Raw genomic sequence first — 144,179 nt, forward strand, 5'->3', positions numbered from 1 at the left:
TCAGTCAACCGCTGCCTGGTCCACCGCCAGCTTCTCTGGGTCTCTGAACTTGAGAGAAGGCACGGATACACGCAGGGACTCGGGAGCAGACGTACACAGCCTCTGAAGCGCGTCGGCTTGGCGGGTGCTGGGTTTTGTCCCGGTATCTTGCCCGCGGAAACACACTGCTGACCTCTTTGCCTGACGCCCTGCTTTTGAGGTAACGTCCTCAAGGGATCCTCGACGATGACCTCGATCCCTTTCCTCTTTCAAATCCGACCGTTCAAATGCTCTAAGTGTACTATGGGTATTTCCCAGGATGCACTTTCTCTCTTCACTGAAATTCACGCCTCACTTTCCTCTCCCCCATGGAAATCTTGTAGATTACCCAAGTCCACTAAGGTTTGAGATCAGATGCAAATTTCCATGCTAACCACCTCCCTCATTTTTTAAAACCGTGTCCGAAGTTTCAGGCTGGTGCCACTGGGTCCTGGCGACACGGAAGCATGTGGCTACATCGTCGTCCTCTCTCCCCGCGTGGGCTCATGCCTCCCCCACCTGATCCCTAGAGCCTGTACCCGTGACGTGGCCTCCGCGGGTCTCTGCCTTCTCCCCACGGCGGGGTCCATCCTGCGCATCTTCCTCTCCCAACACCTAGGGCTGCACTCAGCCATGGCAGACGCCCAGAATTTGTTGGATGAATTCATCATGTCAGGAACTTCCGGTGCGAGTTCCACAATTTTAAAGAAGCTGAATCTTCTGTTGAGACTTGCGTGTTCATGTGGTTGCAATTTACATCTCCGTGCAAGAACCCTGATATTGACTTGCTCAGAAATGAACATCAAGCTTCTGTTTGACCTCTCCAGGGTCAGGAAGCTTGTCAGTTTCAAGGGCAGCCGGCCTTACTGTTGAACGGCCTGACCCTCAGGTGATTCTGTCCCTCCCACTGCCTCGGCATCGCTCTGCAATGCAAAATATGCCCAAGTCTCGACTGGCTATTTCTCCTGGTACGCCTCCAGTATCTGAAATCACTCACCTGTGCTGTATGAAGTTTTTCTTCTTTAAAAGACACCTCCCCTTTCAATACCTGTTACCCCGTCCTGGACGCTTTCTGGTTGGTCTCTGCCACCGCTCAGCACAGCAAATACTCGATGGCCATCTTCCGCCTACCTCCCAATGGCCAAGGAGCCCCCTGGCAGGACGCCACGTGTTACTTGGTGACCAGGAGGCAGACAGCGGGAGCCGCCTTGCTGGAGAGATGGGTATGGCTCCCTGTAGGAATTCCCAGAACTGGAAGAGGACGGAGGAGACCTGGGGAAGTGCCGGGTCGGGTGGGGATGAGGTTTCCTGCGCCCTGAACACTGCTCCTCCCCTGACAAATCTGGGATCAGAAAAAGGCGAGATGCCTCTTGCCCTTTGCAAGCTGGAACTGTTGGCCACCACGTTTGGGGCTGATGCCCTAGAGACCCGATATCCCGTTAGGAGGGGGCTGGGAATGGGAGCCTCTCCATGGGATCTTCTTTAGTTGGAAAAAGGGAAAAAAGCATTCTCATTACGATCTTCGTTGGCTCTTTCCTCTTGCCATCAAGGCACCCGGAGGGGCGTGTGGCACCACTGTCGTAGGCAGCCGGGCTCCTGCAGCCCTGCCCCAGCCTCGCAGCCCTGCTACGGCCCTGTGCCCCGCCCCCCCCCCCCCCCCGCCAAGCACAGGGGAAATGAGACTACAAGAACCTGTCACACAGGCCAAGACCAGGGCATTTCATGTTTTCTGTCAATAATGTCGCTAATCTCTTGAATTAACTCACCTTTTAGAAAGGGAAGATCAAGAACATGAACAGCACAGATTAGAAATGCAAGATGGCAGGGGTTAGGGAGGTGCTGCCGTAAATGGCGGGGCGTGTGTGTGTGTGTGTGTGTGTGTGTGTGTGTGTGTGATGGCCAAGTCCAGTCCCCGCGTCCAGCACAGTACGTGGCAAACTGCAGCACAGCAAGTACTCGGTGGCTATCCTCCGCCCACCTCCCACTGGCCAAGGAGCCCCCCCGGCACGTGGCAGGATGCCACGTGCTACTTGGTGACCAGGGGGCAGACAGCGGGAGCCCGAGGGAGGGGCGTGGCTCCCTGCAGAAACCCCAGGCCTGGGGACAGTGTTGGGTTTGAACCTGTGAACTCACGTGGCCGTGTCATCTGGAAGGAATCCCCCATGGGGGGGGGGTGTGATAGAGCCCAGGGCGGGGGATATCTGCTTTGTCACAGCACAGTGCTATCAGTTTTCGGTTAAGTGTCAGCTGCCTTCTAAAGACCCTTCTAATAAAAGCAGCCCCCCAGGAGGACAGCGGTTCTCGGGAGCTTGAGCTGCAACGCCCCGACGACGAGGGCTGGCTGTGCGGTCTACAGAATGTAAAGGCCTTTCGGGGAACCCCTCAACCGGGTGCTCCCACCCCAGGGCACGGAGGGCCAGGCACGGAGCGCGCCATCAGCCACCCCACCCGACAGACGCAGGTGCAGGCCTGGGGCTCGCGCACCATCCGGCTCTCCGTCTTCCCACCATGTCCCTTCCCTTTTCCGCGAGTTGATACACAGCTCTACCTTCTACCTTTAAAGCAAACATTTTATCTTTTTAAAGTTGTTAGTGCCTCTGAAGCCCCAAGTTCTGGATACAACGATCTCATCAGACTCAGGGGTTCCTTATGTGTCCATCCTGGACGTCCTGCCCTGCGCGGCTCTAAGAGTAGGCGTGGTGAGTGTATTTGGTGCGGGAAAGAAGAGGTGAGCCAGGGGAGAAAGGAGAAATGCATCGTCTCCTTCAAAAACAAACAAGCAGTGTGTATGTCCTACAGCCTACAAAAGATTAAAAAAAAAATACTCTGGCCGCCTTGACACATTTTTAGATGAATTATCTTATGAATCGTGCTAAAACTCCCCTGCTTATAGAAATAAAGAGCACTAACGCTTTGGTGTGTGTTCTTCCAAAAAAATAGAAAACCACAGATCAAGACAGTCAAAGGATTTAAGCCACCTCCTGAAATATGGGAAAAAGGTCTTACAAATCTCTCAAGAACTCCAAGATCTTTTTATTGATTTCAAATTCCAATAGAATGAATATGTTTTATCTAAATATTTTTATCACATAACTGAAACATTGAATTATTTTTTTCAGAAATAGAGTTAAATACATCAATCTAGTTACAAATTCTAATATAAAGAGTACAAAATATAATGTTATAAATTGTATTTAAAAAAAGAAATACAAATTCTATGGTCTTTTGCATTTTACTGCCTCAAAGCATAATTAGCAAAGTTGATGAAGAATGAACAGCCTCCCTCAGTCCCGTCACGCAGGCCCACGGGGGGCTCTGGAGGGCACTTAAACCACCTCTCCACGTCCTGGCCTGTGATTTTTTTTTTCTCAGTGAACAAAACGTTCCGCAATGAGAACTCACCAAAGTGAAAAGCGATAAAACAGCACACGCTCCTTCGTCTGGAAAGTGGGAAGGAAAAGTTAGGCAGATACAGTCCCTCCTTTCTGTACATTACGGAAGCCTCTCAGGGCTTGGCGGGTGATGGCTTGTTTTGCGTTGAAGCAGGATTACTGGTGAGGAGAACGTGGCCATGAGAATCCAGGGGGTGTAGTATCCTCGGGCACAGATGGACAAGCGCTGTCACTTTCCACAGAAAGTGCAGTATTTACCCTGTGAGCTACTCCCTCTTTCTCTCTCTCTTTCTCTCTCTCTCTCTCTCTCTCTCTCTCTCTCTCAGTGGGAAGAACAAACAGTTCCCTGAGCCAGCTCCCTGGGAAACACCAGAGAGACACCTGTTACTTCCGCATTCCACACTACAGCCATCCTAACGGAGTGCTAAGTCACTATATCTGTGTGTGTGTGTGTGTGTGTGTGTGTGTGCCCCCTTACATAGATGTTTCTAGAACGTTACACAACCCGTGACAGAGTGGCCAAGTCTGAAGATGGCTCTTGACACGCTGGTCAAAACTGACATCGCTTTACCTGACCCAGCGGCCACGTTTAATCATCAGCCAGAGTGACTTCCTGGAGTACCTTCTTTGCAGGAAACCAGTGTCTTTCTTGGTTTAAAAACTAAATGAGTCAATATCGGAGGGACCTCTCAGAGCACTTAATACTTTTCGAAACTGAAAAGGCAAAATCCACTTGCCTTGAACATTTGTACTGTGTTTAGACCAAGGTGCGACGTATCCGTCTGAGATGCCAAGAGACCTTCGGAAACCGGGCAGGGAAATGGCACAAGAGGGGACTGTCTTCCAGAGAAGAGGCTTGCCCGCCGACTTTTCAGAGAATTTACGTGTTCATTCTTCAAATTAAGGAATATGAGTGAATAACCTGAAAGATTCCTATAAGCTCATTATTATTTATGTGTTATTTGAGTTCAACAACGGGGAAGAGACGTGAGCGGGGAGCAGGAGAGGGCGAGGAGGAGAGCCAGACGGACAGAGCCGCGCCGGGAGCAGCGAGAGCGCAGGCGGGGGCGGGGAGATACACCGAGAAGCTGCAGTGTAGACAACCAAACCCTTTATTGTCTAAGTTACATTAGACGCCAACACTGTAAAAATCCTGTTGAGAAACAAGGAAACAGCAGATCGGCAGAGGTAGTAGAAGTCTGTAACAGTCAGAAGGTGACCTACAGGAGAGATCATGCGGAAATTATCATTCGAAAAACAGCGAATCAAAACATATTGGCTAAATAAATAAGAGAACACAAATCATATTAAATACTATGGCCACACTGACATAAACGCATTAACAAACCAACACAATACTGATGACCAGTGGAAGAAAGAAACCACAGTCAGGCCCGAGAACGGTGCGCCTGCCTGGGAGGGCGGCTTCCTCGGAGGGTCCTAGACGTCTGTGTAGTCACGTGAAACCTACGTCTGCACTCTACGCAGCGCACAGTTCCGTCAGCTGACTTGGCTGCACGCTCTTCAACGGGGCCCCAGGCCCGCGCCCCTCTCTCCACCGGGCGCCCCCGGGAAGCCGGCTCCCGGGAGGGTCCGTCCCTCCAGCTCCGAATGCCAGCTGGGCCCCGGCGTGCCGCGTCTGGGACAGTAAGAACGGACACGACACTGCCTTCCGTGTCACTCTGGGAACAGAGTTGCTTTTAATAACTAGGACACAGAGAGACAGACAGGACTGAGTCACTAGCCCCTGTGCATTCCTGAACCGTCACTGCTCACGTTCGGCCAAGAAAACGAAATGCAGAATTGATCGCTTTGGGGACCCAGGCTATCAAAGTGATCAAACGTAAGTCGACAAAAAGGCGTTTTGCCTTCTAAGGCGAACAGAGGAATGTGTCGCTACAACTTTGCTCAACACGACTTTACAGCACGGTCTGTTCCAGCTGCGTAACGGTATCTGCGTGGACGTGCCCAATCCCACCAACACGACAGATCATTCTGGTGCAAGAATCATCGGGAACAAATAAGTAAGAAAGTTACACACACACACACAGACACACACACACACACACGTGCACCTGTATACACATACACGTGAATACACGCGTGCGTGTGCACACACGTGTGTATGTGAGCTAGCCAGTTACGTTCCATGACCTGCAAGTGTCACAAAGTCACCTGAACCGTCAAGTAATTTAAACTCAGTAACAAGTAGAATCCAGAACCAAACATTAACTAATAACAACATCAACAATAATAATAATATAATAATAATTCAACAAATCATCAGAACAGGAAAACCACACGTCAGGGTTTGTGTCTGTGCGCGCGCACGCGTTTCAACAAATCTTTGTATCAGAAGCCCGTTTCCTAGAAAAAACTGCACGAATCCATTACTGTATTAAGTAAACTGTCGCTCTCACCAGTATTAAAGGTTAGGATAATTTCTGTACATGTAAAATTATTGCTTTTTTGAAAAATATATTTAGCATGCTTGTTTTTAATCCATTTCCTGCCTTTACAAAATTTCACAATTAAAAAAAACCTAGTAAAGCTTTTGCAAAAAATTTCACAGAACATTTTCATTCAAGGCAGCAGTAACTTTTGATAATGCATAAAATCATATGTGCAAAAATCTGAAACTCTCAGAAATATTACCATCACACACAGTGTCACGGTAACAGGAAAAGAAAATATTTATATCTGTGGAATACAATTTTAGCTGCATACACTGCACGGTTTAAGATCCTTTGTTACGGGCCTTAACCCCCACCACAAAAACTTGCATTTGCGGGACTGAGGAAGAGGTATATAAAGCCGCCCCCACCCACGGGCCTGGGGACCTCCACGTTCTGGGAATGAAGGAACTCATCCTGAGGAGGGCCCCGGGCCCAAGAAGAAAAGACACCGACTTGCTGGGCTGGTGTAGGGACAGATGGGAAGGGGAGGGAGGGGGAAAAGAAGGTTCCAGAGCACCAGGGCCCCCAAAGCTGCTCAGGGATTCTCCTGCCATCACTAAAACGGGTGTAGACCGGGGGGAGGGGGGGGTTCAGTGGCTGGAGAATTCGTGAAGACAGGCAGTTCCTTCGTGAGCAGTTTACAGAGTGTAGCCCTGTTACAGAAAGGTCCTGAGAATAAACAAAGAAGCCTGCTTTTCTTAGTGTTTAACTAGCTCTTTGCCGAAGCAGAACGTACGTCCTCCCACACATGTGTTTCCTCCGCGGGCTGGCCGAGCACAGGGGATGGGAGGGACGGAAAGAGCCAAGGGGGTAACGCGCACGGGCCCCCCAAGGCCACCGGACAGTCAGGCCCTCGTCACGGCCCCGCCTCCTTCCTGTCCTCCGCGGACTACTTGAAACACCCGCCGCGACAAGGCCGGGCCGCGGCGCCACCGCTCCGCCAGCCTCCGCTCGGCCACCGCGCGTCCGCGCGTCACCCGCCAGTCCCCCCCCCCCGAGCGCCGGCCGCCTCGACGCGGCGCTCGGCCTCTTCGGTCTCTGCCACGCGCACACGAGTCCCCCTCCAGTGTCTCCGACGCGGACGCCCGTGCCCCAGCGTGCCCGCCGCCACCACCGTCTGGTCTAGGAAAATACGGGCCTGGGGCGGACAGCACTCGTGTGCGCAGAGAGCAGGCACGCGTCCCTGCGGGGAGGCCCATCCTCGTTTATCCTTCAAGGTCGCTCAAGGACAGGCGCCTCCCGTCAGCCTCCAGGGCCGCGCGGCCGCTGCGGGCTGTGCGGCGTCGGGTCGGGAGTCCTGTGGCTGTCCTCGGCGGGGCAGTCGGGGTCAGTGTCGGTCATCCACCAGGGGACTGCTCACGGCGGTCACGGGGCACCGGGGTCCACTGGAAACGCGTCCTTAGGTTCCCTTTCCGAGAGGCACTGTCTGGACGGTATCTGGGTTAGAACGGTCTCTCCCCTGGAGGAGAAAAAGCAGACAACAGAAAAGCTCATTTCTGCCTTTTGGGGTCGAAGTGCACTCTTCCTGCTAATTTTCTCACCAACACCCAAGAACGCAAACGATGACCTGCACGCGGCAACCCCGTCCGGCCGCCAGAGACCCCCCGACAACCACCCCCCCCCCCGACGTCGGCGGTAACTCACTTTACTCGAGCGGGATCTGTTTCTAACTGTGCCCTCCCGCCTGACAGAGGCCGCTTTGGACCATCGTTTCCAGCGGCTCAGAGAGGATCATTAGGCTTCTCTGTTTCGCATGTAAGGAAGGCCAATAACAGCGTCTGAACCAGCTCTGAAGGAAAGGTGCAAGGTGGCCAGATGGAATTGGGCGAGGATTCCAAAAAAAGCAGGATTTCGCAGTACGGAGCGGGGGAATGACAGTTCCACAACGAGGCTGAATCGGGCCACACAAACACAGAGAGAACAGCACAGCTCTCACGTAGGTCTGTCAGAACCGAATTTCCATAAATAATTACCACGTTGGAAAAACAGAAGGGGCATTCTCAAGTCAAGTGAACTGCAGGCTAGAAATGGGAATGAATGTGAGCCCGTAGCTTTTAGAGAAGGCTCTCAAATGACACGCGAGGCGTCGCTATTTGAACAATGGCGTTTAGGATCTGAGGACAAGAACAACAGTAAGATTAATCTTACTTAACTGCATTAACCTTCAGCTAAAGTCGTGATGAAGTGAAACCTGCCGCTGGAAATTAACATGCACGCACCAACTAGAGCGAGATTCTAACCGGTTTCCAGTGACGCCTACAGGAGCCCTAGAAACAAGTTGGGGGGGAGGGGCTGGCGGACACAGCAAATTAAGTGCTTCTCTTCCGCGAATATCGGCAGAAAACTCCCATTTAAAACTGGCCCTACATTTCGTGACATCTTCCAGTCGAGTCTGAAGGCCGTCAGAAAGACACGCGACGAAAACGTGGGGGTGGGCGGTTGGGGTGCGCACAGGGGTACGGACAGAAGCTGATCTGAAATGCAGGAAACCGTAACTGAACTCCCTCCGGTAGATGGTGAATTTCCTGCAGTAAACTGAGAAAGAGGTTTCCCATTTTTGCCCAGCGACATCACCCCACGGACAGAGTCATCAACAGGGTTCTTTCAGAACTGATTCTAGATACATTCAAGGAAGGAAAACGGCCTTTGGGTTTGCCCAGAGCAAAACGGGAGCGGTTGTCAGCCATTAGGGGGTTGGCCTTGGAAGTCTCTACGGAGTAACTGTATGTAGCAAACAAACTCGCTGGCGATTCCAAGCCATCTGGACCTTGTACACACAACAGAGACCGCACCCCCGAGGGGCCACCTGGACTTCTCCTTGGGGCCAGAAAACACACACTTGCCCTGGGCAGATACAAAACACCACTAGAGAGTTAGCAGGAAGATGGGCCTCCCTACATCAAGGGCTGAAGGTTTAAATTCCAGAGCTCAGAAAGTTTTAAAAATGTGTATTTTAAAAAGACTGCAAAACCTGGATAACCCTAATAACTAGGTTGTGAAATTTAGTCCATAAATCTAGACACACAGATGCCTATTTTTGCTTTGTAATTGAAGGGATATGTTCCAATAGCACCTCATTTTTTTAGGGAGTCATTTTTACTTGTTGATTCTTTGAAACTAACATTTTACTATGCCATACAGCTGTCCTTCAGGCTTTTTAGGAAATGAATGAAATTCATCCGAGAAATCAGGCTAAGGGGAAACGTAGCTACAGAAGCAAGGAGTCCCAGAAACACTTAAACTCAGCGCACACACAGTATTTTTCGAGCACACACAGGTTGCTTTCTCCCTCCTACAAGACAGAGTACTCAGAAAAGGAGAAGCAGGTTTATAGAAAATTTGGCGTTTTTTGTTTTTTTTGTTTTTTTTTTTTTTTTGGCCACCGTGTAAATTGTGGGCTTTTCAGTAACGCTGAAGTATCCTTCTTTAGGGCATTTTGATGTTCTAGGGGTGGATACTGACTTCTGGAACTTGATAAGCCATACGGTTTTCCCTTTTGTCTTTATAAGCTAAGGGAACGCAGCACATGCCCTCGTGTGTGGGGGTTAATGGCATAAACACAAAAAAAGCCTGTCCCCAACCCCCCCACACACATGAATCTCTCACCTTCAGACAGATGGGGACAAGACTTGCATCAGACACGCGGTATAGCGCCCAATGCATGACAACATCACACACAGCACCTCACTGACCAGGACCTCCACCCAACAAACCCCCGCAGGCAGGAGCTCACGCTACGGTGCGTAATTTTAGACAAATCACTCACTATAGTCACAACTTTTCACAGTAGGCTCCACTTACAGAAAAATGGGTAACGTGTTTTAAGATGTCTGCTTGGGTGTTGTGAATAACAAAATCACTTAGACAGATGCGCTGAATTCTGAAATTCTGAAATTCAGAATTCAGAATTCAGAATTCAGATCCGTGGTGCTGAGAACCTCGAAGTCGGACGACAAGAGATTCTACACGGACTCAAACACGCCCGCGACGTGATTTCTCCATCGTCTGCGTCGTAACATCCGTGGCCAAAAATGAGATAAATTAGGTTGCCATTTATTTTCTCATTTCCTGGTATTTTGATTAATGGAATTATTTCTCCAGCTTAACTATTTTAAAATAACATTTAGAATAATAAGAAATAAACTATTAATCATAGTCTTTAAACTCTGGCAAGAAACCTAAACAAACTGAAACACCAGATTTCGTATTTCAGCAAGAGTCAGTCTGGTCCTTTAAATCCAAAAGCCAGGTGAGTGCAGGGAGAGAGGGTTCATTTTTCTTGGTTCTAAATATTATTTTAATTTCTGATGTTTAACAACATAATGGAAAAAAAAATTTCTTCCCAACACACACAAAAAGCCTCCTAGGTTCTTTTTTTTTTGTCCCCCTCCCATCCATGGGACAACGATACCCATATTTCAGCCTATTATTTCAAAGCATGCTTTTCTTACTGACGAATATCGGTGATTACTAGAAATTAAACATTTACTGAGTCATGGAAAGCTCTGACAAAGCATCCTGAAGGAGACAGTAGGCACGCAGCTCTCCTCTCGTGCACAAGTCTGCTTGGAATACTAGCTCCCTGATGCCTGCAGTTTAAATCACATGACAACCAGAAGGGACACGGGGGCCTTTATTCCTGAGGGAGGGGGAGAACTACCCCACCGCCACGGCCATGTTCCGGTCATGAAGATCCCTGCACCTCCAGAACCCAGGCTCCTGCTACAGCAGATGCCAAAGGAAGATCCTGCAGAACAGATCCCGTGACCACGAGCTTCCTCCTGGAAACTCTTCCGTTTAACCCACATCTTTAGCCTCTAAGGATCCGGGAATGCTTGCCACGTGGCCTACGGGAGCAATGAAGGCCCGTTAACCAGCGTGCGTGCGGGAAACAGACTGCTGTCAAACACACAGCAAAAGAAAACGATTTCCCTTCTCCCCAGAGTCTCTGTTCACTCTGACCTAACTGCACCAGACCCATTTTGGCATATGGACCTCTTGCCCGTTAAGCGGTTCACTCGGATGCACAGTACGTTAGGACTTGCCACAATCTTCTAACACAGAAAACCCAGACGTTAACAGGCAAAGCAAGGGCGGCCGGCGTATGGTGGCAGATGTAAAACGAGGTCCTCCCAGCCCAGAGCCGCAAACCAGACCCCTACGTCTGCGTGGCAAGGCTCTTCTCAAACGACACATCCTCCGTCTAAGGAACGACCAGTCTGTGAAACAAAACGAGACGGAACAAGAGCCCTTCCAAGGTTCCGACAGAGCTGGGAGACACCAAGGGAAGAAAACGGCCATCGAGGTTGGTTCCCTCGCACGGTCTGCGAGCAGGCTCATCGGCGACGGGCGGGAATGCGCGCATCCCCCAGGTCCGTGTGCGTGAGCAGCACACCCACCCGTCCCCGAGGCTCCTCCGGTCACCTGGGACGGGGTCGTTTCTGGAGTAACGGACAGTAACAAGTGACTCTCTACCCCGGCGTGGTCATTCCCACCCAAGCACGGTACGTGCTGCTGTCCTGACCTTACCGGGACCTGCGTGGAGTCAGGCGGAGAGACCCGCTCTCCGTAACCCGGTATCTCCACCGTCTACGGCGTCTAGTTCCCCAAAAGTGAGTTGGCTGATCTGCGCCGAACGTCCATGCTGGAAGCTGTTAAAGACACATCTCCTCCTCCCCAGTCAGACCCACATACTCGGCTCTCCTGCTGGACATCCCTGGCGGGAGCCCCAGGAGACACCCCAACCTTGGCTCAGACGTGACCTGGAACCAGGTGCATCGGGCTTCTCGCTGCCAAGCTGCGGGCTCGGGCAGGCCTGCTCCTGAGAGCCGGTGGCTGCGGCCAAAACCAGGGTCGCCTGGGTCCCTTCCCTTTGCGCACGTCCCACCGCGGTGCCCGAGAACACCCTTCTGCTCTCTCCCAGCCGCACCCGACCTCAGGGCCCCGTGTCTCTCACCGATCAGCCCCTGCACCCCCACCGCGGTGCTCAGCCGCCTGTCCAGACCGTCGCAACATGAGACACAGCACCGACAATGCCATCTTCGCTCGGGGCTCCCCAGGGCCCAGAGGATGCCCTCCGTCCTCCAGTCCTGCTGGACTTCCCAGGCCCCTCTCATGGAACATGCTCCTGACCCTCCGGGGGGCTCCTGCGGGCAGCCCCTGCCCCTGCACGGCCTTCCAGATACCCCAGTCTGGGTTCCAGGACCCCCACCGACTGGCCCCCTTGCCTTGCTTTCTTGTCTAAACCACCACCTGCACCTTAAGAAACAGAGGAGCACCTTGTCTGCCCAGTACTTGGGTCGTCTCTGTGTCACAGAGCCTGGCACATGGTAGGTGCTCAGGAAACACGGTCAACCAAGAGTAAATGGTTATTTGAAAACAGAACTTGCATCCATGATGAGCATCTATAAAAGTCCGTTAACTGTGTCACATCATAGAACTCCTGCAGGAACACAAGACAGTGCAGGCTTTAAAAAAACAAACAAACAAAAACAAAACCCATAATCCACAGTTTCTGAAGTGTCCAGCAGAAGAACGGGACTTACATATCAGTTCACGTTAGCAAAGCACGCCCAACGTGAAAAAGAACACGACTGGTTAAGCTGAAGGACTCCCGTTCCAGACAGCCTCAGGACCTGTAGCGTACCCTAAATCTAGCGCAGCAATTGTGATTTTTTTTTTTAAAGTACGGAAGCTACAGGATAAGAAAAATACGAAGGCTTAAACCTCTGGGACCGACGTAGTTTTCGACTATCTTGGCAGACACATCTCCTTGGGAATTCTTAAATTCCAAAGTCTGCTAAGGAAGGAGAATTTCCTTAGAGAACCAGAACATTCAGGGATTAGTCAACAAAAGCTCCTTTAAATCTAACAGAGGACAAAACCGACGAGCAGGGGCCATGACCGCAAACTAGCTGCCACAGTGGGAGAGGCAGATCGCTGTGGCGTCAGCGTCACCGGCCTGGGCGAGCGCCGTCCCCAGGCTGGAGGGAAGGACGGCTGATCCACCGAGGGCCTTGCTCAGGTCCTAAGACCACAGCTCCGCACCTCCGTGGACCCGAAGTCAACAGGTCGGTTGGTCATAAGTGTAAAACAGCAGAACCTGAGTTTACGGAGACAAAAAAACAACAGAAATAAATCTTTTCTCGCTCACAATCAAGGATGAGGAAGGAACAATCGCTAGGAGTTCTCAGCGCAACTCCAAGTGGCACAGAAGTAACTTCAAGTACAGTCTTAGGGATTTGCTTTGTTGATCTATTTCTCCCCGTGACAGAAGCATTTTTAAGAGGCCTGAGTAGAATCAACACGCAGCAAACAAACTCAGGTGTATTCATTCCTGAAGAATCTCGCGGAGTTATTCGTACACCTGCCTGGCGCTTCCCGCCCCTTGCCAGACACTCTCGTCAAAAAGCCGCGTCTTCGGTAGATTTAACGGGTCACCTACGTGCACAGGAACACTTTGGACTGACTCCAGGTGCAATCTCGATATGTGATTCTCCACTGATGGTGCGACTTGGTTGTTATTCATCCCACAAACACATCGCGGTGGCTCTTGTCACAAGGGGGTTTATTTGTTAAAAAGGAGAGTGCTACCTAATTCGGGCTGAGGTCACCTGTGTACGGACACCTTTTAATTCCGGATTCAGAGAGGTGTTACCTAGTTCATAAACTGTCAGAGCATCATGAGATAAGTTCCGTACATGCTAGAACTGTAGGTTTTATCGAGACAGAAATCACTTACTAAAAACCTGTAACACGTGACAAGGCATTTTGTCAAAGACATCAAGAAAAGGCTCTGAGCAACAGCTAGGAATTCTCAAATTGCCAGAAAACGCACAAACAAACCCCTGAATAGGTAGCGTCCATGCTAAGGTCAGCTCCGTCCTTATAGCAGCGACCCTGTAAAGCTGTTCCATTGCTAACCTTCCCCTCCAGAGAAACGGACCAGAAAGGCTCTTGAGATGCCCTTGGCACCTCAGTCCCGTCACCGATCTCAACAGCCATACGTCCCGCAGACGGGACAGGACCCACGAGCTTGATCCGCCCCCCACAGGTGTGTGGACGCTTGCTCTGGTCGCAAAGCATCCACGGGGGAGGGTGTGAGGACGTGGACCTTCTAGGACAGCCCGTGGTGTCTCCCAGCAGAGCACCGCTCACGGGGGATCCGAAGGAGGACCGCCTGAGGGAGAGGACGCAGCGGAGGAGCACACCCCCAGCAGAGCACCGCTCACGGGCGATCCGAAGGAGCACCGCACCAGGGAGAGGATGCGGCCGAGGAGCACCACCCCCAGCAGAGCACCGCTCACGGGGGATCCGAAGGAGCACCGCCTCAGGGAGAGGACGCAGCTGAGGAGCACCACCCCCAGCAGAGCACCGCTCATGGGCGATCCGAAGGAGCACCGCCTCAGGGAGAGGACGCGGCCGAGGAGCACCACCCCCAGCAGAGCACCGCTCATGGGCGATCCGAAGGAGCACCGCCTCAGGGAGAGGACGCAGCGGAGGAGCACCACCCCCAGCAGAGCACCGCTCACGGGCAATCCGAAGGAGCACCGCACCAGGGAGAGGACGCAGCAGAGGAGCACCACCCCCAGCAGAGCACCGCTCACGGGGGATCCGAAAGGAGCACCGCACCAGGGAGAGGATGCGGCCGAGGAGCACCACCCCCAGCAGAGCACCGCTCACGGGCGATCCGAAGGAGCACCGCCTCAGGGAGAGGACGCAGCGGAGGAGCACCACCCCCAGCAGAGCACCGCTCAGCTGAGGAGCACCACCCCCAGCAGAGCACCGCTCACAGGCGATCCGAAGGAACACCACCTCAGGGAGAGGACGCAGTGGAGGAGCACCACCCCCAGCAGAGCACCGCTCACGGGCGATCCGAAGGAGCACCGCCTCAGGGAGAGGACGCGGCCGAGGAGCACCACCCCCAGCAGAGCACTGCTCATGGAGAGTATAAAACTACTGCTGTGGAAAAAGGACAGGGCAAAAGGTGTCCCCCAACAAACTTATGCAAAAACATCTGGGGAGAAACGTCTGTGTTTCTCGTGTGCCCAGTCGCCACCTGTCTCCCCCAGTTCCCTCACCCCCAACAAGACCAAGAGGAGCCACGGACCTGCTGTGTCCACATGATTCACGGCCACGACGACCGTCGGCGTCTGTCAATCGCCCACAGACTGTCCTGGAAGGGCTGTGCTCTGAATCAAAGCGACGCAACGCTATTTACACTGGACGTAAGAAAGCGCCGGATGCCCTGGCGAGGAGCACCTAGCACGCCTCTTCCCAGCACCGCAGTGAAACCCGACATCCGGTTAATCGGAAGACCTACTTGTTTGGGGGTGTCTGCGGACGGGGCGTGGGCTTCGGCACTTCGGGGCCGTTAGGCGCAAACACCGCTGTGGGACAAGGGACAAGGGGGCGTTAGCGCAGGTGTGTGCCCGCTTCTTCGTGACGCCGCGTTCAACGAGGCCGTTATGATAAAGCGCTTTCACACGAGAGACACGAGCGCCTCTCCTGTGGCCGGGGAAAACACCAATTTTCCTTCAACACTCACTCGAAGAGACCGGGCTAGTGCTGCCGGGGCCGCTGCCCTCTGCGATCCCGACCTCGCTGGCGAAGGAAGCCACCACTGCCAGGACTAATTCCCAGGGTCTGTGCAAACGGACCCTCCCCCGCATCACTCACCATTTGGCCTCTGTCACTCGGCATCACAATGGCTCGCGCACGCGTCCTTCACACTTCTGGTAAAGACCCCACCCCCCCTTGTGCCAGGCGGTGTCCCCACACACTGCTCCGGGCACACGCGGTCTCAGGCGAGCTGGGGACACACGGTCCCAGGGCCGCACACCGCTGACCGGGGGAGGGGCCCTGGGTCCCCACCGCGGCGGCCGGTCAGCACCAGGGAGGACAAACTCCCAGCCGTGTGGCACGCTGACAGGGGCACCGTGACATCGCGTGCTGGTGGCGGCAGAATTCATTAGCATGTTTGCTTCCGAGGACCCTGCTCTCTAATGGAAACAGGACACCTGCAAACAGGCTTGTCTCCGATGAGACACTCGGATGCCAAGGGGGCACCGCCCCGGGCGGCCCCGACGGCAGAGTCTGGCGCTATGACCAATGGGACCAGGCGTCACCTCTCCCCTCTCGTGTCGGTGTCTGCGGCCGCGGTCGAGGCGGCTCGGCTCCCCAGCGCCTCCCTGGGGTCCATGGGCGGCCCAGGCCCGGTGGCAGGTGGGGGTACCCGTGTGGGCCCGCGTGGGGGCCCTGAGGTGACCGGGCTGCTGTTAGCGCATCCCACGCTCCGCGCACGCGAAGTCTCCCTGGCGGGGCCTGCGTCCGGAGCACCCCTGGGCGGCGGTGGCCGTGGGTGGTGTCGGGTGGGGCGGCGGCAGGGCAGGGGCGAGAGGAAAGCATCATTAGTCTGTCTAACGGTGTGACAGGGGGCGCCACAGGCCCGCTGACGACCACCACCGTCCCCCAGGCTCTGCCACCAGCCGGCCACACGCGGGGACCGGCAGGAAGCGAGAGTCACGGCCCCAGACACCTGCTCCCCAGCGGGGCCTCCGAGCGACCAGATGCCCTCCCGCCATCCACCCACGGCCACTCGGCAGCCTGGGCAGGCTGGTGGGGTTGGCGCCTCGGGACAAGGAGGCCACAGGCCTTGGCCGCCTATCCCCGCTGCTCCACTGACACGGCCCACCGGCCCGTCACCTCTGCCCACACACGCCCTCCAGGGCCGAGACGGACGGGACACACCTGGGAATCGCAGGACTTACGGCCCCAGCCCCACATTCCCTTCCGTGGGAAACGGGGTGCAGACGACCCTCACTTGTCTGACGAGCCTTTCCTGCCACGGGACGTCCCTCCGAAGAAAGGCTAAGAGCTCAACGTAGGAGAAGTGGCTCCCAAGGACCTTCTCAGGTTCTCCCCGACTTTACCTGGTTCTCCCCGACTCTCCCCGGTTCTCTCCTACTCTCCCCGGTTCTCCCTGACTCTGCCCAGTTCTCCCCAACTCTACCTGGTTCTCCCCTATTCTCCCTGACTCTCCCCTACTCTCCCCGGTTCTCCCTTACTCTCCCCTGGTTCTCCCCTACTCTCCTCGGTTCTTCCCAACTCTCCCCGGTTCTCCCTGACTCTCCCCAACTCTCCCCAGTTCTCCCCTACTCTCCCCCGTTCTCCCCGGTTCTCCCCGACTCTCCCCTACTCTCCCCGGTTCTCCCCTACTCTCCCCCGTTCTCCCCGGTTCTCCCCAACTCATCCCCTACTCTCCCCAGTTTCTCCCTGACTCTCCCTACTCTCCCCGGTTCTCCTTACTCTCCCTGGTTCTCCCCTACTCTCCTCGGTTCTCCCCAACTCTCCCCGACTCTCCCTACTCTCCCCCATTCTCCCCGACTCTCCCCTACTCTCCCCCATTCTCCCCGACTCTCCCCTACTCTCCCCAGTTCTCCCCAACTCTCCCCGGTTTCTCCCTGACTCTCCCCTACTCTCCCCGGTTCTCCCCTACTCTCCTTGGTTCTCCCTGACTCTCCCCTACTCTCCCTGGTTCTCCCCTACTCTCCCCGGTTCTCCCTGACTCTCCCCAGTTCTCCCTGACTCTCCCCTACTCTCCCCGGTTCTCCCCTACTCTCCTTGGTTCTCCCCAACTCTCCCCAGTTCTCCCCTACTCTCCCCGGTTCTCCCTGACTCTCCCCGACTCTCCCTGGTTCTCCCCTACTCTCCCCAGTTCTCCCCAGCTCTCCCCTGTTCTCCCTGACTCTCCCCGGTTCTCTCCTACTCTCCCCGGTTCTCCCTGACTCTCCCCGGTTCTTCCCAACTCTACCTGGTTCTCCCCTATTCTCCCTGACTCTCCCCTACTCTCCCCGGTTCTCCCTTACTCTCCCTGGTTCTCCCCTACTCTCCTCGGTTCTCCCCAACTCTCCCCGACTCTCCCCGGTTCTCCCCGGTTCTCCCCGACTCTCCCCTACTCTCCCTGGCTCTCCCCCCGGTTCTCCCTGACTCTCCTCCACTCTCCCCAATTCTCCCCTACTCTCCTTGGTTCTCCCCTACTCTCCCCCGTTCTCCCTGACTCTCCCCTACTCTCCCCGGTTCTCCCCGACTCTCCTCACCGGGCTCAACCTGGCGGCAACACAGAAAACGGAAACAGCAATGAGAAAGTCCCTCCTGGAGCAGCACATGATGTCAAAGGACGCCCATGCAGCCGGGCGTTTGCGGACCTGAATTCTGATATGTGAGCGCAAAAGCCAAGTGAAAAGGATGACAGATGGTCTCAATCAAATTAGCTGAAAGCAAACTCTCGCTGCTGCCCGAATTCAGAGTGCCTCAACAGAGAACCAGGGCACACGATCACTTCGATGCCGCGGATGACGTGCGAGGGGATGATCGTCAGAGACAGGCACGCGCTGGCAGGCACATCAAGTCACAGCTCTCACTCGGCAAGACATCAACACGGGTCTTCGAGCAATTTAAGAACTTGCCCGCAGAGTTCTCAATTCCCCACTTCCTCATTCAGGAACGTGACAGTAAGATGACACATTTTGGCCCACATCCACCCCACGGTCACCAAGGAAAGAGCACTGACCGAGGTCGACAGGACGCCCCAGCCGCTGTCAACGTGGGAAGCACAGTACAGCCAGAGTGACCTCGGGTGCTGGCCGTCGCCTTACTGCCACTGTGTGTCCCCAGACGCCGTCCCTGATGGCTGTGCACGTCCCGGACCCAAGAGCAGGACAGACGCCCCACACACGCAGTTCTGAGAACACACAGCCAGCGTGGAAGCATCCCCACCGTCGAGTTCTGCCAACGGCCAACTACACACGCCTTGTTAGAACTGCTTTCCTCCCTCTGAGTTCGGCCCAGAAAAAACTCAATGTCTAAAGCAATTCTGTCACCCACTCCTTCTCCTTCTCGACCACCCAGTCGAGCCCCGCGAGAACCTTCTCTGACAATCACTTCGGTCGTGTGGAGTCTCCCATGTGTAACGGGATGGCAAGTTCGAGGCGATTCTAACGATGCCTACACAGGATAGCGAATGATGACGATGAACACGGCACCTGTGTCTTCAAGCACTGAGTCATTACAGTACTTTTTGTAGGTAAATCTTTTAGCTGCCGATTTTCTATCTAAAATAGCAGCAAAAAAAAAAAAAAACCACACAGCACTTGTGCTCAGCTGACCTCATTTCCTTGAATTAAGTACACACACGCACTCACGGACACACACACACGCTGTTCTCCCGTGCGTTTGGCCGCATCGTTTTCTTTTTACTTTTTAGGAAGAGACCCGTTCCCTTTATGGTCAATAATAATGCCCAAGCTACTCCAAAATTCTGAGCTGATCCAAAGGTTATAAACTCCCTTGGAATTAAAGACTGCCTGGTGAGCAAAGAGCCCTGACCGTCTGCCCTAGAAACTGACAGTGTGTGAGAAAGTAGACCCGAGCCAAAGGGAGAGAGGAAACTTCCGGAGGCCCGGGCAGACTCTGCTCCAGAGACCCCAGCATACCCGCCCACCTGTAAGGAGGAAAGGAGACGGGAAAGATTCTAGAGACTCTACCGAGAGTCAAGCACAGGAAGCACAAGACTTCTGTCACCACGTCTGCGTGTCCTTGGTGTATGTAATGGTTTTAAGCCCCAATAAGAGAGACCTGATTCAACCTCCATATTGTTCTACCTAGAATAATCTTTCTCTCGTCTTCGTGTTTTTTTCTAAAATCTGTATTATCAGATAATACAGACCGGCCACGAAGTGTGAAAACACAGGCAATTTATTATTTTATTCCTACTCCGCCATCAAAAGCACTCCTACAGCAGCCTTTTCTGTGTGCACAGATCGCACGCGCTGAAAACCCGCGTCCCGCTGGCGGCCACAAACGTTGCACGCCGACACAGATGGGTTGCCCTTCCTTCGGGAGACCTGCTGCACCACCACCGCAGGTGATGCCCGGCGGTTCGTTCACCGAGGGCGCGTGTGCGGAAGGTGCGCGGCAGAGGCATCAGACCCCAAAATGCCACCAAAACGCGCAGACGGACTCGGAGGGTAAGACAAGCCGGAGGGACCGTTCTGCACAAAGATGGATGAAAGATCCTAGACTCGTGACGCAAAACCCGGCCGGACGGCCCACGAGAGCAACGAGTGTCCAGCGACGGGTGCAGGACAGACGCCCGAAGCTTTCGTCACTGGCACCTTCGGTCACGTGTCAGGAATGTGACCTGGGGGCGCGGCGCTCCTCCTGGGCTGCCGCCGCAGGAGCACAGCCGCCCTGACAGGAGACACCAATACTCTCTTCGCCGTCGGACCGCGCCGGACCTGCTGATGTCCTCCCGCTGCGTCACTCCGAGAGCCATACGTGAACACTCAACGAAGGGAAAGCAGCCAGCGAGGGGCGCCGGAGGGGCCGCAAGGAAGGGATCCCGGGGAGGGCGCGGAGCAGGCCCAGAGAGGTGCCTGGAAGATTCAACGGGCCTTCGTGCGGGAGAGCTCGGGCTGGCCCTGCAGTTGTGACCGGAGCCCGAGGGGGCACCCAGCGGACAGGGCCGTGCAAGGGAGGAGCCCGGGGTGGGGGTGGGGGTCCCAGAGGGCAGGGCCTTGAAGGGGAGGAGCCCGGGGGGGGGGGGGGGGGGAGTGGGTCCCAGAGGGCAGGGCCTTGCAGGGAAGGAGTCCGAGGGGATTGGGGGGTCCCAGAGGGCAGGGCCATGCAGGTGAGGAGCCCGAGGGGGTGGGGGGCCCCAAAGGGCAGGGCCATGCAGGGGAGGAGCCCGAGGGGGTGGGGGGGTCCCAGAGGGCAGGGACATGCAGGGGAGGAGCCTGAGAGGGTGGGGGGTCCCAGAGGGCAGGGCCTTGCAGGGGAGGAGCCCAAAGGGGGTGTCCCAGAGGGCAGGGCCATGCAGGGGAGGAGCCCAAGGGGGGGATCCCAAAGGGCAGGGCCTTGCAGAGGAGGAGCCCAAAGGGGGGGGGGGTCCCAGAGGGCAGGGCCATGCAGGGGAGGAGCCCAACGGGGGGGGGGGGGGGGAGGGGTCCCAGAGGGCAGGGCCTTGAAGGGGAGGAGCCCAAGGGGGGGGGGGGGTCCCACAGGGCAGGGCCGTGCAGGGGAGGAGCCCAAGGGGGGGTGGGTCCTAGAGGGCAGGGCCCTGCAGGAGAGCATGGGCCCTGCCCTGGGCATCCTGTCAAAGTGTGAGGCCACCACACAGACACCAGTCAAGGGACCCAGACGAACCGATCTCAGTACTTCCCTAACCTGGGAATCCATGGTTCTAAGAATGCACTTCCCGAGGAACTACAGCTACTTTAAAACACTCCCCTTAGGAAACCCAAATCAGGGTCAACTTAAACACCCGAAAGCTGCTGACTGACACCTGACTACGTCTCAGGGCACACACTGCCAAGAGCAAGGAATCCGGGAAGGCATGTGGTTTATGGACAACTTAGCATTTTTTGTATTTAAAAGATAAATATTTGAGGGGACCCGGGTGGTTCAGTTGAGCGTCCAACTCTTAATTTGGACTCAGGTCATGATCCTGGGATCGTGAGATCAAGCCCCACGTCAGGCTCAAGTGTGGAGCCTGCTTGGGATTCTCTCTCTCTCTCTCTCTCTCTCTCTGCCCCAAAAACCTTAAAACCATTTATTTTAAAAGTTTTAAGGGGCACCTGGGAGGCTCAGTCGGTTAAGCATCCAATTTTGGCTCAGGTCATGATCTCATGGTTCGTGGGTTTGAGCCCCGCGTCAGGCTCTGTGCTGACAGCTCAGAGCCTGGACCCTGTTTCAGATTCTGTGTCTCCCTCTTTCTCTGACCCTCCCCTGTTCATGCTCTCTCTCTCTCTGCCTCAAAAATAAACGTTAAAAAATTAAAAAATAAATAAAATAAATAAATAAATAAATAAATAAATAAATAAATAAATAAATAAAATAAAAAAAAGAAATGGGGTTGCCACCAGGTCTGAAGGTCAACCAATATATTATTCTTCCATTTCACAGCAAATCACCTACAATGCTGGAAAACACCGCTGAGATTGTGAGAAGCTCGCGTAACTGAGATCTAAAATGTAAAAATGTGGGGTGCCTGGGTGGCTCAGTAGGTTAAGCGCCCAACTTCGGCTCAGGTCATGATCTCAAGGTTCGTGGGTTCGGGCCCCGTGTCGGGCTCTGTGCTGACAGCTCAGAGCCTGGAGCCTGCTTCGGATTCTGTGTCTCCCTCTCTCTCTGCCCCTCCCCCACTCACTGGCGCTCACTCTCTCTCTCTCTCTTTCTCTCTCTCTCAAAAATAAACATTACATAAAAATTAAACGCTAAGCTACACAGTATCTGCGTTCTGTTCTACCACCTGGTACCAGAGGGCAAGTGCTCAGCTACGCCCTGAGCTCAGAGCACCTGTGCCTGCAGGGAGGAGAATCGTGCACAGACACACGGTGCTCACTGGGCCCTGTAAGCACCTGGGCACACAGTGTGTCTGTCTCAACGATCTCTGGGCACCCAGGCCGCTAGCTTCACTCTAGGAAGCTCACCAGAAGCACTGGCTCTGAGCACACAGAAACAGATGTCAGCCTCCACCACGGACTCCACCGGCCACATCAGTGAGCTGTGGAACACGTTAGTTTTCCTCCTGAGCCAAAGGCACGGTCCGTCATTCCAAGATGGCTCCAGGGTGCCTGCGGATCTGGACGGGCTCCCAAGTCCCAGGAAAAAACAGAAAGTTGGGGAGAGACCCACATTTGCCGGCCAGGCACCCACGACCACACAGACATGTCACACAGCAGACTCGGGGGGCATCACTGTTGACCCAGCTGCCATGAAACCTGAACCATGCCCCCCCCCCAATAAGTGCTTCCAGCTTCTGGGATTTGAGGGGCCAGATCTAAAAGGTCTTTTCTGACGCTGGCCTACTTTAGTTACAGGTGCACGATGCGCAATTCAAAGACGGGCAATGAACGGACCGACAGAGCTCCGCACGGCTCTCTGAAAGCCCGGCTACGGGTGCTTGGTAGCAAGTACTCAGATTCCCCAGTGTTAAGTGACAGCTACCTGCAGTTCACGATCAGGAACGAGGGCATCCTACCAGTGTGTTCGGCAGTCGTTCCTGATTACCCTTACGAGGAGGTGTCGGTACCCAGACACTGGCAGGAAAGGAAGACGGCCACTGAAGGCTTGTCTCTTCTGGAATCTCAGCACAAGCCCGTCCCCCAAACGTTACATGGTACCTTCATACTCTGCAGGGCTTTGCTCACTAATGCCAGTGAACTGATACGTATTTTTTAATTACGTACAGAAATAAAACTTAAAATAGTCACACTCAGGGGCGCCTGGGTGGCTTAGTTGGTTAAACGTCTGACGTCGGCTCAGATCAAGATCTCACAGTTTGTGAGTTCGAGCCCCACGTCGGGCTCTGTGCTGACAGCTCAGAGCCTGGAGCCTGCCTCAGATTCTGTGTCTCCCCCTCTCTGGCCCTCTCTTGCTTATGCCCTCTCTCTGTCTCTCAATAATAAGCGTTAAAAAAAATTTTTTTTAACTAGTCACTTTAAATGAACAATCTTATCTTTTGAAAGAAAAGGGACAACGAACAGCTACTGATTTTTTGTTTGAAATGACAAAGGAAGGGGTGCCTGGCAGGCTCAGTCAGTAGAGCGTGTGACTCTTGATCTTGGGCGGGGGGGGGGGGGGGGTGGCGTGAGTTCAAGCCTCATGCTGGGCACAGGGCTTCCTTAAAAACTAAAACTAAAACTAAAATAAAAAGACAAAGGGCGTGAGGGGCATCAAGGCTGCCCGCCCCTGTCCAACTTCAGCATTTCCAACTTACATCACCAGGAGGGAAGCCCTGAAGGGGGCGGCAGGTAAATAGCACCAGGCACGTACACCCTAGCGGGCAGGGCTGGTGGGGGGGGGGGGGGGGCGGGGGGCGGGAGGGATGCACACACGTGCCCCGCCCTCTCTGTTCTGCGATCACAGCCGGGCAGGCAGCGTCCCCACCTCCTAAGGGGAGGCTCCTCCAGAGGCAGGCCCAGGACCTGGTGACAATGCTCACACGGGGGTTGGGAAGGGGCCTGCGCGTCTTACCTCTGTGCTCTAGTGCAGGGCCGTTGGCACCCCAGCTCTGGTAGAGGGAAGCAAAGTCCTTTGGAATGTACGTCTTAAAGATATTGAGGATGTCCAGGCGCTTCTCGTGGCCGTCGGACGCGGGCTCCTGCTTGCTGGTGTGCAGCGGGGGCTGGCCCAGCGAGGCCGCGGTCCCCCCGGGGCCCGCTCCACAGCTGGCCGGCGGCCGCAGCTCCTGGCCAGCCTTGGAGGGGGGCTCGCGGGGAGGTAGAGCGGGGGTCCCGTCGCCTTTCACGTGCAGCTGGCCCTGAGGCTGAGGGGCCGAATTTGGCTTTCGGGGGGGTCCGGGGCACTGTGCTTATTTGGGGGACCGAGGCCGGCCCCCGCGGGGGGGATGCCGCACTTGTCCCCCGGCCTGCTGCCGGTGGGGGGGCTGGGCGCCTGCCCGGGCAATGACTGAGGGCGTCGGGGGTGGCGCTTCGGCTGAAGCCACCGCCGCCCGCCGCGGGCCCCGGCCGGGGGCCGGCCTCCTGCCTGGGCTTGGGCAGGGGCAGCTGCGTGGGGGCGCCATGCTGCTCGGGGCCGTGGTGGCCAGGCCTGGCCTGTCGGTGCCCTTCGGGGCCGGCCACCCAAAGCGCACAGGGGCCCCCGGAGTGGCCGTCCTTGCTCTTAGGCAGGTGAGCGGCTTTCGTGGTCACGCCCAGGGGCGAGGAACCGCCTCTGGGCCCCGGCGCCCCTCCCGGTACCTGAGTGCGCGTGAACCGAGCGATGGGCAGGGGCTGGCACTCTTTGCCCCCGAGGGCAGGCGGGGGCCCCGTGCGTCCGCTCCGGGCAAGGAAAACCAAGTTGTTCCTGATGCTCTTGTAACCGTTGGGAGGAATCCACTGGGGGGTCACGGAGCTGCAGCTGACCTTGTGCCAGATACGTTTGTGCATCCACAGGACCTCGGGGTAGTACGTCTTGTGGCTGCAGTAAGGGCACGGGTGCACGGCCAGCGCGGCCTGCAGGGAGGAGGCCAGCTCCTTACGGCCGGGGTCATCCCGGGTCGACCGGGTCACTGAGGTCCAGCGGGGTCAGATCTGCGGCCGGCCCCCTCCGTCCGCCCCCAGCGTGTTCCTTAGTGTGCAAGTCAGACAGCTTGTCTTTCGGGTGGTGAGCCGGGCCCTCGGACGAGAGCTGCGGATCTCCTTCTGGAAAAGTCTGGTCCGAAAGCGAAGGGAAGTCTGCAGTGTCCCTGGGGATGGGGACCTCCCGCTTTGGGTGAAACGCTGGCATCTTTAAGTCCACAGAAAACCTTGGCTGCTCTGCTCTCTTGCAGGCATCTCTGCTCCTGTTTCCAAGTGCGGACACAGAAGCTGTGCTCCCCGCTCCGGGCTCACCGGTATGTGTCTCTGATGCCTTACTTCCAGGTGCGTGAGTCCGGTCTCCGTTGGAGAGCACAGTCGAAGCTACCTCTTCGGAAAAGCAGCAGCGGTGAGGCTTTCCCCCTGGAGGACCAAAATGTAAAACGTGAAGTTACCATCTCTCATCAGAACAGAACGAGAACACCCAGAGCAGCATGCTCAAAGGCCCTGTGGCCCTCAAGCACCGGGTGCACCGGTCCTCAGCAAGACTGCGTGGTTCTGGAGCCTGGCTGTGCCCCACCCCCCCACAGCGCCATCAAGAGTGGACCAAATGTAAGGGCCAAAGGACAGTGTGTGGGGTGGGGTTTCTTTTTTCATCTGATTACGTGACTCAATAGACTGTAAGCAGAAATAAAGTCTAGTTAGCTGTAACTACACGGTTACTAGTTAACAGAGGACAACTAGTTATATCAAAAAGCAAGAAATAACCACTCACTAATAGCACAAGGCTTCCCATGACTGTCAAAGAACTAACTGAAGGCACATTGAGGGATCCTGTGGGCTTAGGCAAAAAGACCCGGACAGACTGATATGCAGCCTGTGGTCAACACAGAGGCTGGGCCGGGACACCGCTCACTTTGCCCATGGGATCCCGTGGCTGCCTCAGAAATGTCTACACTACGGGTTGACTTCAGACTGATCCAGAGAGGGTCCCTATGACTCTCTCTCATAAGGTCCAATGTTCAAGTCCACAACCTTGACACCAGAAGCTTCCCTTCAGAGGCATGAGAAGGGAGGGTAAGTGAAGCTATCCGTCCCTGCCTTTCCCAGGACGGGTGTCCAAGAGAAGGAGGGCCCCCGGGACGGGGACCCCGAGCTCTGCAGCTAGAGTTCCCACCTGCCATGCTCCTGCAAGAGAGACAAGCGGGGTGTGCGTGGACGCCCTGTCACCGGCAGGCCTGCCTCGTCCCCGGCCAGGCTGCACTGGGGATCACCACCAGCTGGGAGCTGGGCTCCGTGACCTTTGGACCCCAGGTGCTAACGCTTCTGCCGAGTCAGACTAGACCACAACCCAAGGCGACTCAATCCGACTTGAGAAAAATTCCGTTTTACGTTTGCAAGGATGACTTCGGACATACTGAAAGACGCAAGTCAACATTTGGAAGGTCCACCGATGTGTCTGGATGTCTTAAAACTTCCCGAAGTACAGAGGACAAATTCATCACGGACACACCACCAGAGGGATTTTATCTCCCTGGAGCCCCATCACAGTGGAAGTGGGTTATGATGTCAGGTGTTCTAACAAGGGTTAGATACTGCTGGTCTTGGAGAAAGAATTTTTAGAGACTTACACATTCCAGTAGAATCTAGGGATCTATTTGCAAAAATACATTCTTTAAACATTTTCTAAGACTCAGGAATCCCATCGAATGGGCATTAAAAAAAAAAAAGTATTTCAAAGGGATCTTCACGGAAGCAGGAAGGCGCCCCTCACAGGACGCATTTTCACACAGCTCTGAAGGAGAACAGTACCAAATGTTCACTTTCCAGTTAGGAGGTGGTGAGCCACTCTTAAGCCATTTTCAAGGATGACGTCCACATAAAAAACGTGACTGGCATGTCGTGATGTGCACAACGGGTGAGGGGGTTAAGACCGAGCGGGGATAAGCGTTCAGATTCCTGTCGGCTCCAAAATGCTAACCCTGAAGCCAAGTCGGGTATGTTACGTCCTGCTCGGAAGGGGCGCCGAGCAGCCCTGGAATCTCTGACAAAAGGGCACTTGGACCGGAGAGTAAACGTACGGAAACCCGGTGGCCTTGGTTCAATTCGCACTGATGCTCAGAATGCCACAATCACTTTCAAATTTTCAAGGAGAGAAATGCCGGGGGCTGGGGCCTCGTCTCTCCTGTGTGAAAGGAACACGGATTTATGAAAACACACGCCGAAGACCATTAGTCAAATTCCTAAGTTGAAACAGGAGGCCGATGCAAACTGACGCTGCACATCTGCGGGGGCTGCAAAGCACATCTGTCGAAGTCCCCGAACTTGACGCTCCCAGAAGGGACGATAAAACACCACGACCGAACCTCCAGAACCTCCGAGCAAGACACTAAAACACGAGGCGCACGTGACATGACACAGGTCGTCAAAGGTCATCAAAGCCATCGTGGGGGCGGGGGCAGAGCTGTTGTCACAGGAAGCCAGTCACGGAGCAAAGGAACTCCTTCCCGAAAGCCTTCCAACCGCAGGAGGGTGGAGGGCAGTTCAGAATGGGGACACTGACCGTCTGAGGTCAAAGGAGGGGGGCAGGAGAGCAGCCCAGGAGCCAGGTGATGCTTCAAACCAGGAGACCGTGGCCATGACCCCTGGAGCCCTTTTCTTAGGGAGGTTCCTCAGGTACAGGGCTGGGGACCCCCGGGTCACCGTGGAGAAGGCCCAGCCCGCTGCGACCTCTGTATCTACAGCTGCCCCCACCAAGCCAGTGGGGTCACTCAAGGCTGCCAAGCTTCAGGGCATCCAGACCAAAAGCAGGCACACAGGGGCCGCCCCGGGGCCCCAGGGAAGCGGGACTCAGGTCTCTGCTCCCGGGTCCTTCAGTCCCATTTCCGACTTTACTCACAGGGGTTTCACCTAGAAGTGGACCTCCCACAGGCCACACCCACCGGGCATGAAGGGTGCCTGCACGTCCCCAGCCACCTGCTCCACGAGCCACACCTCCTCGGTGGGCAGCCTGCCCTGAGCACTTGATCAGGCTTAAACGGAGGGCGCTGCGTTCTGAGCTCCGGGCCTGATATGCCTCCATAAACAGCTGCCTGTAACCTTGACCACCAGCCTAATAGTGTCTGCAGCTGAGAAACAGGCTCCGAGGGGTACCGCTGGTCTCCTGCCTGCGGGGGCTGCGGCTGTGACCTCCCGCCAGGGCACCCTGTCCCGAAGCACGGTCCTCGTGCAGAGTGGCCAGACCCGCACGGCCCCCAGGAAGCGCGCCTCAGTCCCCACCCCGCGTCCACATATCCAGTGCCACATGACGCAGTAATTCCTGCCACAGTCACACATGTGCACGCGGTGAACAGGTGGGTGCATGCAAAAACACGCCCATGCATGGGTGCACAACAGTGAACAGGTGTGTATGTGTGAAAACAGGTGCATGAACACGTGAGCACATGGGCACACAGAGTGAACAGCTGTGTGTGTGGGAAAACAGGTGCATGAACGCGTGAGCACATGGGCACACAGAGTGAACAGGTGTGTGCGTGTGAAAACAGGTGCCTGAACGCGTGAACACATCGGCACACAGAGTGAACAGGTGTGTGCGTGTGAAAACAGGTGCCTGAACGCTGTGAACACATGGGCACACAGAGTGAACAGGTGTGTGCGTGTGAAAACAGGTGCCTGAACGCGGTGAACACATGGGCACACAGAGTGAACAGGTGTGTGAGTGTGAAAATGCGCATGCACGTGTGAGCACGTGGGCACAGAATGAACAGGTGTGTGTGTGTGTGTGTGTGTGTGAAAACAGGCGCATGCACACTTGAGCACATGGGCACAGGGTGAACAGCTGTGTGCGTGTGACAACAGGTGCATGAACGCGTGAGCACATGGGCGCACAGAGTGAACAGGCGTGTGCGTGTGAAAACAGGTGCCTGAACGCGGTGAACACATGGGCACACAGAGTGAACAGGTGTGTGAGTGTGAAAATGCGCATGCACGTGTGAGCACGTGGGCACAGAATGAACAGGTGTGTGTGTGTGTGTGTGAAAACAGGCGCATGCACACTTGAGCACATGGGCACAGGGTGAACAGCTGTGTGCGTGTGACAACAGGTGCATGAACGCGTGAGCACATGGGCGCACAGAGTGAACAGGCGTGTGCGTGTGAAAACAGGTGCATGAACGCGTGAGCACATGGGCGCAGAGGGAACAGGTGTGTGCGTGTGAAAACAGGTGCATGAACGCGTGAGCACACGGGCGCAGAGGGAACAGGCGTGTGCGTGTGAAAACAGGTGCATGAACGCGTGAGCACATGGGCGCACACAGCGAACAGGAGCGTGTGTGTGAAAACAGGCGCATGAACGCGTGAGCACACGGGCGCAGAGGGAACAGGCGTGTGCGTGTGACAACAGGCGCGTGCACGCGTGAGCACACACATGTGGACGGACATGCACAGTCATCCTTCCATGGCCTGCTCTCTCCTGGGCCCAAAGATGTGTGTGGGCTACACGCGCCTTAAATTCCTCAGTTTCTTTCTAAATAGGACCCTCCTGGAAATGGCTTCAAAAGTGCAGCACTAATTAGGTTTCTGAGGCCGTGACACGCGCCCCACATCTGTAGTTGCTCGGCTCACTGTGCGTGTGCACTCGCGCACACGCACGGACGCACACCTCCCTCGGAGACCCCACCAGTCCCGGAAGTTCAGGGGAGGGAGGGACTTCACAGTTTGAAACCCCTGAAGCGACACCGTATACACACACATACGCACACACATGCACACGCGCACCCACGCTTAAATCGAGACACGCAGGAAGGACATCTGGTAAGAAAAATTACTCCCCTTTAACTTTCTCTAATTCTTTTCATCGTGGGAAGACATACAGAACAAAGAATTCACCACCCCAACCATCTTCCGTGCTCCCCTTCCACCTCTACGACCGATCTGGGTTTCACTGTGCAGCCCTGTTTCCATTTTATACCCATCTTTAAGGCACTTAATTCTTAGTGCCTATTCGGGCCTCTTTTCTTTTGCCCTCAATTAACAAACCCACCCCTGAGAAGCAGGCCGGTGCATCGCTGCTTGGCTGAGGCAGGTGGGGCCCAGGAAACGGCCCCATGGAGCCGCGGGCCTGGGTCCTGTCCTCGCCCTGATGCAGGGGACGCTCGAGGGGGCCGCTGGCCGCGGTGCACCTGCGCTCCTGCACAACAGCCTCTCCAACTCACGCTCTGACGGGCTGCCGCTCACACTGAAAGCAAGGTGCTTGCCTGAGCCGGCTGCCCCTCAGCGCTTCGAGGAGGGACGCTCCCGTCTCCCCTTGTGCTCTGCTTCCTAACGGTCGTGATTTATTTCCGAGAACGACAGCTCTCGTGTATGGAATCTCAAAAACGTAAAGGGCTCTCCTAGCCTCTCCGGATCCCCAGGGAGCGCCTGTAGGTCCTGCCCGGGGCTGGGGCTCGGGCTCGGCAGGAAAGGGCTGCCAGGGGAACCCAGCATCCACAGGAGGCCTGGAGCCGCCGACCCAGGTGCAGCCAAGTTCATCATCTCAGACGCGGAGCTCCCCCCCAGCAACAGGGAGCGAGAAGGCAAGGAACACAGCGGCAGATGCAAACACGGCCTTCAGTGCCGGTCTGGTCCCGCTCCAGGCTGAGAAGGAAAGGCGGGGGGGGGGGGGGGGGGGGGGGGACTGTCTTCAAAGGTAAAACGTCCAAGCTATTAAAATTATATGGGAAGTCTGAGATCCATCACTGAGAATCTTTAAAAAGAAAAAAGTCGGTGATGCAACCCTAATTCGAAGGAGCCTTGGAAATACCAGTGCCCTTCGCCCCAAGCCCAGAAATGGCTGTGCTGGGATCACCACCAAGAGGTCCTTCGACAACTGCGCTGTGGTCTCCACGTCTTTATCACCACAATCTCCTTTCTAACAGATACATTCGAAAAGCTTGACTGATTCCTATTTTCTGCCGTTAGCCTCTGCAACGGATGCCGTCACCCCCACGGGACATCTGATTTACTCGGCCGAACACCTTTAGCACTCAGCATGCCTTCCGGCACCTTCCAGCTCAGCAGCACATGCTACCGGGGCCGTACCCACACCCTTCCTGCCCCAGCACGAAGGAGGAAAAGGCACCGCTGGATTCCCACCCGGCTCCCCTGCCAGGCTGCCTGCCGGGACCTGCGGGCCGCGAGAACCGGGCCCACCGTGCAGCCCCGCTCCCCGCAGGGAGGTGGTGCCCGCTGGGCGGCTCAGCTCCAGGGACAAGCGTCCACAGGGCAGGGAACGGCATCTCCGTGCGACACGCTCGGCTCGACCACATCTGTAGACGAGCACGTTTCTGTCGAGGCCCTCCGCCCCCACGACAGAATGCAGCAGCGTGTTGGTGCCACACGCCCGGCACACCTGCCTCCGGATCCCTGAACGCCCCACCCCTGCGCGTCTGCGGGGCTCCAGTCGCACAGAATAGCAGCGGAGGTGGTTTGCGGAAATGCCGGCATGATCAAAACACATCTTGCAACTGACCCGCCAAGAAAGATGAAAGTCTGCGTGCCTTGGTGTTTTCGTGTATAAAATTTACCCCAAGTTCGGTAAAAAAAAACAAACAAACACCCAGCACCATAAAAGCCCGTGGAGTATATGGCATGATTCCGTCTGTGGAAAGGCTTACTACGCCGATTGTTCAGGGGACACGGCGACGCCTGGGCCTGGCCTCTCCTGACAGTCTAGGGACAAGACGACACAAGGCCGGGCTGAGAACCCTGAGCAGGACCGTGAGCTGACCGGACGCCCCGGCCCAGGACCAACAAGGACAAAGGGCCTGATGGCGGCTGTGCTGCCACTGTTACTTTTATCAGCGGCCTCAATGAAGAAATGGGACGGAACGTGTTTATGATATCTAAGTCTGCCACTCAGCTAGGAAAGAGCCAAAATCTTCAACAAAAGAACAAAGATGCAAAAGTTTTCAACAAGATGGAAAAGCTGGAAACTAACAACATACAATCCCACGAGGAAGAACAGAAAGCACAGAAGTGAAAGGTCCGGCTTAAGAGCTGTGCTGTGAAAAAGACGCCAGGGTCCTAGGGGACCACAAGCTCAGTGTGTCAGATCAAGGACAGCATCCTCAGGCCCAGCCTGGGAAGCAAGGACACAGAGGAGCACACATCTAGAAGAGCCCAGCCCCAGCTCGGAGCCAATGCTAAGAGGAACCAGATGAAGGGGAGCGTATCCGAAACAGGCCTACAGGGGGAGGTTTCTGGAAACCAAGCAATGTGAGGAAGGACCGCAGGCTCTTGGACTGTTCTACCTAGAATCGAGGGCTGAGGCTGTACCGCCACAAACTCTGACATTCACTCAGTATGGAATGAGCGAGGCAACGATTTGTTCATCAAGGGCAGCGTTCTGTCTGCACGCTAGAATCATCTGGAACAACATGAACCATCACTGGTAAGAAATTCCCAAGGCCAGTGCTCAGACCTAAAGCCAGCTTTTCAGGGGCGCAGCCCACACCATCAGCTTTTTCTACAAAGGCCTCTAGGTGATTCAAACGTGGCCCCGACTGAGGACAAACACCCGGGGGTCACCCAGGACCTGGCCGCAGGGGAGGCCGGCGGGGAGAAAGCTGCGTGGGAGGAGCAGCCACGGCTCCCGGGGTGATGCGAGCGGAGCCCCAAGTCAGCTCCCGGGAACCGCGTGGCCGCCCAGCCCACCTGGCCTCCACCTCTGAGGCTCAAAGAAGGGACCCAGTGACAGGTGACGGAAATGAGCCGCTGCATCCCGTGCTTCCTCAGTGTCCTCATTTCCACGCAATTCCCCTTTCTGCACAGGTACGCCTACGACGTAATGCTTTGTCGCCGTGTAATTTATAACTAAAAATCGCACGTTACCGGGGCACCTGGGTGGGCTCGGTTGGGTGGGCGCCCGACCCTTGACTTGAGCTCAGGTCGTGATCTCACAGTGTGGGTTCGAGCCCTCTGTCAGGCTCTGTGCTGACAGCGCGGAGCCTGCTTGGGCTTCTCTCTCCCTCTGCCCCTCCCCCGCTCATTCTCCCTCCCTCCCTCTCTCTCTGTCTCTCTCTCTCCCTCTCTCTCTCTCTCTAGCACATTATTCTATCACCCAGGGGCTACCGTGCATCACTCAGTAGCGGCAGGGTGCTCAGGGCGGATGGGGTTTCTTGGCTGGGGGCTCCGCGTTCTTACGGGAGCCGTGTCTCTGGTCCCCAGTCCTCATGCAGAGCTCACTCGTGATGCAGGCCACCTCAGGTCGCTGTGTTCCCCACGTGACTCTGCCCGTTTGCCCTGCTATTTGTTAAGTTTATTTATTTATTTTGAGAGAGAGAGAGAGAGAGAGAGCATGCACGCACGTGCACTGGAGTGGACGAGGGGCAGGAGGCGAGGGAGCGAGGGAGCGAGAATCCCAATCTCTCAGCACAGAGCCTGACACGGGGCTCGAACTCATGAACCATGAGATCATGCGCTGAAGTCCAGAGCTGGACGCTTAGCCGACCGAGCCACCCGGCACCCCCGACCCCGTCCTACGTCCATTACTTTCCTATCTTCCCACTCTTTGGGTTCAAACAAACAACACAACAGAAGCTCCTCACGCAGCACAAGACCAGGAGCGCAGTTCCTGATGGTGGGCGCCCCCTGGACCCCCTCAGCACACCGTTCAGAGTGAGGCAGCAGCCTGCCGTGCACTGAGTGCCATCAGACCGCCTCTTACGGACTGACTCGCCCCCGTTATCAACGGACTTGTGACCAGTCCCCCCAGTGAGCCAGGCTGTGTGAACAGAGGACTCATTCGGGCATCGACGTGAGCACGTCTTACAGGACCGCTGCATCTGAAAACGTCTGCGACGGGGGCACAGGAGACAGGAGGGCGGCTGGTCCATCCACACGCGCTGTCGCTGCCCCACGTCTGCAGCCTTCCCCACAGGGCCATGTCGCCGGTGTCCAGGGCCCGCGCCCCGCTGCCCGCCAGCCAGGCTACCCTCGCGAACGGCACGGGGGTCCGCGGAGAAGCTGGCACGACCGGGAGACCGTGCGTGATCCCGAGCCAGCACCACCCAGCCTGGTCTCAGGGCGGCGGCCCTCGGGGCTTGGCCCCGAGCTTCTGAGAGCCTGGCCTGCCAGAGGGACGACTCGCGTGTCCATCGTCACCTGCACGGCCCCAGCCCACGGGCCGCGCCACCCACCCGGGCGCGTGGGTGTGGTGCTGTGGCCAGAGGGCCCGTGCTGAGCCCTCTGCGCTGGTGACCTGCCTGGCCGGCGTGTCTCGGGAGGCCAGTGCTGCTGCAGACGGGGAAGCCGAGGCAGGGAGCAGCCAGGGGCCGGCAGGCGTGGAGCCCGGACCCCAGCCCGTGCTGTGGTGCCCTGACGGTCCCTCTGTGCCCACAGCTCAGAGGCCTGACTCCCGGGCTGCAGGCACGGATGGCAAAGCTGGCAGGTGGGCCGGGCCTTCGGCCCACACGATGGAACCATGTGGTCAGAGACCTCGTGGCAGAGAGGAAGCAGGGGCTGGGCTTCGCACGTGAGGACCGCGGCAAGTGTGGCCCCCAGGGCGCGGACAGCGCCAAGTGCGGAGGGCTGTTCTCCGAGGGTCGCGGCAGGCAGCCCTCCTCCACCCCCGATTGCGGGGTTCCGGGCCGAGGGCCTGTCAGCTAACAAGCATACCGGGCGCTCTGGAACATTCCTCAGGGGCCAGGATTCCAGGGGCCCAGGTAAGGGCAGCGGCGGCCACACGTCGGCCACGCCAGTGTCGCCCGGCGACCCTTTCCCACCACAGGCTCCCGGGCGGCTTCCAGACCCCCGGGCCCCAAGTTGAGAGGAAGGAAGATGGAGGGAACTCCCGCAGGTGGCCGGGCGGCCAGATAAAGGCAGACAGGAAGGCGACAGCACGTCCGCTCTGGCCTGGGCCCTGGGGCACGGAGCCCGAGGGCCCGGGGCGCAGGACGTCACCGGGGACAAGCACACAGACGGGGCCCCAGGGCGCAGCGTGGCCGGACACAGAGGAAGGCCAGGGACGCTGAAGACGCAGGGCGGTGGCCCTTCCCCCAGTCACCTCCCAGCTCTCTGCCTTCAGCAGTGAACGAGCGGCCGAGCCGCCACCAAAACCAGTCCCATCCCAACGCGGAGTCGGCGGAGGCCTCGGAGAGGACCCGTGTGCTGCACAGAAGGCCTGCGGCCAGGCTCGAGTTGGCCCTTTGTTCCTTGACCCCACGAGACCGAGGGGTCGCGCAGAGGAGCAGAGGGCAAGGAGCACCAGGCTCCGGGGCAACACGGCTCCAGGCACACGGGCTCTCCAACCAGGAACCGGCACAGGGAGACCCCGCGGGTCCCCGAGAGGAGGGCGGGTGGGGGCCCAGCGAGCAGGGGGAGTGCCGGGCCACATCCGGCCTTGGTCCAGCCGCCACGCTTTGCCCCAGGCAGAACCACGACCTGGGGGGAGGGACCCCGTATTCCAGGACCGGATGTTCCAAGCTCCCGCCCCCCCCCGCTTCCCTTTCAATTCCTCTGCTCTAACTACACGTGCAAACCCGCTCACGTAACGGCAGGAATGCTTTGCAAGTTATGGAACAAGGTCACTGAGATGGTCTGCAAAATGCCGTGTCAGGGACACACGTGCGACCACGAGGAAGGGGCTCAGCCTAACCCAGCACGAGCACTGACCAGCGGGGCGGGCCTCCGTGCGCCAAGCACACCACCCCTCAGGGCTCTGTGCTTGCCGTGTGCTCCGAAACACGGCGCCCAGGGAGTCACCAGGCTCCGCTCCCTCGCCAGGAGCACCTCCCAGACCACCCTGCGTAAAACATCAGCCCCCCCACACCCCATTCCCACTACCCTGCTGTGCCGCCCCGGCATTTCTCCTCCCTGCTGTCGTACGTGTGTGTGCGTGTGTGTGCGTGTGTGCGCGTGTGTGCGTTTCCTCTTTGCCTCTCCCGGAAAGGACCTGAGCTGCCAAATGAGAAACCGCGTTTTAGTCCAATGCTGTTATTGCCAGCGTCTACCACATCTGCATGAGGTGGATGTCCCATGAATGCAGAACGAACGAATGAACGAACGAATGAATGAACGAACGAATGAAACAGGTCACTGAGGAGCGCCTCAGGGGTTCAGCCAGTTGAGCATCCAACTCGATCTCAGCTCAGGTCTTGATCTCAGCGTCGTGAGTTCAAAGCCCGCGAGGGGCTCCAGGCTGGGTGTGGGGCCTACGTAAAAAAACAAAATGAATCCCTTCATGTCCAAGACTCATACGTACAGAGACAGCACACAGGAAAGCACCTGCAAAGCAGGCAATGGAGTATGAATTAGTTAATTCAGCACGTACTTCTCAAGGGCCCACAGAGATGAGAAGTAACGCACGTGTGGGCAGTCACAGGACCTCAAAGTCCCAGCAACATACAGCAAAACTACTAACCCAGGGGGGCGCCTGGGTGGCTCAGTCGGCTGGGCGTCCGACTTCAGCTCAGGTCATGATCTCGCGGTCCGTGAGTTCAAGCCCCGTGTCGGGCTCTGTGCTGACCGCTCGGAGCCCGGAGCCTGCTTTGGATTCTGTGTCTCCCTCTCTGTCTCTGCCCCTCCCACCCCCCTCTTTCTCTTGCTCTCAAAAATAAACATTAAAAAAAAAAAAAAAAAAAAAACAACCTACCAACCTAGTTACCAACCTGGCGTGTGTCGGGTGGGAATCCTAGAAATACAGCAGCGGTAGTAAAGCCCGTGTACGGGGCAGGCTTGGGGGTCTTCGCGGTTTATGGCACCAGGACCCCTGCACCTCTCAGACCTGGGGCGCTCTTAAGACGACCCACCCTCTGCAATTTCTCGGTCCACGAATGAAATCAGACACCTGCTCAGACTTTATGAAGAAAAGGTCCAGCTGGGACAATATCCTTTGTCTAGCTCTTGCTAAAAAAATAAAGACTTCCTATTAGTAAGGCTGCCTTTCCACTGCCAAGTTCCCACAGGCCTAAGAACGGAACTTGGATTTTTATCGCGGCCACAACCTAACTGAGGCCACCCGTTCACCATCCCCTGTGCCAGCATCATCAGTCAGGCCACAAAGAGGCGTTGCCGATCACCCAGCTGTCCGTTCTCCAGCTGCTAGGGCAAACCAGCGACCAAGTACTCCACCTCTGTGATCCGCACGGACCGCACCTTCTGAAAAATAAACTAGATACGGGGCGCCTGGGGCACTCACTCAGTTAAGCGTCCGACTCTTGACCTCAGCTCAGGTCACGATCTCACGGTTCGTGAGTTCGAGCCCGGCGTCGGGTTCTGTGCTGAGTGCAGAGCCTGCTTGGGGTTCCCTCTCCCCCCGCCTCTCTGCCACTCTCCTCCCTGCTCGTGCTTCCTAAGTAAATAAACTGAAAACAAATTAAAAAAAAAAACCAGTATTTTTGAAACCAATGTGAGCTGAATATGAAACAGAAAAATGAAATTATTTTTTTATTTCCCAGGGAAGACAGGGGCACTGTGCAGATACACAGGCCCCACACGGTGATCTGAGGAGAAAAGATCTATCTCAGCAGGGTGTGGATGGGCTGCCTCCTCCCAGCGTGGCCCTGAGCACCTGCTGGGGGAGACTCAGCTGCCACGGGGCGGGGGCTCGGCGTGGCTTCTCCTAGACGGGAACTGTATCTAGGTTGGGTGCGCTCAGGGTGAAGTACTGGGCCTCACGTGAGCGGCAGATTTCCAGAACCGTTCACACCGAACCCAAATCATCTCAAATCGCGCAATTCTAGAAGCGTCACCTTCTCTCCAAAATAGGGTGTGCGGGCATCCTCAAACGGACAGCGCGATAAAGCACATCAGCAGTGACTGAGGTGGCCCGGCCGGCTGCCGCCAATGGCGAGGACGGCCTGGCGCACCTGCCAGGGTCCCGGTGCCGCAGAGACGCTGGCACGCTGCCTTCCTGCCACCGCCCCGCGACGGCGCCTCCCGGGGGGTGTGCCAGGCCGCGCAGGAAGCAGGAAGCGGCCGCTTCTCCAGGGGCCTCCTCCCACCTGCGGGGAGCCGTGTACAACTGGAGGACGGAAAGCCATCAGCGGCCCCACGCTCTTAATCTAAGATCCAGGCATCATATTTGCAGGGATGACCCCAAAGGCAGCTGTGCTCTGGCCGAGAGCAAACCGCGTATTCAGATAGCCGGCTCTCCCATCGCGGCAGCTGTGGTCACAGGCGGCCTTCGCGCCTCTTCCTACTTGCTGCTCTTTGCTGAAAAAAAACATCTATGAACTAATTCCACAGAGGCGTATGCGGGATGTGTAGGTACTTGGGACAGAAAATGGCCTCGACCCTCACCTATACTAGAGACGTGAGCCTTAGAGGGCACAGACGATAACCCCCCTCCAGAGATAAAATACCCCAAGCAATGCAAGGCTGAAGAAATCTAGAAATTGAGAATCACTGGGTGAAAAGAAGTCTAACATTCAGCAGTTAATTTTATTATTTGTGAGTTGCTAGTAAGTTTTATAGTAAGTGTTATGAGTTACAAAACCCTCGATGTGACAGGAAAAACATTACAGTTTTTAAATAATGTTTCTCGGCAATTGTTTCAGAATCTTCTTACCTGTCCTTTTTTAAAAAAATTTTAATGTCTACTTATTTTAGAGAGAGAGAGAGAGAGAGAGAGAGAACACATGAGCGAAGGAAGGCAGAAAGAGAGGGAGACACAGAATCCAAATCAGGCTCCAGGCTTTGAGCCATCAGCACAGAGCCTGATGCGGGGCTCGAACCCACAAACCGTGAGATCATGACCTGAGCCAAAGTCAGACGCTCAAACGACTGAGCCCCCCAGGCGCCCCCCTTCTTACCAGTCTTAAAAAGAGATCACTGGTAACCAGAAACAGTGAGACCACAATAAAGGTAAGCTGTTTGGGGAGCAACGGGCATCGAGATTTGCCTGAAGCCTGGCAGTTACCCAGACAACAGACACACAATTAACAAAGAGAAAACTATACACGTGTCTGTCAAAACACAGAGTCCCTGGAAAGATATTTCGGCTAGAGAAAAACCCAGGAACGGGGCCACTGATTCTCAATGAAATGTGATGAAGTCCTAGCACTCGGCCGGAAGTGAGAGGCAGGAGCACTGTCGTCGTGTTTTGGATATGACGTAGAAAATGCTTAAGAAAAGTGCCAGCTGTCATCTCCACGGGGTGGGGCTTTTCAGCTAAAAAATACGGCACAGGCTTTCTGTGCAAGTGAAGCAAAGGAAATACAGAAACACACTGCCCCAGGCTGGCTTAACCTGGAAGTTCTCCTTCTGGAAAAAGGAAGGAAAATAACCAGGAGCCAAAGACAGAAGGACGCAGGAGAACAGGTCAACAGCGGACCTGCTTCAGGAGCTGCGTGATCAAGAAGGGGCTGCAGCAAGCAAGGACGCAGTGATCCCCTCCAAGAGCAGGAACACCACCAGCATGGAAGAGAATGCCCTGGGGCGGGTGTCACTTCACTCTTCCTAAGATGACCGTCTTTGGTGTCCATAGAGAATAATCAAAATGGCTTCTAACGGTCCAGTATCTATGGAGGACAGTTCAGTTCTATGGTCAGAAAAGCTTCTTTTGAGGAAGTGTTTTAAATCTCTCTCATTTACGTCAGTACACATGCAGCGTGAACTACAAAAAGAAGCAAGGCTAAATGATAAGCAAAATGCTGGCACTAAAATAATGGGCCACAGCTAAGTAATCGTATTTTTACATTTTTATAAACGAACATATATTTTATTCCCTAAGTTGCTCTGGCTACTTCTCCTGTGTGACTGAGGACAGTGTACAAGTTTTCATTTTAAGCAACTGATCTATTAACGTAAACTTGCAGTGAATTGGAAAAGTTTAACTTATTTACGTTAATAGAAAAATAGGTAAGTACGTTAGCATTTTGGAAGCCGTTATTTTCATTGCTGAAGAAAAACCGTTACAAGTTAAACACAGGATTTCTGACTAAGTTAGCCAGTTTCCACAAGAAAATCCAAAGCTCAAAATCTGGGAACTTTTTCAAACACTTGCCTATTAAGCATTAAGCAAAACCAGGTTTTAAAGGTTCATCAGGTATCTCAAGTCTCCACGGAGCCCTCAACTGCTGAACGGCAGGTATGCTCTACCATAAACACAACCACATTCTAGAAATCTCGAACTTGCCAACTGCGTCCTGACTCAAGTATAAAACACGTCACTCGGCAGTTGCTGTGCTTAAAAACATCCTCTCCTTGCTGAAGTGAACAGAATTCAAGACTATTTTCATAGCTGCTATCTACTGTATACACCCCCCCTCCCCCCCAAATCTAACAGCAAACTATAACTCGTCCATTTGAAAAAAAAACGCAAATGCAAAAAAAAAAAAAAAAAGAAAGAAATTAAACAAACTTTACAAACCGTGCTCTGAAAAGCAGCAAACATTTCCAACTTGAAAGGAAATCACATCCTCGAAGAACGAAGAACGGCCCAAGTAATCGTTGGAAAGAAGGTAATTCTAACCACTTTTGGATTTTGAAATATGACCACAGAAACACAGACGAAGGACCAGAGCAGGACAGGTCAGCACTGGATGCTCCTTTGCCATCACCCTCCAGCCGGCCGCCTTCCTCACCGGGCAGGAGTCTAGAACGGCTGTCGAACATTACAAAGAAAGCACATGACTTAAACCACCTGCTTCTTCTCTCACAACAAGCGTTTTTAAGAGATCGAGAATGAGTAAGATTTGAGAAGTGACGCTGTAAACCTCCAGCCCAAGCGAACGGGACGCACGGGCCGGCAGTGATGGGGTTTCCAACCTTTTCTGCTGCTCAATTACCCGGAAAAACAAAACCCAAATTCCGTGTATCTGCAAAGAAATTATAATGATCCTTTTTTAAAAAAAAGAAAATCGGATTATTTATTAGTCTCCGGGTTTAAAATGAGGCACGTGTCTGACCTGCAGAACCAAGGCCATTTCCTAACAGGGTCTGTGCTCGCGCTGCTGGGAAGAGGGCTTTCCGCGCGGACGGCCGCTTTAGGCGCCGGGCGCGGGGCGTCATGTGTGCAAGCCACCACTAGATGGCACCTGCTCACAACCTATAACCCTATCGAGGCCGCCCAGCTACCTGTGTGGTCCCTGGAGCTCAGAACCCGGACTGACCGAGGCGGCTCCTGACAAACGACACGATTTATCAGCAACAGAAGCACACCAAGAATGTGCTTTAAATAATCAACAGAATCGCGCACACTTCTGAAACGGCTTCTTCAGCATTTAGATGTATTTCTGTTTGGTGTTTGTTCATCAATATTTCCAGAGGGTTAAACTGCGCAGCGCTTGAAACTAATGACCCGCTGGGGTGCGCCTGGGTGGCTCAGTTGGTTAAGCGTCCGACTTAGGCTCGGGTCATGATCTCGCGGTCTGGGCGTTCGAGCCCCGTGTCGGGCTCTGTGCTGACAGCTCGGAGCCTGGACCCTGCTTCCGATTCTGTGTCTCCTCTCTCTGCCCCTCCCCCGCCAGTGCTCTGTCTCTATCAAAAATAAATAAATGTAAAAAAAAAATTTTTAAACTAATGACCCACTTGAATTATTTGGCAAAAATGAAGTTAGAAGGAACAATATACGTGGATGCATTAGACTCTGGGGGGCTGTTTTTACAGCCGGCACCACATCCCTTCAAATGTCCAACTTGCGCAAACTTGATTTAATGTTCTAGCAATTGATTCAGGATACTTTGGTAATTTAGTAATGGACTTGAACGTTTGTATCGGCAGGTATGTTTACCGTGGCTTCAGACCAGTTCCTTTCAGAGTGAAAATACAGGAGTGATGTACGGTGTGAGCATCAGGTCCAGTCTAAGAAGGTGGGGCTACGGTCCTTGTCTCTAGACTTACGTCCAGAGGTCCAAGTTCTAGTCGCACGGCCGCCGACGTCTAACATGGAAAACCCCCTTGCGTGGTGGAACCCAGCACGGGAGCCGGCCTGCATCCCACAAGTGACACCTGCACATCTGTTATGAGTCCCACTCTGTGCTCTGCCCCGGGTACAAGTTAGCAGCAGCCCTCAGCCTCCCAGGTGGAAACACCACGAATAGTAATTTCAGACTGTGCGTGGGAAGGAGGTGATAAACTGAAAACCATTTCTACAGTCGGTGCCTCCCTGTAGTTGGGTCTCCCGGATGGGGCCAGCCCACACTTGCCCAGCTGACGGACCACAGGACACCCCAGGAGAATCATCAAGACTGCACCCCCCGCCACCGGCCACGTGTGCGACTGGGGCAAGGCCGCCACATTTCTGACCCTTCCCCATCCACGCTCACTTGACAACAGCAGGAGGGCCCGGCCAAGGCCGCGTGGGCAGCCACGTGGAAGGCAGGGCCCAGGGGACTGGCCGTGGCGGGGGCGGGCACCCCAACAGGCACCCGCACAAAGGCGGGAACACTTCAAAGGGGAGCACGGTCCACTGCACACGGGGCGAGGCGCGATCTTCTAGGTCCTTCCACAGACAGGACACTGCGTAGGTCAGCTTTGGGTCACGTCACGTGTCGCTTCCGAGGAGATGGACCACGGGGCTCCGGGGACAGCTCTTTCCGAGCACTTGCCAGGCTCCGCCATCGACGTGCCCACGAAGCAAAAACGTTATTCTGTCAGGAAGCTAAACATCTAAAATAAACAGCAAGCATTTCTTCTGTCGTGGTTCTTTGTAGCTGATTCACGACACGGGTGGCCCTGGCCTAGCACAAAGTGCGCACCAGAGAGCCGGGCACAGGGAGGAGGCCGCGGAGAAGGCCGAGCAGGCCGGCGAGAGCAGGCCGGTGTGGACGGCCGTCTCCTCCACGCAGGACGCCGAGCTGGGGGTCGGACAGCCTTTTATGGTTACAAGTGTGTAAGCGAGTATAAAACACACAGACTCCCTGCGTCGCGTGAAGTGTTGCAAGCGTCACGTGTTAGATCTCAACCATTCTGCTCCAGTGGACGTACCCAGTGGAAAGAACCGTTTTACATTTGACTTGATAACTGAAGCAACTCTTCCCAAATCACATCACTAAATTTTTTCTGGAATCTCAGGCAGGCTGCCTACACCGCTCAGGCAGGAGCGGAAACCGTGGGGCCGCACTCAGAATGTTCTTGGTTAAAACACAAAGGGAAAGAAGCCCACGTCGTTCCTCCGTCACTAACTTCTTCATCCCTTACTTTTCATCTGTCCCCCTCTTTTGACAAACAGGGAACCACGTTCCCCATTTTGAGGGACGGCTCACTTCAAACCCCCCACCCCCACCCCGTCTGTACAGAGTCCAGACAGAAAGAATCACAAACTCCGGTGGACGATGCCTCTCAGCAGAACTCGGAAAAGCCCCGATTACTTCCTATTTTCTCAGTCATTCCAGCCCCATGGCTGTTTTGAGAAGCAGTCGCACAACAGGATTTCTGAGACTGTTTCCTAGGAGCTAATGACTAAGTAAGTGGGAGCCCCGAATCTATGAATTAAAACTTTCTTAACGCGAAGGAAAGCGTCTCCATCAAATTCTGTTGGCTGAGCTCCAAGGGAAGGACCCCGTGGCCCTGTCGCCCCCGGCCCCGCCTGGCGTCCCTTTCGCTGAGTGGGTCCTGCACGGCAGGATCCCAACGGGGCCAGCCAGTAACTTGGCCACCGCGGTCGCCAGCTTTCCGGGGCAAAGGTGTGGGGTAAGTGGGCCAAGAAACAGGGCTTTTCCTCCGGCCAGCCACACCCCTTACTGCGTCTCTCCCCTATTTAGGAACATGGTCAGCTCTGCGGAGACATCCAGAAAACCAGCACCATTTTTAAGTTTATTTATTTATTTTTTTGAGAGTGACAGAGAGTGCAAGCAGGGGAGGGGCAGAGAGAGGGCGAGAAGGAGAGAGAATCCCAAGCAGGCTCCACACTGTCAGCGCAGAGCCCGACGCGGGGCTCGAACCCTTGAACCGTGAGATCGTGACCTGAGCCAACACCAAGAGTCAGGACACTTAACTGACTGAGCCACCCACGAGTCCCCTGGAAAAGCAGTATTGCTAAGCACTGACTCTGTGCAGGCAACTTCCAGACTTCGATGATGGCATACATGTGTGCACAGGTATGCACGTGTGTGTGTGTGTGCGCGCGCGTGCGTGTGCATGCGCACGGGCTTGCGTGGGAGGTGACGGGACGGGGACAGCTTCTCCCGGGACTTACTCTGAGGGCACAGGTCCAGCCTCCGCCTCGTGCCTGACTTGCTAGAGACGTCATCGAAGTCAATACTAATTAATTTGTTTTCTCTTTAAACAGAAACCTCACGAGCTGCTCGGTTCCCCTTGCCGATTCGGAAGTGAGCAAACTGCACGCCGCTGTCCAAGCACAGCTCACCTCTAGGCAGCGGTGGGTGCTGATCACATCACCAGGAACCAAAGTGAGCCGGTGGCCAGAAAGCACGCTGTGCTGAGTCGGCCATGACCTCTGAGCCTCGCACCAGGAGCCCGGAAGGTTCGGCCCCCTCCCCGGGCTTTACCTGTTCTGCAAAGTCTACGGCCGGCTCTCCGATGTTTCTCCTCTGCACCCACATGAGGAGAGGGCCCCCACGTCCTCAGAAGCCCCTGCAGGGGCTGCCAACACGCAGAACCAGAGCCTCCCCGGGAGCACAGTGAGCTGCACCCAGACGGTGAGCGAGGCTGCTAACTGCAAAATGGGAACTGACGTGCGCGTCTGACTCCTGTGCCCTGAAGTCACCTGCGAACGGCAGCCACTTCGCAACGTCTACCTCTCACCCCACTTCCTCCCCCGGACCTAAAACACACCTTTCTCTGGCTACTCCACTTCTATCGCCCTTAGTTTATAGCCTCCTCTTGTTTCAAAATGCTGCCAGCTTACGGTTCTACGCGGGGCTGAAAGAGACCTAGGGATGGTGACGGCAGAGTTGGAGCCAGAGGGTCAGCAGCCATAAGCCACATTTAAAAATAGCCTGTGTTCGTGTCGGTTAATTATCCACAGGGCTGCTGAGTCACCCTGCTGCTCCCCTGGGACTCGGCCGGCCAGAGCTGCGCCCTGTGTGACAGCACCGAGGGCACGGCCTCAGGGCTGGGGTCTGCGTCCGTGCATCCACCCAGACGTGTGTGCGTACAGGCACCAGCTGCTCACACCGCACACGCGTGCTGCCGTGCACCCGTCACACCTGTGACGTCTCACACACACACACACACACACACACACACACACACACACACACACACGAACTTCCCGCAACAGAACCACAGTATGTCTGGCTTGGGAAGACTGCACAGGTCAGCCCCGGTCTGACCAGGTAATCACACACATGCCCCCAAGTCCTGAGAACTCGCTCGCTTTCCCACAGCCGGACACTTACAAAGTCCAAGATCCAAAACCAGCACACCAGTCATTAAAAGGAGAAGATGCGTGGCGCCTGGGCGGCTCAGTCGGCTGAGCGTCCGAAGTCGGCTCAGGTCACGATCTCGGGGTTTGCGAGTTCGAGCCCTGCGTCGGGCTCTGGGCCGACAGCTCGGAGCCTGGAAGCCTGCTTCCGATTCTGTGTCTCCGTCTCTCTCTGCCCCTCCCCACTCGTGTTCTATCTCTCAAAAATAAACGTCAAAAAAAATTTTTTTTAAGGAGAAAATGTGTGGTGAGGCAATTTTTAAAAGACACGAATCTGCGCCCGTAAGAAGGCAGAAGGACTGATCCCAGGTGCCACTGGGAGCTGAGAGTCAGAAGCGCGAAGTGCCACCCTCCTGCCCGTTTGTGGACTCAGGCCCACGTCATGGTGCACGGAACACACGCACACCAAAACCGGGACACGTCAATGCAAAACACAAACTGCTCATTGTTTGCAGGGCCTGGGTACAAATTACAGCCGTCACGTGCAACCGTCCTGAGGCCTTCAGAACCGCACTGCCAACTGCCCAGAACCCGGACGGGTCGCGGGCGGTTCTCCGCACCCTCACTCCTCGCCCGCTGGCCTCTGCTCGGCGCGTGCCGACTTGTCACCGGCGTGCCAGTTCCCACGCGGGAGCCTCTGAAAGCGCGTAGGGTTCGCCAGCCCTGGGACGGAAACCGTGACGTCTCTGCTCTGCTGGCCACCAGGTCGCAGGCGCGAGGACCTCAGCCTTCCACTCCTGCCCAGGGGCTTCGGCAGGGCACCGGCCGGGCGGGTACCGGTTTCTGGTAATGAAGCTGACCGAACAGCAGCTCACGGCGGGTGCAGGAAGCGAAGCACAGACCCAGGGAGGCACGCGTAGGGGCCTACGGAATCACCGCAGAGCCAGGAGGGCAACGAGGGCAGTTTGTGCGGGGCCCCAGGTCCACCGTCCCGACTCACTGCACTGCAACCCCCACCCACCCCACGCGGTGCGAGTGCGTGTGCGTGCGCGTGTGGGGATGTGCATGGGGGCGTCCAGCAGACCGTCATCCCCCAAGCCGTGGGAGACACCGCGTCCGCCCTCGCGGTCCCCCAGCAGCGAACGCCGTGCCCCGGTGCCCGTGGCACACGCCTGGCCTCCCGCCTCTCGCAAAGATTCCAAACCCGTGGCTCAGGCGTGCCGTGCGGGAGGCAGGGCCAACAGGGAGTAACTGTCCCCGAAAGCACCTGAGGGCACGCTTCCCTGGGCCAATGGCAATGACACAACCCATCGGGTAACAGGGGACACGGTCCCGAAGGAACAGGGTCGAAGACACCCCACGGCACACACGCTCTCGACGCGTCCCAACGGGGCTGCGGGTTTAAATGCGACGAGCGGAGACCAAAGGACCAACTTTACCATCGAGGAGTATGCACTTCACCCAATCCGTGTGAAAACCTAAGGACTGGAGTGGAAATTAAAACTCAAGGAGTCTACAAAATGACAAAATAACACACATCCCAAGTCGCCCAAGAGCAGCGTAATGTGGGGACTGATGAAGATCAGAAGGCAGAAATGGGGATGAGTGTGCATCCGAACGCCGGCTGCTGGGACAGGGCGGGTCTCCGTGAGGGCTGCCCCTCCACCGCCCCCAGGCAGGACTTGAAAGTGACCCGGGCTCTCCCGGAGCCAGAACAGAAGAGCAAAGACCTGGGGTCAGGCCCGCGTGGACTGCCACTCGGCCTCCCCTGTCCCACGGAAAACAGGAAAGCGACGTGCTTCCGTGGGCTACGTCAGGGTCTAAGGGGGGGCGGCCAGTGGAGGGACACCTGGCACATGTCAGCCGCTCACACCGTTGCCGTTCCAGGGGCAAACCATTGAAAGGCCAGAGTCGGCCAGACCGCCCCGGTGTACGTGAGCTCTCCCTCTGCAGCACCCCACTTACCCTGTCCGTCCCCAACGGTTACACACGCACACGTTCATCACGGCGGGGGGGGGGGGGGTCCCGACGGCCCTCTGGCCCCCAGGGGACGCCTGCAAAGGCTGGGGACACTCTAGGTTCTCTCTGGGGTTGGGGGCCGCTGGCATCCTCGAGCGGAGGCCAAGGACACTGTGAAACACCCCGCAGAGCCCACGACAGCCCCCGCCACAAAGCCACCAGCCGGAAAGTCAACAGCTGAGAAGCCCCAGGCCACGGCCCAGAGTTCCTGGACTCCACCTGGGGTGGCCACGGGCCCGTCTGCAGGACAGAAAGCCCAGCAGAGCCTCAAGCACCGCAAGGCCAACTGGTCTGGGGGGGGGGGGGGGGGGGACAGCGGGACCCTGAGAAAACAGCCGGAGGGGCAGACAACGGCAGACGGAGAGGGCAGGGGCCCGTGGCGGTGCGCGGACCAGGAGGCGAGGTGTGCAGACCGAGGCAGCGGCATCCGGACGAGAGCGGAGGGGTCCGCAGACGAGGCCGGGGCAGCCGGGGCCGTCCCCGGGCTCTACTCAGCCCCCTTTTCTCTCCTGGACACTGACGCGCGCCGTGACCGTTTAAACACCACAATGGAGGATTCGTGAGTTACACAGACAACCACACTCCCAAATCCCCTCTCTTCACGCACCCCGCCATCTTGGTTTGTGACTCCGCGAAGAAGCACGTGACGTGCGCAGGGCCACGCCATCACGCCCGCAGCGGACGGAGGCCCCTTCCCCACACTCAGCTGGGGTCCCAGGACAGCCGCCCGCGGTTTGGGCTCCCGCCCGTCAGGACACCAGTGGGGGGCCCGGGCTGGCCGGCGGGGGGTCCACCTGGGTGAGGGGCTCCCCGCCCCCCAACCGGACGGCGCCGGCCTGACTCGGCGGATGTCACTTCTGGCACCCACGGGGAGTAGGTGCGCGAGAGGCGCAGACTGCAATCTGCTCACCAGCCACCTCCTGTGAGGCCCACCCAGTAGAAGGTCACGGCCAGTCCTAGCCGAACCTGTGCGGGACCCCGCTCTGTCCCTTGTGAGCTGGCCTGTCAGCACAGGCGTCGCCCGCACGCAACAGAGCTTCTCCAATCGCAGCAACCGAGACAGGTGTCCCCGCACGCTCACAGAGACGTCCCCACCTACTAACTCCCAGCAGCCCCGCGCTCGGGGCCCCCAACCCATGCCTGGAAGCCTGTGAAAATACCTTCCAGTCCCCCCACCCACCCACCCCCGCCGGCCCTCCCCTCCCAGGGCAGCCCTGAGTCACGCTAACCTGTGTGCATCCATCAGACTTCCCAGGCCTCGACCAAACTTTCTGTACACCCGCGAGACGTGCAAATTCCCCGCAGTCGGTAACATTTCTTCTCACAGAGCGTCCCAGCCAGCTCCACCGATGATCCGGGAATAGAGGGGGTGTCCCCTGTCTTGGGGGCCCAGAGGCACAGGGCAGCCGGCACCCCCTCCGGTCCCCTGGCGGGAGCACACCTACCGGAAGCAGTCTCGGGCACACGGGCCCAAGGGGCGTCTCCCCACCGCAGCCAGACCCACCCGTCAGGACCCCGGCGCTCTCATTTACAAGGAGGACGGCTTAGTTAACTCCCAGTGAGCCCCTCTGTAAGACCGGGAAACGCCCGCTCTGCGAGGCCAAGGGTAAAATGCAACATGCACACGAACACCACGTCGGCGCAGAGCCACCTTCGAGCACAAGAGCTGTCCCAGACAGAGCCGCTGTCCCCCCCTCAGTTCCCTCGGCCTTTTTATGGTAAAATAAAGCAGATTCACAAAATAAAAGCAAGGCACAGCTTCCTAAATCACTCTACGGGGAACACTCCTGGAACCACACTCAGGGGGAGAAGGGGGAGAAGCAGACAGCCAGCGGCCATCGTGGCGGACCACCGGCGTCCTGGCACGAGCTGTCAGGTCAGCAGCAAGGCCATGTCCCCGTCTCGTCCCACACCAGCATACTTCCAGGGACCCGTCCGTTCTACGTGCCATCAGGCACAACCGAGAACTCTGAGTCTGGGGGTGACTCGGCACGCGAGACACCGTCGGCGGCGGGAAAGGACCTCCAAGCTGAAACCCGTCTAACGGTGGGAAGCATACGCGCCCACGATCACGAGGAGGAAACAGGCTGCGTGTGGCTCTCCAGAAAGCGCCCAACGTCACCACCGGGAGCCAAGAGAGCAAGTCAGTGGGGCGGGGACACACGACAGATGGAGCGGTGGGCCTTTCCAAACCAGAAAGCGTGCGTGTGTTCACGGGGACCGTTCCCTGTTCTCACCCGTCCACAGAAAACAACTCCCCCCACCCCCAAGCCGCGCTCCGGACATCCAGGAGGCACCGCCTCCGTGCTCCCACGGAGGTCTGATGCCAACGTGTAGACTTTCTCTCCCCAACACACTGAGGCAAAGTGAACATAAACTCTGTGCCTCAAGGGGCGCCTGGCTGGCTCGGTCGGGAGAGCGCGACTCTCGATCTCGGGGTCGTGAGTTCAAGCCCCATGTCGGGCATGGAACCTGGTTAGAAACCACCACAACAAAACCCTGGGCCCAAGACGCTGAAGGAAAGCTCTGCTGGACGGAGGCCGATCTCCCTTCGGCGGCCAAGGCCAAACACACACAGAGTTCCACACGTCCCGATCTCCCTCGTCTGCAGAGCACGAGAGCGAGCTCTAATTTCAGAGACGTGCACAGCCAGTGACCGGGTGTAACCCTGCGCATACACAGTCCCACCGCAAGCACACACAGACTCAGAGCCGGAAGAGGGGGGCCGGGAGAAAAGGCCCCAACAAGATGAAGTTAAAACTGTCCCGAATGTGTCCGTTACCCCTGCGGGAGTGCGTACTATAAATTTACGGAAACCCTATTTTTGTAAGATCAGGGATCCCAGAGGTGAGGACGCAGAACGTGGGGTCCCCAACAGCCATCCCCCCTTGGCTGCCCCACAAGGGGCCACGGAGGCAGCTGGACAGAGCTGCCCTGTCTCGGGTCACAGATCCACGGTCCACAGATGCCACGGATCCATTCTCCCGCGGACAGCAGTTTTAGGAGCAACGCCTTCGAAGTGGACAGTGGCTCCTTTCTTTCGGCACAGAGACAATTCTGGAATGTTCTGGGAGCCACCCAGGAGGCCCAGCACGTACCAGGTCCTCCCGGCCCACCCGGCGACCTTGAAGTGCCCTGTGCTGTACGCGTTTCTGCCCGGGATGCGGACAGCAGTCCCTGCCCCTGCACGGGACCCTGACGGCCAAAAGCGCCCTGCTCTGCCAGGGAGGAGAAAGCCCCACACCTCTGAAGACTTCCGATTATCGGACAGAGTGGGAACTCTCTCCGCGCTTCACTGCTGGCGATGTGTGAGTCAGGACAGACAGGGGACAGGCTCCGCCCCCAGAGTTCATCAGGCCAGAACGGGGCACCACTCACACCCAAGCAGCAGTGTCCCGGAGGAAGTCTTTTTCACGATTCCAAGTACAGCCAGCTACATCCGGCAAAGCGCAGACACCTGTCCGCTCGCTCCCTGGAGACAACCCGGCCGCACGCTCCTGTCTCGAGTGGTCAACCAAGGGGAACTTAGTGGTCCACGGAAGACTAACTTGTGGGTGTCAAAGAGAAGCAGCTGGGATCCTAAGACAGTCTCTCCCGTAGGACACGCGGTCGGCATTAGAATCGTGTTCTGGAGACAGCTGAGGAGCACCGGAACCCCTTGGGTCGGTGCTGTCCACAGAACCCTCTCCAGTTCATCCTCCCCATCCAGACCCCAGCCTCGCGTGCTGAGGACCAGCACAGGGGACAGAGCAGCCTCGGGGGCCACATGTATCATTCTGCACAAACTCCCACGCTCTGTGATGCCTCCCTAGCGGCCCTGGGATAAACTCCTGCCAGAGCACCAGCTACGGACGGTACCTTCCCTCCGGATTCTAGAAGACTAGCTTCCAAAATACGAGACCCCGAGCATCCCCTGCTTCGGACAAGAAAACTTCCACACCATTAGGCCAGTGGGGCCCCGCTTTAATTAAACACACGTGAACCCAACGGGTAGTTCTAAGCTCGAGCTCATCACTTGGGATCACGGGTATCAGAGCCCACGTACAAGACGGTATGCCCAGACACGGGAAAACGGCAGAAAGAGGAAGGAGATAAACCAAAATTATAAAACCCGTATCACAAGCTATCGGTCCACAGAAAGCACAGAATATGAGAATAAAAGTGTCGGGAACTCCAAAGAATCTGCCGATACAAACACCGGGAGCACCAGTTGCAACGAGGTCTAAGACTGGATCTTACCCTGGACTCGGGAGACCGGCCTTGACCTTCGTTTTCCATCCGTCAAACGAGGGGACCCCCTCTGAACTCGGAACCACCACCCGCCGTGGGAGGGGAGTGGGTGTGCTACCCCCTGTGACACCCAGGTGCCCCTGAGCTCAGGCCCAGTGCGGCCAGCTCCTGGACACCAGCACCGTCCTCCCAACATGAAGCGTTAGACCCAGTATTTCAGGCACCATTTCTGATTATCTGATACTTGGATAAGGAAGCGGGCAAGGCACGCAGACCAACGTGAGCTCAAAATAACCTTAAACGGACAACGTCTGAACCTGAGGGCATCAAACCTAGGAGTTTCTGAAAGGACAGGCTGTGCCAGCAGCCCGCAGGCCCCCATGCAGAGGGCTGGCCAGAGGCACGGCAGCAGTCACAGGTCGTCAACGATCTCTGGAAGAAGAGACCGGCTCAGTGACCGGCTCGGCACCCCCTGGGAGGCGCCCTGCTGCTGAGCGTGGGGGGACAGGGAGCCTACAGGGACGTCCCCCCACAGGACGGGAAGCCCCACCCGACCCCGAGCAGCCTTCACTCGAGTTCCCGGACTGCCCTCCACGCCCCCTCGGTCTGCAGGGGAAGGAGAACAAGTATCCACACTTGACACACTGACCGGGGACCGTGGGTCAGCCCTGGGGACAGGGCGGCTACACGTCTTAAACCCGCCCTGCTCCAAAGGGCTGTGGAATGCTGGACTAACGGGGGACAGAAGAGGAGGGCAGACGGGGACAGGACTGAGTGGCTGTGGACGGAAACGCAGGAGGCCGGGCCCGTGTGCACATGTGGGCCCAGTGACACAGGTGACCAGGGCACCTTGGGGAACTCGACCCTTCTGCCTCATCACCTTCTGAGCACAATTATGGGTGACCGCGGAGGCCCGGGCTGCCCTTGGTAGGCTCGTGCTTCTAGGGGCTCCTGGCTGCTTTCCCGTCTTCTTCCCCGTGGTGTCGTGAAAGCCCCGACGGAGTCCAACGTCCCCTGTCTCCGCGCAGCCCCACGTCTCAGCTCCTGCCGCTGACACAGCGGTCAGGCAGGGGACCCGCTCTGCAGAGGCCACTTAGGACGGCTCCCTCCTGACACCAGAGACCGCGTCTGGGAAGACGGAAGCATCGAAACCCAGGTCCTACGAGAAGGACTGGGCAGGCGTGATGCTGTGGAAATACAGCACGCCATTTAGATGCCCCAACGACCAGATGCACGAGATTCTCTCTCGTGGAGGGCTCCCTTCTGCCCTCCCCCGTCACGACCCCCAACCTTGCCCTCCAAAATTAACACTTTCTTTTTTTCTTTTCAAGCTTATTTATTTCGAGAGTGAGAGACAGAGAGCACAAGCAGGGGTAGGAGCGGAGAGCGGGGGAGAGAGAGGGAGAGAGAGCATCCCGAGCAGGCTCCACGCTGTCAGCACAGAGCCTGACTCGGGGCCTGACCCCACGAACCGCGAGATCATGACCTGAGCCGAAGCCAAGAGTCAGACACTTAACCGCTCCGAACCACCCAGGTGCCCCTGAAGACTTGTTTCTTACATCCTTGAAGCAGAATTTGTATCCAAATCTTGCTATTACATGACTTTAAAGTACCGTACACATCCACGCACACCAAACGTACAGATAACACAACTGTGTGTTTATGTCTGTGTGTGTGTGTGTGAGGTGTGCATAATCTGTGGATGAAGAGACACCCCCCACCCCCAGTTCCGCTCTAAAGCTCCTCAGCAGCACGCACGGGGCCTTCCTCGCCTCTGGCTCCTGCAGCACCACCGCCAACGAGGGGGTGCTGGATCCATCAGGCGAGAGGCAGGTCCTAGGGCGGAAGTACAAAAATAACCCGCGTTTTCTACGCAACCACAAGAGCACCAGTCAACTAAACTCGCTTTTCAGTGCTGTGTGCACAAGATAAAGGGCAAGTGTTTTGAAAAAATAAGTTGTAGGATGAGCGGGATTTCCAACTGCCTGGATTCTTCCCGTCGTTTCCTAACACTTTTTGAGGCGTTCCCGAGTTACTTATCCTTTCTCGTAACTAGGGCCTGATTCTATTCTCGTAAGTATTCCAGCCCACCCCTCTCCCCCCAGTCCGCGGCCCTCAGAACCGATTTTACGCTAAGCTAGAAAATGTTTTCCTAATCTAACCCGCCTCTGGCATGAATTAAGTACGACTGGATAAAACGAAAACTTCAATGGGTCTTTAAAGAATGATGCAAACGATATTAGTGAACAGTAAAAATCTTCATGAAACGCTGCGAACAAAAATGTTCCAACACAGTTTTTATGTATGTGAAGCCAGTGAGCATCAGCCTATGGAAAAGGTTTTGTGAAATGGTTTCGTTAAATGACACTATTCAAGTTTATAGAAATACCAAATCGCTTCAGGGAGTTTATGTAACTTTTATGTTTAAAAAATTAAAAGTGGAAACAAAAAAGGGTTTTGCTTTTTTTTTTTGAGAAACTCTGATAGCGCATCAAAACCTATTATCCCAGGGCACCTGGGTGGCTCAGTCGGTTGAGCGTCCAACTTCGGCCCAGGTCATGATCTCGCGGTCTGTGGGTTCGAGCCCCACGTCGGGCTCTGTGCTGACAGCTCGGAGCCGGGAGCCTGCTTCAGAGTCTGTGTCTCCTGCCCTCTCTGCCCTTCCCCTGCTCGCACTCTGTCTCTCTCTCTCTCTCACTCTCACTCTCTCAAAAATAATAAACATTTTTTAAAAATTATCCCTTGCCCTTACTCTGGACAAATTCGCTTTAAAGTTATTTCTAACAGGGTTTAAAGACTTGCATATACATATATACACATATTCCCATATAATTAAATAAGCTCGATCATTCATTATCGTTTGCCTTTCAGCATTACTGACTGTTTACAATCCTGCAATGAAAAATCCTATTTACTCGGAAACTAGTCATTGGCCTTTTTTTTCTGGAGTAGCATACCAGAACATACTTAAGACTTCATTAAAAAAATAATTTTATTTAAAGTTGGAGTACTAGCTGTGATTTTCCCCATTCAGGGAATTTTTTTTTTTTTTGAAAGCTTACATAAGGTTTTAAAAGTAGGCTGATCACTGGGCAAATGGCCTCTCACCATATACACCACTAGAGGTGAAGGCAAACAGTGCGTGTATGCAGATAGGCTTTGTGCATCTGGTGACTCATATACACATGCAAAGGGGGGGGGGTTTCAATACTCATTTCAGTTTCCACGACCAACGAGGTCAGTTTGCAAATGAGTCAATAATCTACTGGTAGGAACCTTCATCGACAACTGGAAACTAAATTCACTGATTGATACTAACAGAGTAAACGGACTCCAACAGGATAGCCTTCCACACCGACCGGGGGACGATTCTGAGCGAAAGGTCACCTTCCAGCACGACACATTGAATGGCCGCATCTCACCGACAGGGAAGAAAAGAGTCCTGGAACAGACCGGTGCTAACTCGGGAATGAAACTCACTCCGCAGGAAGACATCTCAGGAAGGAACTAAGATTGTCCTAGCTGGACACCACACTTCAGTCCTGCTGGAGGCGGCCAGTTCTGCAGGAAGAGCGTGTTCTTGGGCATCACACAGCAGGGAGAACCGCACCGCACCTGCCCTGTGTAGGCAGAGCCCCTGACACAGCCCCCCAGCCCCTGCCCTGCCTCCATGCGTCTGTCCTCGGGCACAGCCAACCTGGGACGATGCGCCTGTTTTAGACGACGTCAAAAGCCATCAGCTTCCCTATTAATAACCAAGGACAAGATCTGTAAACTGTCCAAATTTACGGTTTGGGGGTTCGGGGGTTTTTAGTCAAATATTTAATCCTGTTTCAAATCACAAAACTTACTCCAAGCCCAAACGCCAGCTTAGAACACTGCAGTTCAGATTCTTCCGTAAGCTTCCCAAAACAGAAACCACCAGCTCACGGACACTTCCCATTCAGACTTCATCTGAAACATCTGAATATCTGAGCGGTAAACATAAGACCCTCTTTAATAACCGCACGCCTGGACCTCTGTTGTGATGGAGACTAAGGTCTAAAGTCTCATATGAACTATAACTTTATAACTTTCTTGTTGGCAAAAAAAAAAAAAAAATCATTACCTTTGAAAACACATTTCCCTCCTCTTCTTAAGTACTGCCTCCTTCTTGTGTGGATTCTAGATTTAAAAATATAAAAATACACACACACACACACACACACACACACACACACTCCCCTTCACTTTTACACTTTCCCTCTTCCAAATTAAATGGGGGTGCTTCACCCTCAATTACAAGTGCTGTGAACATGCAAACAAAAAGGAAAGAAAAACGAAGGCAGGAGTCTCGCGCCGTTCTTACGCTTGGCAAACAGAGCCCAAAAGACCCGAATAAGTAACTCCGAGAACCCAGGGTCAGGACGGTCTGTGATACAGAGAAATAAACAGATTTTCCCAACACTCCTCAGCTTGCAACCATTTGATGGAACTTGGCAAACGCTCTCCAGGAGACGCCTTTGAACTCTGAGTGCTTCTCCTCGGGGACAAGTACTACGCGGTTCTTCTGGTCCCCGTTTCCAGCTTCAAAGAGCAGGCTCTCTCTCCCTCGTCCCCACACGGGCACCGATCTCAGGGCACGATTGTAGCCTGCAACCGTTTCCTCTACACCCCTAGCCCTTTCAAAGTTTTATTAACCCATGAAAATGTAGAAACCAAAGCCATGAGGGTGACCCCAGGAACCTTATGAAACTTTTAAAATCTGAAAACTCTTCTGTCTTGACCCAATTTGAAAACATGCACAACTCTTGTCTCTCCTGAGCGTATCTACAATCCGTGCATCAATCTCTCCAGCACATGCTTTGTTGAAATATTTAAAGAGGTGCATAAGCCGGTGACAATTTCATTATCTCAGGCAATCACCTTAAGTGATCCTTCATGGAAACCTGCTGGCTCACAATTTATTTGGGATTTCTTGTCTACTTACAGCCAAGAAGTAATAAAACTTGAAAGGACTTTTTTTTCGCCCTTTTTTGATGTAATTAATTATATTAACTCGGTAGCCTTCAATTAGAAAAACTACTGCGTTAAAAATTTTCTTCTTATTCCTAAAAAAATTCACAGTCCCTTTTGCGGAATTACTGATGTCACTGATTTTCTGCATAAGTGTCAGAAATTCCTAAGTCAGTATTTACATCACCTCAACCTGGGAAGAGGAGTGATATTTAAATACATAGAAGACAAGAGTGGTCACCTATTTTTTTAGATTTTTTTTTTAACATTTAGTTTTGAGAGTGAAAGAGACAGAGTGTGAGCGGGGGAGAGGCAGAGAAAGGGGGAGACACAGAATCCAAAGCAGTCTCCAGGCTCCGAGCTGGAGCACAGCGCCTGACGTGGGGCTCAAACTCAGGAACCGTGAGATCATGACCTGAGCCAAAGTCAGACGCTTGACTGACTGAGCCACCCAGGAGTCCCTATTAAACATGAAACCCTACAGCTTTGCCAGTTATCAAGACGCAGAACAGCCTAGCAAATACAACCGTGAATTCTTAAAATCAAATTATAAGCAGCTTGTTGATAAAATAAACATGGCCGTAAAGCACGGTATTTTTAAATTGCCCTTTCTCAATGCTTTTGTGGGGGAATCCCCAACATTTCACTAGTGGGCAAGGCATCTTTCACTAAGGGTAACTCACCCAGATCACTGACTAAAATAAGCTGAGCTAAGACATAAAATCAAAAACAGGAAGAAAAAAAAAAAAAAAGATTGGGTTTCTCGGATTCACCCTACATGTGAAAAAAAAATTAAGATGGAAACAAAAATCTTTCAGCAATAGCTTCATTTTAAGTGCAATTAACCTCTACTTTCCCCTTGGAAACCTTTAATACAATGCTAAAAGCAAGAGAAAAAAGTCCAATCGCTTTAGAACATATAAAGGATTCAGCTGTAAAACTGGTAACGGCAGAAGGACGTTGCTAGCAGGTGAGGACAGTAGCGCCCTCTGCTGGACATGAACATAGCCACGCACACACTCGGGGACAGCCGGACGTGTGAGCGCAGCGGAGAAGGGTGGGGACCCGGGAGACCCCGCTTCCTCCAGCCGGCGATGGAGTCCAGCTGGAGCCAGCGGCCGCTCGGACACAGTGCCACGTGGATGTCCCACAGCCTCGCCAATAAAGCGCGTCCTCTGGGAGAAGCCGTCGCTAAGTGACAGCCTTTAGGTCCTGCGAGCCCCGCCCCCGGAACGCCAGAGAGGCGCTGCATCTCGGCTTTCTGAGACCCTGGGGGAGTCGACTGTCCCGAAGTGCACCTTGGGCTATACACACGGGGTCATGAGGCAGTCAGTTCGAAGAAGGTCCGTAAAACCACTATCCTCCACATGTGCGCAGGTTGTATGTCCACACGGCACACGCAGGGTACGCATGTGCTAAATGCACGTGAAGACCGCAAAGGAGACGCCTAGAAAGGAACAGCAGAACCAAAATACCAACCCCAATCACCTCTGGGCAGCGACAGCACCTCCTCCTTCCTCATCCGCATCCTGCACGATGACTAAACTCCACGTACTACAACGGTACCTAAGTGCCCACAAGAACACGCACAGCGAAAGTACCGGTCGTCTCCCAAACACGGACCTTTCCACGTCCGTTCCTTGCCCGAGGGCCGGGGACTCACCGCCGTGTGCTGGACACGGTGGACAAGTGAGTCGGGGAAGGTCAACCCAGCCAGGCACCCGGGGCCCAAGACGGTCCCTGCGTTCGCACAGGCTCTTTCTTAGGTCACGTGTTCCTACTCCCCCGCCCCCACGCCGCGCCGGGCTGGAACGGAAGCCCGCCGGGGATGCGTGTTCGAGGCCTCGGCGCACCCGCCTCGACCCGCCCCGTGTACCAGCCCACCGCCTTCTGCTTCTGCGTGGCATCTCACACCTGAGATCCAGAAAGGCGGCCTGCTGAGCCGGAAACATCCGGAAAGTGCCAGGCACAGCAGGGAGCCCGGCCCCCTGAAGTCAGGGGCAAGTGCCTTTCTCACTTGTGTGAGTGTCCGACACGCTCCTGTGGGGCCTACGTGACGGGGGCAAGGGGGTTACGTTATTGCACGGAAAACCCCAGATGCCTGCACAAATATTCTAAATCTGAGACACGATCAAAAGAAGTCGGCCACAAAATCAATTCCTGTGCCTATAAAGTCTGTGCTTCCCACACCTGACAATGTGGGCGGGGGGCGGGGTTATACCTCCCCAATGTGCCTTATGTTCTTTTCTTTAAAAGATACTTATAAGCTATTCAAAAATGAAAATGCGTTTTATCAGAAAATTTCACACTCAGCGGTTAAGCTCCCAGGCTAGTCCACAAATGCCATCGTGCACCACGAAAGCGCCAAAGGTAACTGAGCTTTCACAGACCGCAATCTTTTGGAAACACGAATACCAGGCTTGTTTCACAAGTCTTGAATGCAGGGGTGATCGCCTAAAAGGAGACCAGCAGAAGAGAACCAAGAAGCTTCCTGTGAACGCCCGTAGCTGACCTGAGCACCTGTACGCAGACCGTTTCTGATAATTCCCTGCTAATCGAACAGTTCGGGCTCCCTTTTCACAGACCAACAGGCATCAGCCACGGACTCTCACGTGCACCATCCGTGTTCAGGGACGACAACAGACTCAGAAACGTTCAAGAAAAGAAGGCAGTTTGGAAGGAGTTCAGGAAAGGGAGCTGGAGACTCAGCCTGAGGTGACGTTCAGGTCGTCCTCAACCCTGAAAGACACAGGAGGGACCACAGGTGTCCCAGCAGCGCAGCGCTGGTCCAGCCGCCGCCTCCCGGCCACCCCGCGCAGACGGCCTGGCCCCACGTCCAGGCAGGAAGTCAGGGTCACCTGCGTCGGGGTGGAAGAGGCAGGTCACACGTCCCTGGGCGTCACCCTGGGCTGTCAGGCTCCACCGTGCCTCAGGACTCCACGGAAGCCAGTCTGAGCCCCTGGGAGTTCTCACTCCGTGGACCTGCCACCCAGGTCCCTCCCTCCGCCCTCGGGAGAACCTTCCGGACAACACAGGAGCTGGCCCGAAGGACGCCCTGGGCACACGAGGTCCACGCTCTGCACTGCTGGTGTCTTCACAGCAGCCGAGGCAGATGGCACAGGAGGGACAGGCAAACGACACCTCCGATCTAACGGGGTCCCGAGCGTACTTTCTCGTTGTGGTTTCTTTCACTTTCCTGGCAATAAAAAAGCATGTGCGGTGCCAGAGAACAGACATTTTTCAAAGAGAAGAAGAGTTTTCCATAGGGAGAAGTTTCCAGAGATCTTAGTTCCATGCTGGGTCTGGCCCCCAAGTCACCACGGGCTCTCCTAGGTCGTGCATGATCAAATTGTCGAACTTTGACCATTTCAAGGCAGAGATTTTTTTTTAATCTTGAAGGTTAAGTAATACACCAGACTATCCGCGATTATTATTGTTAGTTTAGGTAAAACTATGGCTACGTGAGCGATTTAAATAGGTCCTGGCCCGAGAGAGGTCATGACAGAGCAGGAGGCGCGCCGTCCCCACCATGCTGAGAGGTGCCGTCCTCCCGCAGGCCTGTGTCCCAGCGTCTCCACTGGGAGGAAAGGGGTGAAACCCCGAGCTCCCCGCCCAGCTGGGCCCTGACCGTCCATTAACGCGGTCGGCCTGTGGGGACCGCACAGGGGCAGGGCCGAACCTGAGATATGTGACGTGACAGGGAGCCACTGTTCTCGGAAACCCAGGAATCAGAGATTCAGTGCAACGGTTAAAACGAGCACGATGTTGAATCAAAGTAACCAGTTGGGAGGCAGTTCGAAGACTGCAGGAGCCGCGGGGTGGGGGGAGAACCGGGAGCCCCAGCAGGCAGACCAGGCAGGCGCCCGCTGAGCGTGACCCCGCGGGACACGGCCTCACACGCCCTGTAAGCGACAAGACAGGACAAGTCGTGTGTTGGCAGGGGATACCGCTCACCTCCGAAAGGCATTCAGGTGAAGTGAGGACTTTCCGCCCACGCACGAAGGCCTTATCTCCAAGGAACATCAGGCTCCAGAACCTTCCATCTCAATTACAGACCCACCTTTTAAAATACACTTACGATCTCTCTGCCTAGTCTGTGCAGCTGGAACAGGAGGAGCCCACGGTTTCCACAGTGCTCTCATCCGCGCCGTGGAATCTACTGCGAATGGGCCGGTATTTCTTCCCAGTCGACGCCAGACAGCTAGCTCCCGGGGAAGGGCGATTGCCCGTGGGTGTTTTCTCACACGCGTTTACTTAGTATTTGTTTAAACCAAAACTAAGGAAGGACAGATCACACAGACAAACTCCACGCAGAGCCAGAAGAAATCCGTCCACCACGTGAACCACACCACACCCGACTTCCTAACACTACTTTGGGGGAGCCAGAGTGGATCGTGGACCACATCCTATCATTTGCGAAAATCACAGCCTATAGAGATCATGGACCGCTGTGATCACAAAGCGTCTCTCCAGATCTCAAGTACGATCTGAATAAAAGATTCTCGGGTCCCTTTTTACCTTGAATTAATGGGAGAGGCCCACGCACGTGACCTAGGTTTCAGAGGTCAGGGCTCCGATCATACCGGGTTTGCCCACGTCCCCCTGGGGTCAGGGAAAGGCTGCGGCCCCCCAGGCCACCCCAAGGATCCTGAAATCCCCAGGGACACCGGCAGAGCCATGGCACCGAGACGGCACCCACAAAATTGCAAACACGACAGAACTTTCCAGTCTGATGACTAACACCGGAGCCAAAGAGGCGCTGTCTGCAGCATTATCCCTCAGGGCGTCGGATACTGGAAGGAAACGTCAACCGTCGAGGTTCCTTCACCCCGCACGACGCACCCAAACAGAACAGGGCACCCTGATTCACAAAGCGGTGCACAACTGTGTTAGAAAACTGCTACGTTGCTTTTCTTATCAAGCACACAGACTGAGGCTACTTTTCACTCGCTCTTGAATCGCTTCGTCTACAAGCGCTGTTCTGACCCTCAGGAGCACCAATACACGTGCTTCAATTATCAGCGAGTGTGAACTGTAGAACGAGAGCAAACGCCACCACAAGGTCCCCTCCTCTTCCTCGGCTAACTATTCTTGGAACGCTCGCTGGCGGGAGGTAGCCAGCAACCCCTGGCTGGTAGTACGCGCCCAAGAGCCGCTCAGCAGGCTTGAACCGGCCAACCAGCAGGCCTGGACCCAAGACTAGACTTCTCCTGCCTGCATGGGAGTAGCAACGCGCCCAGGGAGATTCACCAGAGACGCTCTGCAGGCGAAATACGGGACTATCCAGGTAACCCGAGTTTCAGACAAAGGACAAATAATTTTTCGCACAGGCAGGTCTCAAATACCGCATGGGACACACACATGCTAAAAAACAGTCTGCATTCATCGCTTATCTCAAACCCAAACTTAACAGGTGTCTTCCCTTTTCACTTACTAAATCTGGCCGCTCTGACTTGTTCTTATCTGAAGCACATTATTCGAATGAATTACTTCAAACGAAGCACAGTGTGAGTCAGACACACGGCCCAAAGCGCGTGTAAATGCGGACGTAAACAAACAAATACTACGTGTGAAGAGGAAAATGATTTGTCATTTACGTGCAGGATCATTAACTCTCTGGGAAGAGTAGAATGCATTCAGAGGTAACAGAGGAGAAGCCGTTACCTTCAAAAGACGCGACCCACGGGCACTCAACGACAGTCTGCAGCGGGCAGGGGCCTCTGGGATCCCCCGGACTCCCAGGTCCCACGCGTGCAAGCAGGGACCCGCCTGCAGCACCCATTGACGGTGGTCCAGCATCCTCCCTGGGCGGGCTGCAGACCCGTCACCCCTGCGCCCTGGCTCGAGGCCCCGCTGCGGGTGGGGGGGCTTTGGGGCACAGCTCAGCTGCAAAGGGGAGGGTCGGGGGCCCCCCAGGAGCCAGAGAGAGAAGGGGCACAGCTTGAGGACGCACAGAGCACGACCCTGTTCCCTCCTCCTGGAAGCCTCTTCCCTGCCTCCCCTCCCCACCTGAACAACAGCACGAGCACTGACCGGGGACTCACGTCTCGGCTTCCACACCATTACCGGTACAATCTTGAGAAAGCCTCCTTGAACCTCTAACCCTCAGAGACTAACACCTACACCTACTGGGTTACGACCAAGGTTTACCAAGCCTCACAACGCTTGGGTGAGGACGTGGGCCTGGGGATGTCCCCGCAGGGTAAGGCTGCTACTTCAAGTCTGTAGAATCAAGACTGATGACTGGGCGTGTTGGAAAAACACGAGAGCGATGTGGGAAAAAGTTAAAAATACCTCACAGGATCCGTCAACAGTTCCACGGGGACTAAGCCACTGGAATAAAGCAAACTAGACTTAGTGAATGAAAACATTTGAACAGTGGGGTAGGGAATGTCTTTCTAAGTCACGTGTAAAAGCCATAAAGGAAAAAATGAACAGTTCTGGGGCGCCTGGGTGGCTCAGTCGGTTGGGCGTCTGACTTCAGCTCAGGTCATGATCCCACCGTTCGTGGGTTCGAGCCCTGTGCCGGGCTCTGTGCTGACAGCTCAGAGCCCGGAGCCCACTTCAGAGTCTGTGTCTCCCTCTCTCTCTGCCCCTCCCCCGCTCATGCTTTGTCTCACTCTGTTTCTCAAAAATAAATAAATGTAAAAAAAAAAAAAAAAATGAACCTTCTTCTTCTTTCAGATGAGCAGCCGTCGAAAGTTTGTAATTCCCAGCATGACTGCACGTGTTCACGGGCTGCTGGTGGGTATGAGGGTTATCACAACCTACCTGGCTGCATCCACGGAAACAGAAAACGTGCAAACCCCCCAGACCGGCAATGTCACTCAAGAGGTTGGTCTCAAAGATCTCCTAAGTGGTCTCAATGATCTATGTTACCAGCAACTTTCCTGCAGCACTATCTGTCATGAAACAGCCTGAACATCCATCAACGGGCAAGTCAGTTCGATCGTGCTCCACTCTGAGGCAGCTCAACGGCAAGGCAGAGATACTCTGTCGACGCAGATGAGTTCCAAGACATGTCATTAGATGGAAAACAAGCATCAGAACAAAACAAGTAGGATAGGCTTATTAGGTATCTCAACAAGAAAAGTCTACATATGCCTACCCACCAACGGGTGTGAGTACGCACAAAAGGCCTGCAGAGGACAAAACAGAAGTCGCTGTGGTAGCAGAGGCAGGCGAGGGAGAGGCAGTCAAGGAGGACGGTCTGTCTGTGCGCGGAGGGCCTGGACTGCTGGCAGTCGGCGTGTGTTCGTGAAAGAAAGACCCCTGCAGGATTTCTGGAGGAGAACGGAATCCTCAAATCAGCAACCTGAGCACAGCGCGGTCCGGCCCCTGCAACGTCCCTGCTCCACCTCCCACCGCCGTCCCCACGAGGGACGCAGGGCCAGGAGGCAGCCTCGGGAGAAGGGACAGCCTGGGGAGGGTGGGGTGAGCAGTCCCAAGGCAAGAGAACTGGGTCCAGGGGCCCTAAGTTGCCCTGGAAGGCCCTCCTCCACCACCAAGGGCACCGGAAGGAGCTGAGACGTGACAAGTTCACACGGCCGCCAGGGCTCTCCCTGCAGGAGGCTCACGGGACACTCTGCTCCTGGAGCTCCTGTGGCCAACGGCCACGGTCTGGGATTCCGTCTCTGGCCTTGGGACAGAAAAAAGAAGGCAAGGACAGGTGTCCTCTGAGACCAGACCTACAGCCACATGGGTCCACTGCCCCCCAACGTCATGACTTACCCCTGCTAGGTATTTGGGGTTCCATGATGCCCTGGATCCTGCACTGCCCTTCACCCGTCTGACTGGAGGAAGAGGGAGGGGACAGCACGGGGGCTGAACATTTAAGGGGACACAATGACCAGTGGCCGGCTGCATGGGCGGGTGGCGCCGGATGAGTGGGTGACGGGAAGTCACGGCCAGTGCGTCACCTCCACCCACACGCGCTGTGCCAGCTCACAGGTGCGGGCCAGCTCCGAAGTCTTCCAAACAGCCACAGCAGCCCCTGCCCCCATCGGATCTTAAAATTCAAAGGAAAAGATCTTTAACTCAAGAAGGGTGGGGGAAGAGAGAGAGAGAGAGAAATTCTGACCTAGAATGGAAAAGAAGTGTTCAGAACAGGGGCTATTTAGAAGGTCAGAGGCTCCAACGTCTGCCAAGTGCCGTCCAGCTTGGGAGGCAGTCCTGCAGAAGCAATTTTATCTATTCACGACTAACGCGCAAGCATGATGCCCTTTTGTAACTGGGGTTTCAAAACAATATCAAGAATTTGTTTCTAAGTGGTGTGTAGGCTTATCGCCATGGAAACTGCAGACACTCTGCACACAACCTGTCCAGAACCTTCTTCGCGTTCAGAGTCCCCAAAATCTCCCATCGGAACTCTGCCCTTCCTTTAATACTGAAAATTCAGGAACTTGGGCGGTCATCTTTCGGTGACACACGGGACTGCTCTTTGAGGCTCTCGTGGATTCTTCTCCAGCAGTTAAGGATGTTTACAATAAAAACAGCTTTTAAGGGTCTATGGCTCGTCTCAACCTCACGGCCCTCCCCTACTGTACTTGATCATTTCAGGAAATACAGCGCCTGATGTTTCTTTAAGATGGAAATTTTCAATCCACTCCACTACTGTCAATTTCTAATGGAATACCAAAATAAGCAGTATACATCGTATCCCATGAATTGTGTAGTGATCAATTTCTTAAAAACCAGTAATATGACAGACGAGTCACGGTGGCAGCCAGAAGTGGAAAATGGAAACGATCATTTCACTCTCACAAACCATGTTCTCCAGGTGTCCGGGCCAACTACCGAGCTATCCCAACGGCGCTCTCCCTGGACTCACCCACCCGAGTTCACGGGCAGGAGCAACCTGGTTTCCCGACTTCCAAGGAAGGGCGGCTCCCAAGTGTTACATTCAGACAAAGGCAGAATGTTCTACAGGATGGCCGGCTCAGCAAAGGGTGCCGCTCGATTATCACTTTGGAGGAGGTATTTCCATAACCCAAGAGAATGTTAAACAAAAACGATAATCGCAGTCAACGTGGAACGGTTTATTCACCGCGCCGAAAGTAATTCTTCTGTAGTCGGGAAGAGACAACAGGAGTGATGCTCAGATCCGGCTCGCTTCTCCAAGAACGCATTTGGCAGCCTGCAGTCGGCCCAAATGTCTTACTAATCTGTGAAAATACTTCTCTCGAGTCAACGTCTGCCTTTGTAAATAAAACAGGAGGCGAGGCATCCTTCAAACGGACAGGATCAGGCCGACCGCTTACCGAATCAGGTAAAACTCCAGTCGTGACACTACGACCTTCTAAGCCTTTATCTGGAGAAGTGGACGCCTCACGTTTTACTTCTAGTAAAAGGCAGATCTAAAGCCGCAATCTGTCTGAATATGCACAGACTATGCAAATTACGTATGGAAACCGTGTGTGCAAATACTGATCCTATCAGCAGCGTACCAAGGTTTCACCAAGAACCGGCCTCAGATTAGGTCCGGCATACAGGAAATTAAGAAACGTCAAAAAGAAAAAAAACAACTCAACTTATAAATGAAACGTTAAGAATCCGTGCCAAAGAGGAGCACACAACTAAAACGCTTACCAAATAAAAGCTAAACGCTTGAAGAAAGAGAGTCTAAACTCACTGAGTAATTCAGTGTGCCCACCACGCACAGGCCCACCAAGCAGAATGCAAACCAGGCAGCGGCCACGGGGCGATGAGGTCCTCCCCGAGCATGTTGATGACCTGGGTTCCATGACAGGACAGGAGGGCCCTGCCCGTCTCAGGCCACATGAGTGAGCAGCGTCTTGACCAGTGGCCGCCAGCGCTCACGGGATTGTCCTTGGAGGGGCCAGGCCCAGGGCGCCATGCCCACCACCTGTGCTGAGGGGCAGTTGCCAGGGACCTGACGCAGGGAGGCGGGAAGCACACGGTGACCTCAGTCACTGCTTCCCAAGCCGCCGGGCAAGAGCTGTGCCGGCTCTGGGGCGGCACGGGCTGTGTGTGTGTGTGTGTGTGTGTGTGTGTGTGTGTGTCCTCGGGCGCTGGGTACCGGGCAGGCCCAGCCCACTTCCGCTCCCTGCGCACATCAGTGACGCTCTGGAAGCAGGCTGGACAGCAGCCTGGGAGGGGAGGGCCGGAGTCCCGAGAAAGGCAACTTCCAAGTCGTGATCCCAAGACTCACACTGGCCAGAAGGACCACAGAAGGAGCAAACTCCTGCTCTCCCAGGAGGCCTCAGGGCTGGGTCACGTCCGCACGGTTCCCTCCACTTAAAACGCCCCGAGGCGCACGTTTGTGGGAACACTCGCTCTCAGCCGAGCCTTCACCGTGGTCGGTCCAGGCCGCCGTCACAGGTAGCAGGACACGCGGCAGCCGGTAAGCACGGTGCACCGTGCGACATCCCCCCTACGGGACGCGGGTCTCGGCGTGGCTCCCTGCAAGCCCAAGGTGGGCCTCATGCGTCCCAGCGTGGCCACCAGCCACCACTCAAGTCGCAGATGCCACGGGGCGGGCAGGACCAACAAGACACAACACCTGCCCTCAACGAGATCACGACTCGGTGACAGACACCGACGCGAGGACACAGTGTGGCACAAGACAAACCCCAGGAGACCACAACAGACGCACACATTCCAGGCCCAGGGTGGTCCCTCTGCCGGAAGGGACGTGCGCGGGCTCCAGGGTGGCCCAGCAGGGAGGACGGGCCTGGAGCCGCGATGGCAGGGAGGGGCTTTGAGGACCTAGGGCACACTCGGGCCACACGGAGGGCAGGCGGGGGTTCCGGACAAGGTGCGGCAGGGGACCGGGGTGGCGGGTCAAGGCCACGGCTGTGGTCGGGGCTGAACTCTCCCACCTGCTCCCAGACGGCACCTGTGCCTGCAGCAAGCGCCCGGTAACAGTGCAAACAGGCGGATGCAGTCACAGGGGCCACGTCACGGCTGCAGCGGGGGTGCCGCAATCACACCCGCGGCGGGTGGGCAAATACAGCAGGAACGCGTGGCGCCTGTCCAGGGCGCTCAGAGGTAGGCGGCATTTTCCCGGCGGTGCCACGCCAGGAAGCGCCGCGGTCCCCCCACTCACCAGGTGAACGGGGCTGCCCGGGAACCACCCCCGGTTCGCAAACACTGATCCGGAAACAAAATCCGCGCGGCCCGCTCTACGGATGCCTCGGAACTGGGCTCCGTCCACGCCTTCGCGTGTGCCACCCCGTCCGGGCCGGAGCGGGAGCACCCAACTGACTTCTCTCCGTCCCCCAGGGGATGGATCTCGCCTACAGCGAGGGGCCCTGACGTTCCAAGTCAGGAGTCACGTGCTCAAGTCTGAACTGGAGGACACCCAGGGCTCCTCTGCATGACAAGACGGCAAAGGCAACACCGACACCCCAGCCGGCATCACCCACCCCGCAGACGGGGGAGGACTCAACCTAGCAGGGCAGGACCGAAGCATCAGAACTCAGGACGTGACGCAGAGGCAGAAAAGGCGGAAAAGCTGTTGCGTATCAGCAAGCCTCTACGGGCACAGCGCGTGCGTCTTTATGGGAACGTGGGAACGTCACTAATCCCGGCTTTAGGGGTCGCCCACTCGGCCTCTTCAAGCAGGCTCCCAAGTGACAGACCGAAGCCAGCACCCGCCACGAAGAACACAGCGGGCTGCCTCCACCTCGACCCGCCCACGGGGCCAGCCTCAGTGTCCCCTGGGGCTCCAGAGCCCCGGACGGGGAGACCACACACTCAGGGGGTCGAAGGCAGACAACTCACTGCTCCTCCGCACAAGAGGTAAGTTACAGCCTGGCATCCGGGCTCACGTGCCCTCCCGCGCCAGCCAGGCCGCCTTCCCAGGACACACCACGCGGCTCCGGGCAGACTAGGGCACTTCCTTGTACCTCAGTTTCCTTCCTGATAACAGGGGGACAGACTAAACACCTCTCATTTCCCCCCAGATCTAAACTCCTGGGATCCTACCTTGCGTCAAAAAACAAGACCGGGAGATAAAATCAAGCGTTTGAATTATGCTAACAAACCCAAATTCCTGAGCGGTGTTGGGTTTTACTGTAACGGGGAACGTGCATCCCGTTGGCGTTTCTCTCCGTGACAGAGAGAAAATCCCAGAGTGTAATCTCGAGTCTGACGCCTTTCGCGGTCAGACTGCGAAATTCATTCCGGAAGGTCCGGGAATGCAGCATTATACTCAAGCAAATGTTAGTACGCAGGCCAAGCACAGATCTCAATGATCGAAGAATAAAAATACAGTAAAACATACCTAGCAAACACTATTGTCATTGTAATCCAGTTGTCCTCCAATGACTGAGAAAGCACCCCGATTTCACAGGAGGGTTTCCGACTCGTAACAAGTTCCTCCGTGTTCGGCATCACGTAAGACCACGAAGAGAACCGTTACCACTCACACGTTTAATCTGCTAGGCATTTTCGGGCTCTCTTCTGTAATCTGGAAGAGACCGGTCTGCAGCTCTGTGCAGACGGGAGTCTCCCTCTCACCAGACCCCACCCTGGTGTTACCACTGGTGGAAACAAAGCCTCGGGAGAAGCCACACTGGGCCTGGCACCGGCCGTACAGGGGAGAGCAGCTCGCACTTTACAGCTTGGCACGTGACACCAATGTCACAGCATGTCACAGCTGCACTTCCTGCGTGGTCAGCGGCCAGTTTGTGGACATTTATTAGAGATTTCTGAAAATGACCTCCGGGTTGCCAGAGTGATGGAGAAACCGAGCAAAGCAAGAATGAATGGACCGCCTGGTGACTGCATTGATTTTTACTTTTAGCGACCCCACCAGCTCGTCTGGAATAGAGCGCCCCCAGACCCCCGAGATCCCCTCAGGATTACCGCTCCCTGCATCCACCCGTCAAAGATCTGAGTCTTGGATGACACCGTCCCCAGATGAGCTTGCTTTCCTTCCCCTCCGCCCCAGTAAACCGCATCTTGTCAGGTCCCGTCTACACTTGGGGTTTCCCCTGGCCTCCCCTCCCTGATCCACAACCCCTTGATCTGCTCTATCCTGTTCAGCCTCTTGCTGCGGCCAAGGCTGGCGTCCTGCGTGAAGACAGAAGTCCCTCCCATCACCGAATCTGTGTCGGAGACCAGACCGTGCGGGGCTGCCACGTGGGTCCCGGCTTCGCCGCTGGGGACGCACATCTCAAGCGGATGCGGCCAGGAGCACGGTGGGAACAGAGCGTTCCGTGAGAGTTCCTTCTGCTCTACCCTGAAGCAAAGTCTCAGTCAGCAGTATTACAAGCTGCCCGTCTCAGCAGGTGCAGCCGCCGGGGGCAAAGAGCCCTCCCCAGCAGACCCCCGCAGCCACAGCGACGTCTGCCAGCTACATTCACCTTAAATCCAGTTACAACGGGTGGACACGGGGTGGACGTATACAAACGTTTCTTCCTAGGCTGTTCCGATGACCGTCTGTGCTCTAATAAACGGAGAAGTGTGGCTGTCTAACCTCTCTGCCAGCTGCATGACCCAGGCAGCACCCCCCCCCCACCAGGGCACAGTCAGAGATCGCCAGCCAGTCCCCCGCACATGCGCAACTAACACATCATAGTTAGAAGACCAGGGATCATCCTTCAATTACGATGGAAGTAAGATGAGCCCTCACATCCGAGACCATTGGCCTGGAGGGAGGACATAAGCAGAGGAAGCGAGGCAAATGGGGGCTTTCTGAAGTCAATGTGTCTTGTCCTTTAATTATCTTTCCTTTCCTTGGCTATCTTGCTTAATTCTGGAAACTCTCTCCTTAACTCTTCAAGCCGCGTATAACACCGCAGCACCTGTTCTAGGAACCTATTCCGCCGCGCGGTTGAGCAGGGTTTGACATCTGTGTCGATCACAAATATCTGTGATTTCACAGGACTTCATCTAACACATGGGGCTTTGCAATCAATTAAAAAGTTCTATACAGGGAACAGGCTCACGAGATCACGGATTGATGTGACAGGAGACTTTAGAACAACAAGAACTGGTCAAAACCTGGGTAGCCACGTAAGTTCTAACAGAAACAATATACAAATAAAAGGTAGGAAGGACCCGGGCTCCTCAGTGTTTTGCCTGAAGGCAGGTCCAGACACACGTGATGGCCCAAGACTAGGCAGGGCCACCCAAGGGTGCTTCTCACAATAGCACAGTCGGGAACCAAACCCTTTAAGACACGCTCGCCCGGGGTCCATCATTCCTAAATGACCCCCCCATGCTTCCCGGGCAGAATTCTGCTTTGGCTTATTTACTTGTGAAAGAACACCCCCCCGTCCTCATGATGGCCTCGAAGCACCCTCACTCTGCTCTGGGTTTAGAAATGTTCGTTTTTATAAACATGCATTACAGGTCCTTTCAATGCTCTTCTTCCCTAATTTAAAGGTTTCATGTTTTTTGTGAGCTCCAAACGTGTACTTTCTATCAGCATCTTGTCACTTTCCCCACGGACGATTAAATCTAGCTCGGTAACGTGTTTTATATTTGACTGAATTTTATTCACTACTTTGCCCTTCCATTTTGGTCAGCACTGAGGGCTGCTGGAACGCAGTTTTCTGGGGAAATTAAGGTAATGTGGCAATCAGACTTTCCACACAAGTACACGGCAACATTGAACAAAGAACGTGTCATGAGAAAAAGGTTTCCTTGGGGCACCTGGGTGGCTCAGTCGGTTAAGTGTCCAACTTTGGCTCAGGTCATGATCTTGCGGTTCGTGAGTTCGAGCTCCATATCGGGCTTTATGCTGAGAGCTCAGAGCCTGGAGGCTGTTTCAGATTCTGTCTCTCTCTCTCTCTCTCTCCCCCTCTCTCTCTCACTGCCCCTCCCCCACTTATGCTGTCTCCCTCTCTCAAAAATAAATAAACATTTAAAAAAAATAAAAAAGGTTTCCTTTAATTAATCTGATAGTGGAAAGTTTCTCTAGATCCAGGAGCAGCATTCGAATCCATTCCTAAATGTCAACAAATCTTTGGGTAAAATCATGGCACAAGGGGGACTTTCCAAGAAGCATCACAAAAATAGGAACCCTAACTGTGAACTCTGCTGCCACCAGGAGCCAGGTTCACTCTCACAGGAACTACTGTGGTCTTTTTTGTGATCGCTTCCCACACGTTTCCTCTCGGGCTTGTAGCCAGGCATCCCGTCTAAGTTCTGGGAGAATCTAAAGTTGCCTACATGTTTAAAGATCGAAGTAATCCTTTCGTCACAGTGATGACGAGCATTTTCCACAGTTGCACACATCTTCTCACAAAAGAAAGGCAGGCTGCAGATCGAAACAGAATTCAAAACACCCATTTGCCTCTCAAAGTCCTTAGCCAAACCCTGCAGATGAGAGTTTGTGAGCAGTAAAGGCAGGTCGCTCCTCAAAGAGCATCTAGGAAGCAGCGTTGTAATGACCAGGCCAGACCAGTAGAGGCCTGCTGAGACTGGACGGTCTGTGGTTTCAGAAGGAAAGATCCTGTCCTTTTGAGTCACAACAGGTACCACCTGCAGACCCACAACGTTCTTGAACACTTCATGCCACGGTCACGACGTGAACTCCTTCGCCAGTTTCTCAATAAATAGTCGACCTGAACTCAACTAGGATACGCAGACTTGTTGCAGAACCCTTTAATGAATCTACTCTCTCAAAAAACAGATCACATGGGGACTCTGCGTGGCTCAGTCCCTTAAACGTCCAACTCTTGCTCTCGGCTCAGGTCATGACCTCCTGGTTCCTGAGATTGAGCCCCATGTCGGGCTCTGCGCTGACGGCACGGAGCCTGCTTGGGATCCTCTCTCTCCCTCGCTCTCTGCCCCTCCCCCACCTGCATGCATGCATGCTCTCTCTTAAAATAAACTTTAAAAAAATGAGTCACATATAGAAAATATACATAACCTCATTAAGATGTAAATTATAACCTTAAAAGTTTAAAAAATCTGAGATGAAAAAAAATAAGGTCCAATTTAAAGTTCAGCCAACGGGGCACCTGGGTGGCTCAACCCGTTAAGCATCCGACTCCAGCTCAGGTCATGATCTCATGGTTCGTGAGTTGGAGCCCTGCGTCGGGCTCTGTGCTGACAGCTCAGTGCCTGGAGCCTGCTTGGGATTCTATGTCTCCTTCTCTCTCTGTCCCTCCCCCTTTTGTACTGTCTCTCTGTCTCAAAAATAAATTAAACATTAAAAACATCAAAAAAACTTAAAGTGAAAATCATTTGATCTTTCCAACACTGTGATTTCCAAAGAACTATTGAATTAGCTTATCGTTAATCATTCGACTACCACTACAATAGGTGAGGGAAAGGTTCAAGAGCTTTTTTGAAAATTAAAGATAATTGTCTTCAAAGTGAAAAGAAAAAGGATTTAGTCCTAACCTAATATTTTATCCAGTGTGTTCCAAAAAACAGTCCTAGTGTTACCGGAATACAATCAGTGAAGTCCATAGTTACCACAACTTTTTAAAGAGGAAAACCCAGGGGCGCCTGGGTGGCTCAGTCGGTTAAGCGTCCGACTTCGGCTCAGGTCATGATCTCACGGTCCGTGGGTCCGAGCCCCACGTCGGGCTCTGTGCTGACAGCTCAGAGCCTGGAGCCCGTTTCAGATTCTGTGTCTCCCTCTCTCTCTGCCCCTCCCCTGTTCATGCTCTGTCTCTCTCTGTCTCAAAAATAAATAAATGTTAAACAAAAAAAAAATTTAAAAAAATAAATAAAAAATAAAGAAGAAAACCCAGAATTAAGCTTCAAAACTGCCAACCGAAGGTCGCAACGGGGGTCACCAGGTTTCACAAGACAAACGGTAAGAAGAATCCTAAGCTCACAGAATGAGCTCTGCGTTTTCGGAGACTTCTGCTCCTTCCCACAGGTTAATGAGTAAGAAATGAGACAGGAAACGAGGCTCGGTGCACAATGTGTTATTGTCCGTTTATCTGCGCGTCCACTCCCCATGTGTGTGCAGAGTCGACACAGGCTCTTCACGGGATTGGAGAAACTTCTTTCTACGCTTTTTCTGACTCAATATAATTTGGCTGTAGTCGACTCTCGTATGATACGCTGTATAAACCTACAATAAACCCTGTTCCAAAGAATTGCCTAATCCCTAATAAGGAAAAGATGACAGATGTGTGTTTTGTTTTGGAAAAATGCACAAGGGTCGTTCTCCTCACCACAGACTATAAACAGCCCTGCTGAGGCACTGGGGTTTTCTATGTCCCTGGCCTTTCAGGTAAAAGCACCATCTGCGAACCCGTTTCCAGGGAGAAGGGAAAAACAGTCCTGGTTACGCAGACAGCGTTACGCGTTCTATAACTGAAACATCACCTTCCGCTAGAAAGTGCCCAAAACAAAACAAAACAAAACAAATGAATGCGATATCTGAATGCTTAAGATTTATAAAAAGTAGGGAAACGATGAAAACAAAGTGGGCCAAGCATCTTTAAATATTTACATAGCTGCTATTTGGAAAGTAATCTGTTCCAATGAGCCGTCTCTAAACCCACAGGGTTACTTGAATCCAAGGAGATTAATTAGAACTGCACACCAATTTGAAGTTACTCTTTTACTCACTGTCTGGTGGTGCAAAGGAGAAAAGCGGAGGCAAGCGTGTGTGGGCGTGTGCGCACGCGCATGCCCCACGGGGAAGGGAACAGGCCCCGGGAGTAAAGGGGAAGAGAAGGGCCCACCTTGGAGGTGTCCCATCACCGCTCTTTGCTCAGAAAGGGCCGATGCCCCAGAGGGACATTAATTCAACAGGCCAAAGCCGTTCGTTAAAGCAAGGGCATACAGGCAGCTGGCAAGAAAGGAGGCAGATGTGGAGCTGACGGGCACCTGTGTCTGCACCCACCTGCCGAGCTCCAAGTATATACTGGCCACATGGCACCTGGGTGTGGGGCCACCTGGGTGCAAGGCTACCTGGGCACAGGGTCACCTAGGTGGGGGACCACCTGGGTCTGGGAAACCAGGACCCCAAGGTGCAAGGCTGAGCAGTGACTACCTGGGTCCGGGGTCACCGGGCGGCCAGGACCACCTGGGCCTGGACCTCCTGCACTGAGGGCTGGCGTCGGAGGCCCACCTGAGCCTGCACTCTCCACGCACGTGTTACCTGGACACCGGGCCTCCCCGGGTTCAGGGACACTTTGGGAAGGTCTACCTAGGCACAGGGCACCTTGGGCCTGGGATATCCGGACATGGGGCCACCCGGGGGGCGGGGCTGCCTGGGCCCCGACTACTTGGGCAGGAGTCTCCCAGGTAGAGGGGTATCCGGCCCCGCACTGCGGGGGCCCAGCCGCCTGGGCGCGCGCGCGCTCACCTGGAGCCGGGTCGACCGCACCGTCCTCTCCGCTCTCGTCCGCAGCCTCGTCGGCCAGGCCCGAGCCCGGGGAGTCGGCGACGGCACCACAGGCCGAGCCCGGGCTGCTGGGCTGCGAGGCCGAGTCGCCCTCGCTGAGCGAGCCGCAGCGCGCCCGGGGCGCGCGCTCCCCGGGGCCGTCGCGGTCCCTGCGCGCGCGGCGGTGCACCCGGGAGTGCAGCACCATCTGGTGGTACGTGCGGAAGATCTTGCCGCACTCGAAGCACTCGGAGGACTTGCCGTGGCCGGCGGGGACGGCGGCGCGGCGGCTGGGGCGCGCGGCCGGCCGGGCGTCCAGGGGCCCGGGCGCGGGGTCCCCGGGCGCGCCCGCCCGCTTGCGCGGGGGCCCCTGCGCGCCCGCCTCCGGCTCGCGCTTGCGCTTCTCCTGGCTCACCAGGATGTACTCGCGCCGCTCCTTGTCGAAGGCCACGTCCCCGGCCAGCGCCTCGTCCCACGCGCCGTACTTGAGGTACTCGGCCGGCTCGGCCACCTTGCCCCGGGTGGCCAGCTGCCAGGCCTGGTAGCTGTTGACCGGGTCCAGCTCGGCCACGCGCCGCCCGGCCTGCCCGCGGGCGGGCGCGCCGGCCACCGTGGGCCGCAGGTTCAGGCACTGAAGGAAGAGCTGCTGGGAGTCCGGGGGGCCGCCCTGCACCACGGCGCCCTCCCCGGCCGGAGCCCGCGTCCGACCGGCCTCCACCCGGCGGTGGATGGCGTTGTGCGCGTTCAAGCTGTCCAGGTTTGTAAACAGGTTCCCGCACTTGGTGCAGACTTCGTAGAGGGACAGGCCAGCCACGATCATCTCCTCCTGCACCACGTTGTTGATGGTGGCGACGGGGTCCAGCTCGCTCCTGGGCTTGTTCTTGCTCCCCGTCTTGGGGCCGTGCGCCTTCATGTGGTTCTTGAGGAACCACGGCTCTTTGAATCTCCGGCCACAGATGTGGCAGCCGTGGTCGAAGGAGCCTCTGTGCTTCTTCATGTGAGCCTTCAGGAACCAGGTCTGGCTGAAGGCCTGGCCGCACACCTCGCAGGGGAACTCCCCGGGGGTCAGCTCGGGCTTGCCGTGCTCCGCGTCCGCCTCGGCACCGCTGGGCACCTGCGCGGTGATGTGGTCCTTCTCGATGTGGCTCAGCAGGGACTCCTCCCGGAGGGTCACGTAGCTGCACAGCCGGCACCGGAAGGGCTTGTGAGCCTGGTGCACGTGGTTCTCCAGGTCCTTCCTGTGCTCAAACTTGCACTTGCAGAAGGAGCACTGGGCTGCGGCCTGGCCCTCCCCCGGGGCGCCCGCGGCGCCCTCCGCCTCCTTCTTGCTGCTCCTCAGCAGGATCTTGCTGTTGTCCACCTGGGTGGCCCCGTTCAGGATCCTGTTGCAGGCAGAGGTGCTCTTCGTGGGGCTGGTGCACCCATCCAGGCCCTCAGACACCCGCAGCTCGCCAGCCTCCGGCTCGTGGCCCTGGACCAGCGTGCCTGTGCGGTGGCTGCGAATGTGGATCTTCAGGTTGCCCTTCTGCGAGGCCCTGTGGTCACAGTAGGGACACTTGTAGGGCTTCTCCCCCGTGTGCTTGCGCATGTGCTGTGAGAGGGAGCTCTGGAAGGGGAAGCTTTTGCCACAGATGCAGCAGCTGTGGCTCATGGCCTTGTCCCCGTCCACCTCGGGGCTCCTGCTGGCCCTGCCGGGGCTCGAGCCCCTCCTCAGCTCCACCTCGGCCTCTCGGCTGCGATCCATCTCCGCGACAGGGGCTCCCCGGCAGGGGCGGGCACGGCTTTCTGTCGCACAGGCCTGCCAGACGCCGTCTTATCTCTCCATTTTCCGACGGGGCCTTGGCTTCCCGGCTGCAGAGACGCACCTCCCAGGACGACGTGCGTCTCCTACCTGGAAAGCATGGCGGGCGGCAGAGAGCACCTGCAACACAAGAGACACGGAGATCTTAGGAACACGGTTTCCCACGTGAGCAGGGACCCAGTAACATCCTCGGGGAGCGACGGGCGGACTCCTTAAAGATATCAATCCAGTCCAGGTTAAAGGAGACGCCAACAGAAATTCAAATCCATGTACAAGCAGCTGCTTTGCTCTCAAAGACCAAAAGTTTAAAGAAAAAAAATTTTTTTTGAGATTTGTTTTTGAGAGAGACCGAGTATGAGCAGGGGAGGGGCAGAGGGAGAGGGAGACACAGAAATCCAAAGCAGGCTCCAGGCTCCGAGCCGTCGGCACAGAGCCCGACAGGAGCCTCAAACCCATGAACCATGAGATCATGACCTGAGCCGAAGTCGGACACTTAACCGACTGAGCCACCCAGGCGCCCCTCAAAAACCAGTAGTTAAACAACTACTGACAATGATTGTGTGCTGAATCATTAAAATAAATAATTGCTGGGGTGCCTGGGTGGCTCAGTTGGTTAAGCGTCCGACTCTGGGTTTTAGCTCAGGTCATGATCTCACAGTTTCGTGAGTTCGAGTCCCACATCGGGGTCTGTGCTGACGGTGTGGAGCTTGTTTGGGATTCTCTCTCTCTCTCTCTCTCTCTCTCTCTCTCTCTCTGCCTCTCCCCCACTCTCACTGTCTCAGTCTCTCTCAAAATAGGTAAATAAACCAAAAAAAAAAAAAAATTAATAAATACTTGTAAATGACTTCATGCTAAAATAATTTTCTCCAGAAGATACCAGATCTTTAAAGAGAGACTCAGGTGCATGAAGCTGTAGGCAGTGTGAGAAACACAGACCACAGACCCAAGCAGGGTGGGCAGGAATGGGGGCCCAGGGGAGAGGACCAGGGAGGAGGGTTAGAAAGGACCCAGAGGCACAGCTGGTGCCCAGGACAAGTGAGCCGCAAAGGCAGTTCACACCTACACGTGCTGTTGTGTTCAGATGTTAGGGAAACGAGTCTTCAGCTAAGAGCACAGGTGATTTAGTGAGAGAGAGGCGACCAGGGGCAGAAGCAGAACCCTGAGCTCACGCAAGGTCTGTGCTCAGGACCAGACACTTCGTGGTGTGCCTGGGCGTGAGACCACTGCCTCCCAGATAAAGCCCAAACCCTACGGCCCCTTCCCCTCCCGGTCCTGTCCTTGTCCTCCTGCACCACTACCCCACCCCGATCCCGAAAAGGCACCCTGGGCTCTGGCTGCAGGACTAAGTCCCAGTCCCGGTACAGAGTACCCTCCAGACCCCGGGAGTCATGCAGCAACCCCACCCCCGCCCCCGCCCACTTCACCAGAGGTCAGCCTGCCACAGTGCCTTCCCGCAGAGGCTGGGTCTGCCTCTCTCTGGCGACTGACAGCGGGTGTCACGCCGGGCCTCAGTGTCCTGTCCACGGCCAGCGCACCCTCCAGAGGGTGAGCGGCTCCTCTAGGTGCCTGGGTGTTTCCAGCACTCTGTGCACAAGCCAAGGCCACCCAGACGAGGGAGGTGCCCGGCGCCATGCCGGCCACCTGCACTGCAGGAAAGCCAACCCGAATGCCACAGCAAAGCAGAGAGCGCACACCAGAGAGCAAGCGTCTGCGGCAAAAACAGGAATTTCCATCTGACTTGTGATAGGGAGAATAAACAAAGCAGTGAGCCAGTTATAAAGGATGTGAGGGAGGGCGTCTTCCAGGATCCTACTCTGATGGCTTCGAAAGGGAGGCAGGGCCACAGCTCCCGTGGGATGTGGTCTTTCCATCCCTCTTACCTCTAGTCACAAGTAATGGAGATCAGGATTCTGAGGGTCTCCCTGGGGGGCGGGGAGGGGCCGGGGGACTCCAGACTTGCGCCGAGAGGCACCCGGATGGGCAGATTTGCTTTAAAACCAGCCAGGGCACGTATAAAGGAAGCCATGTTTTTACAAACCGACAACCTCATACGCACGACGAGCCCGTGTTACAACATTTACGAAATACGAAGAAGTTGTAGGTTTCTGGTTCTCAGCGAACGTACTGATAGACATGTTCTGCTCACAAATGCAAGGCTGTCTGTCTCCCAACAGACCCTGGGGCAGTGACCCCTCGTCTGCTCTGGGTGGTCCAGCCTGCCACGTTTTCACCAGAGCAACAGACCAGGGGAGGGTCTCCGGAAGGTGCCACCACTATGGCTTCTGAGCACCTTATACGTCGTGTCCATCTCACCGCAAGGGTGTGTGGATGCCGCCCACGCTGGCCGCCTTCTGAACAGACAACACAGCTCCTGCCTTCTCCGAACGCCTCCTCCCAGAGACCCTGAGGAGAAATCTTATTTGGAATATGTATTCCAAAACATCTTTTCCAAGCCCCATGCCACGGAGTTTCCCAGGCACCTCAGAAACCCATGCAGTGAGAGCAGCAAAGTCTGAAAAGAGGCAGGAAGCAGAGCCGGGCACAGGTACCCTTTCCTCTTTACACTAACGGGTGCACAGAGCTCCTCTTGTTGAGAAAGAGCCCAAAAACATCAATGAGTCCAGTAACGTCAAGAAATAAAAGCTCCCCCTAAAATTGGGCAAGCGAGGCTAACAAGAACTCTTAATGACCATTTAAGCTAACTTAACTCATTTTCTCAAGCTGTTTGGGTCCTGGCACAAGTTTTGTATGGCCGTAGGGTATTTACGAGTTTATAAGGCAAACGATGTGTGCGCATCTCCTTCTATCCCAAGGTTTCTTTTATCTGCCCCCCCCAAAATGTTGAGTATGATAAAATACACAAAAGTAGGAGTCAAACACACTATTCACAACTACCCCAGTGACCTAATCTGGGTATAAAGATCTTATGAGTTTAAAGAATCATAAAAGAAATAACTTTACAGAGAAAAAAAAACACACTGGAATTTAGGGGCTCTGAAATAATTTTACAGACTCCACTGGACCTCTCGGCTGGTTAACGAAGAGTATTCAACGTCAGACAGTTCTCCAGCCCAAGGGGATCAAACAGCCGAAAACCAGCCACAGCGACAAGGTTCGGGGAGTGCTGGTGCTCAACCACTCGAAGATCACGGGAGGCAACTAACAAATGCACCTAGAAATAAAAGTGCATTTTTTTCCAAGTGAGAAGACCGCTTCGGGTCATCAGAGATGCACGCTCCGTGGACGGTTTGTTCCTTCCTTCTCTGCCACCGTGTGCTCAGCACCCCCAGGAGCCGTTGAGAGTCAATGCTTCCAAAGCCGGGGGGCAGCTCCGGGGGCCTCTACCCCAGCCCCAGCCACGAGTGTCGCCGAGTGGACCCTGGGAGTCCCGGCCGCCCGCTAGCCAGCCAGGTGGCTCACGGGGGCGACCCTCACAGCGGAGGATCCACTCGTCACATCTCAGGAGCTGAGGGTCACCGGAGCCCCTGGCGAGCGCCTTCCTCACATCCCTGCCACCGTCCAAGAAGAAGCACCTGCCCAGGGCGGCCTCGCCGACGGCCTGCCCTACAGGGCACGGGAGGCCAGCAGGTGTGCGCGCAGCCCCGTCCGCCGCAGGGGGGCTGGGAGGCACCGGCCCCAGGGGTCCGGGCTGTGGGAGCCTCCGGCGGGGCAGCCAGGCTGCTGGTCCCACGGGTGCGGCCGCACTTCCCTCTCCGTCCATCGGGGGCCTCAGTCCTCTGCACATCGAGCCAGGCTGCCATCTTTGCTGGCTGAGAAAGCCAGGGTCCCTCTTCGCTGCCTTGATGCACAGAGTCCGAGTCCCCAGCACCCCCGACGCCAGCCGGAGCCTGGACGCCGCCCCTCGAGAGCCCCAACGCCAGAGAACACGGCGTCCTCACGTGCGCTTCCTCCAAAACCAGCTTAAAAGCTTCCCCCAAAGCCAACAGGGCCCTGCGAGGAAGGACACTCACGGCGCCCCGGCCACCAGCAAAACAAGCCCTTCTTTCTCTTTTGTTTTCCGCTCCTTCTGTGCCCACCCCCACCCTTCACAAGCCAGCCCCGCCGTGAATCCCCGAGGGAGCTGCACGGGGCGCACTTTTAAAGAACTTCAGGATATCCCCGGGCGGAAAATACATCCATGTGGAAAACGGGGAAAAAACGCTCTGACAGTAGTAACTATTTAAGCCCCGAACACCACTATCTTGAGGAAATCGTAACATCAACAAAACTGGCTCCACTTGAAAAAGCTCCACTCGGTGGCCCTCTTCCTGACGCCCAGGCCCAGGCCTGCAGCCGAGTTTCTTGCAAACCTTTAAAGGAACAGTCACAAAGCGATTCCCCACGACTGGTTCTCTTCCTCATCGGCCGCCAAACCAACAGATCTTTGGGATACTCTTTTCGGCCGCGGGCAAAAACTGCTATTTAAGCCAGGGTCGTCCCTTCTTTTCCAAAAAAGAGCAAGAATGCCGTCACCAGAGCTCTCATCTTAAAAATGCACCCCAGGCAGCCGCCCCCCGTTGGCCCCTTCCGGCCAAACACGTCCTGGTAGTGAGCTGCCCGTCTCACTCTCGCAGACACATGAGCACACACCGAATGGGACTTGAGGTTCTCACTGCTCCACGACACCGCGTTCACCCCAAGACACCTCGTGTTACAACACGTGTAGATAAACGCGAGCTCTTTACGCAGACCAGAGCGACTAAAGTCTTCCAGCAACGCGGACACGAAGAGGGAAGGGGTGGAGGTGACAGCAGACACACGTATGTGCTTTGGCTGACACAGGACAACATGTCAGCCCACACGCGTGCACAAACCGCGGCCCCGTTGGAACACATACTTCGCCCATAACGAATCAGTTCTGTCATCGTATTACAAACTTTTTCCAAGGCTGTCACTGGGAACGTGCCAGACAAGAGTGTAATTTAATTGTTTATGCACAAAAATGGCTTGCTGATTGGGGTTTTAAAATAGATTTCCAACGGATCGCTCACTGCGTGTGCGTTTCTCTGCAGAACAGTGTGAAGCCACTAAAAATGCCTCGTGTGTTTTTTGAAATGTCATTTTGTAGAAGTGGAATCGCATTGATTAAAAAAAAAACAGACAGGTAAGGGTAAAATGTTTATGTGACAAAACAAAATCGGGTATTCATAACACAAAAACGCACGGGAACGGAGACGGGGAAGGATTTAAGAGGACAATGCACAGAAGTTGCGAAAATAAAACGGGCAGCAATCACATAAGTGAACCACGAGGCCTAAACACACAGCCGGACGGAGGGCCGCCACACCTCACACTCTGTGGGCCTGCATGGCACGGCTGAGATGAAGTGACTTTCTCAACACGCTCACACTCGCTGCGTCTGGGATAAATTTACTCTGTGGGCAAACGTTTCAACGAATAAATCAGTCCCCAAGTGAGGGTCCCGGGAAGCACATGTCACACCTGAGACAACGCAGGAAAGGGGCTTCGGGGAGCAAGCTGGAGCCCCAGGCGGAGGACCTGGGGTTAAGTCCCCCTGCCGTGCAGTGACTCCCGAAAGAGCAAGCCCTGCACACCTGCAGCCGGAAGGGGAAGAGAATCTAGAAGAATCTAGAAGAATCTAGAAGCACCCCCATGCACCCTGCAGTCTCCGCCAGAGTCCCTCCCGGTCAACGGGGTCTGAGAGGCGCCAGGCCGCTCACGGGAGCCTCACGTCTCAAAGACAAGAAACAGGTGCAGGCTCGAGAAACCCAGAAGTCGGAAACGCATGGAAAACCATGTACTGGCAGGGCACCCGCAGGGCAGGTAGATGCTTCCGGAAGGGCGGGGAGGGATGCAATGACCTGCGTGGACAAGAGCAGGTGCGGTATTCCAGGGAAGTCGAGGCTCCTTCCGGGACGCAGGGGTGCAGCAGAACTCTAGAGCCGAGCACGACCCCCCGTTGGCGGGGACCCGACCATGAAACCCGATGGGGTCGCCCCGGGCTCCAGCCCCCTCCTCACCAACACCCAGTGACATCCCCGGCGTCCTGCCGGCTGCGCGTTCGATTCCCTCCTGAATCCACAGACCCCTCCAACTCGAGCCCAAGTCCACATCCCAGATGCAGACCCGCGCCCTGCACAGCACTCATGTTCTCACAGAGCCCCACATTCTCGGACGGGGACCACAGGGGCCTGAGCACCCATGTCACCAAGACGCATGTCCCCGGGACACCCTCTGTGACCCTGTGCTCTGTTCCCGGGCAGATGCGCACACACTTACCTCTGGGCCTCACGCATGTAGTTCCCAACCCGCCTTCTCATCTCACCTGACCCTCCCCCCAGCTCTCTGCACGCCCCGGCCGACCCCAGCACACATTCTGACACGTTACAATTACCGCTTCGTTAATTGGTCACTTGTGTGCTGGAGGGCATATTCTGCGAGCCTGTGCCTTCTCTCCGCTCAGTGCCCCAAGCCAGCACAGAGCCAAGCTCATTTTGGGCACCACAGAGCTGTGGGAGGAATTCTAGCCCGTGAGCTTCAAGGCCAGACGACCCAAGATCAAAACTCACGTCTGCCACTCACTTGGACCTGCTGTGTGACCTTGAGGAAGTGTCTGAAACTCTCTGTTCCCCGGTTCATTTCACTTTTTAAATATAAAGGATAATAATGATAACTATATTATAGTCACTTTGTGAGGTTTAAATTAATGAATTCTAGGTGCAACATTTAACATGTGGTAAGCGGTTAACATGTTACACGTTATTATTAATAATCGTTGAATCAGTAAATGAAATGTCAGTGCAAGACCCAAAAGATACCTACTCCCTGGCAGTGACAGTATTTGGCTTAATAAATTCAAAAGGACAAAATAACAGAAGCTTAGGAAACTGAATTAGAAATCACTAGTGACCCCCACATATTCACAGCGCACTCTTATAGGTCCATTACAAAAGGTTAGTTAATACAACTGTAAAGTCTTTCACCAGCTAGAATCATCCACAGCAGACGTGTTCAGACACATCCTAGCTCCCAAACTCTTCGTAAAAACTAAACTTTAATACAGACTAAGTATTAGAGAATAGTTGAGAACTGCTATTGCTTTTGTTAGGTTGGTAGTACAAGAGAACATTCTCAGGTTTGAGAAATGTTGATGAAATATTTCAGAGATGGATTATGAAAAAGAGAAAGACAAAATATATCAAAATGTTAACAACTACCGGATCTACACGGCGGTGTCTGTATTTTTAGTTATCTGACTTCAAAAGCAGACAAAGACCCCACCAAAAAAGAAAATTACAAGCCAATGTTCTTGATGCACAGAGATCCAAACATTCTCATCAAACATGAGCAAAGTGAATTCAACAATACAGTAAAAGGTGCGTATACCACAATCAAGTGGGATTTATTCCAGGGATGCAAGGATGGCTCAACACCCGCAAATAAGGCTGTGTGATACGCTACGCTGAGGAAACGAAGGATAAAATCGCAGGATCGGGCCACCTGGCGGCTCAGTCGGTTGGGCGTCCGACTTTGGCTCAGGTCATGATCTCGTGGTTTCTGAGTTCAAGTCCCATGTCGGGCTCTGTGCTGACAGCTCAGAGCCGGGAGCCTGTTTCGGATTCTGTGTCTCCCTCTCTCTCTGCCCCTCCCCTGCCTCACGCTCTCCCTTGCGTGCGTGCTCTCTCTCAAAAATAAACATTTTTTAAATCACATGATCATTGCAACAGATGCAGAAAAAGCATTTGACAAAATTCAACATCCATTTATAATAAAAACTCAACAGAGCAGGTACAGAGAGAACATACCTCACCATAATAAAGGCCACATATAAAAAAACCCACAACCAACAATCAGAGTTGATGGTGAAAAATTGAAAGTTTTTCTCCCAAGATCAAGACAAAGATACTCACTGTCACCGCCCTTATTCAATATAGTATTCCAAGTCCTAATCAGAGCAATAACGCAAGAAAAAGGAAAAAGAAGACATCCAAATCAGAAAGGAAGAAATAAAACTCTCACTATTTGCAGAGGAGATGATGTTATATATAGAAAACCCTAAAGACTCATCAAAAAAACTATTAGAATAAATGAATTCAGTAAAGTTGAAGGATACAAAATCAATATACAGAGATCTGTGGCATCTCTATGCACTCATAACAAACTATCAGAAAGAGAAATTAAGAAAACAATCTCATTTACAAATGCATCAAAAAGAATAAAATACCTAGGGATAAATTTAACCAAGAAAATGAAAGACCTATACACTGAAAATTACAAAGATTTAGACACAAATAAATTAAAAGATATTCTGTGCTCACGAATTATAAGAATATTGCTGGGGCGCCTGGGTGGCTCAGTCAGTTCAACGTCCAACTTTGGCTCATGATCTCACGGTTTGTGAGTTCAAGTTCCGGTTTGAGCTGACAGCTCAGAGCCTGGAGCCTGCTTTGAATTCTGTCTCCCTCTCTCTGTGCCCCTCCCCTGCTTGCGCTCTCTCTCCCTTTCCCAAAAAATAAATACACATCAAAAAAATTTAAAAAAAAAAAAAGAATATTGCTAAAATGTCCACACTACTCAAAGCAATCTACAGATTCAATGTAATCCCTACTAAATTCCAATGGCATTTTTCACAGAACTAGAATAATTCTAAAATTTGCATGGAACCCAAAAGACCCCAAATAGCCAAAGCACTCCTGAGAAAGCACAAAGCTGAAGGCATCACACTCCCTGATTTCAAACTATACTACGAAACCACAGTAATCAAAACAGTATGCCATGGGCACAAAAACAAACACACAGATCAGCGGAACAGAACTGAGAACCCAGAAAGAAACCTACATGTAGACAGACAATTAATTTACAACTAAGGGGGCACCTGGGTGGATGGGTCAGTTAAGCGTCCAACTCTTGATTTCGGCTCATTTCGCGATCTCACGGTTCACGAGTTCGAGCCCTGCATCAGCTGACAGAGCAGAGGCTGCTTGCAATTCTCTCTCTCCCTCTCTCCCTCTGCCTCTCCCCTGCTCGAGCTCGTTCTCTTTCAAAATAAATGAATAAACGTTAAAAAAAATTGTTTTTTTAATTTACAACTAAGGAGCCAAAAACATACAATGGTGAAAGCAGTGTTCCGATAAAGGTGTTGGGAAAACTGGACAGGCGCATGCAAAAGAATACAACTGGACCACTCTCTTACATACACCAAATTAACTCAGAATGGATTAAAGACTCCAACATAAGACCTGAAACTATGCAACGTCCTAGAAGAAGACACAGGTAGGAAGCTCCCTGACACTGGTCTTAGTGATGTGTTTGTGACTCTGACTCCAAAGGCAGGGGAAAGAAAAGAAAAATAAGCAAATGAGACGACACGAAACTAAGAAGCTTCTGCACAGTGAGGAAAACCATCATCAACACAGAAAGGCAGGGCCCCTGGGGGGCTCGGTCGGTCGAGCATCCACCTCTCAATTTCAGCTCAGGTCACGATCTCACGGTTCATGAGATCAAGCCCCTCATTGGGCTCTGGGCTGACCGCTAGCAGCCTGCGGGGGCTGCTCGATCTGTCCCTCCCCTACTTGCACACACACGCGCACGCTCTCGCTCTCTCTCAAAATAAATACACTTTTAAAAAAAGGCGACCTGGGGCGCCTGGGTGGCGCAGTCGGTTAAGCATCCGACTTCAGCCAGGTCACGATCTCGCGGTCCGTGAGTTCGAGCCCCGCGTCAGGCTCTGGGCTGATGGCTCGGAGCCTGGAGCCTGTTTCCGATTCTGTGTCTCCCTCTCTCTCTGCCCCTCCCCCGTTCATGCTCTGTCTCTCTCTGTCCCAAAAATAAATAAAAAACGTTGAAAAAAAAAAAAAATTTTTAAAAAAAGGTGACCTACTGACAGAAGATTTTTGCAAAGCATAAATCCAATAAGGGGTTGAGATCCAAAATATATAAAGAACTCCTACACTCAACGATGAAAACAACAAACAAACCGATTAAAAAATGGGAAGAGGATCTCAAGAGGTGTTTTTCCAAAGACACAGAGATAGTACACGAAAAGGTACTCAATGTTGCTAATTACCAGGAGATTATAAATCAAAACCACAACGAGAAACTACCTCACGCCTGTCAGAATGGCCATTATCAAAAAGACAAGAAATAACAAATGCTGGAGAAAAGGAAACCCTTGTATTCTGTTGGTGGGAATGAAAAACAGTATGGAGATTCCTCAAGAAATTAAGAAAAGATACATGATATGGAAGCAACCTAGGTGTCCATCGATGTACAAATGGAGAAAGAAGACGTAGCATACACACACACACACACACACACACACACACACACATACACAGGAATACTACTCTGCCATAAAAAAGATGAAATCTTGCCATACGCGGCAACACAGACGGACCTTGAGGGCATTATGCTAAGCGAAATAAGTCCGAGAAAGACAAATACTGTGTGATCTCATTCATAATGTGGAATCTAAAAAACACACAAAGAAAACAACGTGAAAACAAACTCAGAGATACAGAGAACAGGTTGGTGGTTACTCAAGGGGGAGGGGGTGGGCAAAATGGGGGTCACTGTGCCCCGACCGATGGTGACCGGGTTTTCGGTAGCGATCACTATGTCGTACATACAGGCGTCAAGTCAGAATGCTATACACCTTACATAATGTCACACACCGACTGTACCTCCTAAAAAGGAGAGAGTGTTGGAATATTAGAAGCACCTCAACTCTAGCAAATAACTGTAAATGAAGCACCTCAACTCTGTTCCTGTTCATTGCTGAGTCTACACGGGGAGTGTACAGATATTATTCTCTCAAGAATAACTCCCACTCTCGGCCCCAGTAAGTAACAGGACTGAAAGAGCTGCTCAGGGGAAGCGTGGGGGACCCCGCCCCTCCCTGCCCCTCCCTCCCCTCCCCCACTCCCGCCCCCGCCCATCCCCCTCTCCGGGCCTGGAGGCAGCTCAGAGGGCTTCCTAAGGAATGCAGTTTGAGAAAATTACCCTTTGTTAATTCTAGTATTCAAGATTCCAAAAAACAGAAAAGTCACCTGAATAACAAACTGTTCACATGAAAAGCAGTCTTTTAAGAGAGGGCTTGCCCACAGAAACTCGGGAATCCGCCCAAAGCTGGGTCCCGGCCTTCCTGCCCAAGGCACAGGCCGGCTTTCTGGCTTCGGGCTCCCAGCGATCCTTCCCACGGCTTCCCGAGGCAAAAACACAGCAATGCACTTGAGGTCTTCCTCCCCTGTTTTAAACAGTCCCTTCCTAACCAGTTAAATATGGCATGGCCAGCGTGGGGGTGGGGGGGGGGGGGTAAGGTAAAACAGTCCGGGTTTTTACACAGCCGAATCCACGGGAAATCTTGCCGTTTTCTGCTCTGTGGAGTAAATCAACACAAAGCAGAAGCCGGTCGCTTTGGGACCGATTTCCCCAAAAGGATCAGAGAGGATCCCATCAAAATCTCATCCCGCAAAAGGAATCCAAAGGCTGATTTGCAGACAACCTCTCGAATTTTTGAGCACTTGGCATAACAGACCAAGTGTGCAAGTGTCTGTGAACCGGTGGGAGCGCCCCGCTCGAGGGGCTGCTGGGAAACTGGAAGGGGAGCTTCCTGCTCCGAGCTGGGACTCTTCAGTGGGAGGAAGCCGCCCTGCAGCTCGTCCCGGTTCTCAAGTAACTCTCTAGCTGAGCACGTTCCCAGTTCTGGTTCGTTAATGGGCCGTATCACGCCAGCAAAGGGGAGGTTTGCTCTCCCCAGCGCCGGGGGGTCACTCGTCCTGTCCCCTCCGGGTCACCCTCTGGGGCAGCCGGGGCTTCCGGGAGGCGGGACCGGTGAGCGGCTGCAGCCGAATCTGTGAAATCCCAAGAAGCGGCCAGGCCGGGAAGATGCCCTTACAAAGAAAACAGCTCACAGCACACAGGACGCCCGGGATATTTACGGGAGTGGTATGGCTCCAAGAGGCAAGTCATAAAATCAAAAGAACGAGTCTCGGGCCAAGGCTGGCGGCGCCCTTCTGAAGGCGAGTCCCCCCCGAGCGGTGGGTCCTGCCCGCGGCTGCAGGGCCAGCCCAGAAACACAGGCCCCCGGTGGGTGCTGGGCCCGGTCTGCTCAACATACAGCCTGTTTGTTCGCCTGCAGACAATGAAATGGGCTTTACTGGTTACACTGTAGAATTATGAGCCATGAATTAAAATACATCATTAACATCCTGCACAAGCTTATCTACTGCTGAGACAAAAAGCCTATTCTTTGAACAAATGGGGAGAAATTCCCTGACAACAATGAGGAGTCCCTCTCCGCACACACCAATCTGCCCGAGATTAACAATCCCAGGCTTATAGTCCCCGGCCCCGGGCCCGAGCCGCCCCATGAAATGATGCATTCAGGGCTGGACAGTAAGGACCCAGGCCTCACAGGGCCTGGAGGCCGCCTCGCACAGGCCAATCAATAATCCATTATGAGCAAACCACATTTCCACTCTAATAAGAAGAAATGAATAAAAGGCCACCAGAATCAGCGGCATTCACAAGAAACCCCACCCCACCTCCCCCACTAGGGAAAAAGGGCACAGACCCACTATCGCAGGGTGTAAGGAACACACAACTGCCCACGGGCAGGCCCTCCTTCCGAACAGCCAAGAACAATGTGCTCAGACATTTCTGCCAAAAGCACTCATTTTAAAGGTAAGTCTCAAATATGCTTTGTTCAGAACACGAGACTGGGGGGGAGGGGGGGAATAAACCATCAACACGACAGTGAGGAAATCCCATTTTTGTGAACAAAGGTTCCCTTTGAATTGTCCTGCACCCCCAGACGGAGCAAGAGCCAAGCGCAGGAGTCCCCAGATGTAACGAACCGTCCGTACTAAGGTCCTACTACGCAAACGCCACAATTTTCCGCCAGACGCCCTTCAATTCCGTGGCTCAGACCACGGCTGTGGCGTCATCATTCCGTTTACAGCAAAAACGCCCGCGTGACCTAAATGCGATTCTGCAAGTAGGCTACCTTTTATGAAGTTGTTTACCACGGCCTGTCAAACGCCCAAATAAATTCCAGAAAAGACAGATACCATTTTCACCTCCAGACAGAAGGTCGAGACGGGAGAACATTTACTAACAGTAACGACCGTATACACCAACATATTTCCAAAAGAAAATAATAAATCAACATCGGTATAAACGCTGCCCGTATGGTCCTTTTCCTAAAATAGAAAGATGGGTAGTCAAGTCTGACCTGAACGCGGGCACGAAACACGCATATGAATACACAATGTAATTATTGATTACACTCAGGAGAGTCCACAAATAACCAGCGAGGATGTGGGAATTCTCCTTCCCCAGTCATTAATAACAGATCCAGAAAAATCCAAAGTAGTCATGGAGACTTTAATAAAGAGGCATCCACGTGAAAACAGGCAGGGGCTGGATTTTTAATATCAAAAGGGAAGAAGCATCTTTTCACTTGTTTTCTCCTTTGCTTCTCCAAACGAATGCATAGCTGCGGCTGGCTCTTCGCTATTTCCAAGGAAATAGGTTATTTCCAAGGACCCCACGTAGTGACTTTATCAATCTATTTGTCCCTAAAAAAGTGAACTTCTCAAAACTGAAAAAGAAAAAAAGGAAAGAAAGAAAGAAAGAAAGAAAGAAAGAAAGAAAGAAAGAAAGAAAGAAAGAAAGAAAGAAGAAAGAAAGAAAAGACCCAGAGCTTGCTCTATAATGTTCTGCAGATAAATGTCCTGTCTGTCCTGTGGGAGGCCCTGGTCGGCCACAAAGAGCTGGGACCTGGAGGTAAATCCAGCATCCGGGAGCGGCAGGCACCGCCAGTGTAGTTAATGATCTTGTCAACATTTCCATTAAGAGCCCCATTTCCAGAAGCTCAGACTGCGTGTGCCCCAAACCGGGCAGCTCAGCTCAGATGAAGTCTGCAGCCACGGACAGACTGCTCAGCATTTTACAAAAACAGAGAGCAAATCACTCGCTTCGTTATGTGAACCACAAAAGCAGTTGAGCTTTTGACTTGGACTTTTTTTCACATGCTGCATCAAGGCGATGAAAGCCCAAGTTTCAAATAATTCAGAAATACCGAAAACTTGGGGAATACCAGAGAAAACGAAGACCCATAAACTTCCATTTTTAAAGCAAACACGGAGTATCAGAAGGCCTTAGAGAAATTGCCGGGGAAAATCCCATTTACAAGCGGCTTGTAAGTTTTTACGGAGCCTAAACCCACAAGTGTAGAAACTCTCACAAAATCAGTGTCTAATGGAAAATTTTTTTTAAGAAATTATCAACAGTGAAAATTAATCCTGTGTAGAAAATCTTTTTTTTTTTTTTTTTTTTTTTTTTTTACTGTATAACAAACACTCCCTGGTCTACTGGACATAACTTCTTAAAATTTGTACTCATTGACTGTAAACCATATTTTAACAGAAGTTTGTTTCTACAAAGAAGCTATATTTTACTGCATGTAAACCAATAACAAAGGACAGCATTTGCCACCCCCCCCCCCATTTACATTGGCCTATTTTCCAGACTTTTGCCTTAGTAAGAACACGGACTACAGTGAATACCTATCTGACATTATCGCTTTCCTCTGTGCTTTTTGTGAACAGCCTGGTAGTCTCCACCATCAAATAAAGAATTGTACCCAAGAATACAAAGAGAGATAATTATGTACAGTCAGCCATAAAACATTCTGTTAAACATTACCTTCTCAGGCAGTCCTGTTTAGCACAGAAGTTAGCCCCCAAAATCCCTTCAGTAAGAGCACACGGGAAAAATAAACACTTCAATAATCAATTTTACTGAATTCTAAGTAACTGCGTACAAACATTTTCCATAAAGATACCATGAACGGAGTTCATTTTGGTAGGATAGCTGAAAGGCATATCATGCGAGAAATTAATTTAAGATTTTGTCTGCCCTTGCACAAATACCAATCAATACTTTAAGACGATCAAAATTATAAAAGGACGAGCCTCCCCAAAATGCCTTAGTATCTAAAGCACATACCATATAACCAGTCTAAATGTTCCAGATCCATTACTGCCAATAACTACTGTAACATGACCTAGTTTATCACTCACACACACAGCACCTTTGAAAGCAGCTGGGTATTTCAGCCTCTTAAGGAGAGTGATCTATCAGAGAATGTTTACAAAGAGCAATTCTTGACAAGAACATGGTGTCACATCGCCCTAGGATTTATCCTGCGTTGCCTGTCTAAAAATATATTTTCGAGCTCACTTAATGACACGTCACTACGAGTTCTAACTTTTGAAGATAAAAGACCAAACCCTCCTCCTCTTGCGAGGAACAACAAAGGACAAACAAGAAAAAGTCCACTCTGACTCCCCATAACAACGTTACTGTGTTATGCGGTTACAAAAGTTAAGAAAATGCTGTATGCGAAGTGATCGTAAATGATCTCGCGGAAATGAGGACGGGATGTTTTCTAAGCCAAAGCATCTTACCCAGCAACAGCTTTTGGGAAAAGAGAATACAAAATACAACAAGGCACGTTTTTGAATTTCAAAGCGCACAGCCCCCACACGCGCCCCCCAGTCGCGGGGGAGGAGGGACAGGAGACAGCAGTGGGCATCTGTCTGCCATCGGCCTGGAGTATGTGGGAATGGAGGGCTGTGCTCTATTTAATGAGCACAGCGCTGTCCTGTGGCACTCAAGACAACAGCACTCAGACCAGTTGCTGCAAACGTTTTCCAAGAACCCAAAGACCGTGACACTGATTCAGGGACCACATGTGAACCTTCCATATTGAAACCTCAAGTGAAAATGGCGGTGGCCATGTGCCATCCGATGATGTGCTAATTCTAGCACCACCGTCCTCCTCCTCTCTCTGTTCACCCCCCACCCCCACAGGCAGAAACACAGCCACACAGCAAGCTCTAGACTCCTTCTGGATTTGTTCAGCGCCAACGCCATGGGCAGATGTGCTCGGTGGCCGACCAAGGTTCCCAGGGCCACACGGGCACAGGTGGGGGAGCCAAGGGCACGGCTCGGGGCAGGTGGCGGAGGCCAAGTGGGCCAGAGGCCTGGGAGGCCCACTCCTGCGTTCACGGGGACTGTGACATCCAAGCTGGGGACGATCTGGTTCAAGGAAATTACTCCGGAGTTAGACTTCACTGAGACGAATTCTGGAAACGCCTCTTCGGTGAACAGGATGGTTACTCGTAAACTTCCCGTTCAACACACACACGATGCACATGCCAACACGGGCCTGTGGCACAAAGACGCAGCGTGGCGGCACCCGCATCTCTCGGGAGCACACACCTCCGTGGGAGAGAGCCAGTGGGGCGTGTATGGCTCACCCACCTACCAGAGTAACAAAGTACTGGAAAAATAAAATACGATGACCCCAAAGTGGGTTTCCAACTCAATCATCCGAACGAGCTATTACACGACTTAGTAATCGCGATGTCTCACCGGAGGCCACCTTTACCCCCGCGCTTCCCCGCCAGAGCCTGGCCTCCCCCTCGCTGCTCTTTCCCGTCTCTTGCAAGAGGAGAAGGGCAGGGCCCATCAATCTGAGATGCCGTGAAATCGCTCACTCCTTCAAGAACGCGCTGTGTCACTGCAGATAAGGACAGCGTGACTCCCCTCTGCTGTCGCGGGAAACAACACATGCTTACTCTGGCTCCGCTCCCCGCCGCACTCCCGGGGTGGCCCCAAGTGTCCAAGTTCCTCTCCTCTTTCGAGCCCCGGGCGCACAGGCGCCCGCACCCCTTCGGGGAAACGTGCATCACCGACGGAGAGACGGGGGCGAAGGCGCAAGAACACGCCGCCGCGCCTCTTTTTACCCATAAATAACTACCAATGACCCGCTCGTCGCCAAAATCAAACCAGAGGCGCGGCGCCGAACCCCCCAAACGGGCACGTTCTCGGGGCAGAGACGGGCCTGTGGAGCCTCCGTGCGCCTCCACCGCGGCCACACGACCAGGAACCAACCCCAGGCTTCTAGACCCTCACCACGCACGCAGCGCATTCCGCAACCTTACGTGGCTGCGTGGCCGCGGCTCCCCCGGGAAGGCGCAAGCCGCCTATTTTCGCCGGACGCACCATCAACCCCTGGCCCTCGGAACTCGGGATCCGGTTTAAACTGCGTATTGACACCTTCGATGCCGTCAAGAGGCACCGTCCACTGATTCACTGTGGGGGGCTGGTGACTCCCATCCCAACTACAAACCCTGATTTCTCAGCTCGACACTCACAATCGTGCCGCGCCACTCAGGCACCCATACACCGCAAATCACTTAAGATTTCTTGTTTTATATTTACACTGAGTCATCGCCGTTCTTTTTTTCCTCCAAAATCGGTCGGTTGCACTAACTACGCCCGGTTACAGAGGCCGGGAGGCTTGGGAAGTCACGCACAGGGTACTGGCTGTTCATTGCGCGACAGTGCAAGCCACAGAAAGGGGAACACCACCGGAGCGCTTCGGGCCTGTCATGCCGCTAAATTAAGCTGACGGGGCTCACGGGAAGGGCTCAGAAGCCCTGACAGCAAGACACCACACGCGGCAAACAAAAAGACACCGATTTTCCAGCATTCATAGGTAAGCGCATATCCCACCACGTGCGTGTGGCAAAGAACAAAGACCCGCCCAAGTTGCTTGCGCGTTAGAGCCACCTTCTTAGAAAGTTCTCCCTCAGGAGGTACAGGACGGGCGGACAATTTGAAGCTTTTTCTCCTTACCCCAAACCTACCTGCGTTGGAGATAAGCATACGGTATTTGCTTTCCTAGTTAACGATGCATTTTCTCCGCCCTGTTCTAATCTCTCTTTAGGGAAACTACACCCAAGAAAGGCACTAACTGAGTGACAGGAACCCTTTCCAAATGAGGACCAAGAGTCACTCTATGCTTTCAGGAGAGACACACGCGCTTCCACTCGGGGCCAGAGTACAGAGGGCTCCGGGATACCTGCTATTTTTTTTTTAAGTTTTTTTTAACATTGTTTATTTTTGAGAGAGAGAGAGACAGTATGAGCAGAGGAGAGGCAGAGAGAGAGGGAGACACAGAATCCGAAGCAGGCTCCAGGCTCTGAGCTGTCAGCACAGGGCCCGACGCGGGGCTTGAACCCACGAACCGTGAGATCGTGACCTGAGCTGAAGTCAGACGCTCAACCCACTGGGCCACCCAGGCGCCCCAATTTTTTTTTCTTTTTTTTTTAACACAAAGCAGTTCCTTTCAGGAAACCACGTCCATCAGGCCTTGCAGTCTAAGAGGAGAATTCCCCTGGATGTCACACTCTGGAAACACAGCTTCACCAGGAAACACATGGCAAAGATCCCCCTACTTCTGGGGGGATCGGCTTCTCACCCACCTCAGGTCTCCACATAATTTAGAGCCACCCGTTTGAAACAGTACCGCTCGGACTGGCTGCTCAGCCCGGCACAGGGCGGACCCTGCAGTTCTCCACCCGCACTCGACAACGCTCTCGGGATGCACGTAACAATAATTCATTTGGCCAAGCCTGACCCGCCGCCCCAGCCCCGCCGCGGCCAAGCTCTCCCAGGAAAGCCCTCTCGGAAGGAGAAACTGGCTCTTGGTTCTCTAGGTGGCACGTCCCGTCCTCCCCCACGTGGGCCGGCACCCCGAGCGGCCTCCCCCAGCAGGCCTGCACATCAGAACCCCAGCCCGGAAGACCCGCTGGAAAGCAGTGCAGCCACGGCCGAGAGCACAGAGACGACGGCCACTGGGGCCCAGAAGCCCAGACACCGCACAGGAGACTGGTTCTGTTCCTCGGTGTTTCTGGAAGGGGCAGGAATTGATTCTTCCAACCCACTGTACTCAGTCATCAGGGGTGGTTTACAGCGGCCACAGAAGCAGACAGAGGCACCTCTTCTAACAGGACACCTGTCTCCGCCAGCAGCAGCAGGCCCCGGCCTTCCGTGCGACAGGATGACCTTGACCGTGCCCTCTGGGCATCCGCCTGTGCGTCCCCAGCTCTCCGTGCCACAGCAAACTGAAAAACAGGACCACTTGCCGGGCACGCCGAGGGGCAAAGGGAGCCAGGGAACCACACCTTCCGAGAGGCCCTGGGTCGCCCCACATCTTACGGCCTTCGAAGGAGATTTGGGGGGAGTCATTCGCCACCTACAGTTTCTACAGTCATCAGAAACGTATTCCAAGAACCAGGTTTCAAAGTCTTGTATTCCAAACGTAACATAAGAAAATGCACATGAAGTCCTTGCCTACGGCAGCACCTGGTCTGCTGTGGGCACCCTTTCCCTTCAGTCTCAACTTCAGGATCCAGGGGTAAATGACCAGGAGGAAGTGCATGGCAACCATGGAAGCCAACACAGATTCACACCCCCACACAGGGGCAGCTTCTGGGTCCCGAGGCCTTCGTCCTAGGTCTGATGACTCAGGAAAGTCAACAGATACCTGCTGAGGGACACCCCCGGGCCGGGGCGGCCCCCGGGCGCTGCTCACACCTGGGCAAGCCTCTGGCTCACCTGGCCACGCGCACCTGCAAAGGCAGAGTGCTGGCCACACCCCTGCAGGTACAGATGCTGAGGGAGCCCCCCTGCTCCCCTCCTCCTCTGACACGACGGCCCAGCCAACTTCCCCAAATCCAGAGAGAAAACGCGCGCGCTCTCCCTTTCCACCGTGTTTTGTGCCAAAATAGCTTCCAGAGTGAAGTCAAATTCAGTGTTTTCCTTTGGCCTTCTAAACTTATTTTCCAAGTGTTTTTGTCTCAGAGCTCTCGAGGCTTCCGTGGACTGCCCGGGGTCCCCACAGGAGGGAACCTCACACGGGGTTTCGGTTCTTCAAACTCCTTCCAGCAAATTCAAACCAAACCCTCTGACTACTTGAACCAAATGACAATCCACCAATTGCTGGAGAAAAGGAATGAGGAGTCTGTGCCACCCTGACCTCCTTATAAGGAATGCAGGCCCCACACCTAGGCTTCTAGAAGGTCCCTCCAGGTAGAAACAGACACCATAAAGGCCGGAGTCCACGCATGTCCCAGCACACGGCGTGCAAAGACTGCAGACACGCCCAAGGGAGATGAAACCTCTCCCTCCGCGGACACGGGCGGATGCTGCCAGCACACGGGATGGAAGGAAGCGACATCCAGGAGCCGGAGGTTACCTGATCGGCACCGGGGCACCACCTCCCACGAAGGCCCGTGTCCGCCGGCCCCGCAGCGCTTAGCCCAAATGCCACGGAGCAGACGCTGTGCACACAACGGGCCGAGAAGTTATCCCGGCTCCTGTGCAAAACGACGCGTCCCCAGATAACAAAACGAAAGGGTCCCCTGCCCACAGGCTCCGTGGAGACCTGCTTGCACAGCCGGCTCTCCGCGAAAATTCCTGAAGAGCTTTGCTCTACTCCACTCTGATCCCCACGTCCTGATAAACGGGAGGCTCCCGCAGTCCCGGTTATTCTCTTATTGACCATCAGACTCCTTGTCACATTTTTCCTCCTATGCCAAGAAAAGTGACCCCACGCCGAGGTCAATGTAAAATCTATTGTGTTGGCTTAAATGCCCTCAATCCCAGGTCTGCAAACAAGTCTAACGCATCAAACGGGAAGGAAGCCTAATTTGGACCCAAATTTGACTTTCTGTGACCAAGTCAATGACGTAACAAGACCCTTCCTAACACACCCCACTCAGTGCTGCACTCAGGAAAGGAGCTGAAACCGCCCCCCGGGGCCTCTCCCCGAGGCTGAACTAACCAAACGTTCCTTACCCAAGCAGTTACACTTTCTGAGATTTTATGCATTTTTTTTTTCCTCAGGTTTTTATCAAGTGATTACACCTGCAAGAACAGTCCACTATCGCTTCTAAGAAAACAATTAAGCGCTGCAAACGCACGCAAACACGCGTGTGTCCAGAGGACAGAAAAGCAGCCTCGCTCGGGCAGCGGCCAGTAAAACACAGCCCGGGTCACAAGCGCGCACGGGGGCCTTCTCACCTGCTGTGTGAGCACCAGGTGGTAGGGACAGCGTGCGAGGGGGCTACCTGCATCGGTTGTGACCATCCGGACTGGCCATCGATGCAGGCCGTCAACACGTCACCAGTCAAGACCGGCTATGGGGCCTTCCTCGCCCTGGTGCCCTACTCTGTCCACGGGTCACGCCTCTGGCCACCAGGAAGGCCGTGCCCGAGGGGGGGCTTTGTCTTCTGGACGGTGGATCTGAAGAGCTGCACCTAGACCTCTCACCCTGCACCGCCTGAATTTACAAAGCCCCTCGGATCGGGGCTGACCTCGACCACCACGTGGACCTGTCCAGTAAGGTGCGGTGCAAACTGAAAGAAGCATTTCGTTTCAATCTCAGCGTCCTTGGTTTTCAAGTGTTACCACAAGGGCTACCGTTCCCACCAAGCTGGAAAGACATTCCACACTGGACAGCAAACTTCAAAAGGACACTTGCAGGCATCTCCTCAAGTCTTAAGTATTCCTGCTCTATGAGCCTCGAGCAGGGCATGGAAGTCTTTCCTCTCAACCCTAAGTTACACATACTTTTTTAACAATGGAAAAGATCCCCCACAGTCAGATCTCACGGTGATACTTTTTCTTGATGTGGTCACGCAATGTGTCTTCGTCCAGGATCAGAGCTGGGAACTCACGACACGGTGTCCCCCGGTGTCCTGGGGGCCCCTGACCGCATCTCACGCTGGTAGCTGGGACCTGGGAAGGGCGGGGTGGGAGATGCAAGGTCACCAAGACCAGGAGCCTGGAGCCCCAGCAGCTCTGTGGGGTACGGGGGGGCCCGGGGCACCAGTCTTGCAAGGCCTCCCCCGCACCCCATGCTTGGTCACTTCGCTTGCAAAGAGGTTCAGAGGTTTCCTTTCATCTCTTGCATATTTAAGAAATTATTTGGTGATGTATCCTTTAAGACCCGACGTGCACCATCCGGCCGTCAGGACGCTGGGGCAGGCCCGTGTGTGGAAGGGTGGACAGCATCACAGGGGGGCAGGGACACTGCGCACCAACGAGAGCAGAAACTGCGGCTGGGCCTTATGGGAGCACGACGGCCCCCTCCCACCCTCAGGCAATCTCCAGGGAGGCCGGAGCCCAGCGCACAGAATGCACGCTCCCGTACAAACCACCCGTCGGACAGCTGGTCCTGGACGGTAGCGTCTTCTACACGAAGCACTAACTTTCCTCTGACTTCCTTTTTCCCTGACGGAAACAAACGCTTCAGAGCTCTGAGTGTTCGGAGACCATTTCCTGCCTCTGGACACCTCAGGAGGAACAAGGAAGAAGAAACAGGACAGATTTTATGCTTCAGCAACAATTCTTTAGTCCAGGAAACTCAGAGGAGAAAGAAGCCTTTTTAAAACACTCTGTTGAACGCCTCCGTTGGGCCAAGGGAGCCCGTGCGTGTCTGGGAAAGGCTCTGATGCTGCCCCTTTGCAGACAGCACATGGGAGGAAAGTTCCAGAGCGAGGCAGGAGGTGGGGGAGGACGACATGGCTTGGCAGGCGCCCCCCTCTGCCTCCTTGTTCAGACTCACTACAGCAACAAAAGACCAAGGAAGGCGAGCTGGAAGGACCAAGGAGCGTAGGTGCATCTGAAGGAGGAGAACCGTCAGTGGGACCCGACGAGGAGAACCCCTCACCTCCACTGTCTTCCTCCCCTTCCTCCCACAGGCCACAGAACATCAGAGCAGCTTCCTGCGGGGTCACACGGCCCCCAGGGTGGGGTGGGGGAGGGACTGGGGTCCTGGGAGAGCAGGAGGGGACTCAGCGGGAACCGGGAAGACGGACACGGCTGGAGCACAGACAGGGGCTGCACCCACGTGGACCTTCCAGACTTGACCAACGCCCTGGGTTATTTAAGATGTTAGCGCAGGGGACGCTGGGCGCAGCGGCTAGGGGAACTCTGTCCATCCAGAATTCTCGCAAAATGACAGTGACGTCACCCGCACACATGATGTGCATACACTCTGTCTTTCAAGATAACAAAACACTAGTAATGTGCTTTTACAAGGGCTGCTGCTGTATTTAAGTAAAATACTGTTCGCCTGTTCCAAATATGTAAATGAGGGCTGCCTGACTCTTGATTTCAGCTCAGGTCGTGATCTCCCGGTTCGTGGGTTCGAGACCCCTGTTGGGCTCTGTGCTGACAGCACAGACCCTGCTTGGGATTGTCTCTCTCCCTTGCTCTCTGCCCCTCTCCTGCTCATGTAAGCTCTCTCTCAAAATAAATAAATAAACGTTAAAAAAAAGAATTCTATCAGAGTTTTAGAGGTGACGAATGCAAATTCCTCTTGACAGATACCCCTCTGATTACTAGAACACAGCGGGGCTCAGGCAATGAAGCATTTGACTTCGGCTCAGGTCATGATCTCACAGTTCATGGGATCGAGCCCCATAACAGGCTCTGTGCTGATAGCTCAGAGCCTGCTTGGGATCCTCTCTCTCTCTCTGCCCCTCCCCAGCTCACACTCTTTCTCAAAATAAACATTTAAAAAAATAAGAATAAATAAATGAAACAAAAAGACAGAAAAACACAAGACCAACATGTGAGGGGCAGACAGCAGTCCCCAAATGAAGGAAGGTACACAGTCCAGCCAGAGAGACTGGGCTTCCCCAATCCAGCAATGCAAGGGTCCCCGTGGATGCCTTGGAAATGTCCCTGCACTCACCCGAACACCCCCCCCCCCGCCCCCAGGAGGCTGCCACTCAAACACACGAGAAACAAAGGCTAACACTTCCAGTGCCTCAAACATGCCAGGAGCTGCTCCAAACACATCTTTGGGTAGCCACCCACTTGACGTGTGCCGGGCCCTGTGCAGTAACTACAGTCATTCTGTCCCCGTAACAGGCAAGGAAACGAAGGCACAGAGAGGGTAAGCGCACGGCCTAACGTCACACAGCGCAGAGGTGGCTAGCAGGCGGTCTCAGTGCTTGGCTCGTCCAACGGTTATGGGGCGTGTGGGTGGGTCTGTTCAGGCTTCCTCTGGGGGAGAAGCAGAGAGGAGCTCCGCACTCACAGGTCTCAGACACCACCTTGGAGAAGAGAGGGGATGGAACGGAGCTGGGAAAACATGGGTGGCAGGCACAGGCCACCGGAGGACCAGCAGGAAGAGACTTCTAGAGAGAGTCCTGAAGAGGGAAGAATGCAAACCCCCCCCAATTCTGCCCACACCCCCCTCTGATCACCACACCGCCCAGTTCTGACCTTAGAAGAGCAGAGGCACCAACTTCAAATTAAAACCCAGCCCTTGCTCTCCTGAGCCCGTGTGTGCCGATGACAGACTCCTCTTGTGACTTTTCATCACGTCCCCTGGGACCCGAGCCCTGCTGGGAAAACCCAAGGACCCTGGGAACGAGTATTAATTTAACCCGAGCGCCTGATGTATCTCATTTAGGACGCGAATCACGAGTAGCACTTGGGTCACGATCAGGGTCACAATCAGGGTCCCATGGCAACGCGGGCCCCGCGGGCTCACCAGACACTGTGCGAGTGTGTGTGCTGTCACCCACCGCTGCCCTGCCACCTGCAGGCTGACTCAGGAGGCGCAGACAGCAGGGGTGGGGGACACTTCAGCCAGAGACCAGCACCCCTGGGGTTGCGGTGAGCTCCTCCAGTGCGCGGGGTGTCCGGCCCAGCCTGCCCCGTGCAACCGTGCGGTCTACACCGCAGGCCCCGCTCTTCAGTGCAGGATTTGTCCGACAAGGCCCCGCCAGGAGTCCAGGACGATCAGCCCAGAGTGGGCGGGAGGGCACCGGACAAGAACACGGTTGTTTGGGGGGCTGAGCGGCACCCACGTGCCCAGCACGCGCGGGGGACAGACGCGGAAGCGATAAGAGTCCCAGGGAAAGGCAGAGGAGACAACCCACTTGGACGCGGTGTTCCAGGAGACCCAGGGATGGGGAGAGGGCTGGGCTAGAGGCAGGCCACACGGACAGCAGAGGGGACTCCAAATCGGAGAGACTGTGTTTGGGTAGATGTCCTCGCAGGGACCCATGCCCCCCAAGCAGACAAGGAGGACAGGGGTCATGGGCAGTCGGGGAGACAGGATGGGGTATACGCAGTCAAGCAAGGTGTGCCTGAGGAAGGCCCTCACTGACATCAGCCACCAAAGCCTGTCCCAAGGGCCCCACAGCAGAAACGAGGACAGGGAGCCAGGGGCCGTGGACCGCGGGCCCTCCCGAGAGGAAGGTAAGGACAGAGGCAGGGTTCAGGGCCCGAGGGAGGGTCGACACGGCGGCCCAGGAGCTGGGGCCCCACAATGTGCCGTCGGCCAGAGACAACTCTGGGTCTGTGGATGACCGTCTCTGAGAAGCTGAGGCCGGGACGAACATTTCTCACACCTCAGGGAACCAGCGATGTGAGGCCACCTCCCAGTCCGGTGACCACCGCAAAACGTCTCGCCACCCATCTCCGTGGCCCCAAGCTGAGTCTAAGCACCTCAGGGGCAGAAATGCCCGGGTTTCCCAACGGCCGCAGGTGACAGGATGGCTCAGGACAAAAGAGCATACAGCCCAGGGCGCCGGTCCCAGGTTGTACTACCTGTAACCGTGACCTTGAGGAGGACACAACTCATCAAATCAATCTATAGAGTCTGAGCCCCAAAGACCTTTTGCAATCGGCAGGGGCAGCCTCCGTTCTGAGGCAGAAGTTTGGTGATTTCCTGCATTTGCAGACACATTCAAACTGTAAGTCCATTCGACTCCTGATTCTTCTGTTACCAGATAAATTCATTTCCGTGTGCAAAGTAAGTACACGCTTCTCAGCTTCCCAGGGCAGCTCATGAGAAGTCAATATAAAACGTCGGTAAGTGAAAGGCAGGGAGTTGTGCCTCCAACCACTATCTGCGCATCTCCAAGCCCCTCTGCACGGCTTTCCCGAGAGGAAGGACACACAGCACATCCCCGGCTTCTGCTTGGGGACAGTGGTGACCGGCCTATCGCAGACAGACCCTTTGGGGCCCACACAGAAGGTGGGTGGCCCGTCCCACACGCACCCATCTACCCACGAGGAGGCGGAGGCGTCCGAGGGCCCCTGGACGTGAGGGCCGGGAGGCTGGAGCACACCCTGATGGGTCAGGGAGCAAGAAGGCCGAGAAACCGGGAAGCTGCCTCCCCACTTTCACAGACATGTGTTTCATGCATCTGAAATCAAAGACACCGAAATTAAGGTTGGCAAAGGCCTTTGCTGTGGGTGACGTGGGGCAGGCCCACGGTCACTTAGTAAGAAAGGCCGTCACGCTAGCTGCTGATGTCACAGAAACCTTCACTCGAGGCGAAGAAATGGAAACGTGGGTCCGCCCTCCCCTGCTGCTTCTACGGCTTGGTTCTCAAAGAACCGTCCTGGGGGACACCTGCGGGGCTCCGTCGGCGAAGCATCAGACTTGCTTCCGCTCAGGTCATGATCTCAAGCCCTGCATCAGGCTCTGCGCTGTCAGATGCCTGGGATTCTCTCTCTCCCTCTCTCTCTGCCCCTCCCCTGCTCACACACACACTCTCTCTCTCTCTTTCTCTCAAAATAAATAAACTAAAAAAAAAAAAAAAAATTCAAAGAACCATCTTGGGCACACAGACTGCGTACTTCTGCGTCTCTCCAGCCATGAGAGACCCTGCACCCCCCGCCAAGGAAAGACTGAGCAGAAGCGTTCAAAGAGAATATCCGGGCTGGAGGGTCCTCGAGCCTCCTACTTCCCACAACGCGTTTAAAGGCATTTAAAGTTCATTCCCGAATAGCTGTGTGTGTATTTTTTTAATGAGGCTACTGTACTTCCGCATGTGCGGCCCCAGACGCCCGCATATAAATAACTGGCGTAGTCAAATTTGGGTGTCCTCAACGGGAAGAAAGCCTCTCTGCCTTCTCCCGGCAACACGTAAAATTAGGAAACCGTGCGGAGCAGTGAAGTCACCAGCCCCAAATTACACCCAAACTTATTATTATTAAGGATCTGCTGCCCTGTTTTTTTATATTACTAAGAAAGCTACACTCATCACATCTTTATATTTAGAGGGCTCCTTAAAAATAAGTGTTAGTAAAGACCTATGAATGTATGTATTGTACACAGGGGACAGTCACAAGAAAGTACTCATGATTTTAGGTTACGCATTTTCCCTTCTACATTGAAATAACCAAAAATCTAGTAATAGTTTCCACTACTGCATTTGGGGTAAAAGTGCTTTCTTTCAATGTAAGAAGAAATTAAATAAAATTACCGGGTTGGGCCAAGAAAGGACATTAGCTCTTTAGATAAAAGGGATCATGGTAATGTTAGTCCTCTGACCAGAAACCTTAATATTTTTAAAAATATAATTTCATGTTGGGAGGGCACAGAGACTTCACTTTCTATTTTTACCTTCTTCCGTTCGAAAGCTCTGGGAATCTGACAGGTTAAGTCACGCTGTCCTCAGAAAACCAGACACAGTCGCCTTAAGTTGCTCTCAACGAATACTCATTAACTATAAAAAACCTATATAGGCATTGGATCGTACACTTAATAATCATCAGGGCGCCTGGGTGGCTCAGTCGGTTAAGCGTTCGTGATCTCACGGTTCGTGAGTTCGAGCCCCACGCGGCTCGGAGCCTGGAGCCTGCCTCGGATTCAGTGTCTCCCTCTCTCTCTGTCCTTCCCCTGCTCACACTGTCTCTCTCTGTCTCTTAAAAAAGGAATAAGTGTTAAAAATAATAATAATATTCATTAAAATGCCCACTTTTGCATTATATATAATTTAACCACAACAATAAATGCAAAATAAAAATAAAGAGATTTTAAATGGTTAAGGTCACTTACAAAGTTTTAACATTATAGTCCTAGAAAAAAATCATAACACACATTTATAGGTATCTAATCTGTTGTTAAAATGACATGAGCTATGTTCATCTTGAAACGATATTATCACAAATGAGGGTGAGACGTCTAGGTGTCCGAGGTCATCACTAGAATCCAGAGACTGTTTAAACAATTTTTTTTCCCTCGACAAGGAAGCCAGTTTTCATGCGCCAGATCTGGAACGGTCTGTGTGCACACCGCCCTGTTACACCCCACGTTCTCTGTGCCAACCACTTCGAGAAGAGCCTTTGCTTTCTCTGCCCCTCCTCTTTTAACTGAGCTGGGCACACAACAAAACTTCTAGGATGCAATTCTAATCCACACGCATAAAGAAGAGTGCCACCAACGGCGTATCTCGAGCGCACGTAAATGTGCTTTGACCACAGAGGCTCTTTTCGCACTCACTGCTTGAGAAATTCCAAGTTCGAGTTACTTTAGATGCCGCGTTTAACAGACACTGTGGCATTTGGATCCAAGGAGCCCTTTTATATAAATCAGCTTTGGAATGTCCCACCTCTTCCTGACTGGAAATTCCATACGAATCCCATTCTGTGCTCTCTGGTTTATTCTGAGAATCTTAAATCCATTTCATTTTGTGCTACAAATATTTTACAACCACCTTTGGCCAAAAGCACTCAAGTTCTGACTTAGTTCACATTAAGAACTTCTTGCCTCTGATTTTCTATAAATCCTATGCACTGCAAGGCCAATCCTGCCCTTGAAAATGTTTCCGTACAGCTCCATAAACCAGATTTTGGAAATCTGTTCTATTTTCCTCACTTTTCCCGGTTTTCTTTTTTAAAAGTATCTCTGTAAGTGGATTAATTAATTAAAAGACACCTTTCCCATGCTGTATCCTACCCACATCAAAGATAATGATTTACATTATTCCTCACCAATCTACTGGCTAAAAGAAATAAGAAACAGAAAAAAAGTATTATTCAAAACTCTGATTGGGGCGCCTTGGGGACCCAGTCGGTTATTTGTCCGACTTCGGCTCAGGTCATGATCTCCTGGTGTGTGAGATCGAGCCCCACGTCGGGCTCTGTGCTGACAGCTTGGAGCCCGGAGCCTGCTTCGGATTCTGTGTCTCCCTCTCTCTCTGCCCCTCCCCCCGGTGCACTCTCTCTCTCTCTCTCTCAAAAATAAACATTAAAAAAAAATTTTTTTAAAAACAACTCTTATTAAAGAAAAACCTAGCAGTCTGCACAACGTGATGTCCAGTTCAGATACTATTACATTCACCAAACCCTCAACCGCCTGAACCCAGAAGGAAGGAGTCCTCTGTCACTAGCTGGGGACCTGAGGACCGCCTCTGGCACCTAGCAAGACAGGCAGCAACCCCACAGGGCGGGCTATCCCTGGGCCTCGCTCCTCTGCCCGCCCCTGGAGGCGTGGCCTCGGGCTGGTCATGTGACCTGTGGCCCTCACTGTTCCGCAGGGCAGGGCAGTGAGCGCCTGGTTAAGGGCAGACTGGAAGGCTTCCCGGCTGGACGGCCAGCGCGGTGGGGGCGCAGGCCAGGCGTCGCTGGCCTCTGAGCTCTGCACGGAACTGCTCGGTGGCCTCACCACGTCACACGGGAGCGGGACAGGAGACCCCCAAGGCTACCGGGGCTCCCCTGAGATCCCGGTCGGGCAGCCGTCAGCACTGCCGGGCTTTGGAAGCGGGACCGCGACCTTTCCGGGCACAGCCTCGGCCAGGCCCAGCGGCTCCCGGCCCCGCGCTCGCCACCTACACGGCCCGCAGCTTGGCCCGGGGCCTCCTCCCACAGGACACCTACCTGGCCAGGGCACCGCTGCCCCTGCAGCCCCAGGCGGAGACCCGGCATCCCCCACCCCCCACACATCCGGCCGGGACCGCACTGACAGCTGACCAGGACTTCGGCTTCCAGCGGGACCCCTCCCCCCGCATCACGGCCGCCCCACGGGGCCCCAAGCACCACCCTCCCTGCGTCATCTGCCCTGAACACCCCCCTTCTTCTTCGGTCTCCCCACCGGGGAGCCGCCTGCGGCAGGCCCGAGCCCCAGTGACAGCCGGCAGAACGTCCCACTGCCTCTTGGCCAAAGGCGGAACCTTCCAGATGATCCAGAGTCGTGACTGTTTGCCCACGACGACCTCTCAAACTTCACCCCTCCGCCAGCTGCCGTCCCTCACATGTGCTTACACATATGCACACACACGTACACACGTGCCTACACACGCGCAGAGACACGCGTGCACGCACGTGCACTACACAAGGCTCCAGGAATACCAGACTTCTCCTGGACTTGATCCTCGTCCCGCACCCTTGCCTGCTCAGGGATCTAGCGTCCTCACCAGCGCATCGGTCACAATCTACTTGGAAAGGCAAGCGGGCCAAATAAAAGAGGATTCAAAAAAACTCAGAAGCAGAAAAAGTAAAAATGAAAACAGTCGGGCAATTATCACTACACTCAATAAGCACAGAAGTATAAACAGAATCGAGTCTGGGGGTGCCTGGGTGGCTCAGTCGGTTGAGCATCCGACTTCGGCTCAGGTCATGATCACACGGTTTATGGGATCGGAGCCCAGGACAGGCTCTATGCTGACAGCACAGAGCTTGCTGGGGATTCTCTTTTCTCTCTCTCTCTCCGCCCCTTCCCCGCACGCTCTCTCTCTCAAAATAAATAAACTAAATGGGAAAAAAAATCAAGTCTAAATAACTGTGATCTACACAGAAAATAAACATGTAATTCTTACATTTCTTGAAATAAAATATCACGTAAAGATCGTAAAGGAACAACAGAAGACTAAAACAACATCCAAAAAAGCAATTGCAACAGCGACATGGGGAGAGGGAAAGGGGTGGAGAGAGGGGAGGAAGGTAATGGAAGTAACCAATTTCTTCATCTTTCCCAAAGAGGAAGTCAAATTACACGGTTACAGAACTTGATAAATTGAGAAACACAGGTTTAGGCAAAAGTCATAAGTATAACCACCAGCATAACTAAGAACATTGGACTTTCTACAGGCTTCCTCCTGACCTCGAGAACCAAAGACGACAAAACATAATCCATACGTCAATAAACAGAAAATAATGCAAAAAGGGAGCAAAGCACAAAGAAGATAAAAGCTTCTGTAAAAATGACGAGAGAAGACATCTGTTAGAGCAAAAGTATAAATGTAACAAATTTATTAAGGAAGACTCCATGATTGGATGAAAAACGAAATCCAATTCTCTGCTCTCCACAAAAGACACCAAACATTAAGAAATATACAGAAGTTCGACATGTAGACAAGATACGCCAGAAAAAAATGCAAACAAAAGCAACAGGGAAAATAAAAATAGTATTACACGTTTAATTCAGTTTAAATTTTTTTTATGTTTATTTCTATTTGAGAGAGACAGAGTGCGAGCAGGGGAGGGGCAGAGAGAGAGGGAGACACAGATTGCGAAGCGGGCTCCAGGCTCCGAGCTGTCGGCACAGAGCCTGATGCGGGACTTGAACTCACAAACCGCGAGATTGTGACCTGAGCCGAAGTCGGCCGCTCAAATGACTGAGCCACCTGGGCGCCTCTCGTTCAGTTTTAAAAGGCATTAAACTGCACAAAAGTCATATTTATTAAGGATTAAAAGAAAAAAAAAAAAGATCACAAGGAAGGTGATTGTCCTAAAACCTTTAAGTCAAATAACACAGAATAAAATATACAAACAAACATCCCAGTGAATGCATGAAAAGACCAACAGAGAGAAAAACAGATGTGGGAGAAATGACGAAACTCTCTCAAACCTGGATTAAAAAGGCAAAAATAACAGTTTGAAATGGAAAAAAAAGGCACATCGGAGCCATAGGATCAACCTGCACACTCGCCACTTTGCCAAACTGGGTCCATAGGAAGCAGGAAGAGGGGCCCTAAGGGCTCATCAACCAGGAGCACAGAGCACACGAGCTCCACAGTGAGACGGTGCGATGACACCAAACGGTAACAAGTAAAAGCAAAAACAAAACTAAGCAAAGTTCATCCACTTGCAAAACTTTAAAGTCTCCAGAACAACTCCCACGGCAGGCGGAATCGGAGCTTAAACCCAGAACCTTTCGGGAAAATGCTGTGTCAAAATCCATGGGACACAAAGAAAGGTCAAAGTTTAGCCACGGTCCTTAAAAATAAAGAAAATATATACATGAAACGCTCAATTCAAAAAGTAACAGAGGGGGGCGCCTGGGTGGCTCAGTAGGTTAAGCGTCCAACTTTGGCTCAGGTCATGATGTCGTGGTCCGTGAGTTCGAGCCCCGCGTCGGCCTCTGTGCTGACAGCTCAGAGCCTGGAACCTGCTTCAGATTCTGTGTCTCCCTCTCTCTCTGCCCCTCCCTTGCTCTCTCTCTCTCTCAAAAATAAATAAACATTTAAAAAAAAAATTTTAAGTAACAGAGAAACCTTTTAAGCTTGAATTTTTAAAAGTACCAATAAATGAGAAAAAAACAGTAAAACTGAAAAATAAAATCAATAACTCCCTTTGTTAACGTCAGTGAAGGAGTTAAATGACTAGCTGGCCTACTTTAAAAAAAAAGGCAGGATTTGGGGCAAATTCAGTTTAATGACCAACAAAAGAACGAAAACTAAAGTCATGCAACGTTTTTCAAAAGTCTGAGTCAATACGCTTGATCATATGGATGAAAGAAATGACTGATTTTCTAGTGAAATATAAACGTTCAACATTTACTCAGGAATCGACAGAAAAAGTAACCAGACCAAAATCACGTAAGAAATCAAAAGATCCGTTATAATCCTCCACCGACTCCAACACAAAAACATCAGTCAAATTCACACGTCTTTGGAGAAACTCAGGCACAAGCTATTTCAATGCTTCTGGAGCAAAAGGAGTTCACATGGAGCGTAAGACATAAAAGTGATAAACAAAAAGATACTTCGCACAAAGCACAAGGCTACTGTCCTAATAAAGCAACAAAGTGTGAATAACTGGGCAGGAAAACTGACCCAGGAAATGAGCAGGTGATTCACAAGAGAAGTAAAATGATCAGTAAACATTAAAGAAATGCTCGACAAACTTAATTTTTTTTTTTTAACACAATGACATATTTACCCTATCAGGTTGGCCAAGACTTCAAAGCCTGATAACATCAGACCTGACCAAGAGAGAGCCATCACTCCCACTGACCGCTGCCAACGGGCATAAAATGGCATTTTCAGATCTTTGTTGAGAAATCCGGCAATATCTATCAATTGAAATGCTCCTTCTTGGGGCGCCTGGCTGGCTCCGTGGGTAGAGCGTGCGACTCTTGATCTCAGGGCGGTGAGTTCAAGCCCCATGTTGGGTAGAGAGCTTACTTTAAAAAAAAACAAAATGAAAAACGAAATGCCCCTTCTTGGCCAAAACTCCACCCCAGGGAACTTACCTGAGAGAGATGTTCCCGCAAGTACAAGGAACTGTGTGTCAGAGAGGTTTGCTGCGCCCTAGGGAAGATGGTAGTATCGCAAATGTCCATCAACCAGGGAGATATGGTCCAGGATACGGAGAGGCAGCTCGCCCAGGCGGACTTCCAACTGGCGGGTGCCGGCTGTCCCTACCGGCTGCTCACAGCCCAGTCTGATGGCCTGAACTGGGCCACACTGGGCACTGGGCACTTGGAAATCAGTACCACATGTGCAAAGATCTGCACTCCACACGGGCCTTGAAAAGAAGTTGTGAGGTTCTACTAAAAAAATCACTTGCAGAGAAACTCCTAACACGGTCCTACTTTCATGTTTTAAATTAAAGTTTATGCATTAAAACTCCTAATACATTTATTAAGCTAATGTATTTCAACGCCGAAGGCAGTGATGGGCACATAGAAGCCGCTCGATAAATAGTAGCTGGCGTACAATTAAATGACATCCGTGCTGTGAAATGTCTAAGATATTCTTTTTTTCTCAAAACGCAATTTCCTCTTTAAGTTGTAAATATCCTGAAGGCAAAAAAAAAAAAAAAAAAAAAAAAAAAAAAAAAAAAAAAAAATGATGAAAACTCCGTCGTCTCCAAACTCTGCATTTTGTGTAATTATCTTCAAAGAAATCGTTTAATTTGGGCAAGGAGAAAACTACCCCCAGTGTTTGGCTCCAACTAAACTGCTCAACTACGTTGTTGAGAAGCCACTGGGAGTTCTACACCGCCCACCCCCGCCCCCCTCTTGGTGGACTTCCATGTAACTTATTTTTGAAAGTGTCTGTATATATCTTAAAAAACAAAGCGCTTCTCTTTATCCCCTAAGGCAAGTGAAACAGCGTAAGACATGCAGTTCCAGTCGCCGCTATGGAATTCTGGTTCAATAATTAAAATGTGTAGCTTCACATTAATTCCACGGAATAATGACATTCAGATCAGGGAACCACCAGCAAAGGGATTTCTCCAACAGAACCGGAATCGACACCGCAGGGTTACTGGAAAGGCACCGCGCCTGCTCTCAGCCCCTACAGCTCCCGACCACTGTGAGGATGGACCCCGTACCCTTAGCTCCAATCTCAGGCTTCTTCAACTCAATTAAACAAAGCCACTTCCAAATGAATAGAAAAGAAGCCGTGCCCTCAGCGATCCCACGGAAGCCTACAGTTCTCTGCCTCATGTCCACTAACCCCCCCCCGCAAACCAGTCACGGTTCATCTGAGAAAGGGGTGTTTTAATCAGAACACTACTGTGAGACTCAAGTCCCATCGGACCAGCCGATCCTAAGGCAAGTGAACACCCAGAAATTTCACATGTCTGCGTAGAAACTGCCCAAGCCCTTGAGCCCCCCAGACGCATGGCCAAGAGGGGTTGACCAGCTATGGAGGCTTTAACCCTTTTTAAGGTAAGGCCCCGCTTATAAAACCCAACTGACTGAGTCGCAGGCAGATCTGAAAACCTTTTAAAAGAATTTTAGGTCCGCACACCGGCAAATGGCGATCCTAACACCGAAGGCTCACATCGCTCCTTTAGGCAGACAGACCCTTTTGCCTAAATTTGCACACGCCCAAGGCCCTCTTCTGCTGAGCCACTGCAACAGAGAAAAAGACAAATGGCGCTTGTTATCCCAGCTGAACAACGCAGACTTGGGACTTGGCTATTCCCACCTGAATGCTGAGTCAATCTTATTTTTTTTTTAAGTATTAAGTTTTCTTAACACTGATACCGCTATGCACACGCAAGGCAGTCAACGAAATCCGGGTGTGTTTCCACAACACTGAACTCGCAAAAGCATCGCTGTAATGGACAGAACAAGAAATGGAACTCGACCCTCAGTCAAAATAATAAACGTGCTGTCCCGAGGGTCTGGATTTACAGGCGGGAATAAGAGGTAAGCCACAAAGAGCAGGACCAGCCCCAGGATGACGGAGCGATTCCACCAGGCCTCACCTTGACAATGTGACGAAGCTGAACAAGCAGACCGCACAGCCACGTTAGGATACCTGGGGATAAACGCCAGCTCAGCTCGGTCTCCTCCAAACAAGGCACGACTGTGTGCCGACCTGCGACACATAATAAATATACCAACACAACGCGATCCTCCTGTGGCTTCCGACTTGCGAGCCCCCTGCCTTCCCACCCCCCCGCACCCCGCCACCCCCAGGAGCACTCGGCAAACCCTCACGGAATGGCCTGTTGTAAAGTCCCTGAGGCCCGGACCCTTTTATATTCCTCCGTGCACTCACCAGAGTTCCTACCAGCGCGGGAATGATATACGAATCGTAAAAAATTCTGTTGGAATGATGGACCGAAAACCCATCATACAGCTTCTTGCCCGCATCTCCTTAAACAGAAGCATCCTCTTAAAGGAGACTGGTTTGCTCTGAGTCAAGGACTCTGTTCCTCCATCCGAGAAACAGCTTTTCCGAACCATTCTTGTTACCCCTTTTAGGGAAAAATACTCATTTTTATTATTAATGTTGGCATATTGGGGCACCTGGGTGGTTCAGCTGGTTAACCGGCCGACTACGGCTCCGGTCATGATCTCACGGTTCGTGGGTTCGGGCCCCGCGTCCAAGGAGCCTGCCTCAGGTCCTGTGTCTCCCTCTCTCTCTGCCCCTCCCCTGCGCTCTCTCTGCCTCAAAAATGAATAAATGTTAAAAAAAATTTTTTTTTAATATTAGTATATTTAAATGACCTATTCACTTAAATCAAATACATTTGTTCCAGATCCATTCCAAAGAAAAAGAGAGTTGCCTTTCCACGAGGCGCTCCGAGGTGAAAGCCACGACGTAAGCACTTTCGCAAGCTGACGGCGCTCAGCTCTGACTGGGTCGCGGCCCTGGGAGAAGGGAGGCCGGCCCGGGCTCCTCCCGGAACGACGCAGAGGAGGGTCTCATCAAGTGAGGAAAATACTCTGTCCCTCCACAGAAACCACATTTTGGTGATGTTCTACCCTCACAAGCAATGAGTTACAAAATAATGAATTAGGCCCGCCTGAGGTTTTCATGCCAGACACCTCTTCAGCCCAAGCCGTGAACAGATTCCACATTTTGTAAATTCGATTTTTAGATTGTGAGGTTAACAGAAGTAAAACGTGGCAAACTGTGATGAAACGGGCTTAAATCTTACTGCGCGCTACGAGTAACATCTACTTAATTAAGACAATTCTCATCTCTTCTCTAAAATTAAAAAAAAGATGATTTTTTTTTTAACATACAAAAAGCAGGAATAACCAAATAGTTGGTACAGCTTATAGGCTGGATGTCAAACTACCACGAGACGAGACAGAAAATGAACTCAAACCATCACGATGTTCCGGGCCTTCTGAAAGTCTCAGGGTGAGTAGCCTCTTTACCTGCTAGTCTGCTTTGCAGCTGCTTAGCTGCAAAGGGTTCCAGCTCCCTTTGTGTCAAAGGTGCCGTGTGCTGTGCAGTCCCCTGAGCTGGCCCTCATCCCATTACACAGATGAAGGAGTAAAGGCATACACAGGCTCCAAAACCGGCCACACATCCTGGATGCTGGAGTCGCAGCTACGTCGCACAACACCGAAGCTCCTTTCTGGGCCACTGTGACGCCAGAACTAACAGATCCGAGTTAGGAGACGCTGTATTCGAGTGGGGGTCTGAGGCAGGGAACACCCCCAGGAGGCCTCTGTTTCAAGAGCGTGCGTGGTCAAGTACCAGGGACTGACAGAGGGACCCTCTGCGGGGTCAGGCCCCAGCCTCCTGGCCAACCGTGCTGCCTCCCCAGGGACGAACCCCTCAGCACCCAGCGCCACCCCCCGCCCCCCCCCCCCCCAGACAAAGAACCTTTCTGCCTTTAATTAAACTGCTAGGGTTCAAGCGAGAGATTTCCAAAGCGTCCTCCCTTCGTGTCCTTGTCGAAAACCAGCTGAACTTTCGGAGTGAAGATTTCTGACTCACCTCCGAGGCCAGCCTTGGTTTAGGGTGGGGCGTTTCATCTCAACCCCCGACCGCTACACCATCCTGTACGGTAGCCAGACGGGGGGAGCTGGGAGTGGTCAATACATGCCAGGTTTCAAAGACTTAGCGTAAAAACAAAGAACAAAAGATATCTCAGTAGTAATTTGTGTGTCGTTTACACGTTCAAGTAACACTTCGTACAGACTGGGTTAAATAAGACATAATGAGCATCATTTTAACCATTTCCTTAACCCTTTTCGTGGGGTTACTAGCAAACCTAAAATCACAGAGGCATTATATCTATCAGGCAGCACTACCCTAGCCGGGTCAGCCAACCGCGGCCCATGGGCCAAGTCGGGGGCCCCCCCACCTGGTTTTGTATGGCTTCTGAGCTTAGCATGTGTTTTACACTCTTCAGCGGTTGGGGGGAAAAAACAGAAGAAGAACATTTTGTGACACATAAAATCATACGGATTTCAAGTTTCAGTGTCCATAAATAAAGCTTCTGTATTTGCTGACTTACTGTCTACGGCTGTTTCTGCTCTACAAGGCACAGCAGCTGTGACAGAGGAGGGCTGGCCCACAAAGCCCAAAATATTTAATATCTGGCCCTTTACAGAAAAAGTCTGCCGGCCCCCGCCCCGGGACCCTTGTGAGTACAGACCCCCCAGTCTCTGAAGCTCGGAAGGGCGGGGCTGGAACGGCCAGACACTGATGCAGGAGCTTCCCTGCTCCAAACCCTCAGAACACCCTCCAAATTTCTCCTTCTTGACGGATTACTCAAAACAGAGCAGACACGACCACGTACTGATTCTGCCCTGTTCTGAGTCCCTAAAGGTTCGGGCAGCTGGTCCCCATTCATGGCACCCTCGGCATTGGCTCCCAGCTCCTCTGCGGTAGTCTCTGGGTAACCCCAGCCGTCTAGGAGGTGAGGGAACCAAAGGCGGGGGGACTGGCCCCCATGATGCGATCTCTAAAGTGATACAATTCCAGAAGGCTCAGACCAAGATTCAGATAAATTCCACAAGCTTCACAAGCATGAGGAAGGTCATATTCAAGGTGACGGCCCAAAAGATGGTCTCCTGAGACAGTCCAGCCACAGGGCTTTGACAAAGTTACCTAACCGTGTGGGTCTCAACACGCTCCTGGGAGAACAGGGGGCTAAAAGGACCCCCTAGCTCCTAAGTGTTATGAATACAGTACCCATAAAGAATGTGGGTCAGTGCCTTGCTCCCCGTGGGTGTATGATCGAATGAGCCTTCACAGAGCACCTAGGAGCTATTTATTTGGGGGGCAGCTTATTCAGGCATTCACCAAATTTGATTCAAGTCTATAATAAACATTAGTAATAAAAATTAAACTTCTAATATAATAGGAATCCGTAATGCTCAGGAACGCGGGTCCTATTTTCACGAGGATCCAAAAGCCCATTCTCGGTGTTTCACACTTTGTTACTATGCGGCTGGTCCTCCGTACCACAGTCGCTTCAACAACAACCTTTCCGAGGTCACTACGCATTGGCCATAGAGTGTCACTGAACACGTGCTCTATATGAAAAAAACGCAGACAGCAGACTCGACGTCAAAAGTTTCATCTAGTGATGCAGCCACTCTGGAAAACAGTGTGGAGGTTCCTCAGAAAATTAAAAATAGACCTACCCTATGACCCAGCAATAGCACTGCTAGGAATTGACCCAAGGGATACAGGAGTACTGATGCATAGGGGCACTTGTACCCCAATGTTTATAGCAGCACTCTCAACAATAGCCAAATTATGGAAAGAGCCTAAATGTCCATCAACTGATGAATGGATAAAGAAATTGTGGTTTATATACACAATGGAGTACTACGTGGCTAGAAAGAACGAAATATGGCCCTTTGTAGCAACGTGGATGGAACTGGAGAGTGTGATGCTAAGTGAAACAAGCCATACAGAGAAAGACAGATGCCATATGTTTTCACTCTTATGTGGATCCTGAGAAACTTAACAGAAACCCATGGGGGAGGGGAAGGAAAAAAAAAAAAAGAGGTTAGAGGGGGAGACAGCCAAAGCATAAGAGACTCTTAAAAACTGAGAACAAACTGAGGGTTGATGGGGGGTGGGAGGGAGGGGAGGGTGGGTGATGGGTATTGAGGAGGGCACCTGTCGGGATGAGCGCTGGGTGTTGTATGGAAACCAATTTGACAATACATTTCATATATTGAAAAAATTAAAAAAAAAAAAAAAGTTTCCTCTAGTGTTAGCGCTAAAAAAGGCTTTCCTTTCACCCAAGAACTGGTGAGTCTTGTCCTGGCCTTCCATTCAACACAGAAGCGGCAGGCTTCACTCCTCGTTTTAGTCACCAGAAAGCTCCGATTCCATATTTTGGTTCTAGTATACCCACTGGAAGAAGGACCATTGTGATCTGGATATGTGATCTTATTTTCTCCTCGTAGAGGTCTATCATTTCCTTGTTCTTGATTTTTATTAATGTTTCCCTATATATATGTGTGTGTGTGTGTATGTACATATATATACACATGTATATATATATATATGTGTGTGTGTGTACATACATATACGTGTTGTGTATATATACATATATGTGTGTGTATATATACGTGTGTGTATGTATATGTGTATATACACGTGTGTGTGTATCGTATATGTGTGTGTGTATATATATATATATATATGTATACGTATATATATTTGTTTTGTTCTTGAGAGAGAGAGAAGGGGAGAGGGGCAGAGACAGAGAGAATCTCAAGCAGGCTCCACACTGGGCATAGAGCCCGATGCAGGGCTCGATCTCAGGACAGTGATTTGAGCTGAAATCAAGAGTCAGACGCTCAATCAACTGAGCCACCCAGGCGCCCCAGTGTGTCACTATATAGTTAATGTGTGATGTCAGGTGCGTCTCATCTTTTTATGGAAGACGATGGGTATAAACCAGGAAACTGTCACTACCCACATACAAATAACAAGATTTCAATTACCAGATACTCAAAGAAGCCTGCAAAAATTCTCACCCAAGGGCGTACAGGATGATGTCCATAAACTGTAACACCGATGAAAAAAATCTATGCAATTCTAAGTTTACGCTGGTGGTAATGCAAAAAAAATTTTTTTTTTAATTTCTAGAAAAGCAGAAAACTACCTAGGATATACTTTTTGGTAAGTAACAAACAAGTATTCAGTCCTCTCTTCTTCAGAAAAGGAAAACCAATTCTAAACGTGGGTCTTAACTTACCGATTCTTAAGCAAAAACAAGGTCAGCCCTGTTTCTCACCTGGAGAATGCAAAGGAGGTAGGCAGGCTTTCTACACAGCTCGTGCACCAAGAAGCAAAATTCCCTGGGTCCCGGCCCAGCTCCCAATTTTACCAAGGCAGGCGGAGAGGGTGGAGGTCTGCCAGAGCCCACGCACGCACCGGGAGCGGGCCAGCCACCAACCAGCCAGCGCAGTGGGCTGCTGTGTGTGGCCTCACGTCTGAACCGCCATCGGAGACTCGCCGGATTGGGCCTGCCCCTGCGCCCAACTTCCTCGCCCGTGGTCACCGTGTTGTCCACACGCAGCAAGGATACGCTGAAAGAAAGGTGCCCACGGCTCCCTACCCTGTTCCAGCTGACGGCTCCCCTTCTGGACATCTGCGGTCCTCTGCCCCATCCCTCAGAGCACCCACCACGCAGATGCCCACTGGCCGCCGACACTCTTGCACTCCACCGTCTGCGGGAGATTAGGACAGGATAGCCCACGAGAACCTGGCGGTCTATCACAACCATCACCTGTCTTTGATCCCTTCCCCTGACAGTTTGGTGGCTTTTTTTTTTTTTTCTTTTTCTTTCAGGTCTTTCTACCCATGCTGGTCGTTTGCTCTCTGTGGTTACTGTCTTGTAAAACGGGATGTTAGTATCGGTGCCACCGCCGGGTTTCCCAAGAAAATCGACATCCCGGCGCCGTGCTGAGCTGGAAATCTGTGCAAACAGCTGCTGGGCCTTTGGCGATCTGGGCTTCCCTCCTTGCCTGAGCCCTGCAATGCTACAGGGACCTTGGCATGGGACGACCCGTCCGGTTCCCACACGAACACGATATTCCCATGGAGAGATGCAAACGTGGGGTCAACGTTTTTTTCTTCTCTCTGGAGCTAGAGCTGGGCATCAGAAGGTGACAGGGAAACGGGGCAGCATACCACAGCAAGTGCAGTCCTCAACACGCAGCACTGCCAGATGGGCTCTCGCCAAGCTCGTCCGGGAAGGGGGCTCTCGCCTCCCCTTGCCGTGAGCATCTAGCAGGTATTGGGAACCGGGAACCCAGGAACCCCCTGGAGCTCTGCTCTATCGCTGTGGCCTTGGCCGCATCACTAAGTCCTTCTGCCTTTCAGTTCCTGGAAAATGTCGAGGTTCACCCAAAGCCACGTCTAGGTTTCTCGGGGGCTGTTAACACATCTGCAACTCTCGCTACGAGCCTTCTACAACAAGTCCACCCAGAAATTACGTGAACTTACGAAGAAAGGTAAAGAGTTAGGAAAGTGCCCATTTTCCTGCATGGTCATTCTACAGAATCGATGGCCCACACTCTGCAGTAAGGAGCCACATTTCGCCGTGCCCCAGCCACGAAGGGGCAGGTTAGTAAACTGCCATCCTGAGAGCGTCTGAAAGGTGCCTCTGGGGCCCGGCAGACCTAACGCACTTTCCAGTCTGGTCTAGCATCTCCATGGACAGTTGGAAAGCCTACGTCAACGGCTGCCGGTTTGTAGCCAAACAACAAACGCGGCCTGTAAATCCGCTCCCACGGGCACGTAAAATCCCAGATTCTAACAGCACCAACTCCCTTCTTTAACCGATTCCTGCCGATGCTTACAAATGCATAGCTATTAGAAAAATTAACCTTCCTTTCCAAAGTTCAGAATCTAAGCAGCCCGTAATCTCTCATCAATCTGCAGCACAACTGAGGGGCCAATCTTCCTGTAAAACCATTAACAGATTCTGCTTTTCTGTCACCAGGGTAATTTACTGAGGCCAATTTTAATCCTACCACTAAACCACTAATCCCATGACTCTACAGAATTGTCCCCAAGTTTACGTTGCTATGGCAAGTACTTTTACGCCAGGAATTCACTTATTTAGTACCGGTCATGTTTTTTAAGTTGGCTTTAGGAACAAGACCTTCCCCCCCACCCCCCCACCCCCCGCCTCTCACTTTTAAAAAGTAAAAAGCCATTTTTGAAATCGGGAGGCCACTTGAACACCTGGGCCGTGCTGCACTCGTCACAGTAACACGAATGTAAATTACGCCCAGCGTTACTCAAAGGGACAAATTATCGTCATTATGCTAATGGTCACGCTAAAGACATGAAAAGCTCTGGCGTGATGAATCTAAATCTGGTGGGAACATGATTATCAGTGTGAATGATGATATTTTCTCAAACTTGCATAAAAATGTTCTCTCCGTGTCACTGATAACGTCAATATAAATTATGCAGCACTGACTGCGGCGCTCGTTCACGTCGCGGAAACGCCAGGAGGCGACACCCAGGCCCACCTTTCTGTCCGCAAACGCCCCGCTCTGACGGCACACACACGAAGGAGGGTAAATGTGTTTACTTCTTCCCTGAAAACAGGAAGAACGGTATGATTAAGGCTAATGAGCCAGAGTCAACGAGAGAGGCACCTGGAGACACAGTAGGTCTGGTGGCCACGCCAGAGCCATACAAGGTGTTCAACACGGAGGCACGAGCTTCGGGGGCGCGCCCGACTCCAGAGATGGCGCATCACAACCCGCTCTGGTGCGTGAAAAACCTAAGACTACCCAAAAAGCCAGAAGCAGTGTGTGGAAACAAAACAAATCACGAAGCGAAAGCATCACCAGGCTGCCTCCAGAAAATTCCAGAGCAGTGCCACAAAAGTTTAAACTATGAAAACAGGATCGTCCATCTGTTCACTGATGCCACCATCCATTAGGAAAAAAAAAAAAAAAATAGCCAAGTCTCTAAGGGGAAAAAAAGAAACACGTATTTCTTTAGGTCTCGCTTAAATCACTGGAATAATCAGGAACGAAAGAGCGAGTGTCCCTCTCACCACATCAACACTCAGCCTATCTGCAACCGATACAAGTTTTAACTACTCCCAAGGGGCTCTGTATTTCCCTGAATTAACACAGCCAACATTTAATATCAAACTATTTCCTACAAAAATTATTGCAGGAAAGAAACAAGTGACACTTGCTTTCCTCCCCTTAAACATCAGTCGAACAAGAAGCTAATAAAGCCACGAGCTGCCAGTCCACACCGTTTTCGATGCATCCTTCCCTGTACTAAATTTCAAAGAACATTCTCGAATGCCGAAATAAATCAATGCCTAACACAGTGCCAAGTCAGCTCAGGCAATACAGGTTAAATAGTGCCATATGGCAAAGACCGACACATGTTGCCCTTTTCTGGAAAACAAAGGGAAAAATTCCTAAACAAATATCCTTTACTTTACCACGGGGAGAGCTAAAGACAGGGTTTTCCAAGTGTTACTAAATAATGTTGAAAATTCTATTTTAATTCTTAGCCATTTGGGGAAAAAAAAACTATAGAGTTTTAACACAGAACCCCAATTTTTAAGAGTCTCTCTTTAACTATGTCCTGAAAGCTAACACCACATGTTAGCCTCCACTCACCATCCCTTAAATGAGCAAGAAAATAACAGGACAGCTGTATCCAAAGGCCGAGCTGACATCAGCAATTCCCCGGGGCGCCAGATCTGCAAGAGACCAGACTACCTGCTTTTCAAGGAATAACACACCAGATGAATTTTGTCTTGAAAACAAAATACATTAATACCTCAACCTGCGTTCAGCACTCCACTCAGAAACTGTCCGAACTTCACAACCACATAGAATCCCTATCCCTGAAATTTCGAGAACAAAACAACTTGATTAAATTCCTGACCAAATACACACACACACACACACACACACACACACCCAGAAAGAAAATCTACCAGAATGAACTCCTATTTGAAATAAACAGTGACATGTATCTAAACCCAATGTCGTTTCTAAATGATTTATTTTTTTCTAGTCTCCTGTGTGGTGGTTTGTTCACTATTTTATATATATTTACATGGTGACATTCTCAAAATAGTCGCATTTCTAATTACTCCGGCTTTGTAATTTTCACTACCGCTGGAAATGAAGAATAAATGCCAGATCTTTTTGGAAAACTACTTTTAAGGAAGGCTGAGAGCCACAAAATTACACTTCTTTACAATTCGAATGGACGCTGCTGGAAAACATCTCATTCTGGACATAAATATGACAGCCAGCTCTAGCTTTGGAAAGAAAAGCTTCAGCTGTTCCAATCCCGTGTAGCAAGATGCAAGGGCATTAGTTGCAACTGCTAATTTTTACCAGTCCATCTAAGATATCCTTAACATACCTTAGTGGGCAGTATAAATTTCAAACACAAGCAGCGCCCATGGCTATTAAAGTCATAACCCCTAAAACAGTCCTCTTTCGAAGAAAATTAATTTTAAAATAAACATGCATTTTAAAGACCTGGAGGAGACATTTTAAATTCATAGTGGAAATTTTTCTTTATTCTTCCCGTAAGGTTAATTTTATTAATAAATTCTTCACAAATAAACATTTGATGAGCTTCCTTCCTTAAAATGGGTTTCACCAATTTCCTGAAATTCACCAATATTCCTGAAAACTGTAAGACAGTCACGGCCAGAGTCCAAGGATAGAGAGGATGCCCCTCCCCCCATGACTCAGGCTCTCTACTCTGGTAAGAAAGGTTGGGGAGTTCTCAACCCACTCGGGGGCAGAGGTCGCCCCTCCATCAACGAGAAATGTCCTACCTCTCCCACCCCAAACTCACATGTTTCTGGTACTGGTGAGAACCAAGGCGAAGGCTTGAATCTGAAAACTGCTGTCACTCTCCCGGAGACACATTCAGACCCTTAACAGGCTGCTGCCAACACACCGTTGGCCGTTGGCCAACGGCCGGACAGCCCCGGAGGGAGGACAGGACAGGAGGGAGAAGAGGGTCACGGTCACACCAGTTAGTTAGCTCATGCCTCCAGTTAGCACCAAGCCAAACACACATCAAGAGTCGGATAATTGCGGCTACCCTAATTCCTGGGCAAACTGAGTGGCAGCCCACGGATACCTATCTGCAGTCTACATTTACACCTGCCTTCCAGAAGCTCCGTCCTGCTACCCATCTCCATAACATACTGGGAGACGTAGTCCAACCAGCACCTCATCAGACCTCAGAGCCGCCCACCTCCTGACTCTCCAAGTCACCTGAAAAATGCAAACCCAAAGACGTGTAGTTTCCTATCAACAGAGTAACAGTCTGGGAGCCCAAGACAGTAACCCAGTTACTCGTCACGTGTAGACATTACTAATTCTGGAAACAAGGGTCAAAGGTGCCAAGTGGTAAGCAATCCACAGAAGGTCTAAGTACTGGGTGCTAGTTCAGCAGTGGGTTCAAGTACAAGGCAGGAGTGTGAGTGACGGACAGCACACCCTCAGCTCTGCACGTGTGGTGCCAGGCCCCCAGCGTTCTCTGGGCTACAGTCGGTAAGATGCGAGCTAATTCCACTTTTCCCACAGCCCCTGGAACTTTTGAGGGGGAGGGGGAAGGGCAGCCGAGAGATGCATTTCTGAAAAAACTGCTTGATTATGACAGAACAGAACGGCTCTATCCAAGCACTAAAATGTATAAACATTTACAGCAAGTAAGATGTCTGCTTTTGAAGAAGGAATGTTACTTCTACGTTCAAATATTTATAATGCAGATATGTAATCAAATAAATGTAACTTTCTTTTGCTTCCCTCCATTATTTCTTACTTCTGCTTTAATCTGTGCCCTTGAGAAAGTTCGGATGTCTCCAGCTAAATATGGTCTTCAGACACCGACGAAAAACTCTTGTTTCTTTTACCTTTAATCCTGATGCTTTATTCAGGTAGCGATCTAGTTATAGACAAAATACCACTTTTAATTATATAGTTAACACTTGCCCTGTTCTCCAAGGTTGAAAATGGAACAAAACCCAAAATAGTGTAACGTCTCAAGCATTTAAAACAAGCACGGTGTCAGAGGAAAGTGCACGCATTTGGACAAGCTCCTTCCCGGTGAAAGTAACCAGCTCGTACTCTAGTTTCCTATCCCTACCACATTAAGGTATAATGCACTTGAAACTCTACACACAACCTTCAGTCAGACTTACAGCCACTCCCACAAAGAGCCTGTTTAAAAGATTCCTTCTGGCAGATTACAAGACCCATACGTATCCTGGAAAATGAATGCATAAAAATCCACAACAACCCATTAAACTGAGCGCTGGTGTTTCAAGAACAATCCAGGACTAAATTCTACTTAACTTCCTAGGTCACATTAGCCCTTTTCCCTATTTGGTAAGACTGAAAATCATCTGTTATAGTATACCGCGTTCTGAAGCAGTCTCTAACGAAGTCTCTTTGCTTTCTCACATAACTGTGGCTCAACAACTTTCACATCAAACGCTCCACCTATGAACACTCAGACATTACCCACACAGGAGCAAGGAAGGTAAAGGAAGGTAAAGTTCAATTTATGGTAATGGAAACAACACGCTTTTTAGCATGGACCAGCTTTCAAAAACCTCTCTCATTCTCTTCCCTCCATGATGGCCTCTGGGACAGACATCATCTTACAAAGTTAGACACGTAGGACGTCAAAGTCCCAGGAAGACTTCAATCTCTACATTAGCCAGTCAACTTTAAAGGTTGTTTACAAATAAAGGTGGGATTAACACCAATGATGTAAAGTATACTCCTCAGCGACTAATATCAGTTACACAACCCATAGTTACACGTTCTTGATCTGGTGCGTTTTGGAGCACACCAAGCCAGTTTGGAAGATGCTTCTTAACAAAAGCTTTCAGAAATAAAAATAAGCAACACCCCTCTCTCTCTCTCTCTCTCTCTCTCTCCACTGCTGAACCCTGTACCTAACCAACGGGCTGCTTTGTTTCATTTGAGAGGGGCAGTGCCACTGCTCTGGGTTAGTTTTATTACACATCCCTTGGGATTTTGTGTTTTTTTTTTAAGAATGTTAATGCCTCTGAGTGTTTCAGCATATTCAAATTAGCTAATTTAAGAAAACAAAGTCCTACCAAAGAACTAAGAAAAATACTAGGCTGATATGCTTGCATCTCGGCACATGAAAATTCTAATGCCATCAGAATTTATTCTAACTCCTCCAGGCTTGCTCAGGGCCCCTTCTTGCAGGGCCTGTCCAAGAAGGCGCGGGGGCCTAGTGAAACTAAAGATGTCCTCCTCCGGTAACCCGCTGCCAGCCCCAGGCTCCAGGCCAGCTCGCTCAAACTCGCTCCCCAGTTTTACCAGGAGAAGGAAGCTCGGAATCATGCAGAGCAGAGGCATGTGGTATATTTAATTCTAGCGGGTCTGTGTAAGCATAAATAGCACAGCTATTTTGACGCCACAATCAAAGAATGTAAGAGAAAATGAAGGAGGCACAAACAAATGATAAAGTGAGCTTTTTTACGCGGCAGCAGAAAGTTTCCTATCAAATAGCATGCATGCCTGGTTCCTTAAAGTAGCTCTTACATTCCTAAACCAAAATACTCCAATCATATTAATAGGGCGGCTTAAAAAATAATCTGGAGAGGATCCTGCTGGGGGAAGATCCAGCCTCGCTTCCACTGGGGTCAGTACTTTAACGGCATTTTATTACACAGCCACAGGATGGAGGGCCACCAGTTTTTAAATCATCTTTAACCAGGATTGCAGACTTAATGGCAGGTTCACGAGGGAAATGCCTTCCCCCCCCCCCCGCATGTTTAATTAAGACCACCGTCCAAAGTTCCTTTTGTGACTTGCAGCAGGGTCCCGAAGCCCCTGCCCTTTGTTACGCAGAGGACCCCGCCGGCAGGCCGGCCCCACGCCCTCGGGCACATCTGGGCTTCCAGGAACAGGCCCCCGCGTCTACCCGGGCTGCTCGCCGCCCGGCCGGGAAGAGGCCACGCAGGCAGGGCGCCACACCCACGCGCGGCAGCCCTTCGCGGGGACGGCGGCCGGTGCCCCCGCGCCGCCCACCCGCAGCCGCGCGCGGAGCCCCGGCCGGGACCGAATCAGGTGTGAATACTTATGTAATCGTCCTCGGGGGCCACGCCTTTCCCACCGCCCCACCTCCGCCTGAACAAAGTGAAGTTTAAAATAGAAACCAATTACCTGGCCTCGGCCTCGGCCTCGCCTCGGCCCCCGGAGCGCGGCCCGCGCCGCCGCGCAGACCCCCGCCCCCCGCCCGCGCGGAGACACCCCGGACCCGGCCAGAACCACCCCCCCCCCCCGCCCACTCCCGGCCCCGGCCCCACGCAGACCTCGGCCCCTGCAAGGGCCCCCCCCCCACCCCAGCCCCGCGGAGACCCCCCCCCCGACCCCAGCCAGACCTCACTACCCGCCCCACCCGCGGAGACCCCGACCGTCTGGCCCAGCAGAGACCCTCCGCCCCCCGCCCTGCGCAGACCCCCCCCCACCCCGTCCCGGTTCCCCCCACTCCCCGCCCGGCTGCCCCACCTCCTTGGCCCCCTCACCCCCAGCCCGCTCCCTCCCCAGCTCGTCCCTCTCCGGCCCGCACGGACCCCCGCCTTTGTTACGGTGCGAAGTTGGGCCGTGGGTCCCCGTCTCTTTCACTTCTTGGGTTACAGTGCAGGCGAGTGACGTCCGCTCCACATGACGGGGGCGGGGGGCGGGCGCCGGGGGGCGGGGGCGCGGGCCGGGCCCTCCCCCACCTCGCTGCCCTGCCCGCCCCGCCCACAGCCCGCCCCCTGGCAGCCCAGCAACAAGCGGCCACCGCCCCCGCCCCCGGGGCGGGCAGGTAAATCCCCCCGCCTCCGCCCCGCCCCCGCCCCGCCTCCCCCAGCGGCGCCCCGGGCCCAAGGCCGCACGCCAGGATACAGAAATAGGAACGGTTTAACCCGGAGACACGTCCCCCCTGCTGCCCACTTCTCAATCCGCGAGTTCAGAGGAGGAGGTGGGGGGGGGGGGGGGCGCTGAATCGGATCGAACTCAGGTTTTGGGGGCCGAAAATGGCCGGAGCAGGAAGCGCGGGGCCGGGCGCTACCTTGTAACTGAGTTGGGTTCTTGCAGGGGTACGACGAAGGCGGCCTGGGGTCGCCCATGGACCCCTGGGGTAACCTCGGTGCGGCCCGGCAGCCGGGCACCCCGTACTCGGACGAGGGCGGGGCGCGGAGTCCCTCCCAGGGGGCCTCCCTGAAGGGGTCTCCGGGGAAGGAGGGGTCACACGTGGGTCCTTAACCCGTCCGATGCAGCGGCATCATCCACCCCGGAATGAAGCGGCACAGCATCTGCGACACGGATGGAGAGATGCTACAGGACCAGGTCTGGTCCGTACACTTCCACACATCACTACCAGTATTCCGGGGGAAGTTGGTGCCGGATTAAGCTGGTTCGAAACGTGGGGCGGCCCGTGACGCACTGCGCCCGTGAATGTGCCCATTGTACGGTGGAGACCCGGCAGGCGCTCCGCGCTCACAAGTCGGGTGGGCAGCAGAACTTTTCACTGACCGTGAGTGGGTCACATTCTAGAATTTGCCATGGACTAAGTATGAACTTCCAGGGAGACAATAAAATACGAAGTTGTAAAGTACACGCCGTCCTTCACTTTTCTACGCAATTCACACCAATTTCCATAATCCCACTTTTCTGTACGTTCTGCGCCAGGCGAGTGGGCTCCGGACCCCGGGCGCGCGAGGGCGCGCCCGTCGCGTGGGAACGAGACGGAAGGAACCGTACATTTCGAGTCCCCGGTTGCTGAGAAGCATAATCCTATCACTCCTCTTCCCCATTTGCAGGTTTCGACTTGAATCCGAAAGCGCCTCTTACCGCCCATTCTTTGCAGGAGGGCAGAGGGGGCAGGGTCTCCTTTTGGACTGCTGCGCGCCCATCTAGCTGTCCAGACTCAGATGCAAGCGTGTCCACGTCTACAGCACAGAGCTGTGCACATCAGGAGGCTGCGGGTGCGCGGGGCTGGTCGCACTTAACAGTGTGCATACACATGGGCGCATGCACGCGCGCGCGCGCGCGCACACACACACACACACTCACACCCCAAATTACCTCCGGGATGGAGAAACCCGCTCCGGATTGGCCGGCAGAGCCGTCACTCACACCCAGGGGGCAGGGAGACTTTGCAAGGCTGTTTCCTTTTTTTTTTTTTTTTTTTTTTTTTTTTTTTTTTTCCTTCCCTCCCTACCGTTTCATTTAATGGTAAAACAACAGCAGAACCCTGAAAGTTAGCCATCTGCGCGGAGAGTTTGCTTTCTTTAACGACGGGGGCGTCAGACAATATCCATTTAAATATATTTTGTACTTCCACAATGGATGAAAAGGGAAATTAGCAGTCCGGGATGGGGGCGGAGAGGGAGCGAGGAGTAAGGAGGAGGGGGTCATCCGGGGGGTGGACGCAGAGTGAAGAGTTGTTCTCAACGCCCAAAAGAGATTTTGACCTCTACTGATCTCGAAATTAAAAAATGTTTTTCATAGATCAGATTATAACAAATGCCGGCCCTCATTGATGCACTCATTATTTTAATTTTATTATTTAAGCATGCGCCAGCAATCGTGTTTCCTTAAGAAAGAACTGACCTATTTTTGGCTGGAGATAAACGATCATGTTAACAGATGTTAATCTTGTAATCTGTTTTTCCTGTAAGCACTTTACATACCCGGGTTTCAGACCTTAAAAATAACATCTTTTCCAAAAAGACCTGACGTCACAATTCACTCCCTGAAAAATCACCCCCCCCCTCCAGTTTTTTTCCTCTGCAATGATTTCAAAGACATTAAATCTTTTTCACTTTATAAATGCTGATTTGTTCTGCCTCAACTCCCACAGGCTTCTATTTGCATTTCAAATTCCACAGGTTACACCGGTCGCCTTTTCAAAAAATGTAAACCAACAATGAAGCAGCAAATGGCTTTTTGTGCATCTGGATTAAATAAGGCACAGAATGAATATATTTAAAAAGAGGGCTGAGCAAGTTGATCTTTGCACACCCGGAGACCAAGTAATTCTTTATCAGTAAGCCAGCAGCCTGAGTAAAATGCAGACACACACCCCAGAAGCTCCCGGTCTGATCCCGGTCTGCTGCGGAGAGCTTATTAACGCGGATAATAAATGGAGCTGACTTACAGACCCACATTCTCGGCTAAAAGGCTGGGTCTCTCCGGTCCCTAATTGCAGGGCTCCACCGGCTTCCCTGCCTACCACCGCTGATCGTCGCCGCACACCAGCCTCCTCCATAAACCGCTGTTTTAAATACCCAACTCGGCTGGCTTTTAACAAACTTATTCATACAAAGTTTCTTTAAAACTTGACGAGGCGGTTTATTCTAAATACTGATCCTAACTATTCACTGTGTTAGTTCTCCCTGGAAATGGCAGACGAGGCGCTTTTCCAACCACCGCACCCCCCCCCCCCACCCAACACACACGCCCCACAGCATTCTTCTTTTCTCGTATATACCCGGGTATATATCGCGATCAATACTTCCCCCACCCCCACTCCGACCCCCGCCAGGCCGGGTGCGACTCCGAGGAGTCCCTGCCACCCCGACCCCACTCCCTACCCCTCATGGTGATTGAGAGAACCATCGCCCCCCACCCCCACCCTAACTTCCCTTCCAGGCGCCCTTACTTCTTTAATGTTAGGGTCACTTATACGCTCCCAGCTAATGGGCATGCAGCCAGGGGAGGGGGAGGCAACCCCCCCCCCCCGAACACACACACACACACACGCAAACACACACGCAAACACGTACCCGAGGCAGCAGCCCTCGGTGCCTACAGGCATCGATCCCATCAGCCAAACCCTTAATAATTGAAGCGGCTCCTCGGGCCCCGCAGCCCCATCACCCACCTTCATTAGCCAGAGCGTTTTACTTTAAAGTAAGGCAATTTGCTCTTTGTCTCCTAATGGATGGAGAGCGCATCCGAGCTCCCCTCCTCCCGCGTCGCCTTTGACGAAGTGTACAAAGCCAGAGCCTCTTCCGCGCTCCCACCCGGCCCCCACCCCGCCCCTCCACTGCGGTAAAAACCACCTCCCAGCGCTCGCCTCGCCGCCCGAAGTTGCATCTTCCCACTCCTGGAATTGCGGAGCGGAGCAACTACCCACAGGGCAGCCGAGCCGCCCTCCCCGCGCCCGGGAGCCCCTTCCCCGCCCCCCACCCCCGCGGCGCACACCGGGGTCCCCGGCGCGGCCGGGCCCGGGGCCCCGCGCCCCCGCCCCTCGCGGGCCCCGCGGCGCCCCCACCCCCACCCCCACCCCGGCCCCTACCTTGGCGGGAGGCGGCGGGCCCGGGGAGGAGGACGCGCACGCCCCGCGCCTCTGAAGGTGAAGCCGAGCGCCCGAGGCGCGGAGCCGAGCGCTGCACTAGACCGACCGCGCCAGCTGCGCCCGGGCGCGGGGGACGCGCGAGGGCGCGCGGGGCCCGCCACGCGCCCTGCCCCCTCCCCGCGCCGCCCTCGCGCGCCCCGGACGCGCCCGCCCCGCGGGGACCCCGGCGCCGGCCGGGCTTGGGGGCCTGCGCGGCGGGGGGAGGGGGCCGGGCCCCGGCGGCCGGGCGCAGGCCCGAGGCTTCCCCCAGCCACGGAATGGTCTGCCCTGTAGGAAACGCACACGCTCCACTATTGTCTCATCAGCACAAAGTTCTACCACACTGCGGGCAAAGTCTGGAGGCTCGCGATGACTCAGACCCAGATAATTCTTCCCCTAATAGCCCTGAATCACGATCCCAGCGGCTAGTTGTCGCCCCTTCTTCTCAAGGACTAACGCTGCCGCAGATCCAGTTACGGGAAGCTGTTTACGCGCGCACACGGACACACACGCACGCATCCATACGTGCAGACGTGTTGGGATGCATTTTCAGCCGACTTGGGCACCTGAGCACTAAGCCTCGAGTCCAGATCTCTCTGTGGGTATCCTTCCGGTGGTCCCAGATGCGTGTGCATTCCAAACGGCTTAGGGTGTGCGTTTCACTGAACTTCCTGGTAAATGTGCTGGGGATACTCGATAGATTAAGTCCTAAATCGAGATCAAAGTCTGGAAAGACTTCAGACGAGGATTCTGCTATCTGGCAATTTAAAAATGACTGTGGGGTTTTATTTTCATTTCTATCCTTGGAAAGTTCAACTTAAATTTTTCTGTTTTTCAAACCATTTCTTCACCCCCCAACTGCTCTCCGCGGCCCGTAGTTAGTGGCAATAAGTTAAGTCTGGGAACGGAAATCCCAGTGTGACTCCAAGAAGCAATAATGGTACACGGGGCGGGGGGGTGCAGATGGCGGGGGGGGGGGGGGGGGGCGTGGAGAGGAGAAAGAGAAGAGGCGCGCCCCTGAGTCCGCGATGACGCAGAGCGAGGGAGTTGGCCTGCGGAGGGGAGCACTGTCTTCCCCCACCAGGCTCCTGGCCATGTTGCCCTGCTCTCCTCGTGATAGCTCCGCAGTGAGGATGGATTTCGGCCAAGACACCGCAGTCGGCGCCGCAGTCCGGCGTCACCTTCCGCCCTTGCAATTTCTCTTGGTGCCAGGCGCTCGCTAACACTCACTGCTGATGCAGCTCGGGGCCTCTCCAACTTATGGCATTTACAACAGAAACTACTACACACGAGCTCCAAAGGGGGGAGCTTGTGCCTGCCGAGCTGGAGTATCAGACACAGGGGCCATTCTGCACGTGGGGGGGGGGGGGGGTCGGGGGAGGAAAGGAGCCGCAGCGAGAGCGGTGAGAACCTTTCCAAAAAGGATTCTGGAATCCTAAAAGGCAAGCTCTTTGTGATTAACGATCTGCACTAATTTGGACAGCAGGCACAGTAAATGTCATTGACAATTGTTGCAGGTTTGGGCATGAATGCTTAAGTGGGATGTATTCTTAATCAGATTTAAGTCTGATTCACAGAAAAGTATTGAACTGCCCAGAATTCATTACAATACCCAGTAAAAAATGCCCAAATGAAAGTATCTCCCAATTCAACTAATTACGTGGTCATAAATGGCATATATAGACACAGATGCATTACCGCATATATATGTGAGCACCCACAAAGAGATTCAAATTTGCATACTTGGAATTTTAATAGTTGTTTTTGTCGTATCTGGGAATCGATTGGAGTCCACGGTAAAAAATCCACTCCATTCATCTGCATTCTTGGGTCTATTTAGGACTACAGTGTTGCACTAATAACTTCCATGTGTTCAAAATTGACAAGTTCGATCAAGGAACGGTGAGCAAACCTTCCAAAGTCCTCCCTCCACGTAAAATTGTGATTTCCATGACTCACCTCCCTTCTGGAGCCTGCTTGTCACCCACATGTGATTTCACTCAGGGCTATGCTGGTTCTACAATCATACTGTGCTTTTAAAGATTTCCTTTCTCCGTGTCTCCACAATGCATGCAGAATCTGAGAATGTAATTCGAGAGACGGGCAAGGTTACACTCTGGAAAAACAGCAGCTTGCGGGCCAGCAGAGTTTGCTGCTTGTGAGGGTGCTGTTTGTGGCAGGCGAGACGTGTTGACATTATTTGTACACCAAGTCACTGATCGTTGTTCGTTTGGGGGTGTGCTGTTAGCTTATTCAGGGGGAGGGAGGGTATGAAAATAAAATATTTTGTAGTAGTTCCCATACTACTCCTACAACGTATTTAGCATGGCTAAAATTTCGTGTTTAATAATATCTTCAAATATTTAAAGTTGCCCTTGAAGATCGAGGACATGCTTCCTGCACAAAATACAAATCCCTGAAATCCTTCAAAAGAGGTTCACCTCATTTGAAATGTCACAGGACAATATTTGGGTGGAGAAGAGTCAGCGATATTAATGGATTGATGGTTGGTTGACTAGATATTTGGCTATCTACAATTTTATAACAGACAATAATTCTGGTTGATGAAATAGATGGAAAAGAAAACACATTTTCTCCTGTGATTGTCTAATGAATTATTTGGGACTCTGTCCCTTCAAGGTAAGGAAAATGGCACTTTAATGAAACAGCGTTCAGCAGCTGGTCTGTGTAGCTTATGCAGCAGCGTGATGGGTGGCCATTTGGATCAGAGAGGTTCTGGAGGGTTCCGTTAAAGACTAGCTAAGGATAAGAAACAAAAAGAACCCCAGAAAAGGCCTTGTCTGTCTGAAAGCTGGAAGTGAAAGTCCCTAAGGTATGAAATCCAAGACAAACTAAAAAATATTTATTAAATATGCATGCTCAAAAATTTAAGTGCACCACTTATTAGTAAATATTTAATGTTAATTCTATCTCTGTGTGAATTTATATCCTATATTCTAAATTATATCTGAGAAAGGAGGACAGGATGCACCTAAATCTAAAGGTAATTTTTAGCTCTTTGAACTAACTTAGATTTCACAGATTTAAGAGTGGATTAGGGGTATGTTTTAGTTAAACCGTCCACAAGTATTCCAAGGTATACAGACTGTTTTAGGAACAGTACAGCTGTTCTATCGTGTGTTATAGGTAACAATTTCATGTATAAATGAAAATTGGTTGTTTGTTTAATCACTGAGAGTTTCAGAAACATTACCCCAATCCTAACTTGATGTTTTTTCTGAAGTCTTTTTTTTTTTTTTTTTCTCACAGAACTCAGAAACTGAGAGAATACACTGCATTTAGATTATGGAGGAAGGGGAAACGGCCCATCAGTATGGAATTTAACATATGCTGATCCCCTGTGTGGAAGAGGGGCAAAGTTGTGATTATATATTTTTTTAATTTTTTTAATGTTTATTTATTTTTGAGAGACAGAGCAAGAGCAGGGGAGGGGCAGAGAGACGGAGGGAGACACAGAATCCAAAGCAGGCTCCAGGCTCTGAGCTGTCAGCACAGAGCCTGACGCGGGGCTCAAACCCTCAAATTGAGAGATCATGACCTGAGCTGAAGTCGGACACTTAACCGACTGAGCCACCCGGGTGCCCCATTTTTTTTTTTAAATAGTCTTCTACAAAATGGTTTCAGACGGCTTGAATCTGGAGGTAACTAACAGAATGTGTTTAACCTTGGTGTAGGAAACTATCTTAGTTCTGCTTTTTAAGATTTATTCTCTTGAAGGTGATAAACTCTAGTAATGAAATAGATAATATGCATTTCTTATAAACACACATACACACATCCGCCTCTAATTGATCTATGTCCAGATTGTCCCATGTTTACGCCATGGTAACTTCTCACTAAGTAGCTTTCTCCTGTTGGGTCTTTTACATTCAGGACAATTTAGGGCCAAAATGGCTGTACCCTAGGCTTAGAGAGTCATGGTGGAGACCTGCATGTTGTCAGGAGACTTTTGTGAAGATCTTTTCATCTCTCCTCGGTGTCCCAGTCTGAAGATGCTCTCTACACGGAGCCACAACTGAATTTTCAGATAGCTTAATAATCAGCAAAGTATCCCTCCAAGATTCTGTGCAACATGTACCCATAGGTATGATACGGAGAATGTCTCGTTCATCTTCTGCGATTTCCCAGGGAATCAACGTTCCCCACCATCTGTCAGAGGCAAGCTCCCAATGACCCATGGTACTAGTCTTATTGCAACACAGATTTTCTGTTCCTGATCCTCATGCATCCATTTTGGTTAACGACCAAGGTATCGTTAATGGTGTGGGGACATAGAGCTCGTGCAGGTTTGCGATTGTGGCCAAAGTAGCGCAGAAAACACACTAACCGTTGAGATTGGCAGCCGCATTTTCTTACCGTTTGCGGTTTTCGGTAACTACATCAGGACCTCACAGCAGGTAGAGGGCCCTCAAATCTGTTCTTAATTTCAAGTTAAGTAAAGACTTTCGGCAACAGCTGGCAGCTGAATAGCTGATACCGAATTCCACAGATGTGGTTCTTAATAGTTTGAAGGATGAAAGGAAGGAGTCCACGGAGCAGGATTCATTTAAGGGAAGACAAAGTCAGGAAGGACTCCTCTCGTGGGAGATTCTCCGCGTTAGAAGACGGACTGTGTTTATTACCTTTTCTCGTAATCCCTACAGTATGTTAATTACTTAACAGAGACGTTGTGACCTATTAACACCACACTTTCTTACAACAGCAAAACCATTGACTTCCCCCCCCCCCCGAAATCCCATTATGTTTCACCAGACATGACTGATTACATGGTGTGTGTTCGTTGCAAAGTTTGCGGGGAGAACTGAAATAAAATAAGGGAACCAGCAAGGCCTCTCTCGCTGTGGGCAGGCCAGACACACTCGTAATGAAACTGAGGAGGAAGAAACGGTCAGAGGCTTCGCCAGAGATGGCAAGTGACTTGTCCCCTAAGACAGCGGGAAAGAAAGTACAATTTGGCATTTAGGAGTTGTGGGGGAGTTAGAAGCAGGACGATAGGGAAAGAAGTGGTCGGGATATGGATGAGTGGTTGTCACGGTTCAGAGGTCAGGAGGCTTTGTTGATGAGGGACGCTAGGTACGTTTTGGGGGCTGACTTGTGGCAAAATATACATGACATAAAATTTACTACCATTTTGACCGTTTGAAGTTCAGCAGAGTGGCCAGCACGTCTTGTACATCCGTCTCCAGAACTCTTTCCATCTTGCAAAACTGGAACTCGGACCCATCAACACCCCGTCGCCCCAGCCCTGCTTCCTGTCCCGGTGAATGTGACTCCTCCAGGGGCCTCATGGAAATGGGATCACGGGTGTTTGTCCTTTTGGGTCAGGCTTACTTCCCCCAGCGTGATGTCCTCGAGGTCCATCCATGGGGTAGCACGTGGCAAGGTAGTATTTTGTCTTCTTTAAAAAAGATGCGGAGGTTAGGGCCACCTGACCCTGACTGACTCAACTCAGTTGAGTGTCCAACTTCAGCTCAGGTCATGATCTCGTGACTCGTGCTGTCAGCTTAAAGCCCGCTCTGTCCCCCTCTCTCTCTGCCCCTCCCCCGCTTGCGCTCCCCCCAGAATAAAGAAACATTTAAAAAAAATAAAAAATAAAGATGCAGAGGTTATATATAAATGGAGGCAAGAACTTTTACCAAATAAACTAACAAAGTGACGATCATCTCCACCAAAACAGTTCTCAAAAATTTTTCTTCTCTTCCCTAAAATGATCGCCTTTCTGGCTGTCTTTGCTTGTCTCTGTCTCCTCGTTAACTTCGGGATAAATACGAAGGAAAGCCCAGTCATCTTCTCAAATGGAAACCAGTACAGCTGAAACCACGTGGAACACACCCGAGGCTGAATTTGAGTTAAATACTCTTGGGGTAGTATTTTCTTTTCTTTTCTTTTTTTTAACGTTTCTCGTTATTTTTGAGAGAGAAAGAGACAGCACGAGCAGGGGAGAGTCAGAGAGAGAGGAAGACACAGAATCCGAAGCAGGCTCCAGGCTCCGAGCTGTCAGCCCAGAGCCCGACGCGGGGCTCGAACTCACAGACCGTGAGATCATGACCCAAGCTGAAGTCGGATGCTTAACCGACTGAGCCCCCCAGGCGCCCCTTGGGGTAGTATTTTCATGGCTTATTTATGATTTACAGCCAGACTGCTTGCCCTCAAGTTGGAGAAAGTGTATTAAGACATCAAAAAATTAAAAATTAAGCCCAACAAAAAGGAACGGGGAAGTTTATGTATCAGGCATCTGAGGTGGGTTAACAGATGCGGGTCAGAACCACAGAACCAGGTGCGACCCTGGGGCCTCCCCGCCAGGCTGTGCACAGGCATTTGGTTCTAGAATGGATGGAGGTGTTTTCGTGTGCCCCAAACACACACTAAACCAATGGCATCAAATTAGACTTGGGAGGCCAAAATGGAATTTTGGAAAGAGACAAAAAGTTGGATCTCTCATTGAGGGGCTCAGTTGTACTGAGTCACTAAACACACTTTTGTGTTTTTGTTTTGTGATGCTGGTTATGGCACTGGTGCTAGGGGGAAATGATGTTAGGCTGCTGAAGCATTTAAAACAATTTTTTTAAGATTTTGTTTTTTATTTTATTCTTTTTTTTTATTTTTTTTTTTTTTTATTATTTTAGAGAGAGAGCATGTGAACAGAGGAGGGGGCAGAGGGAGAGAGAGTCTTAAGCAGGCTTCACAGCACAGAGCCCGACTCGGGGCTCGATCCCAAGACTCTGGGATCATGACCTAAGCTGAAATCAGTGGCCTGTCACTCAACTGACTGAGCCGCCCACGCTCCCTGCTGGAGCATTTTATATGATAAAAAAAAAATTTTTTTTAATATTTTAAATTTTTAAAGAAATAAAATGTTTTTAATTTTAAAAGACATTTCAGGTACAGAGGCACGTGACAACGTGCGGTGCCTGGCTGGCTCAGTCGCTGGAGCGTGTGACTCTTGATCTCAGGGTTGTGGGTTCGAGCCCCATGTTGGGCATGGGGGTTACTTAAAAATCTTTAAAAATAAGTGAACAAGGGGCGCCTGGGCGGCTCAGTCGATTGAGCGTCCCACTTCGGCTCAGGGCATGACCTCACGGTCCGTGAGTCCGAGCCCCGTGTCGGGCTCTGTGCCGATGGCTCGGAGCCTGGAGCCTGCTTCGGATTCCGGGTCTCCCTCGCTCTCTGCCCCTCCCCCGCTCGCACTGTGGCTCTCTCCCTCAAAATAAATAAACTCAAAGAAAAAAATAAAGAAATTTAAAAAGATAGCATAAGAGTTGAGGAATTAGGTCAGTAAAAATAAGAGTAGAAAAAAATGAAATCAGGGTCAAGATAAGTTCACCGGGGTTTAAGATAAGCACACATTGATCCTCTGGGTTTTTAGAGGGGGCAGAATTTTCCAGTGAGTTTCCTAGCATCCTAAACAAAGAGGGAAGCACTTATAATTTTTTTTTAATGTTTATTTTTGAGAGAGAGAGCGAGAGCATGAACGGGAGGGACAGAGAGAGAGAGAGAAACACAGAATCTAAAGCAGACTCCAGGCTCCGAGCTGTCAGCACAGAGCCCGACGCGGGGCTCGAACTCACGGACCGTGAGATCATGGCCTGAGCCGAAGCTGGACGCTCAGCCGACTGAGCCCCCCAGGTGCCCCTGCACTCATCTTTACAAGATTTAGAAACCTATAAAATGAGAAGTGCATATTTCCGTAGAAAACTATTCCGTCCGAATTCTGGTGCCCAAGTGAAATTTCTCCAACGCTCTCTTGAAAGCAGTGATGATGGAATGGAATGGAGTAAATTCCCGACCTTATTTTTTCATACCAACATTATTTTTACCGACCAAAATACTCAGTGTTCCTCACTGTAGTTTGGAGGTAAAACCATCAACCCCCAACGTATTAAGAATTTACCTGAATTACCTTATCTGCAAACTAGGAATCACACTTAGAATTATTACAGACAAGATGGGTGTAATGTGAGTGAAATCACTCACAACTGTTTTCACAGCATAATAGAGTGTACAAGTGTCTGTTCTTAATATTCAGAGTCTCTCCCAGCACGTAGTTGCTAATACAGTCCACACTACACAATCCCATTCTGCTCTAAGAGTGGTTCAAAATGTCCAAAGGCACCAAAACTGTTATCCCAAGTTGCATTCGTTCTCTTGAGATGTGGGCTGTGTCTAGAACTCTTCGATTTTTCTTCTTTTTTAGAATTTGGTTTGTTTCCACGGGATGTCGTTGGCATGGACAAGCCGAGCCGGGTTTTGGATTCACACCCCAAATCACAGATGTTTGAGAAGTGTTTCCGTTCAGGATCTGATGTAGACGTTCCAGCCGCGATGTGAAACGTGGGCTGGGGTTCCGGGCTCTCCCCCCCCACCCAGCCGCACGCCCTGCCCACTCCCCTCCTTGCTGGGCCCGGGTCAGGTTCCCGGTGGGGCCCCTGATCTTCCTGGCACAGGACTTGGCTTCTCCCCGGGAGGCCCCAGAGCTCACCAACCCTCGCCTCCTGTCGCCAGCGAGGCCTCTCTGCACTTCTGGGTTCGCAGAAGCTCCTGGGGTGTGGACGTGAAGCCTCTGCAGGGTCCGGACGCACACTTAACTTCTTTATTTCCTATGGCTTAAGCCCTTTGGCTCCTAGAAAGCCTTTATGTAAAATAAATACAGGAAAGATGTGTTGCGCTGTGCGTTACAATACGATACAATTCTCCATGAAGTGCCAACCTCTGTTCAAACAAAGCTCATGGCTGGACTGACAAATTTACAAAAGCCAGGAAATTCAGAGAGGAGGGGCCGCCACTCAGCCTGTGTCCCTGTCCTGTGGGCAGCACGGCGCGAAGCGGCCCCGCAGAAGGAGCCGGGCAGATTTCTTCTTCTTCATCCGCTTTGCTTCTGGGTTGGAATACCTCAGTAAATTGAGGGTATTGGTAAAAATAAATCCTTAAATGGAAGTCGTTTTCACTGTGTCCCTTTTTTTCCAGAAAATAAATCACCCCATACTTACCGGACAGACGTTTCGGTTTCCCACCTCTCTCCCACACCGCTCAGCTCTTTCTTTCTTCTTTCTTTCTTTCTTTCTTTCTTTCTTTCTTTCCTTCTTCTTTCTTTCATTCTTGCTTCTTTCTTCTTTCTTTCTTGCTTGCTTCTTTCTTTCTTCCATCTTTCTTTCTTTCTTCTTTCTTCTTTCTTTCTCTCTTTCTCTCTTCTATCTGTCTTTCTTTCTTTCTTCCATCCTTCTTTCTTCTTTCTTTCTTGCTTCTTTCTTCTTTCTTTGTGGCTTCTTTCTTTCCTTTTTTTTTTCTTTCTTTCTTTTTTTTTTTTTAGCTGTAATTGAGTTTATCCAATTGTTTATATCGGGACGTCATCCAGATGGAGCAGAAAAGTTAACTTTTAGGCAAACTGATAATCAGCTTCAGTTGTAGATCTTGGATCCTTTAGGAAATGTTAAAACATTTCACTAATATTTCTAATAGTAGAAAACATTTCTTTGGAACAATACAAAGGCCAAAATTTAAAAAGACAGACTTTGGCTTGCCTGGGTGGCTCAGTCGGTTGAGCGTCCAACTTGGGCTCAGGTCGTGACCTCACGGTCCTGGGTTCAAGCCCTGAATTGGGCTCTGTGCTGTCAGCTCGGAGCCTGGAGCCTGCTTCGGATTCTGTGTCTCCCTCTCTCTCTGCCCCTCCCCCTGCTCATTCTCTCTCTCTCTCTCTCTCTCTCTCTCTCAAAGATAAATAAACAATAAAACTTTTTTTTAAAGAAAATAAATAAAAAGATGGACTTGTGAAGTATTACAGAGATTAGTGTTAAACCACGCTTACCTTTGCGGGAAATTTCATCTAATTTTTAGACACGATGATGTGCTTACATGTATCCCCTTATCGAAAGTTTTGAGGAAACCTTCTTTCGGTCACCTACACTACAAAAAGGACGACCAAAACTAAACTCTGCCCCAGAAGAACCTCTAGCAACATTATCTCCACCGAGAGCTGACTTTCTCTTCCCCCCTTGTAGGCCATTGTGCAATGTTACTGCACCCTCCCTGGCTGTGCAGAATCACCGGGAGGTTAATGGTGCAAATATCCTGTTCATTTTAGGGCCACTCTAGTGCTGATTAACTGAACAGGGAGGAAACACCGAGCATCCGTAAGAAGGGCTTGTGAAAAGTTTGCTTAGCTAACGCTATGGGAAGAAAGACAGAAACCGAGTCAAAAACATTTTGTTTGGTGAAAACTCACAGGACAATCGTTTCCGATGGGTCCCGTGCGTGTCAGGACGGCGCGTGAAAGCAGTAAAAGACAGCTACTTCTCTCTGTGTGTAGATGCGCCGGTGTTTCAACTCAAAGACAAAGACAATGTGTATAGGATGGCGTGGATAATGAAGGTGGGGACAACGGATTCTAGGTGATTATTTACAAGTCAAAAAATGAAACAGTCAAATGAATGAGTTCATTGTGTAACACCTAACGTTCCAGGGGCCAGGGCGCCGCTGCCTGTGGGTCTGGGTATTCCCACACCAGCTGCGATCAGAGCAGATAACCATTAGGTTCCTTCTGAAATACAAGGAGAGGATGGTCCCGTGGAATTATAATACTTACCCCTCCTGTGTTTGGAAATACTTTCTCCTTCATTTGCTTTAATTCTGCTCACAATAGCAAAGTGAAATCGCTCAGAATTATTAATTCCATTTAAAAGTTTAAAATTCAGGGGGCACCTGGCAGGCTCAGTCAGAAGAGCGTGTGACTCCTGATATCAGGGTCGTGGGTTCGAGCCCCATGTTGGATGAAGAGATTACAAAACATACATAAACTTTAAAGATGAAATTAAAAAATGGAGCGCCTGGGTGGCTCAGTCAGTCGAGCGCCCGATTCTTGGTTTCTGAGTTTTAACCCCATGTTGGGCTCTGCACTGACAGCCAGGATCCTGCTTGGGATTCTTCGTGTCTCTCTCTTTCTCTTGCTCTCTGCCCCTCCCCACACATGCTTACTCTGTCTCTCTCTTTGTCTCTTAAAAATAAATAAAATAAACACTTAAAGATAATATAAAAAGAAGTTTAAAATTCATAGCAAAGTTGTTATGTTCCCGATGTGGTACAGTCGGTTAGAAGCACAACCATTTGGAATGTATACGTTTTTAAGAACCATGTGTCTAACAGTATAGTTCCTTTTTATAAGTTTATTCATTTATTTAGTTAGTTTTAGTAATCTTTATGCCCCATGTGGGGCTCGAATTCACGCCCCTGAGATCAAGAATCGCACGCTCTTTCAGCTGAGCGAGGCAGGCGCCCCTAAGAGGATAGCTCTTAAAATCCATTTATCCCACCCACTACAGGAAGACCTTTCCCTGTGGTTCTGTGAGGCTCACGCTCCACTCTGAGATATTGAGGCGGAACAGTGTCTATCATCGCTCCATCCTGCGTCACTTCTGAATTCCCTGGTATGCGCCCACTGAGAAATTTTAGTTGGGGTGGTGATTCTTTCTGTAGAGCCAAGATTGTCTCGCAAAATGGAGCAGCCAACGAGGAACCGCAAATTTGGGATAGTTCCTTGATAGACTCAACTTTACCAGCCAATGTCAGCTGCATGTGTGATTATAACCTTAACCGGCTTCCAAAATATGAATGCTGTCAAGCAATATTTAAGAGGATAAAGGAACATCTGGCTTTAAGTGCACGTAGTATCAGTAACAGCACAGGCAAGTCATAAAACCCAGCATGGTAACTTTTGACTTACGTTATGGCGTTTGACGCTATCGCAGTTATAATGTATATTAAACACATTAGCCGAGCAGAGATGGAGTTGTTCGTTCCTTCAGCAAATGCGTGCTGGATTCATAGTTGCCATGAGTACTGAGCCGGGCCCTGAGTCCGCACCACGAGGACACTCCTCGGGCTGCAAGGTGCTTACCAGGCTTTGGCACATCTGAGCCCTGCTCGCAAAGGGTCTTCTTGTGGAGAAAAGGAATGGGAGGTGGACACCTGGCTCTCCTACGTGTCCTGGAGGGCAGTCACTTGGAGCGGTGGCCGTTTGGGGCGGCAGGACCGGGGGCCGTCTCCCACCCGGCAGGAGGAGGACGCCACCGCTTGGAGCAGGTGCCTTATGCTAGTAAATTTCCCTCTTGGTTTTTGCCTTCAAGTCAGGGATTTCGGTTTCTTTCCCTCGAAAGCAACCTCAGTCTGTTTCTGAAGGGGTTCTTGGCTCTGCCACGGTCCTCACTGGTCCAGGGACCCAGTGAGTGGCAGACAACCGGCCCGGAACAGAGAACCGCAGCGCTGCGGAAAGAAGGTGGGCCGCCTGCAGGGGCCACCAAGAGTGTTTTAAACCGAGGACGGACAGAATCAAATACGTCTTTAGAGATCGCCTGGCCTCAGTGAAGAGAATTAAGAGGTCAAATCCTGCTGCACCTGAAGAGCAAAACCCTGAGCATCTCCCCTCTGGGCAGAAGCAGGGAGGTGTCCGAAGCAGGCAGGGGAGCACAGGGGGGTAGGAGCATTGTCGTGGAGGGGAGAGGCTCACCCGAAGGCCGAAGCGGCCAAGGGGTCAGATCCTACAGCATGTCACCAGATCCAGCCACAGGCTGCCGCAGGGACCTCGGGACAGAGCTTCCGAGGAACGCCGGGGGCAGCAGGCCGACCGCCTCGGCCGGGACAGGTGGGGGTGAGCCTAGCCTGCCGTCAGTCCCACCTGCACGGGCCTTGGGGTTGAGGCAGAGGTCTTTGCATCATTGCCGTTTGTTTGAAGGTGGGAGCAATGTGAGTGTGTGTAACACAGATGCAAAGGTATCTGAAGAAATGCAGACAGGTCTGGAGAACGAGGCACACGCAGCGGCCGCCAAGTCTCAGGCTCTTTCTACTCCTGGCTGGTGCAGCCACCTGACTGACTACAACCTACAAAGAGGTTAATGCTCAGGGTGCCGGTCAGCCCGTGCACGTGTAAGCCAGGCTCCCGGCCTCTGAGCAGGAGTTTTACCCGACCTTTTGTTGGAAGGCCTCTGCTAAGCACCCTGGATGTCGGAAATCACTGGCCTTTGCTTGGTTGTTGGGACCCATCCTATTCTCCGGGCCCAAGACCCATCCTGATGCCCCTTCTAGATGTCGGCTCTCACTTCACATCTGCTGCCTCACTTACAAAATCCCCTCCAAATGTGCAATTAGAACTTTATGTTTTCCTCGCATCAAGTTTGGACGACCTCAGGGCCTGGAATTCTTTTGAAACCCAGACTAAAGAAAACTGGAAGTAAAATATAAATTAAAAAAAAGAAGAAGAAGACCAGGGATAGAGCAAAGAAGCCAGAAGAAATCACTGCGTTTTAATAAGTGTTGGTCATAAGATGTGTAGCGGTAACTACATCCCAAGACCGAAGGAGCTAGAAGGAAGCATGGGAGGTTTTGTTTGTGCCGGGTGGAAAAAAGAATACTGGATATTGACAGAAAGAAAGGTTCGATATGTGTGCTCAAAATTTACGAGTAAAAGCTAAGAAAAGAAATCAGAAAGAGAAAAATGTGTTTAAAAAAATACTAATAAAAATAAATAAAACGTAACCATAGAAACAACAGACAAAATAGAAGTCACGATGAGAAGAGATAAAAGGATATTCCGAACTGATAAAAGTTACAAGAAGATTAGTCATGGACATATATGTACCTAACAACGTAGCTTCCAAACATATAAAGCAAGCGCTAATAAATATGAGGAAAATAGACAAATCATCAGGTCTAGTAAGGGATTTAACATACCTCTAACAGAAATCATGGGTTTAAGTAAATGTAGTCAGGACTAACACAGTCAGTACAGTTGAGCTAACAAAATATGGAAGACTGTAGAAGACAGAACAGAGCCTTTTCTGGAGACAGTCCTTGTGAAAGGAAAACAAAAACACAAATGAACAAAAGCTACAAAGTGCAGAAATATAAAGGCATTATTCTGAACCACAGTGCAAACAATTAGCAATTTACAATACAGAGACAGTCAACCACCTACTGGAAAAAATAATAACAACAAACGGAGTAAAAATGGAAAATATCTTAAATTTTAAAAGATCTTTTGTAAGTACAAATTTCAGACTTTAAGAGAAAAACAAACCAGAAGTTACTGTTTAGATAAAAGAGAAATGTGGTATCTACCTATCAAATATGTGGGATCTTGTCGAAGTATGATGCAGCTGACAGAGAAGGAATCTTAAGTAGGAATACATTTATTATAAGATGCACGAACCAAGGTTTCAACACAGAAAACTACCAAAAATAAAAGTGAAATGAAATCAATCCAAAGAAGGTAGAAGAAAGGAAACAGTAAACGTCAAACGCAATCCATGAAATAGATAAAAAATAATCATCAATAATTGAGTTGAATAGTAAAACTAAAAAAAAAAAAAATCATCAGATAAACTTTTTCAGTTCTAATCAAGAGACAGAAAGGGAATATACAAAATCAACAGTTAGAAATAAATTAGAAATAAATGAAAGTATATTTTTATTACAAAGGAATAATGTGTTTATATCAATACATTTAGCAATCCAAAAGAAATATTTTTCCTAAATATTTTTAAGGGTATAAATTGCCAAAATTGGCTTGAAGAATAAGTCGTTACCTTAAATATACAAATAATTGCAGAAAAGTCTGAAAAGAGATCTAGATCTTTGATTTAAAATGACACTAGATTAGATGGTTTTATGGAGTTGTGTCATTTAAAAAATGTCTTACTTTTTAATTATAGAAGTAAAACTTAGTTTAAATAAAATAGTTGAACATATGTAAATACATACAATAAAAAGAAAATCTTCTCACTGCCTCCTTTATGCAAATTTCAACCCCCAGCAATAACCTGTTGGCCACAGACCTTACTACAAACAGGTATATGTATGCGTATGTGTGAGGTTTACAAAAAGGAGATCTTAAAACACATATTGGTCTACAGCTTGCTTTTTCCCTTCCGCTTGGTGTCATGACATCATTCCATATAAAAAATATAACAGAGGCGCAGGATTCAATTATACGGATGTACCATTATATGTTGCAGAATATTTAGAGTCAGCTTTTCCCTTGCTTCAAAGAAATAAACATTTCTAGACAATATTTTAACAACCTGAAGAGACACCTTTCACGGAGACGTTGGGGGAGAAGTCTTAAAAAAAAATATATATATATATATATATATATATATACATATATATATATATAATTTATTGTCAAATTGGTTTCCATACAACACCCAGGGCTCACCCCAATAAGTG

The 144,179-nt window shown here is 52.5% G+C and overlaps 1 protein-coding gene across 1 annotated transcript; it reads right to left on the bottom strand.

Annotated features, from left to right (window-relative positions):
- Nucleotides 1-3,031: 3,031 nt before the first annotated feature.
- Nucleotides 3,032-84,077, bottom strand: ZNF516 (zinc finger protein 516). The gene is given in 10 exon segments (XM_053902847.1): nucleotides 3,032-7,325; nucleotides 15,189-15,232; nucleotides 15,235-15,255; nucleotides 23,903-24,203; nucleotides 24,206-24,313; nucleotides 24,315-24,350; nucleotides 24,352-24,933; nucleotides 24,935-25,368; nucleotides 74,691-76,629; nucleotides 79,682-84,077. Coding segments are annotated over 9 exon segments (3,348 nt in total). The 5' UTR covers nucleotides 76,453-76,629; nucleotides 79,682-84,077; the 3' UTR covers nucleotides 3,032-7,265.
- Between the last annotated feature and the right edge of the window lie 60,102 nt (nucleotides 84,078-144,179).

Source organism: Panthera pardus, unplaced genomic scaffold (assembly GCF_024362965.1).
Source record: "Panthera pardus isolate Hobbes unplaced genomic scaffold, ASM2436296v1 HiC_scaffold_15, whole genome shotgun sequence".
NCBI lineage: Eukaryota > Metazoa > Chordata > Mammalia > Carnivora > Felidae > Panthera > Panthera pardus.